The sequence below is a fragment of the Centroberyx affinis genome, unplaced genomic scaffold, assembly GCF_046629955.1.
Source record: "Centroberyx affinis isolate AG114_WGS23_722 - 3 ecotype Tasmania unplaced genomic scaffold, CSIRO-AGI_Caff_v1 ptg000266l_1, whole genome shotgun sequence".
NCBI classification, from domain to species: Eukaryota; Metazoa; Chordata; class Actinopteri; order Beryciformes; family Berycidae; genus Centroberyx; species Centroberyx affinis.
The window spans coordinates 68,600-212,778 of record NW_027278947.1 but is presented as its reverse complement, the minus strand read 5'-3'; the positions used below and the strand labels follow the sequence as shown (position 1 = coordinate 212,778).

The 144,179-nt window shown below is 40.8% G+C and overlaps 1 protein-coding gene across 2 annotated transcripts; it reads right to left on the bottom strand.

Annotated features, from left to right (window-relative positions):
* Positions 1–63,352: 63,352 nt before the first annotated feature.
* Positions 63,353–142,733, bottom strand: ctnna2 (catenin (cadherin-associated protein), alpha 2). Of its 2 annotated transcripts, XM_071546785.1 has the most exons (11): positions 142,662–142,709; positions 129,948–130,100; positions 89,656–89,748; positions 88,381–88,537; positions 86,990–87,190; positions 81,052–81,203; positions 78,015–78,128; positions 72,314–72,495; positions 71,111–71,216; positions 65,306–65,440; positions 63,353–63,640 (listed from the first exon to the last, which is right to left on the bottom strand). In XM_071546785.1, the coding sequence occupies exons 1-11, from the start codon at positions 142,692–142,694 to the stop codon at positions 63,353–63,355; spliced, it is 1,614 nt and encodes a 537-aa protein (XP_071402886.1). In that variant the 5' UTR covers positions 142,695–142,709. The 2 variants fall into 2 exon arrangements, with proteins under 2 accessions (XP_071402886.1, XP_071402892.1); XM_071546791.1 differs by lacking the exon at positions 89,656–89,748 and having other exon boundaries at positions 142,662–142,733.
* Positions 142,734–144,179: the final 1,446 nt, after the last annotated feature.

The following is a 144,179-nucleotide window of genomic DNA, read 5'->3' as shown; positions in this document are numbered from 1 at the left end:
CTTTTTCACTGGTCATCAGATGCAAGTAATTTTCATTATTATGTTTAAGAACTGTTATTCATTCATTCATTCATTCATTCATTCATTCATTCATTCATCATTGATTAATGATTACATAATGTACACTAAAAAGAAAAGTGTGTGTGTGTGTGTGTGAGTGTATATATATACATATATACTATATATATACACACACACACTTCTTTTTAGTGTACATTTTTTTTTTTTACACTTTAATCCATATATTCATTCTATTTAATATATTCTATTGAAACTGTCAGTGGAGTATGTTTGCATAACCCCCTATATTCTTATTTTTGCTCTACTCTTATTTATATTCTGTTTTTACTTTGCTGTATCCCATTTTCCCCACAGGGATCATTAAAGCTAAATCTGATCATGTCTTATCATATCTTATCTAATCCTATCTTATCTCATCTTATCTATTACATATACTATGAGATCTCTGTGATACATGTAAAACAAGACTCCGCTGATTAGACACTTAGATAAGCGTAGCCTCGCATCAAAATGTTTTCTCGACTTGATGCTTGGCCCAGCAGATGCAGTCGGCTTCTGTTTTGTCTCTGTATATGGTCCATCCTCTGGGACAGTGTGGCTTCCAAGTCTGAAGGAGGCATAGATAATATCTCTGCATATTGCATGTGTCTCGGCCAGCGGCTACCTGACTAAATTATTCTAAGCGATGCTTGTTGTGGAGAACACATTAAAGAAAAGTTATGGTGAATTGATGCTCCCTTTCCCCCCTATTCCATATTGTATACTGCCACAAATACACTTCCCTACTTCTCCAGGAAATTGCATTTACAATAAGGTTATCAAATAAGTTCTTTCTCCCTCTCAGCCTTGGCAAAAAGCCATTTTTTCACCTTCCCTTTAAAGATCCCATCTCAGCTCAGCTACAGAATAGATTACTGGTGTAGAATTAGAAGAGAATTAGACATGGGCTTAAAGGAAGGAAAGTGCTTATACATTGGTGCGAATCATTGCTCTGGGCTTTGAGATTATTTGAATTCAGGTTTATTTTCATTTGCAGCAGCAAACAATCCATTAAAAATGTTCAAAAACAACCTCTCAAAGCAACTTTTTCCTCCCAGATTTATTAACATGAAAACATGAATGTCCCTGGGTGAGATCTTGTTTAGGCACAGTAATGGAACAAAATACTTAGATAAGGTTAATTTGTTGCAAATGGCTCAGTATTTACATCTATACATTTTGAGCAGTGAGTTAGGTGCTATGACATCTTGTGGTTACAATCATTGCTGCAACTATGGTAGCAGCAAGCAACAAGACAACATGCATTGTTGTATTTCGCTGGAATTTTGCTCAAATAACATTTTGACAATGTTATTTCACAGCTATTCATATTTTTGTTCAAGTGCATGAAGGGCACACATGAATGAAGTGATAAGCATTAAGCATTATCAACAAAACAGGATTTCCTCATAGCCGGACACAGCTGAAGAGTATCTAATCTTACACATACCGGGTTGCCAGCCTCCTCGACCCGTGTCTGGGTCTTGGTTGATTAGTGGACAGTGAAGGGCATGGAGAGGGCCTCTTGTAACCTGTGTCCTTTTTCAGATTTGGGCCACTTTGAAGCCCTCGCAGGCTCGCTAGGCCAGCAGGGGATCAAAGCCGGAACAGAATAATTTGTCCAGCGTGGCTGTCAGGTTTTTTTTTTTTTAACAAGATCTAAGCCATTTCATCTACAAACAAAATACAACAAAGGTAACACTGAGTGAAAAAAGTAATAATGAAAAAAGTGACAAGCTTCTCACCCTAGCCTTTTATCAGATATTTCCAGTGCCACAAAACATTAATGTCACAGCTGAAAATTCTGCAATGTTGCTTGGAGACTCACAGAGGGGGGGGGGGCATTGCTGGAGAGGGCTTTTAGGCTGTTTTTATTCCTGTCATAGACAGTTCAATGATTTTTTTTTTGTTGATATTTCATAATTAACATGGTCATCACTTTGGATCATGCTATAATAAGCTTTATCTGGGGGTGCCACTTGGGGGAGGTCTAAGTTTATCAGCTCATTTTAAATTGATGATTATTAATTGTTTATGGATGCATAGGGCAGGGGGTGAATTGCAGGAAGTAAGCATCTTATATTGGTTGTCACATTTGACTGCACGTAGACTTCATATCTGCTCTGCTTCAATGATTACTCATTAACATCCATTTATCACTTAATGTCAGGCTTATTTATTCACCCTTAGATTACATAAATCGCCTCAGAGCATACAAGTGCATGTTAATATTAATGCCGCCTCTGTGGGTAGGTTTGTGTTTTTATGGTTTAGTTGTTTTTTTTTTAAGGTTTTTCTAATTTCACAGAATGACTGTCAGGCGAAGGTAAATGAAGGTGTTGCTGCTCTGTGTGAAGTTGCCTCATAAATGTTAATGTGTGTGGTATAGGACATTGTCAGCTACAACAGGCACCTCAGCGCTGAAAGGCTTCATATCACATTCACATCACAATCCGATGCCTCTTTCCTCGTTTACCCGGCACCCACTCATTACTCATTTTTGCAATTAATATTCCAAAGGGGGGAAATGTAGTGAAACATTACCAAGTCACAGCCTGCTTTGGAGATAAAGCTACCTGGAGAATTCTCCGTTAGCAGAAAAGAACACCCTATCTTATGTTTCCAGTGAATGGTCCTGTCACTACTTGGGACTCGCTCTTCAATAAATACCATGATATCAGTGGAGACTTCTCAGCAGTAACCATAACCGCCACTTTGCCTAGACACACACATGGCCGTATATAGGCATGATTGTAGTAAAGTACAGTAATTTAAACCTGAACCTGCAGTTCTGTACTAACATACAAAGCTATGAAATTACACTCTATGCTTTATGTTTAGTTAAAAACATAAAGAGCGTTCTATCAGAAAACTTTGTAAGTATACAGGCAACTTTGTCTCTGCCCAGCTCCACTACGCCACATAAAAATTGATCTGTACATCATGATTTATGCAGAAGCAATTGATAATTTATTGGTTAATTAGTTACGGCATTTTTATGTTGGGGTCCTGATTTAATTATGTCCCTCTCTCTCCATTGTGGAGCTGCATGGAGATTACATTTCACCCAATAGAGCCATCACATACTGCCAATGTCCTGCTGCAGCTGCTGTGCTCCTCTTGTGAACAGTATGCCATGCGTCTGTGTGTCTGCGCATGCGAGTGTGCAGGAGTGAGTGTACCTGCATGTGCATATTGTTGTTATAAACAGTGTAACTCCACTTCACTAGCAGGGACCACGCCACAACAATATGTCATTCGAGGGTTTAATGGAAATTCAGAGGTATTGGATGTTGAGGACAGGTGAATGGATGTAAAGGGGAGGGGTGAAGGTGGAAGGAGGATGTCGTCTGTTAGGCTGGTCTGGGAGGACGTACTGAAGACCGGGCGGAGGGAGACTCGGCGTGGGGGTTCCGTCTCAGGCGAGTTTCCGGCCGAGCTGATTATGGGCCCCCAGACGGTACCTAGAATGACACGAGGGAGAGGTATGCACCGGATTGAGTAAGAAGGGATGAGGGGAGGAGGGAAGGGAGGATGAAGGGATGTGGGTAGGGATGAGGTAGGAAGGTGGATGGATGAAGGGAAGGGGAGGGAGGGTGGGTTGCGAGATCTAAGACAAACGGGGCAGGATGGGTTGACCAGGTATAAGTAGGCTAGGCAGGTGATTAGAGGTGTGGTTGAGGCGTGGCCCTGCTCCCGAACCTAAGTTAACGAATTAACTTAATTTTTTGGTCTTATGAATTAACTTCATTTTTTGGGCTTATGAAACCAAAAGAAAAGGCTAAAGGTTAAAGGATAAAGTCAAAAATGCATTGTGATCAACCTTATGTAAGGCTGTTTTTCTGAAAAGTTGGCATTTTGGAGATACAGGGTTTCCACCTGACAGTGTGGATATGTCTATCAACATATGAATGTGTGTGAATGTAAAGAAATATAAGTGAGATATTAAGCAAGCACCCCCCTCTGTTTGACACCAATGTAGACAATTCAGACTGTGTGTGAGTGCATGAGCAAGAGTTGGGTTTTTACAATCTTTAAATCAAAGGGCGAATGGGTGAAGACAATCAGGATGACTTACACTGTCTCTCTCTGTGGGAGCATCTCTATTAAGACAAAATCCTTCTCTGAAATGCAACAGAAACCCCAGATTGCGGGCCTCCCAAAATCACTTTGAACATTTTGGTCACAGTAAGCCACTGTTTTGTTTTTTGTTTTGTTTTTTACAGATACAAGTGACTTTGAACTTCGCTGCATACAGAAGAGAAGCATGCCAAAAAAATCTGTGAGGGAGGAGTCCGACCGGTTTCATCTCCGCCGACTATTAACTGACGAGGACATTACAGGACGTGATTTTATAAAATGATGTTGTACTTGAAATGCTGAAATGTTCCTCGTTTTCGTCTTGAGGAGTGGGCGGGGGTTCCGAAGAGACAAAAGTATGACTCACCGGTCCTGAGTGAGTCACGGGGCACTGTGGGCAAAATATGCAGACTGTGACACCATCTGTTTACTTCATCATTAGTGGCAACAGTGACATCAGAGGCTGAATGGCCCGCTGAACATAGGCGGACCCTTTAAACACTCTGCTTCCTTGTGCATTACTCCACCATCCTCCGAGATCTTCTGCAAACATAGGTCCGAATCCCTAACATATAATATCTGGCTACTCCACCTCTTCTCCCCTTGTCCCTCCTTTAATAATTCACACTCTGCTAGCTAGTGTCTCATGCATTATTAAAGCATGTGCCCAGCTGGCCAGTAGTGCAACAGGTAAGCTAATTATAATATTAGGGCCAAGTGAGTGCTAGTTGTGCTGTGCCACTGTACAGGGAAGGCCTCCTCTTCACTTTGGATAAAACGGGAGATCTGCTGTGGCCGTCATTGGCAAAACTGTGCTAAACTTACCAATCACTCCTGCCTCAAGAGATTTACTCATGCTTGTGTCTGTCATGTTCTCAAATGTGCATGCAGGCACACACACAAACACATGTACACAAACACACACACACAGACACTGGCAGACGGATGTACCCTCTTAGAGCATCTACTTTTCTTTTTTTCTTTTTTTTTTAAATGCATACAGCACAAGAGAAAATCCAAGGACAAAATACACAATAGACTGAATAAGAAGGACAACAGAAGCCGATGTACATGCGCTTATCAGTCAAAGATGCAGCTTGCTGCTTGAAAGTTGCCGGTTACTGTTGAAATAATAGAGCTTTCAGATGTGATAGAGCTTGAATGAGGGTTACAGAGGTGAACTTCACAAAAAGTGAGGAAGACATATCTAATGAGAGACATAAGTCAATGAAAATCCAAATGGAACTGAAAGAAAAGAGAAGGGAAATGAAAACACACAAACAAATCAATACTTTTCAAAGCATTTTAAAAGATTATGGCGACAGTAGAGTGGCACTGCAGGTAAAATGAAACCTGGCCTCTTTGGCACAGCAGAATTAGAGCTGCTCGACTGCTTTGTTAGGGCTCTTCATTTACAGAGGATTGCTTGACAGCTCTCATGTCCATTTGGGAAAAAATAGCCTCTTCAATTTTCTTCAGTCGATATCAACTTTAACATTTCCTGGCAGCAATTTAAGTTAAATTGTTGAATTCTCAGTGGTTAACATTTCTTAGGTTGGTGTTGCCTAGAAACCAGGAAGAGAGATTGAAGTGATTGGAGATTGGAGATCTACATTAAGAAACCATTTTTCAGATAACTGAAAGCCAATTGTAGAAACCTTTTTTTATTATTAAATTTTCATATTTATTTTTTCAAACATACTACATATGGCTCTAGCCTTGTGAGCACAGCTGGATTGAGATCCGCCTGGCCCAGGGTTGGGTTTCAGCGCTACGGATGGGTAAGTTGATGACGAAGAAAGGAGAGCGCTGCTGAATTTTATAAAAAGCAATGGAGGCTCTTGAGGATAGCTCAATCGATGCAGCTTTGGAATTAGTTTTGTCTGCAACGGACAACATAAAATTATTAAAGAACGAACAGAAGTCAGCTCTGAAGGCTCTAATGTGGATTTGGCAAGAGCTTGATTGATCAATTAACCCCCATTAGTGGCCAAGAAAATTTCCCCGATCAAGAACTCTATTTTCGTTGTTGTTTTGCCATTGATCACTGTCATGGAGGAGCAGATCAGTGTGAAGCTAATAAGCTGGGGATCACAGCTATGCAGATTGATGTCCACAGTGATTCGGACATCCCTCATGGATTTTGGCTCATGGAAAACTTCTTTTTGGGGATTGTGGTGGATAAGGATAAGTCACATATAAATGGTAAATATAGTTTACAGCTAGCTCTTATCTATATTACTGTGAATTTATCCATGATAAAATGCTTAATGTTAAACAACAAAAATCACTGATAGACAACATAGCTGCTAGTTAATTAGTCAAACGTGTCAATGCAGCACCTACCGATTGTGCCAGTCCTCTGATTCAAGTGAGTTAAACCTGCTGAGTGGACGCTTTCCAGTTCAAATGCTGCAAACTTGACTAATTAGAGGAACAATTGTTTATTGAGGTGAGCCAATCAAGACCAAGTCCAGTTGACTGGTGTTAATCTGAAACTGTCAATTGAAGCATCAATTCTTTAAAATGCAACAACTTTAAATTCAACCACTGAATCAAAATTTTGTGATGCCTACATTAAACATCTTTGATCATATGTATACATAAACACAGGGAAATGTGAACTCCTATAATAGGGTCCCTGTAGGTGACAAGCTGCTAGCAAAATAAAATCAACAAAGATTAAAAAAAAAAAATGTCAGTAAAAAAGAAGCATTCCATCAGCGATATCGTAGAGTCTACACTCCTACCTGCCTACACTCACAAGCCGTTACTCATATGTGTTTCTCCACACTTGCACACACACACACACACACACGCACACACACACCTACACACACACGTACACACACAGAGTCTTATTCACAGCCAGCATGACAGCTTGGTCCTGTGATGCAGAAAGTGAAAAGTGATAAGCCCATCTCCAAGTCTCTGTGGTATTTGAGAGAATAAGAGACAGAGGGAAAAAGAGAGAAAATGAGAGAGAAAAAGCGAGAGAGAGAGAGAGAGAGAGAGAGAGAGAGAGAGGGAGAGAGAGAGAGAGAGAGAGAGAGAGAGAGAGAAAGAGGGAGAAGGAAATGAGGCCAGTGGAGATGGTGAAAATGAGGGAGAGGGAGGTAATACAGAAGAAAGGAAGAGAGAACATCACGTTTGGGCTCTCAGACTTCATCATTTTGGGCCCAAACTAGAGGACATTGTAGATGAGTCAATGATCCTCATTTGGACTCCAGCATGTAATCACAGAGTAGCCATTTGCTGAGAAATACAATTCCAAGTCTGCCATTTGGAATAAGAAAAGAGAAACATTTGGCATATAATGAAAGACCCCTAATCCAAGACCTAACTGCCGACGTGTCAGCAGAAATATATGAATGATCGTAAATAATCTTTAGCTAATGCTTCACCAAACAGCTTCGACCCCCCCCGCCCCGCACCTCTGCGCCACCGACCAATTTCCTAGGCCATCGATTGGTGGTCAATTCCAGCCAGAGAGAGAGAGGCAACTCTTCTTCCCTATGGATTTTCACGTCACCTCGATGACTGACTGCAAATAACCACTCGCCAATCATGTCCCACTTTCCAAGTGACCTTTCGCTAACACTCACACTTAGCACTCTAATGCAATAATGTGTTTTTCTGAAGGGTACACTGACAAGCTTTATTTGGTAAGAATTGAGACCTGTGTTTTGGGCCAAATGTGTAAATTGTGGTGGTGATTGTGTTTGGTTAACAGTGCATTTAACCATCAGTCAGTGTGTGTGTGTGTGTGTGTGTGTGTGTGTGTGTGTGTGTGTGTGTGTAGCGTATTTTGACTGCATTGCTTTTGGTTTGCTTCTTTCCTTTCCATTAAACGTATGGTTATGTGCACTATATCTGCCTTTATATGTATGTTTATCCCATTATCTTTACAGCCATTTCATGTTTAAACCTTTAAAATAATAGTGCTTTTAACTGAGCTTGTGTTATATAGACCACTGTATTTTATTGACACATCAAACTGAATATTTTCACCGACATGGATTTCTTCACTCAGACAGACCTTTCAGCCCACATATGTCTGGTAACACCAGCTTTAGTGTTTTTATTCTTCCATGAGGCAGGCTCAACCTGTCACTTCATTCGTTTCTTCTTTTCCTCGCTCAGTTCACTCTCTCTCTCTGAGATGACTCAATTCCCTTCTCTTATTTCCACCCACACCAACAGTTCCTCACCTCGGTTTCCTTTCCCAAAACACAGATTGACAAGACTCATATAGAACTTGTAACTATTACAGACAGATACCACTTTTTGATTCAATGTCTTTTTTCATGATTCTTTTTTTTTGTCATATAGTGTTGGAACTACTGGTATTTTCAGTTGATATTACAAATACCACATTTGATTTGACCAGGACAAACTCATCAGAATCTGTAACATTGCAGTCTGCATGATCTAGTGGAAAGCCCATGCCCTGTTGCTAAGCTCTTTAACCTGTACAGATGACTTAAGAGGGCTGGCCACTCTCTGATTTCATTAAATACACCTCACCTATTCCCTTGCTTCATTAATGAATGAGCGGGGTAGGTTAAAGATAGCACTATGCTAATACACTGTGTGTGTGTGTGTGTGTGTGTGTGGGATGGAGAGAGGGAAAGATGGAGAGAGAGAGGGGGGGGGGTCGAGGGAGAGGGGGAAGAGAGGCAGGATTCTGAAGTCATTAAGGTCACTTAAGATGAGGTCTCACATTGCCACTCTGACACCTGGGTCATCATGAGCGCAGAGCCATGAAGACCACGAGGGAGAAGAAGAGAGAGAGAGAGAGAGGGAGAGAGAGAGAGAGAGAGAGAGCACAACAGGCAGGTGTGTGTGTGTGTGTTTGTGTGCGTGTGTGCAAGTAGGAGAGAGGGTGCATGTGTGATGGTGGTGTTACATCTGCAGCGTACATGCCTGACTTAAGTGACTCCATAATGGCCCAGCCTCCATCATGGATTCCAACAGCTGTTGTTGAGAAAACACATCATTACTGGATGAATCCCTCCAAGGAAAGACGAATCAGATCTACAGACAAAAATCTGGAGCATTTTGTCAGTTTGTTTCATGTCTTGTGCAATTTGCTCAAACCTCGGGGAAAGAAAACACAAGAGCGATCGGGAAAGATTTGTAAACATTCATAGGCGATGGTAAATTTACAGAGAGCCCACTAGAGAAATTGCATGCTGTTGTGTGGCTGTTTTAAGAAACCTGAAAAAAAATTGGAGGAGAGAGTTAGTGTGCAGAACTTTGATCATTAAAACTTCAATTAAGAATTTCGGAGCATATAAAAGTTGGAGATATGCTTTTCATAATTAGATATGACTTTAAAGTATCAACCAACTTTATCATACCTCAGTTACATACTTTTTTCATAGTACATGCATGCTTTTGTACATATAATGTATGCTTATAACATGTTAACTAAATTGACTGCGATGCACTATTAAGGTTTGGATGCAAGGGATGCCGAAACTGCTAGGTGTGAGCTTTACACACAGTATTCTCAGATGCGGCTGTGTATTTATTTTGTCACTCCTTTCTATACTCTTTCAATAATGAATTTGATCAAATATGAGCTGCAGTCATAATATGATCAGATATTGCCTCTTTTTGTGTTTGTAAGGTTGCATCATCAGTTTAAATGTCTGCGTTTCCATATACAGGCAATGCATGGAACGTAGACAGTAGCATGCAGCTAGTGAGGTGACCGGTTTTGACAGAAGAATTCTGATTTCAGACTGGAATTCTGGTTGGGAGCAATGAAAGAGTTTTATGTGCTATAAAGGATACATCACTGCCACTGTGTAGCCGTTATAGAAAAGTTCCTACTTCTGGTGGCTTGCAAAAGCCACAGACTGGGGTGCTTATTAAAAATGCACAAGATGGGTTCACAAGCACAAGATTGAGGGCTTCCATATTGCTCTCATTACTGTATGCATTTACAGAGCATTGCAATTCATATGAAAAGCACTTGAAATTCATATGGACATTTGCATTTCAAGAAGGGACTGTACACTTGAGTTTACAGAGCATGCTGTTTGTGCATGCATGCATGGTTCATCCACCTGTGTGTTAGAGGAGGTGTGATAAGGGAAAAGTGAAGAGATGTTGAATGCTCAGTGTCCTCTATGAGAGGGTTTACCTGTATGTTAATGCATTATATCAGTGAAGTGTCCAAAGCTATTGCCAACAACATTGACATCGTGTATGTCACGTGAATTCAGTGCAGCCCTTCACTAAGTCAATACGATGAGTGATGCCGGAATTAACTTGAGTCCAAAAGCCTGTTTTTACTCCAGTGAAAGTTTAGTGAAATATTGCATGTGCATGGAAAAGTAGAAAAGATGGTTAAAGGGATATCAATTGGATGCCAATTTTACACATCAAAATCAGTCCTCACGTTGCAGGGTGAAGTGTAGGGCATGAAAAAGAAGCATCTCAATGCGTTCTGTGAGAGCAGAGCGAGCAATTTGATCCAATGCAAAATAGCTTGTGGCATTTCCCATTCCGTTTTCAACACAGTGAGATGAAAGTGAAAGTAGACAAAGTGGCAAAGTAATTTGCTTGTAAAAAACACTGTTTGCATTAGCCAGCTAGCAACTAGCGAACAGCATTTATGTAAACAAAGAAGTTGTAGATAGATAAACATGCCCATTTGTTGGACTGGGTCAACAAGAGGGAGCCAAGGAGGGCCTCAGGCTTGAGTGATGCACTCTGGGTATTGTAGTAGTCATTGTTTGGAGCGGTGAAAGCCTCTGGGCAATGGAAGATGGCATTTCTCCAGCTATGATGGACTGATTTAAAAAAAAAAAAAAGAAAAAAAAGATTGTCTCTGCAGAGCCATATTGTAAGAAATCAAAAGAGAACAGCAGCGAACCACTCCTTTAAGATGTTCTTTAAGCTTTAGGAAGTATACACACACATGTACACACACATACATACACATGCACAAACATGCACACATGCAAGTGCATACACACACACAAATACATATGCATATTGATGCACGAACATGCACACACACATAGAGCCAACTAATAGAGCCAAATATTATGTACAATACAATTACTTTATCCACCAAAACACATTATTGGCCATAGCTTGGCATTTTCCCAGTATTTAATTCTTGACCTGTAAACTGTTGTGTTCACACATTGCATAAATGTCCTGAGAAGAAGAAGCCTCCTCCAGACATTATGTAAGACTCAGCCAGCCATAGTCAACAGGACACTGTCACATAATGTACTCTCTACTAAAACACATAGTTTCCACAGCGGAATGAATTAAATTCCATCTTAACAATTTAGGAAGTAAACCACTTCAATGTGAAATAATTGCTTGTATTGGAATAATGATCCATCTTACAACTTACAACTAGTGCATTTTTTACTTAATATGAGAGATGAACAGGGGAAGCTCTGGCCTTGTTTTGAACAATCAAGTCAAGAAGATTGTAAGGTATGAGACAAGCGTCCACATTTTTTTATTTTTTTATTTTACTTTTGTCACGTCACGTGAGGCGGTTTTGTTGTTTTTGGTTGATTTTAGATCACTTTTTGTTGTTTGTGATCCTTTCAGATGATAAAGCCTTTTATATAAACAGGACCTTGGCACATATATTGGAAGTAAGTATGTTCAATTATGTATCTGTTACAATAACACCTATAGTATTTTTTTTTTTCTCTTTTCTTGATTTTGCTGAATCTTGCCTTGTACATATTATAGCTGTCCCCTGTGGACTGGGGCTCTCAAACATCCACCTGTTATAAACTAGTGTTCCAGTTCAAAGATGATTGGTCTTTTCTAATCATTGGATTGGTCTTCTTCAAATCTGTGACTGTCTTGTAATGCTTAATACTCCTGAGGATGTTTCACCCATTTAAAATTGAACATGTAGAATGAAATGTGTATTCTGAAATAAATGTTTACTTTACGCTTACATATAACAATTTGTCTTGGATCATCTCTTAAATAAGTTTTATCTGTCATCACATTGTAGTCCATTGCCCTCAAATTACTTCTCTCTGTGTTAAAAACTGTGTTTTTAATTATACAGGATATACAATGATACTTCACAAATGATGATCACAAATGAAAATCACAATGATGATTTTTGAATGTCTCTTCCTTGTGAGTACTTTCTGACAACACTGACTAAAGCCACATCTAGACCACATAGTCTAAGTTACGTAATGAACAATCTGTTGCCTCAGTGCAGAGATAGTATTGCTTGTAGCCATTATTATTCTGCTGCACGCATTGATTTAAGCCATGGGATTGAACTACACTGGATCAAAGGTGAGTTGCCTCACAACATTTGGCCATGACATAAATATTAGAGCTCTCTGATCAAATGGAGTCCTATGTAAACAGTGAAGATAGGTTTGCATTATGCAACTTAAATGCAAGTTTTGCTAGTGAAAAAAATCTGTTAAACTATCTGGGTTTGTTTGGTGTCACACTAACAACAAAGTTTACTTGAGTTTGCAAGTAGTTATTAGTATCTAGACTCTTTCATAGCAACATTTATATATGCTTGATCTCCCTATACAGGCCCACAAACACACCTGGTTGGAAATAGACTCAATGCCATTTACATAGATAATACACATTATCAGTGTAACTCAAGCAACTCAAGCTGGACATATAAAGGTACATTTACAGATTTCCCCGTGGTCTAGAGCGTTCCCGTGGTGTAGAGGCGCATTCACAGACCCCCAGAAAATACAGCTTCATATGGCTCTTGGTGGCTTCTAAAAAAAAATGTGGCACAGAGTAGTTGCTGTTTTTATCACATAGTCCAAAAAAAGGAAAAACTCCTTGCATTGTCCTCCGTTTTCTGAATACACCCACCAAAAAAGCTATATAACATTTAACTATCAGTACAATGCCTGTACACTGAAGTGTGTTTTAATTGCATTTTTCACTCTCTGCAGTTGGAATAAATAATTGCATATCATCTTCCTTAGCAAGCTTTTATTGCTTGTGTCACCCTTGGACTGGTGGATATTTGTCAAACAACTTAGCGAGGCTGCCTGTATGTCAAAGGCAGCCAGCCAAAGTCTTAGAAGAAATATTAAAAGATAAATGAAAGTGGGAAGGTGTCATCACTAAACGCGAGGGGAGAACACTAGCTTTGACATTGATGTAACATCAAAAATAGTTTTTTTATTGTTCACACAAACAGAAACAACATGCGCGACTTCATCTGACGAGGAGTGACACGTAGGCCTTTTATTAGTGAACCAATTACCTCATGTGCCAATGACAGATGCCTTCATGAATTTCAAATGGTCTCCACACCTCCCTCTGCTACCACCTACTAGTCCTGTACCCCTGGAGGAGGTGATGGGAGCGCTTGAGCATGAGAATTAAAGCATCAAAGAATCATTAAAGCGTTTTAAGTGAAAACCACAATAAGGCATTCTCATATATATACTTATAGTCTTAGACAATTCAATCAATATTGAACATGGATATCTCTCTACTAATGGTTGAAGCCAGGGAATCAAGCCTGTAACTGGTGATGTAAACAAAAGACAAAGAAATGGAGCTGCTCCATTAAAGATGTCACCGATCTAAGAGGCAAAGTCTTTTCTAAAACAAGGAGATAGAGTAACAGCTTTCATGGTGAGTGTGGCCTTAATTCTGAGAAAAACTTTCCTTTAATTGGGAGTGTTTCGTAAAACATTTATTTGTGAATGTGGCCAGCAGTGTTCTCCTAGGATTTGTGAGTGGAATAGCAGATTGCAGTATTTTACTTGTAAATGGATTTATCATTTTACCAGCCTTACCTTTCTGTCCTCTGCATTTCTTTAATAGCTGAATGGCTGTTCATAATGGCAAGCTATTATTCCAGCGTCCCTTTGTCAGGTCTTCTTGTGCCTGAAAGCATCTGAAAGTACAGCACTCATCACAGTCAAATGATAAGACATTCAGTAACTTCAGACTTCCATTTTAGTTTTGTTTGCTATTTGTTTGATATATATCTTGTAGGGTGATTGGTCAGAAACAATAGCAGGAAATCTTCTGCCTGAAGGGAGGGTAGGTTGCAAACTCATAGAAAAATGGACACACAGTGCTGTTGGTTGTGTTGTAGTATCATTTCTAGACAAACAAACTAAATGCCTGGAAGCATTTGTGTATATTTCTATTGGGCCTTTCCTTTGCAAAGGCGGAGTATCCTGATTGTCTTACAACTTTACAGTTAAATTGATTAAATAATTTTTATATTCTGTGATTTACTTATGACCACTTTCCTGGTGATGGTTTCCTGGTGATATTACAATATATTCGTATTGAGCTTTCACTACCTCCACAAATGTTTTATGGTTTAAGTTAACAGACTGTACTCAGAGTTACAACGGGTGCCATGGGTGTGCTGCGACTGTGACAGTCAATTGAGGGGATCATAGAAATATAGGCAATTATAAAAACAGTTTACAAGCTTTACTTGTTAAATTATGTATTTCAGCCAGCTTTCTGTTAACAACAGAGTCCTAAAATAAGCAGAGGGTAAAAAAAAAGTGGTTATCAAGTTCCCATTTGTGCTTCATTCTACCCGTAGGCTGTGGAGGAAACGTCTGACAAACCATGGTAATTACTATTCAATCTTGTCTAGTTTCTCAGAAACACTGCCAAGTCCTGATCAGAGAGAACGAGTCCTGATGGCAAAGGGAATAGTTTACTCAATCTATGAGGTTAAAAATAATATTTGTATGCAAGGCAATTTACTTTGTATTACTAGTTTAGCATACAACATGTAAACTGATGTCGTAGTTGAAAGGCTACTTCTCGGTTACAAGAAAGCGGTATGAAAACACTTTTAGCCTATTTCTCACAGACTGCCCTCCCCTTTATTGTCATACTAAGCTGCACTATGGTGTTTTGGGAAGACTAAAATTATTGCAGTTATCACAAATTGAAAAATTTGTGATATAAATACTCTACTACTTCTATTCCACTCTTCCACATTAGTAGGGTTATCATAATTTCTTGCACCCATATGAGGAGTTAAGCTCTGCCATGATCAAGTTTCACACTCATAATTTTTACCCCCTCTTACACTTGTATCATCAGTTGATTATTTTGTGATGAAATGTTTTAATTTACCTTCAGTCAGTGAATTCCTACACTGAAAAACACAACATGTCATGTGGCTGCATTGCATTATTGACAATATAAGCTACTGTCAGTGGATAAATTGGTATCTTTGCCTCTTCTACGATGGATTTCTCTGTGTATGATTGTTCAATATCGGTGCAAAAAGGCGAGTCTAGAAAGAAACCTTTTCTCTTTGGTTCTGAGGGACTGACACCAAAATGTGAGTTACCGCTGATGGTTTAGATAGTTAAAGTTAGAAATATCTTTACATGACGTCACGTTGTCTATGTTTGGCCAGAAAAATACTCCACCAAATAACAAAATGGGCCCAGAAATGCAAAGTACATCACCAATAGCTGTTTTTTTACAGTGTCAAAGTGTTTTTCACCATTTTCTTTTTAACAGTGTTGATGTTTCCTTAAATTTATTGTAGTCAATAGACCTTTTTCATCAACATGGCTGCCATACTTCCTCAGGGTATAACTCAGTTCTCACCATTGGCAGCAATGTTAAAAAGTGAACTTTCTGTCGCCCATAACTCTGTCTGTGATCACTAATTTTGTGTTTCAACACAATGTATAACACAATACAGGTGTTGTCACTGACATATCTTTCTGTTTCTGTTCAAGTAATTGTGGTCACAAATGCTAACTGACTAACCAAGGCTAACGCTAATTTCTGTACTGTTAGCAGTACAGAAATTATTTGTGACCCTCGATGAAATCACCTTTTAAAGTGGTGCAGTCGTCTGACAACAGAGACAGAAGGATATGTCAAAGACAACACCTGTATTGTGTTATACATTATGTTGAAACACAAAATAAGACTTAGGCCTATGGGCGACAGAAAGTTGGCTTTTTAACATTGCTGGCAATGGTGAGAACTGTGCTATGCCCTGCGGAAGTACGGCAGCCATGTTTGTGAAAAAGGTCTATAGACCTGTTAACAACATCTGACTTTACCATCGTAATTTTAAGGGTGATAGTTGATCAGTGTTTGTCAGGGAAACTGACATCAAACCCGCTATACTGTCCATGTGGCTTTTGACGCATTTGATTAAAATGCCTATCAGCTTGATACAATACCTATATAATATAATAGACAAAAGGTTCATTCAAAAACAGGAGTGTAGGGATCAAAAGTATTAGCATGCATACAAACTTTCAGAGTTAGTATGTTGTGTGTTAGAAAGGCAGAGAGGGAGAGAGAGAGAGTCGGTACAATAGACCATTTGTTATTATGCAATTTTCAATTTTCGATTCAGATCACAACCCCCCCCCCCCCCCCCCCCAACACACACATGCCACCACCGTGGTGAGATTCCTGCTATGTGCCTGTTTATGACCACTTTGTTTTGATAATGACCTAAAATTACATGACATAAAAGAAAAGGAACAAACAAAAGAAATGAAAAAAAATCAGGTTTGTTTTTGTCTTGTTTTTCCCAATGCAGAAATCCACAAAGCGGTAAGTTTTATTTTTAATTTAAGAACAAGCGAGGCAACTTATCCACTCAAGGATATTTCAGTAGATCTGTTGCCTATAATTTTTCTTTAAAGCAGTAAACCAAGCCTATAGGGAACTTATTTGTAAACATATTGTCTATGCACTCTATGGACTCTATGGATGTACTCCCCACTTTAAGTTACTATTTTTAACTCTCTGTACATGTATTTTCTTTAACCCATCCCTGTTTACATTGTAACCACATGTTGTTACATGAAATAGCCGTTAACTTAACTTTTTCCAGAAAACAAAAATAATTGCAATAGAAAACATATATATACTGTATATATCTGTAGCTGAACTAAAGATTTGGGAATAAATGAATAAATTTAGGGACAAGGACACATCCTTCTGACACCTACAGTAATTGATGCAATTCAAAACTACTGCCATTGGAGCATTCTACAGTGTCAACATTATCTGTCTTTTGTCTGAGTTGGAAGTCAAAAGAGCAAATAAAAATTGCGAGAGAACTACGGGGGAGAGGGAGTTGATGGAATATGAGGGAGACGAAAGAGTTCTGTACAATAAAATGTTACAGTAAAATACAATAAAATATGATGTGTACAATGAAACAGTGGTATGCATATGTTGACAAACAAAAGCAAATCAATAGTAACAGCAAGCCCTGGTTCAACAAAGACCTCAAAGCATTGTGTTAAACTAAAAATGGCGCGTTCAAGAGCAGTGATAAATTACTGTATAAATCAGCAAAGTTTAGCTTTGAGCGTGCAGTGCAGGTAGCAAAGGCACAGTGCAGAGAGAAGTCTCAGCTGCCACTCTAAAGCACTGTGTGGGTCAATTAGCACCCATTTAAACTTATGTTTAACTTATGCCTCTTCAACAGTCCAAGGTTCCTTCCCGTCTGCAACTGCTGTACCAGTTCCTAAGAAAAACAAACATTATGTGCCTAAATGGCGGCCTGACCTCAATAATAATGACGGTTTTCGAACGGCTGGTGCAAAAGTACTTGTTATTCAAGTTGACCAGTTTGCCTATAGGGGGAATCGGTCAGTGGAAGACACAGTTTCTTTGTTCTGGAGTCCCCTACGACATATGCATGAGTCCTCTTTGTAGATTATAGCACAGCATTTAATACAATAGTTCCCCAAAGGGTCTTTCAGAAGCTAATTGGCACTGGGGGTTAATCAAGCAATGTGCTGTTGGATTCTAGACTTTTTACAGGATAAGAAACAGGTGGTGACCGTTCATGATAAGCTCTCCAAGCCTCACACCCTTAACATTGGTTCTCCTCAAGACTGCTGCCTTTCTCCTGTCTTATGCTCCTTGTATACCAATGACTGTATGGCTCATGATGATTCAGTTTAATTAAATTTGCAGATGATACCACGGTGGTAGGGTTGATAACTGATGGTGTTGAATCTGTATACAGGAGGGAGGTCTCTACTCACTACAGAATAACCTCCAACTAAACATTAAGAAACTGGCTGTTATTGATCTTAGGAGGGCGGAAAAAGAACACTCACTCATAATTGACACTGAGGCAGTACAGCAGGTAGAAGAGTTTACAATTTTAGGCACAATGATTGCTTGGGCGACAGTAATGTCCAATTGGTTGTGAAAAGAGCACATCAGAGATTATTTTTTTCTGAGGCAGCTTAAGAAGTCTGGTGTGTCTCAGAGTGCCATGGTTCAGTTTTATAGGTCAGTCATCGAAAGTGTGTTAACCTTTTCTATGGGAAATTGTATGACAGTGTGGTATGGCAGCCTGAAGAGGAAACAAACTGGAGAGAGTGGTCAAGATTGCATCTAAGATAGCAGGTTGCATTTTTCCGTGTCTCATCTCAGTCTGTAAAACTCACCTTCATCAAAAAGCTTTGAAGATCATCGGTGACCACTCTCACACAGCGTTTTCCCTCTTTGTGTCTGTCCCTTCGGGGACAAGTTCAGACAGTTTACATTTAGAACTGAATGGTTCAAGAGGAGCATGTTCCCGGAGGCTATTCAGGCTCTGAACGCTTAATGGTTTGAATGTATAGGACCCTAGCGAGTGGTGCGCAATTTGCTGTGAATGCAATCTTGCACTTTAGGAATATAAACTTTTAGGCTCTTTTTATGCTATTTGTCTAAAACATGTCTTTTACACAACAGTGTCAATGTTTTTTATGTGCTCACCATGACAAATTCCTAACAAGCTTTGGTTGTAATGGCAAAAAAGTTGACTTGACAGGGTTAAATGCATTTTAGCAGCTTTTTGAATTTTTTTTATTATGTCCCCTTTTCAAAAGATGTTTCACATGTACAGAGGTATTTTGTGGTTTGTCAGTAGAAAAATGAGACCATCACAGAGAAAATTGGTTTAGTCTATGTGTTGCTTTCAGTCTGTTCACTCTGTGTCCCCGGACTGCGGCAACTGGCCGTACTGACTTACGGCAGAAAGATGGCGCCTCAACCAAACCAGAAAGAAAACAGAGGTAGTTGGAATGCAGACTAGTTGCTTTGATTGAACAGCATGAAGACAGGACTGTAACTGCTGGACCCTCTGCAACAAACCAAAACAAGAAGCTTACAACAGAGGAGGCTAAAACAGCTAAGAGGGAGAGGGAGGACAGCACGAGACCCGGAGCTCCCGGTAGCCCCACAGATCGATCGGCTTGAAGTACCTGTTCCCAGCCTCCCCGGAGCACGACAGACCGGAGACTCCGGTCACCAAACCCCGGGAGCCCGACTGACCCATTGGCGTCAGACCAACCAGAGTTAACCACCAATAAGGGTCTCAAATTGTCTTACCGAAGCTTTTAACTATTTTTTAGGACCTGTGTAGTTTATATCTGCGATTATGTGTAATGGCATAGTTTATTTATGTAGTCAGCTGCCTGTACAGCTACTAAGCTATGTAACCTAGCCTAGAAAATTAGCTTCACTTGTCGGTACATAGCCGGCTGCCGATAGAGAGTGAAGCAACAAAAGGGGAAGAAACTATAGCAACTTACATTAGTGAGCAGAGCATGGCATTCCTCATGTCCAGTGTGTGGGTTGTAATTGCGTCGTTTAGTCCACATTTGCCGTCTGGTTCCGACATCCTGTGTCGGTTCATGTGTCCTGCCTTCTGCCAGCTTGATAGGCCATAATCGCCACATTTAATACAACTCCATACTCCGATTACGATGCTTGATTTTTAGTCTAGTTCGTTAGCGGTAGCATTGTCCATTAGCTGCAGCTTGTAGCATCAGAATAGTAAATGTTGGATAGGCTATGTTCACAACGACAGCGATTCCCCCAAAAATCTGTTAACTCGAACTGTCACAACTGCAACCTACTTCATAGTACAACGTTGTGATTAGGAATAATATAGGAACTAATGTTTTAGCTACAGTTATCTGCATCAGTTTTTTGTTTACATATTCTAGCAGTATGAAGCGGGGTATCGCAAATGGCGCTAAGAGGTTGCAAAGACAGTCGTTTTTTGGCACTACCAATAGGAGTCACCAAAATCAACAATTTTCAAATCCTACACATAGGGGCTTTAAGCCCAAGCTTATGATACATGACATACATTACATGACTAACATGACTGATCCAACTAAATGTGCTATACACTATCGTTCCACAAAAGAATGTAATGAGAGGAAGGTGTGAAAGCAACATCAGGTGGGTGTGAATGAGAGGTTGTGTCTGGTGCGATGTGTCATAGTGGGGGCTGTGTCACCCGTTAACCTCTCCTGTCCTGGTAAGGTAGGAAACCGCGGCTACTGAGACATCTGTGTCACCAAGGGAACTGGATGCAGTGACAACACAACACTGCACTGGATTGTAGCTCTGCATCCACAGCAGTCAAACTAGACCATCACCAGAACCTGCATTAGCACCCTACAATTGTGTACCCAGGTTCACAGATCAAATGACTGGGCTCAGTGAACTACAGTGCAATACCATAGCAAGGCTTTGTGACTTGAAAGAGCTTGATAGATTTTCACAGTATCATTAAAAAGTTTTGGGGCACTAATCTTTTTCGCTGACTGCTTCTGCATACTAGCTCTTTGTTCCTCTCACTAATATACTGATGCTTTTTGTATTCTTTCCCTTAAACCATAAAAAACACGCTAGACATCAGACAATTAACTTTACTTCATACTTTGCTCTCATCTTTCTCACTGACCTCACCACTTTTGCATTCTGATAAAAAAACATTGCCCAGAAGAACTAAGGCTCTGCATTCACCTAGCACAGCTTTTACCTAGCAGCACTAAACAGATACTTGTAGGAAGACACTGCTACTGTTGCTATGCGACCAGTGATATAATAGTAAAAGGTGAGTAAACTATGACCTCCAGTCGGTTGGACTGAACATACAGGGATAGTTCTTATTAACTTGTTATATTCTTTGGCAGTGACAGAAAATAGGTATTTTCTCATAACATTTTCATGTTATATATATACACATATATATATATATATATATACACACATATATACTGTATATTCCTGTTAAAGTTTCTAAAAAGTGGGTGGAAAAAATTGCGTTGGCAAAGAAATAGCGACACATGTATATGTATTTCAACGCAAAATCAACCCCTTTCTATGCAAATGACGCTCATTACAGGGTGCTTCCAGTTCACAAAGATCATCTCTAATTGTAGCTTGCAATTAAGGTGAAACTGTTAAGATCTTCTGAACGCTGGCTGTAATGGAACTTTAACGGGATGTGATGCTCACACTTTCCAATCACTATGGCAGCTGTGATTGTAACCAGGCGAAGGCATCGCCAACATCCCAGATGTGCTAGAGAGGATATTTTCAAAGGAGGATATCATTGTTTCCATTGACTGAGACCAAAATTATTTGCTGTTATAAGTTGCAAAGTCATACAATTATTGACTCATTTGATGAGATCAAGGACGAGATTGATTAAACTGCTGTCAACGCTTCAGGATGTTGCATCTGGTTCCTTCCACACACCTGTTGCCTGTGCCTCTGGGGTATCGCAGCCGTCTATCAGCAGCACAGTTTCGGATGTTTTGCGAGTCGTTGTCAGGACGCATCTCCGTGGCTTGGTCCAGAGACGTGATTTAAGATATATGTTTGTCTCGCCGCTAATTGCGATCAGTGCTAATTGTGTGGGCGTGCCTATGCAATTACTTGATTTGCTTCACTTGTTTTTCTTTAGTGAATTGGACATTAAGACAGCGCAGATTCTGTTCGCAATTGAAAAGTAAAAACGCTATCAGTGGTCACCATTTATTCTTTGTGAATTCACCCCTCTGAGCGCTAATATCATGGTAAGTGCTAAATGCAGCTGGTAAAATGCAACCCCATCTGAAACAATGACAAAACAGGGCCGGCGCAAGGTTTGTGGAGGAGCTCAGCTGCTGTCGCTGTGTTGTTTATGCTCAGGAGTGAGTGCTTCTCATGAGGGCAGGATTTATCACTCAGAGGACTAAACCTGGGTAAAGTATCCCGCAAAATAGAGGAGACACGGGGCGAGGTTAATACAACGATGCAGAGCTTTATCAGCATAATCTTCTAAGCTCTGGCACACACAATTAAAAGCACAAACCAGTGGGTAGACTACAAAATATAAATGAGAGCAGAGCTATCCCAGGGCATTCTGTTGAAGAATTCTTCATGATCTGCCATTAAGGAAACAAGGCCTGGCAGGGAAAAAAAAATGTCCCTAACAAGCGCAGCATTTACATAACAAGAAAATATTTCTCCTCAATTTGTCACCATGCAGGATGTGTTTTTACTCACACTTGAAAACATAATGGCACACATCTCGAACACACAGACACACACACACACTCTCTCTCTCTCTCTCTCTCTCTCTCACACACACACACACACACACACACACACACAAGCCCGCAGCTTGGTGAAGCAATAATAGGCTTAGCTGTCAGCTCCTAGCCTTCCACCAGACAAAAGGATGATTTCTGTCATATACACAGTCATTGAGTTTTGCATCCAGACCTTTAGCTGACCCTTCAGACAACAATAGTGAATCACGCTGGGGAAATCACTGCCTATGCACTGACGATGTCCTCCCACCGCATACACAGACACACACACTGTTTCCCCACTCCCTAATTTAGTCTCTCTCCATTTGTTTTTTGTGTTTTTGTCTGTAACACCTCCTCAATTTTTCTTTCTTTATACCAGTGGACAGAGAGAGGGAAATACATGCCTACATGTTATGTGACACCTAAGGTGACTACCAGGCAGAAGTCACCCTCCATCTGGATGGATGGAGATGTAGCATGCATGTACCTCAGTCACACTACAAGTATTGTATGTTTGTGTACGTTGGAAGGAGCTGGGTGTTGCTTCTGTGGATTTAACAGCATCTCTCTAGAGGGGATGGCTGTCAGTGAGTTGAATTAGCAGTGCCTGTTCTTGGATAGTGCTTTGTATTTCTGTCTGAGGCGGTGCTCGTTTCTCCTGACTCGGCGGTTGTTTGTTGTTTTGGGGGATGGAGGCTGTTTCCGTGTGTGGGGTTGCCGGGAGGCTGGGGATTTCATGCTGGGGTGTGCACCTTTGTGTGGTCTTCGGTTTCTTGGCGGTGTCACACTTGGGGCGGCTTTCGTCTCTCGGGGCGGCGGTCGGCTGGCGGGTTTGCGGAGACGGGTGCTGTCTCTGGTGGGTTGGCCGGTGCGGTCGCCCGGTCTGGGTCCTGTCGGGCTTTTGTGGGGGACGGCATGATCGTGGGGTCGGCGGGGGATGCCCTGTGGGCCGTTTGCGCCGGTGGCGGGTGCTGCATGGGGCGTGGGGTGAGGTTTCGCCAGGTGTCTTTGGGGCCTGGCGGCTGGAGTGCCTGGGGTCTGCGGGGCTGTCGCTGCTGAGCATGGGGGATTCTTTGATGGGCGGGGGGGTTTGGAGAGTGGAGCTGTTTTTTGGAGTGGAGGTATTGGTTTGTGGCGTTGTCGGTGTCTCGGCTATATTTCTGATCGGTTTGGTGCTGCCCTGGTGGATTGGGGTATCAGTCTCTTTCGGGGGCATGGAGATTTCTTGGTGGTTCCAGACTCTTGAACAGTAGTGTAGCCTACTTGTACCTGTATCTCCATTTTATTGCTTTCTTGTGTTTTGGCACACACTTCTATTTAAAATTCCATCTGTTTTTAATTGTATCTCTGTTTGTTTGTGTGTTTTTAGTTGTACCTGTTTGCCTCATACACTACCTTTTATTCCTATTTTCTATTATATATATATATTTTGTATTTATTTTTATTTTTCTATCATTCATTGTGGTAGTTTCACATCACTGCTTTTGGGTTTTATTGTATGTAAAGCACTTTGTAAACATTGTTTTTAGAAAAGTGCTATATAAGTTATTATTATTATTATTATTATTTGTTATGCGTGTCTGTGCCTCTTTGCTCTGGTTATTTAAACAACAGTGTCAGTAAAAGAAAGATTGGAGCGAGGAGGCAAAAGTTTGGCTTCCACATAAATCTGCTGGAGTTATTGATCTTTTAGTCGGCGAGTCTTACACCTCTAACACACCCTAACATTCCACCTGTTATTTTATTATATAGGCCTGCGCTTTGTTTTACAGCCACACCTCCGCTATCTTTCTCAGAGGGTTTTAGTGCACACACAAACACACGCACACAGACACACACACACATACACACACACACACACACTTTAAGTGACAAGCCACATTTATTTATGGTTACCATTTCCGCTCTCTTGTTGTCCTGGGGGCAGAATTTGTGGTGGCATGTGCAAGGCTTTAATGGCAATCTCTCCATTCTATTCTCGTAAGTTCTGTCTGTTGCCTCGCCGTCTGGTGTGTCAGCGCAGCCTCGCCGCGTGCGTTTCTTCTGCTCAGAGGCTCTTGTTCTCCATTTCTCCCTCTCTTGTTTTTCTGTTTCTCTCTCTGTCATGCTATTTCTTTCTCTGTCCTTTGTGATAGGCTGTAATTCGCCTTGGTATTGTTTCCCATCTATCGGGACTCTACGTTTTTCAGCAATCGTGGTCGGAACACATAAACAAACATGGACATGAGGGGTTTAGTGGGAACCAGGTCAGGAGGGTACACGCTCAGAACACCTATGTAGTTTCCAATCGTCAGTGAACCAAATCTGAGATCTGATATTGTATTTTTGTTGGCCTGTCATGCCTGTCACGACATCTTTGGCTATCTTCACCTCACAGGCAGGAAGAAAAGACTAGTGAGTTTGAAGTACCCCATAGATACCCAGAAAAATAACAAATTGTCCATCTGATCAAGTCTAATACATTTGTTATTAGCATTGTGTGTGAGGTTTAGGTCTTTAACAAATGTTTTTTTCCTGTAATGTTGTACTTTAATTTTTATTTTATTTTTTAGAAGGGCTGAGGCGTTATGTTATATGGCTACAAAATTGTAATCACTACACAACTGTCACAATTAATCACAACACCTTTAATTAAACTGACATTTTTGTGAGTCATTAGTAAAATTTAAAAAGGACTAAATATCCATACTCCATATTTCCTTTGTTTTCAAATTAAATCACATAAATAATTGGTTGATATTAGTTAATGTAGCACACACAAAAACAAACACCATGTTATTTATAGCACCAAAAAAATACATGGCCAATTAATAAAGTGACAGTGAAATGTTGCAGTGTTCCCAAAAAAACAAACTGTTTGTTTTCTTTACTTTACCTTTCCTTTCTGCTCCATTTTGCATATACTGCTGATTATCTTACACTGATGGTTCAGCACACTAAAAAATAATTTGTGAGACTGTCAAAAGCATATGTGTACAGCATGTTTACATATGTGTATATCTGGTCCTTTGTCCTCGTATGCGAGGAGACAAGTAACCGTGCAACTTTACTTTTAAAACCCTAACCATATGTAACCTCCATCACTTGTCAACTAAGTCTTTCTCTATCCTTTCGTCCCCCCAGTGTTTCACAACAAGCAGGCTCTTCTCCTGAAAGGCTCAGCTGCGACAGATGTGTTAAGGGCGCACCAGGTTACTGCAGTCAAATGACGCACACTTTCCTCACGCAGAATGGATTAGGGAGCCAAATAAAAGTTCAAGTGTGGTCTATAAATTGGCTTGGCAACAATACCAGCAAATCAGGCTTGAGGATTTGTTTGTTAGAATTAATATAATGATGCAGTCAAATATGATACAAGAATAAACAAGAATAAATTACTAGCAAATCTTCTTTAGAATAATTAAGCTTTTTATTCTCTTTTTTTTAATAGTTCCCAGAACACAAAGCAAGAATGCCCTCTGCTACACTAGTTGAAAGTCTGTCTTGGCATAACCCATGTGAAATTCAGTATTGATTTTCCCCCGTGGTATGGTGGAACAGAAATTTAATGTGTCGTGCAACTGTGTAATTAGGGTTGCATTGGTGCACTGAAAAGTATGAGTTTCAGTCATGCATATCTACATCGTCTCCCATCCTACTTCACTGTGGTTTTCAAAGATCAACTGATATGCCCACAAGCTTGCCAAAAGCCATTTTAGATAATGACCAGCGCCCACAGTCAGATATTTTACAAAAGACTAGACATTTTACATCAACATGCACTTTGTAATGATTACATTTGTGGAATCATTTTAATGATTGCTGGTATTGTGGTCCTTCCTCGTGTTTATTTCCCATGGAAACAGCTAATGCAATTAGGGACCTTGTGAAAAGACAGGATTTGTAAAAATGATGCTCACTGCATAAGATACAGTCTGGTAATCAATGCTTCGCTGTGACTGAACATTTTGTAAACAAAACTAGGGCCCAGATTACTTGGCAAAGGGCAAATAGATAAATGAAAAGACACACACACACACACACACACACAGATAGATAGATAGATAGATAGTACATGTTATCAGAGGGTGTTTACACAACAGGGCTCTGATACATCCTTCATTTCACTCGCTTGAATAATGCACATTTGCATGCACACATACACACACACGCTCACATGCATGCACACACACAAAACTACCATTGCTTTTCATATTTGGGAATTTGCAGCTAAAATTCCATAATCCAAAGTACAGTTTGCCATATTTTTAACTCCTACAGCAGTAACATTTTTACTAAGATGTTTTTCTGTGACGTTTGCCCCATCGGCAATTCATCATCACTATTTACAGCTCACAGTACGCTGCTAACAGTGGTGCACATGAAAAAAAAATAAACTGTAGCAGAATACTTGATGATTTTTTTTCAGATACACACACCACCACAATCAAAACTGTCATCATTGCAACAAAACCATAGGAACCAGAGCCATTTGTAATTTGTATTTCTTCATAAATGCAAATACTTAACCTTCCAGCATTGCACAACATGCAAACTCAACTATACTTGACAAATGTGCACTACTGCACACCAGGTGACTACAGTCAAACATGAAACACACCCTCTTTGAAATGATTGGACCGATGGCTGACCGACTAAAGTTTTAAGAGGTATTGGCTGACCCATTTGATTTTTGCACCCTAGGCCAAAACACACATCGTTCAAAGACTCATCACCCCAACACCCACTTTGCATTCTAAATGGTCATTCATTTAAATATATATCTATATACAGTATGTATATCTATCTATATATCTATCTATCTATCTATCTATCTATATATATATATATATATACATATGTGTATACATATATGTATATATATATATATAATTCACAGCATCTAGCATAGTCAAAATCTAAAAGAAATGCAACAGTCGCCTTAGATTTAAAAATGACGGTGCTTTCAAGCTAACAGAAAGTACTGAAAATGATAGTAGAATTGAATACTCTGAGTAGAGGAGAGGGGGAAGAATTCAGTTGGGTGAAGGTGACGTGAGGTACTTCTTGAAAGGATGGGTTTTCAGTCGGAAGAAGATGACGGAAGATGGGGAATGATTTTGCTTTTCTGTCAGGAGTGGAAAGATCATTAAACCGTCGGAGAGCTTGGAGGGAGAAAAGTTAATCCCAGACAGAGTAATGACCAGGTTGTTGCAAGGAAGTGAGATCTAAGCAACTCAAAGTGGCAGACCACAAAGCATGGTCTGGGTATGTAGGACTGGACCAGAGCCTGGAGGTGTACGGTGCGGCTCCCTTAGAAACCTAGCACACCAGGAGCAGGGTTTTGAATTCAATGCAAGCAGTAACAGGCTGCCAGTGGAGGGACAGAAGAAGCAGAGTTACATGGATGAATTTGGGGAAGTTGAGCATGAGGCCAGTTGCAGCATTCTGGATGCGTTGTAGGGGCTGTTGTGTTGGCTACCTAAAACGGAGTAAAGTAGTCCATATGGAAAATGGCTAAATGCATGTAGTCCATCGGTGGGATTCAAAATCAATCTGGTGCTTTAACAGTAGTAACTTTATGACTGCACAATGTTCAGAGAAAAAAAGGTGTCCAATGTAACAATAACATTATTAAGACTGTTATTAGATTGTTCACTTACCAGGTTATTTGTCCATCCTTTACTCACTTGCATAACACACCAACACAGACACACACACACATCCAGGCATATGCACGCACACGCGTGCACACACGCACACACACACACACACACACACACACACAGGCACACCGACACACATACACTACACAAACCCTGTTTTGCTGGAAGTGCACATTGGATAAGACATGAACCGTTGCCTCTTATATTGTAACGGTTCAGCAGTTCACTGCTGTCAGAACGTACGCATTTATCATGGATGAACTGTCTTCCTCGCTTTTTAATTATCAGAATTTGCAGCTGCATGTAGAATAATCCAAGGTGCATAGTGCCATATTTTTAACTCCCACAGCAGTAACATTTTTGGGGTAAATATTTATCACTGCCATTAGCCTTCAAGGCAGGATTATCATTGTTTATAGCCTTCAGGTCATGGCCATTTTTCATGAATATTGTGCACGAATGGTGTAGGACAACAGTTTAAGGACACGTGCACACACATGCATAACCACATGTATGTGTGACCCCCCCCCAACACACACACACACACACTCACCTTTGCTGACTGCGAACTGCTAAGGCTCCTTGGACTGAAAAATCATATGGGTGAGAGAAATGAAGCAAAGATGATAGCAAACAGATCTGGTTGCTTATACGTTTGGCAATTCTACCTTAAACTTACAAATTATTTTACCACACTGAACAAAAAGAAGACATTCTATTATCACAGTAGAACTGAATGATTGAAAACAGACAAGGTTGATAAATTGAGATGCAATATGGCAAACAGGAATCAGTGTGCCACAATATTCACTCATAACAGATCGAATAATGGAAGAAAATACTGCCATTTTGAATTCAGCAAGAAGTGTCAGAGAAGTTAGAAAATTATTGTTAAGCAATAGAAATGACAAACCCCCTTCAGGTAATGTCAATGTGTATGGTAAGCTACTGAAAATTGCTGCTGATTAAAATGCCATTCCAATATGCCATGTCTTTTGAGTCAGAGTAAAGTTAAATGTACAAAACTGATTCCTCTATAAAAGCCCTTCATGGGCAGACAAACAGACAATAGGCCTGCTACCTGTTCTCAAAAGTATTGGAGAAATTTGCGCGCTGATACAATGTTACTTTTTGAAGAAGCTGACATGTTGAGAGTAGGACTCTATACTACATGTATTTCAAAAATACAAAAATAAATTTCAGAGACTGAAATTTTCTGGCATTGTTTCAAAAGTAACATTTTCTTCTGCTACAAGCATTTGCCTGTTAGATGGTGGCAACTTGACAAAAACAAAAGAGTATAAAGCCTTGCATAAAAACAAGTACCTTGCATGAAAAAATATACAAATTATGTTCAGTAACAAAGTGCCAGAATGAAATCACAGTGTCACATATAACTGCAGAAACACACTGCCCTCTTTCTTAGCTTTAGCTTGTAGTTTTTAAAAGGTTGTGTTAGCACATACGTTTTTATTTACCTTTTGCACAGGGGATGGACCTCTCAAATAGTGGGTGGACAGTCGGGGTCAGGGGCAGAGGGAGCATCAAAATTGAATGTGTGTGGGCTTGCTAGCTGGCACATCCATCAAGCAAGCCATGTGACACGTGTACATACTGTCAAAACTGCAAAACAGGGCTTGTGTTTGTCGCTGTTTGGTGCTGAAACCTTAAGGAAAGCTGAATATTGTAGTCCCCATTTCATTTGGTCTGATATATTATAGAAAAGTAATTTGTTTTTTTAAAAATACAAAAAATACTTCTACCAAAAGTATCTTGATACAAATCTTATGTTAATCACTCAGCACTGGTCAAATACAAATTACATAATACTGAAACATATACATAGCCTGCTAGTACGTAATCCCTTTTTAGGGCTAAATATCATTTTAATTTACTGTGTTTTGGTTGTTTCATTACAATATATGATATTGTCTTTTTGATTCTTTATAGTTTGGTTGGGTTTGTTTGTGTTGATGTTGATGTCCCGAGGCTCTCTGGGATGTGCTGGGCTGGGTGGGCAGAGCCTCAGGAGCAGCTGGTGGAGGAAGCTCTTCTCTGGCCTCATCTCTTGGCAGCTTGGGGTTTTGTGATGTTGTGTCTGGGGGTCACTTGATTTAGATGATTGTAAAATTTAATGACTCTTTTTTGGCATTCTGCATAAGAGGGGATACTGTCTTTGTTCTGCTCTGCATGTATTGTGTGGTGTCTTTCTTTGGACATGCAGGATGTTCCTCTGTGGGCAAAGATTCCTGTGATATTAGTACAAATCTGAAAACATTTAGCCAGATTTTAATTGGAATGCCATTTTTCATATAAAGCTGGCCTTCCCTTTTCTCTCAGGTCTTTCACTGCCACTGCCAAAAAAAATAATCATAAAAGTCCTTCAAAACACAATTTAGGCACCATCTTGAAGCTCAACGTCCTGGACGTCCCAATGTCCATGTAGCCAAACTATAGAAATGAGAAAAAAATAGCCTGAAACATGTTATGTGTAGCTATGCAATATGACTTTTTTTTTTTTAAATAATAATACTAACAATAATATTAATGGGAATCTAAATAAACTAACACAGACAAACACAAATCCATGCATACACACACACACACACACACACACACAGGCTGTTGGGTGTTGAGCCGTACCACACCATCATGGCTGTGATACTTACCTGATTTTCTTTGGTCCAGAATATTCGGTCCAGTGCCAGGATAGCAGTTTTGATAAAGAGTTTACTCTAGGCAGGTAGCTTATTGTAAAGCTGAGACATCTATTGATTTTGCCCTCTGCACTTACGCTGTTTTTGAGTATTTCTGTTCTCTATTTCTGTGCTCTCTCTCTCTTATTCTCTGAGGTATAAACACAGACTCAGATGTTAAATGCCATATCTTGCATGCTGGTAATGTTTCACCAATTTTGTGCTACATTACCCCGTTACACTACCATTACTTTATTTCCATAATCTACTCCATGCCATGCAGAGTTTTATTTGTGGTAGTTTGCCATCAATATGTGGTGACTGTGCAGTCACTGTGGTATGATCAATACAGATTGGGAACATTCTCATCCACCTATGTCCACTGATGAATGTTCACTGCTTTCACATTTTTATGTTTTTCTACATCAATCCAACCACGCGCAATTCCTCATTAAATGCCTGTTTTACAACAGGATTGCCTTTCAGCAGTCGCAGACAATGCATTCTGCCACCAATTCAAGGAAAAGTTCACCCACAAATTTTAATTCTATCTACTTGCCCTCATGCCAGTTGAAACACAGGTGAAGTTTGTTAGTCCATGTGACACACAAGTCCGAAGCAGCCTTCTCCGAAACAAAGGCCATGGGGACCAATCTTTAGAGTTCCAAAATGAGCAAAAAATGACCATAAAATTACCCCATACAGCTCATGCAGCATAATCCAAGTCCTCCGAAGTTAAACAATCGCACAATGAGTGGAAAAGGTCGATGTTTACAGCATTATTTAGTGCAAATCTTCACTACAACCGTTGAGCGCACCTAGACTTGGCACATTCATGTGAATCTTCCCACTTACATGTTTACACTCCTAAGTATAAATCTACGTCACACAAACTGAAAGAACTCTGCTCTCAAAGAACAAATGTCCAATGACTTTAATATAGAAGAGGAACAACAGTTCTTTGCCCAGACTTAGTTATTTAAACCAGAATACAAAGTCGAGGTCACTCTAACATGATACTTACATGTAAATGATTTCAAATACCTCCGTTCTTTGTATAGATGCAGCCAGCATAGCAGTTCAGAAGAGGTAATTCTGCTTTTATTCCCTGGACTTTTGGACGGTAATCGAGGAGAAAGTTCACTACACAGTCAGACCGCACGGAGGGATTTAACAGATAAGTTGACATCCAGCGATTAGCCAGAGCCTCTCTGGGCTCATGCAGGTAGTTTGTGAAAATAAGTCACATTTGTATTCCACAATGACGCCCGCTCACAGAGTCTTACAGGCTTCTCTCTGTTGAAGCATCCAGGAAGAGCACTCACTCAACCATTTTTAGCCAAGCGACAGCAGGGGCTCCATGGATGGTATTGTCAATCGGTCGCTCGGTCGCTCTCTCTGTTCACACTTTATGGGTCACGTGTTCCGCAGGGAGTTAGACTGCAGACTCTCAGGCGGAAGACCCGAGTTCAATTCCTGCCGCTTCCACAAAATTCAACGTCACAGGGCTGTCAGGCTCTTAGTCTTCTTTAAATAGCGCCGCTAGGGACAGAAGCTACAACAGCTACATAACAGACCAAAGACAAAAGTGTAACATTAGATATGAGTGAGGCCCTTTCAGCAGAGCTATTTCAGTTTGTGTAAGCCACAGCTATGTGTAGCAGTGTAAACACAGAAGTGGGGAAGATTCACATAAAAGCGCGAGGGTGTGTGCACGTGAATGCGGCTATAGTGACGGTCTGTGCTACATAATGATGTAAATATACATCTTTTCTTCTCACTGTACGATTGTTTGGCTTCAGAAAGCCGTTTAAACCTTTAATCGTAAAATTCAATAAGTGAGCACCCATATTAATGTTTGATGTCATAATGTTATGAATAATGTAATGAGTAATGAAAAATACCATAATGTGTGCCATTTTAACTATAATGCTGCATGTATTACACTGTGCAGAATACATACAGAACAGAGACTACCACTTTAGTCTCTGTTCTGTTAAACATTAATATGGGTGCTCACTTATTGAATTTGACAATTACATACAAAGTAATTGGTTTAAAAGAGTATTTCTACCGATTTAAAATTCTCACACTTTTATTTTGAAGGCTAAACGGCAAAACCGGAAGTCTTGTTTCAGGTCATTCGCAGTGTTACCTATGGAGTTTCCAGGGTGTGTGAGCACACGTGACGTTTTTTGAAAACAACAGAGTGACGATTTCAGCTAAATAATGGTGTAAATCTTGGTCTTTTCAAGCCAGTTGGCTTCAGGAGATTGGGTTATGCTGGACGAGCGGCATGGAGCCATTTAATGGTTATTTTCTGTTACTTTTTGAAGCCTGAAGACCTGAAGTCTGAAACGGTCCCCAGCAACCTCAGTTGTTTTGGAGAGCTCTGCAACTTACATCACCTGGAAACCCAGGTGATGATACCTTGTATCGACAAAAAAACTTTGCCGGATTTTCTACTGGCATCGGGGTGAGTAGATAATGACTGAATTTTCATTTTTGGATGAACCATTCCTTTAACCCTAAACCCAGAACTACACAGCATGCGTTCCGTTTGCATATCCGAACTTGTTCCGGCCCAGTTGCAGCACGGCAATTTAAGCAACTACACCAGCTCCGTTATTTTTCTGTCCGAGGTCTGCCTGTTCTGTTGCGCATATCTAGGATTTTACCTATGGGTAAGTGAGCACTGTTATCTAGCTCAGCCCGCTAATTATGGTGTAACTAGTTTGTAATTATGGGGTACTAATAAAATAACAATGTTGTAGTTACAGGGTAACAAAACAAGAAGTCCGGGAATTAAGGGGTAACAATTTTGTAATTATGAGAGATTTATAAGGTAGTTATGGTGTAACTATTTTTGTAATTATCCCATACTTAAAAAATAATTACAGGGTACAATAACGTAACTAGGGGGGGAAACAAATGTTATCAGTGCTTGTTCCCTGTAGTTATGGAATAAGTACAAAGTGTGCAGGATATATTTGTTTTCTCACTGCAGTTTGCAGGGTGGTCAGAACTAGAGTGAGCTATGTGCGTGTGTGATTGACAGGCAAGGGCGGGAAGCCTCCTTGCAGAGAGCTGTCCTGCTCTTTTGCTAGTGAGAGAATGAAGGTAGGTATTCCTCTCGGGATTGAAGAAGCATGGTTTTTCGTTGTTTAATATTAGCTGTCACTCTATTATTCATTTGCTACCCGACTGTTTTTTTTCATTTAGCATTGGTGGCAGGGTGCTTCTGCACTCCAGATGTAAATACCTTTAGGTGAGTGAGAATGCACACATTGAAACCCATAGTTTTTATTCCATTTTAATCCCAAACTTGATCCTTGAACCACAAAGACATTATCCTGAGTTTGTAGGTGGTTGTCTGGATTTATTTGGATTCATCTGCCAGTAACTTCTGTCTCCCCCCTCTTGGGGCTTTGATCCTCCATCTCAATGGTTGTTTTCTCATTTTGAGTCAGGCAGGCCAAAGAGTTGATAAAGAGTTGCAGCTCAAGGACTGTCCAGTGGGACACTGGAGGACCAGTAAGGGCAGAGGTGCTTCCCTGCTTGCCCTCTGTCTCTCATTCCTCCCCCTACTTAGATCAATAACAAGCTCCTTAGCCCCAGGTGCTCTCCAGGGAGACAGACCTGGAGCCTTCCCGCCTTAGCTCATTGTTGCTGACTCTGTCAGAGCCAGGCATTCAGGCTTGACTGGCGCACACAGGCCCAAGGCCTCTGAGGAAATGAAACATAATGCAGGTATACACACAGCCTTTTGTGTAAATGTGGACATGAGTGCATGCCCACATTGCATACCTCTCTCTTTCTCTCTCTCTCTCTCTCCCTCTCACTCACACACAAACACACGGAAAGAGAAGCAGGCATGGAATGTTTTAAAATCTATGAAGCCTCACCTTTTTTTCCTTTCTGTGTTTTGGCATTGCAAGTCTTTAGCTTTCATTAAACATTGTCAAAATGATGATTTTGATTGCTATGCTGACGACACTCGATATGTTTCCATAAATCCTGATGACCCAGATGCTGTTTCCACTCTAACTGCCTGGCTGCCATACACAACTGGATGGCGATAAAATCTGTTAAGTTAAAATTAAGATAAGACAGACATTCTCCTAGTTGGTCCCAAGTCCAAAAGAGATCTTATTTTCCCCAAATTAGGCAATCTGGCATCTCTAAGTAAAAAACCTTTGGTTTATTTTAGACACACTAGCGTAATATTGCCAAAGATAGAACATTTCTTACTCAAAAGGATGCAGAGAAGCTTGTTCATGCTTTTATAATTGCCACAATCAGCAATTGCACAGCTATAGGTTATTCAAAATGCTGCTGCCAGGGTCTTAACAAAGACAAAACTATTATTTTTATTATCTTTTATCTTGTGTTTTCATCATTACTTTGCCTCTTGTGATGCTGACTGTCTGTCTGCTGGAAAGCACTTTGAGTTGCTCCTGTGCATGAAAGGTGCTATACAAATAAAGTTGGGATTAAAACACCATGCAATGTTCCTAACACCAGTGAAATAAAGTAAGAATACTGTAGTGTGTTGGTTTAGAATTGCGGTGATGATGTTGGGAGACCCTCACCTTGATAGAGCTAAATCATTAGATATTTGTTCATGTGCCTCTGGGCTTGATCGCAGTGTGATGCATCGTGTGTTGCAAGTCATCCAGTTGGACGCATGTCATGAGATAGTGTCGTTTGGCTTTAAGATAATGAAAAACATAGTACATTCAATCAGGTGTGTCCAAACTTTGACTGGTAGTGTAAAACTTTAACATGTTCCTTTTGTTGCTTCATATTTAAACTGTTTTGAATACCCCCTCTCTGGGTACCACCCTCCTTTCTGCTTTAACCATCATTTTTAATGAGCAGAACTGACTTCACCTCAGGAGCTCCATCATGTTGTGAGAGTAGCTATTCTCTAATACTGTTCTCTTCAGGCCTGCAGAGATCAAAGAGAAGAAATAGCAGGGTGTTTGGATCATCTTGCCACAGTATTACTCAGTGTACATATTTGCCATGCTTCCTGCCAACCTCCAAACACTAGGTTTGATTTTCTTTGTTCGTGTCAGGAGTGGCGCTAAATAGGCCTGACTCTCTTCTTGCTATCTTATATCTACATCCTCTATATCTGCAATGCTACCTTCAGTACCAAACACCTGACAATTTGTTTGGGGTTTCTAGATGAGAATATATAGGTGCTCAAAATACAACAGGTAAAGGCTATGATTGTTATAAAAGAAATAACAAAAACTTCCCCATTTACATCATGAATTTGACCCTATACTAATATGATAGTTGTGGAGAACGAGGGTTTCGTAGGTAACCGCTGTTAAGCACTGTTATGTGTCGTCTGTGTTGTATCACACCAGTTGATACATCCAAAGCAAGGATTCTCTGATTTACTATCTGTGCATGCGTTGCGAGTGGGGCGACCCTAAAAAGACCCCGCCCACACCGATGCACCTTTTGTACACATTTTCGAGGCACCTCAAACACCGCAAAAGGATTGGGGTGATCAAATAACTAACCACGTCAGAGATCCTGAGTTCCTATCCCGAGTGAGTCAGTTTAGCACTACCATATTTCCATGCATGCTGGCTTCCCCCAGAACATAAAGGCAGGTGGTGGCGCCCTATGCTACCAAACGTCCTGGCTGGCCTGGTGCTTCTGAAAAACGCTCAGCTGGTCACAGCTTATCGCGAATTACACACTTGTTTTTTCATATTTTTGGAAATAATCATACCATGAAGTCTCAGGTATGGTCAAAGAACGTAAATAGCACAAAAGCATTTAAAAAATGCAACAAAAAAACATTCAAATATGTATGCATTTAAAATTTGTGCATTCTCCAAGTTCTTTTGCAATAAATAATACATTACAGGGCAATATAGAGAAAAATAGTACGACACAATGCAGTGGAGTCCTGCTGAGTGCGGACTGCCCTCTCTACTCAACCGTTATAGGACATTGTATGCTTCCGATGACATGCTGGTTTAATAGAAGGCAAAAAACATACCCTACAGTAAGTACCAAAGAAAGACATAACCCCATCCCCTCTGTTATCTACATTATTTATGCAAACTCTGAGGTTCTCCCAAAGCAGTGGAATGTTCTTATAAAGAAATGTACAGTACAATGGTACAAGTACATGAAGTGAGCAAGAGCAGCACAGAGACATGGGGATGTTTGAAATGTTTTGTTTGTGTGTGTGTGTGTGCGTGTGTGTGTGTGTGTGTGCTTGCATTGCACATTCACATATACTGATAAACAAGTCCTGAACTGTATATCTGTGTGTCAAAGTGTACTTTTATGCTAAAATATGAATTCCAGAAGATGGTTTATTTGTTTTAGGTAGGGCAAAGCTCATAAAAAGATGGGATTATATATATATTTTTTTTCAGCAGCACTCAAAAAAGAGGTACTGTACAAGCTGACAAGAAAGGTCGCCAGAGGAATACCAGTGATCCAGCTGTCCAAGCGGCCCACGCTCCCACACATTTTGCCCCCTCTGTTCTCTAGCCAGGGTGAGCCAGGGGTCAGCAAGAAGGCCCATCTCTCTCTCTCTCTCTCTCTTACTCTCTCTCTCTCTCTCTCTCTCTCTCTCTCAATCTTAAAATGCTGGATCTACATCCTCAGCTTTTCAAGGGAATATCCGTGCTAAATCACATCAATTTCGCAAGTTGTATTCCTTTGATCTTGGACAGTTTAGTGTTTTGATTGGTAAACATGAAAAAGTGTCTCTGAGATACCAACAAGAGAGCAAAGACTTGTTATGATGTAATCCTGCACCCGTTCCTTCATGGGCAGTGAATGGGAGACCAACTAGAGACAGTGCACAAGGTTGGGATATGGTTAGCACTACAAAGAGATGGAGCTTATTTGGATGTAGACACACTAGTTAACAAAAGCAGTTTCCGTTTTATTGTCAGTGAAGTAGCTCCAGGACACAGAACTTGGCTCTTTTGAAGGTTTGCTTTTGTTGTCACTCGGTAGAGAAATCAGTGAGTGGGTATGTTGGGCTGAAAGTGCATTTTAGGTTTATCTCCACTCGTATTCGTTCCTTTACTTTGTTTTGAAAGCATTACCCTGTCTCTACCTCTGACCAACTGCTCATGGAAACATTAAGTACATGACACTAGATTGTATAGCCCAAATGATATTCCTGTCCCATCCACTGGGCAGTTGTTGACATCTCAGCAATAATTAAGTATAACTTTGAAGTTTTCATTTTCTTCACAAATAAGACCCATTTGCATGTTAATTAAATGAATAAAATTTGCTCTAGATCTAGTGACTTACAACAGTGAAACACCATTTGTATGGCTTAATTAAAATAGTGTTGTTACACTATTGTAAGTACATTATGTATTACGGAGATTTTCATCAAGTACCTGCACAGTAATATTGTGTACTATTACATTGGTTAATACACTGGTTAATACACTGGAATAAGGCCATTGTAAACTGAAGTGTTACCCATTTTTTTTTGCCGCAGTTGGTGCATTAGACCAACTGAAAGCACTGTAATGTAATTGGTAGATATTTCAGTCATGGTGACAATTCCTACATTCCCGTAGGCTGCACAGAATTCAACATTAGATTAAATTCATTGGAAAGAAAGTTCAAAACTCCAGGCCAGCACAGCTTTGTTCATTCATATTGTGTCTCAAAACCACAAACAGTCCCTTTTATTGAATTTTCACTGAATTACTCATTTTAGAGAAAGATACAACTTTTAAATATATCATGACGGTGTTATTTGAAGAAATAAAGAAAGAAATGAGTAGCTTAAATGCTCGCATATGAGAGGTGTTTCAGGCTGCCAAGGAGCAGCAGCCGGATTAAACTCCACAGGCAGTGAGAAGCAGCGGTGCAACTCCAAGCTGGATTTAGCACTCAAGTCTCAGAGATCTCCATGTATTTTGGTGTAGCATGACTGTGTGTGTAAGTCTTTCTTATTTCAGACAACAGAACATGGTTATTTGCTCTAGCACAATTAAGACTTGTTCAGGCTTTATAAATGTCAGATTTAGAACACTGTAACGCTAACAGCCTTGATTGTGCCATACATCTATATAGCATTCTCCTCTATATAATTTATATCACAGTATTTTTCTTTTGTGTGTGTGTGCATGTGTGTGTTCAGGTGTTTTTACTCCATTTTCTGTTGGGAGAGCAGGTACATATAACAATCATAACAACACTTCTTCAAAACTTCTACAACTTCTACAAAACTCCTTCACTCCCACTCCATCCCACACCCCCAATAACATTGCAACCTCAACTTCCCATCTTCCATGGTCAAATCCTAAGGCCATTATTGTATAGTCTACAAAATATTAGGACCACTGTGGCTCGTTCCATGACTGACCATATGAGTTCCGGTGAAAGTGATGACTTTATTTCGCCTGTTTCACCGATTAAATTGACCCCATTCATGAAGGGTAAAAGAAAGGTTTTAGATGGATTTTTAAACCTTGAGACAAGTGAGTAACTGAGATGTATTGTGCAAAAAATAAATAAATATTATGAAGGTTGTATGTGTGAAGACATCCTTGAATATACAAAATCTCCTTCACAGAAACTAACACACAGGAAGGAAAACTCACACTTTGCCCTCATGACAATGTAGCAGCTTTGAATGATGTCTTACATGAGGTCAGTGACTTGTTTTAATAGATTTTTATCTATGTAACAGGATACATGCCCTCTCTCCAGACTTTATCTGCTTTGCAAACCACTGTCACCTTTCGTTTGACAAATAATTTCTCATAAGCTGTAGAATAGATTTCAAGCTGTGGGCAGGTTCTTTTGACTGTTTAACAGTGGCGGTGGGGTTCATTGTTTCTACAATATTCACCATCCTTGAGAGCAGAAGAAACAAGAGTGTGGAACCCAGATACCCATCACACTGTGGCATGAGGATGCTTCATTTATACAGGCTTGATTTACACAGGTACAGCAAAAGTGTTTTTTTTTTACCAGATCTGGGATAGAACGATTTAATCCAAAATATTAGAAGCATGCTTTGGTAGAAATCATGACATTGCCATTATTTATAAAGCCTTGGAATTACTACTCCAGCTACTGACTTGATGTGCACATGCATTTGAAAGAGTTGTGAGGCAATGGTTGGATTGATACATAATGATAAAAGGCTAGCAGCGATTTGTGTGCAGCACGCAACATTTGTTGTGCGGGGCAACTGAAGCTTGTTCACATCTAAGATTCCTGAGGTACTTACACGTCCTGGGGCACTTGCTTTACAGATTGAAGTGTACAGCTTTGTTCAGTTGTAGCATTTTTCTCTTTTATATTTTATATTTAATTCTCTCCTTTTTTCTTGTTGGAAAATTGTATATGCCATCGCTGTATTCTGTTCTCAGATATTGTCAGTCTACTGTAAGGAGAGATGGTGAAATTAAGTGAGGAAACTGTTGTGCCATCTGCACTCTCTTCTTCTCCCAGCTACTGCAGACTGTTTCACTAAAAATGCACGGGGACATCGTAATGTGGTAGCTTAAGCAATTCAGAGCGATCAAACCTACTCCAGAGCTTTGGCTGCTGCTGTACAGCCAGACCTGTTATGCTCTCCTGCAACACTTTCACAGCTCAGCATGAATCCACTCTGCTAAAAGGCTTATAATAAACTTCCAACATTTTCAAAGGTGGTCCTCAAAGACTTCTCCAAGCTGGGTGAGAGGAATTGCCGCCTAGTAAAGGTGGTTGAAAATTGGTCACTGCGCGAAAGCGGAAAAGTATATTGTAGGCCTATTCATTGGAAGCAGACAGTCTTTTAGGCAGTATTATGGGATTTAAGAGTTAGATGCAAAGAATAGACACTGGGGTGGAAACCCAGAAAGCCATGACTGCAGCTTTGACAAGGTGATGAAAGGTTTTCTTTTTTGCAGCACACATATGCTCTTTTGTGTGGTGGCTTTTTGCTATTTATGGATTTAGAGGTTTTCTTCTCAAGTACAATATTTTACTGAAAAAATCCTCTTACATGTTAGTCAAAACAACTTCTATTATGTAGCTAAATCAATGTGTTTAGTGTATTTACTTTGTTTGAGTTTAGAATTTCAAGTTTTTAAGTTTTTAAGTAAGAGGACTTTAAGAAGAATCATGAGATTTAAACTACAGTCAATAAGCCTAGTTAAAAAAAAATGGGTTAACTAAATTTAAACATATCACAGATCAAGTAGAATTAATGCCTTGTGTATTACCAAAATTCCCAGCATACATTGCATGTAGTCAAATATACCTCCAAATGCCAAATTCAAGACAAAACAAGGCCAAGGTTAGCTGATCTGAAAAAAGACCAAGATCAGAGTCCAAGTCAAGATTGAGCAAGTTGAGTGATATTGAAGAGCAGCACCTAAACAGTGGGCAAGTCTTTCAAAATTGTAATGAAAATGATCATGTTATTGTGTCAAAGCATGACATTTATTTGGATCAATATTAAAGCCAGCCAGCAAAATGTCAAATAGTCTCAAAGAAGATCTCAAAAAATCTCATGAAGTGCATTCATTTTGAGATGCACAATATCTTAAGCCTGGTAAGACCATCCTGATCACGTGACCTCACATTCTGTTTCGCTCCACGGATCAGTCTGGACTTCTTGCTGCCCACATCAATTTCCTGAAATTACAATGTAACCGGGCCAATCAGGGACTGCGTCGTAGTTGATGACGTGAAATACAGGCCGCCGCTTGCAAAACAGTAATGGCTTCTCCCGAAGCAACGAGCAGTAACGTTAACGTTAGTAGAGTAAACAGAAATAGAAATTGCAGAAATAGACTCAATAACAACAATTAAACAAGAACAAGAGTATGCACTAGCGGAGTTTCTCAGCAGGAAAGACGTTTTCGCCGTTCTTCCGACATGTTTTGTTAAGCTGATTGGCTGAAGGAGTTTGTCTGTCAAGGCAAGTAGTCCCGCCCACTGAAATCGATGTGGGCGGCTAGAAGTCCAGACTGATCCGTGGAGCGAAACAGAATGTGAGGTCACGTGATCAGGATGGTCTTACCAGGCTACAATATCTTAAGCAATAAAAAATGTTTTTATTTTGTTGTTGAAAATGGGTAGGTGTATTCACATCCTTATTTAGTTAAACGAATGTCAGTCTCTCTATTTTACAGTCTCTACTTTGTTTGTGACTATAACCCAACAAGCTCTATGCCACTCAGTTCAGTCCAGGTTCTCAGTTCATGCAGATGCAGGCTTAATTTGTTACTAGCTATATTTCTTTTTCATTGTGCTTTTCTTTATGAACCTATTAGTTTTAAAATTTCAAATTATGCTCAATATTGTAATATATGAACTTGGCCTATCTATATTTACAAGTGGCTTGTTTCAAGATCTTAAAATTCCCAAATTCTTATATGGTAAGAGGGTTTGATTTCCATCTAATTCATGTTATTAATTATTTTGGGTTACCACAGAAGTCTATTTTTTAGGAGTGCAGATGTATAAACGTTTTCATGAAAACTGAAGTTGTCGTATATTCAGGCATGAACTCAAGTGATTGCCGTAACTTTTCCCTTATTATCCGCATCATTCATTACCACACACACACAAAGTTGCATGTAAGTATTGTGTTTGCATTCCTTTCCCCTGTCATTCTGGCTTATGCACGGATCTGTCAATGTTCACATCAAAGCAACCCTGATGGGCCTCATAGCCTATCCTCATAACAACAGGAGATGTTGGCTTATTAAAAAATAATATAACCTGTTTTATGAGGCAGAAAATGTCTGGAGAAACATCTGTGAAACAAGTTGTGTATTAAATATGTAGGAGCTGCATTCAAAATTCCTTTTTGCACGGGATGGCAGAGCTATAAAGAGAATCCAGAGTGCGGGCCCCCAAGCTCATTCAAGTGCTGCCATTCTCTCTATCTGACAGTCAAAGCAGAATGATCCTACTCTCTGCGCCTACCCATATCCCTGATTCTTTGGGGATAATGCAGTCAAAATCTGTCCCATCATTGCCAGAAATGAGTGACTCAGGATTGTCTCCTATTGCCTCAGAAGATGAAGAGAAAAACACATTGAGAGGTATTTTTGTATAGTGCTTTTCCTGAAAGCATGTGAGTAGACTAAAGAGTTCATTAATGCCGTTTTTGTTCTGAAGTGGAGGCCTCTGGAGACATAGCAGGCTCCCCAGGCTAGAGAGATGAAGGAGGAATGAGGGGGGCGGGGGGGGGCTGCAGTACCGCAGGAGAATGGACACAATGCTAGTGGATAGATTAAAGAAGCCTGATTTCAAAGGCTTCTTTGTAACCTTTTAATATAATATTGCTTCATCCTTGAGAGTTACATTGAACTGAAATTTTCTATTTATCTTTGTACAGTTGATTTTCCCAACCTAATGGGATTGTAGAATTTGTATTTGAGTTTTTATCATTATCATTATTTGTGTAGATAGATCTGTGGAGGAATGGTTATCCTCTGGTTTCTCTGTCAGTTCTTTAAGGCCTAATACCCATCAGGCATCAGTTCTCTCCCTTACATCTTTGACCACAGCTACTGGAACAGGTGCGTGGTAAAGATAAACATTTTATATGCAACAAAGATAAAAAATCACTGCTGGCCAGATTTGAAAACATTTGACACAAGCTACCAGTTGGATTGTATTTCACTAGTTCAGGTGAAATCAGTCTCCTGGCTCGGGAAAAACACTGGCTCAGTTCATACAGTAATCATTCAAACATGAACAGCACAAATAGACCTAATGCCTATAGTGGTAGCTCAAAGGGAAGGCATTCAGCAAAATGTACACCATGCAAATATACACATCACGTATCATTCCCTGATGAGAACAAACAATCACACGCAAATGAAAAATGTAATCAAGCACGTCGTATGACAAAGACAATTTCTGTGTGCTCCAATTTGACTCCAAATTGGAAATCAAAGGGGCTCCACTGCCAGCAACTACCTTCCTGTTCTCAGAGGCTGAATTCCAATATCTAATCACACAGGGGATGCCAGTGTTTTATTTTTCCTAGTTTAGGTAGACCACACAAGAGTCTGTATGTGTGTATGTGTGTGTAAGAATATGTTTTAGACCGGGTTATTCAAAGTTAGCCGGGGGTCTTTTATGCCTACTTTTCCTAAAATATTTGAAAATATTTGAAAAGAGATATCATCAACAGCAATGCAGGAAACACTTTGAGCATTTTTTTTTTTTTTTGCTATTCCGCTGGCATCATATATTGCATTTCAAAAGCATTGCATAAAGGAACTCTTATGCAGGTGGAAAGCCGCTCTTTGTGCAGTGTAGATTTTGCAGTTTTGTGAAAGCCCCACCTGACAAAAACATTATCAGCACTGAGAACCAGATGCCAAAGGGCATAATCTTTTCTGCAGCCAAGCTGAGGTACAGCATCCGCTTAAATATGGCATTGATGAATTTGTTCCAAGTGTGCACTGCTCTCTGTCTCTCTGGAATAAAACTGTTGAAGCAGTAGCAAACTAAATGCTTAACAAACCATTTATGTGCTAAAATTAACAGATTCAATCATGCAAATTGAGGTCTCTCTTGAATGTCCAGCTTCTTTTATACTTCACTACGTTTGAACGCAGGTATATGGATGTGCGTGTGTGTGTGTGTATTTATTAAGAGCTTCAGGTCTTCAAATTCAGAGATTAAGTGGATGCGTGGGCCTGCAGATTTTAAGCATTGTCATGGCTTGTCTTTGGTCTGCCGCACCAGGTTGTCTGCTGCCATTGAGCCCTGAGTGATACGTCTCAGCGCCTGTCGGCAAGATGAAAAGCTCCATTTTGAAATGGTTAGTGCCGGTGCGCTGGACCGGCCGCCTTATATTCCTCCTCCTGTCAGAAACACTTGGCTAGACACGTGTGAAAACCCCACCGCAGTTATCACATGACTAAAGTGAGAAAAGACTGTTCTGTCAATACCGTAAAAGACTTCAGAGCTTGTCATTGTCCATCGTATTCTATACATTTTACTTTGAGGTTCAAGCTGGCAAACAGGGACAAAAATGCATTGAGGGTCCTTCAAATGGTGATGAAATCCTCTTAGAAATGGATACACTACTGTGTAACCCAGGCACATTGGCATTTCTCTACAGCTGTGGAGTTAATATGAACGGAGACAAATTGCAATTTATATGCGTGGCCATGGAGAGGACACACCTGGTGTCGGCTTATGAAGAAAATACTTCAATTTAGATGCCATATTTTTAATTGTGGTCTTCTTTTAGCTTTCCATTAAGTCATTTCCAAACTTAAAAGCCTCACTCCCACCAAGGGCCTGTTGTTGAAATGAAGAGCTATTTCTTTCACATCTGGGACCAGGAATGAGTGCATCAAAATAAAGCGGTGTGGGGAGGGCTCTTCTCCCTCTCTTCCCCCTCTCTTCCCCGCTCTTTGAGCAGATTTTACTGGCTCTCTCCAACACGCTGTTATAATCGCATTTGGTATAGATTAGGAAATTGTGGTCGAACATATCAGTCATAACCAGTTTGGACAAAAAATCATTATGGAAATATTGACAGCAAAAAAATAAGTTTGTTATCTGTATGCCATTGAATAAATGGGGAAATTGGCTTCACATCTAGCACTTTACTGCTTCTACATCAGGCATTTAAAATGCAAAACACCCAGCCTGCCAGTTCATTTGCCCTTGCGTGTAAATTAGTAGCTACTTACATTATGACTAGGTTACAATTTATATATACTCTAAGATTAATAAGAAGCTTATCATTATTCATCATCTTAACTTATTTTCTCTGATTGAAAGTTGGGGCTGTGAGATGTGGGTGCTACTGTGGGCTTGTGACAGTCCAGCCCAGACTTTGTAGTGTTGTACGATGTGTCGCCGTGGGCAGCTCATCATAACTCTGTCTCCTGCTCCTCTGCACAGCTCCCACTGTGTGCTCTCTGATGAGAAACATTCCTGTGGTCAGAAACCTCTTCAGTTGAGTCTGTGACAAGTCAAGACATGGCCTAGCTGCTTCTTGGTTATGACCAGATAATTTCACCCAAGACCACTACCTAAATAATGGGCAAATGTAACAAAATTAATACATTTGACATGACAGCATTTAGTAGTTATATTTTCAGCAGAATATGTTACAGAAACAATAATGAAGAAAGTGCAATTATAAACACTTAAACATATCTAAGACAAGACTAAGATCAAGACAAAATAAGTTTGAACCTGAGACAAGACTAAAATTTGCGGCCTTGCTTGTTCATGAGCCAAAGCTTATGTTGATGAAAAAGCCCTGTCTTAGTGCCCTAATTTTGTGCAGGTGCAGATCAAGCACACTGGCCCTTACACCGGCAAAGGGAGAATAGCGTCCATTCGGTAATTTTGTGGCTCAGCATGACATTGCTTACACTGAAAGAGGTGGTGGAGTGCACTAAAGGGGGGAGTTAATACAAATCAGTTGGCACAGTGCAATTTTTGTATCAAAACTTACTCTTGTCTTCCACCTGCTCAGACTAGGTCTTAGTGCAAGTGCTGATGTTCTGTGCTATTTGCGAGGGTTTAGTTGGCGATGGTGTATGTACACACAGACCTCTCTAAAATGACATAAAAACCTCTTATGTATGTTATGTTAATCTATTTCATTTTTATATAAAATCTTCAATCACTAGCCATGTGTGCATGCATGCAAAATGCAATTACAGTGCATTTAAGGCAATAATGTGAGTAAAGCAGAGCCCATGTAAACGACCACACATATAATTATATTAATGCAATTATGTTCTTAATTGAAGTAAGGATAATTGCAGTAATATGTGTGGAGTACTCTGATTTTAATCGCATTAGTAGACACCAGTTAGGATGTGTAAACACCTTAGTGACATTTCTTGAACTGGAGTCAAGTTGTGTATGTGCCGAGCTCATGCCGTTATGTGGAGGTGGAGGGGAACTGGACTGGTGAGTACATTTCATCTGCAGCCATGACAACCTGGTGATGCACTGGACGCAGATCTTAGAACATTCTAAAGTTCTCTCTCCACTCTACATCACTGAACTCCCTCTCCTTCTCACCAATCCTTTCTCCATAGCCTCCATTTTGCCGCAAGAGAAATGGGTGCAGGCAGGAAAAAATGTGCTTGCGGCCAATGGAATTGCCAAGGTCATCGTGCTTAATCTGCACCGGCAAACTTTATTTATATAGCACATTTCATACACAAGGCAAATACAATGTGCTTCACATAAAACAGAAAAAATACATACACAACTATTTAAAATGACATTAAAAAAGAAAGAAAGAAAGAAAGATAGAGATAAAATAGGTAAAACATAAATAAAATAAATAAATAAAGATAATAACACCTGTTACATCTAGATACCGATGATTTAGGGGAAGGCTAAAATCATGTCTATAGGACTTGATTTCAACAATAACAATTAAATTATCATATAGTAGCTACAGTATGTGACACAACCCTCCCCCTAACAGCATTTGAGTATGTGAATATACTGTAATGTGTCATAATCTCAAGATGAGTGAAAATACTGCAGAAGAACTTAAAAAATAAAGTATCTTGTACATGATGTCTGACAAACTGTGCATGGTTTTGTCAAGATCAATATTTAACTAGCTGCCCTATTATTTTTAAGAAATTTCAGTGCTGCAGTCCACAAATAGATGGGCCATGACTTGGCTATGGTCTTGCTCATTGCTAAGACATGGCATTTAACAGACCATATTTCTGTGTTCAGCCTAAAGTGAGCGTCCATGGGCTCTCCGGGACCATGTATTGAGAATATTCCAGTCATAATAGTGATGGATAGAGCTACTTACAGCAAGGTACAGACGCATTTAATGGGCAGTCGAACATTTTAATGGTTATACGAGCACCTTGGTACGCTACTCCACGCTCTCACAACACCTCACTGTGCTATTATAAGGGCAATTGGAATGGAATTATAAAAGCATGAATGAGGTTAGAAGGAAATTAGTACTCTAGATCCTTACCATCAATAGTATCAGTGGATAAACAGTGAGGCGGCTTGTCCGAGAGATCTTGTTTAATTATTCCTGTTGAATGCATTCATTCATTTTCGTTTTTCAGAGCCTATCCTCGTATACACTGGGCTGAAGTAGGGAACCACCGTGGACGCAGATAGACACTCACCTTGATACCTATGAGCAATTTAGCGTCTCTAATCCAGCTGTCTTTGAAATGTGGGAGAAGAGCACCCAGAGGAAACATGCAAACACAGGGAGACATGCAAACTCCTCACAGAAAGGGCTGGGTCCTCAGGTTCCTCTTGCTGTGAGGCCACAGTGAGCCGCTGTACCCCCCTTGTAGAATTTGACTTGTCCCAGTACTACATTCAGATTGTGTATGTGCCTGCATGTGTGTGTGTGTGTGTGTGTGTGTGTGTGTGTGTGTGTGTGTGTGTGTGTGTGTGTGTGTGCGTGTGTGTTTTGTACCTGCAGATAGATTTATTGGATTTGGGGATCTCTCCTGCTGTGGGCGCTGTGATGAAGGTGGGCCTGACTCAGTTGCTCTGTGTGAGGCTGGCAATGCTCTGGACTGACCTTGTAGTGAAGGTGTCACTATGCAGAGCCGTAGTCATTATTCAATTAGACAGAATTAGGCACTGGCTAATGTGACAGTAGCCTGCTGTGAAAACCAAGTCAGAATTAGCTTCTAGGCTTGGCAATGCTCGTTTTACTGGGACAGCAATGCGGTAAATCATAACAGGTTTGTTTTTATGTGATGATATGTAAAGCAATAGGGTATTAACACACCTGGATAGATATGTAGGGGGGAAACAAATCTGATAAGTACTTGTGTAGTGAGCAGAAAAAAAAAACTAAACGGAAAAAAGTCCTTTGAACAATTTGATAAATGTTTACAGAGATGATGTTATGCAACCCTTACAAACTGTGACAATCCTCACTATATTCCCCAGAGAGTTTCAATGTAACATCATGGATCCTCATCCATCATGGATCGTAACATATTCTGTGATTTGCATTTGCAGAAAAATTGGTATTTCAAGATTTTATGAAATGGAATTAAAAACCCATCGTTGGAAGACTGTGTAATTGGTGGAAAAGATATTTCTCAAATTAACTATTAGCTTTTATATTGCCTGAGACTTTGAAGGTCTATTCTGCAGTATTCTTCAAAATTATTAGTATTCAAAACCAGATATGTGTGGGGAGAGCTGGCAGCATTTCATAAATGTGAGAGAAAATCTGCATATACATATTTCCACTTTTATGTGTAGTATGCAGCTTTTTAGTGGAGAAACTGTAAAGATTTAGTTTTATATATACATCTGGCCCAATGTGGGGTGCTGGAGCCATGCTTTGACGTTTGCTTTGGGGTTGTCAAAGCCAAACCCAATCAGATCCATTAAGAAGCAATGAAGAGTGTGGACAGTGAGAACACATTTATATTAATGGACATTAAAAGACACATTTTATTATTTATTTACTATTAAGTGATTTGGATCATTGATTTGGGTCAGCAATAAAATTCGAAACCATTGCACCACAACCTCAGCTTGTGTATGCTGTAATGGTTATTAACCTAAAATATAAAGCATCATACTATAAGTTGTATCTGTGTGCAAATGAATATGAAAAACTGAGCAAAATACGGAATAAATATCAATATTAATATAGTGGTTTTGGTGGTGTGTGGCTCTCAAACTTGTAGGTATTGATGAGGTGGATAGAATTTGTCAATGTGTCATCTTAATGAAAGTGAAAATGAAGTCCATTTTGTTTTGTATTACCCTTGTCATAGTACTCTAGAATTTTGTTTGGCAAGATGAATAGACAGGTACATTTCATTTTTTATGATGGTTTGTGATTTTGTTTTCTCAAAACAAATTGGGTATTCTCCATCTATAAGGATGTCAATGGCATTTAAAAGTTCAATAGTTACATTCGATTTCAACTGGCTATTCATGAAACACTTAAGTGACACAAAATATTCAAAATTTGAATATTTAAAAAAATATATATACAAGTTATGTCCTAGACTAACTGGACAGCCTTGACATTATAGTAGTCTTGTTTTCTAATGTCCTTAGAACCATGTCACTAATATGACATTTCCTTAAAGCATAATAGTAACCTCAGTTGCAATGAAAAAATGAAATGGAAAACTCATTGCCTTATTAATGGCATAATGTTTGAATGATGTACTAAGATTTTCATCAGACATACCATGTATCATTAATGCTTCTCTCCATTCGTGTAGGGTGTGTGTGTGCGCACTTGCACACATGCATAGGACTATGACTTTGAATGTGTGAATGCTTGCTTGCACCAGAGGCACTCTCCTCATTTGAGGGAGTAGCATTAAAACAAGCGGTTACATATTTTAGGTTGATTTACATCAGCCGCTTTTTCTGTTTTACAATTACAGTCTAAGAGCTCATAAAAAGCTGCTGCCCAGGCAGAGACATGTTTAAATTTCCATCAGTCAAACACTGCTCATCCACTATTTAACCTCTGTGAAAACACACCCCTCCTGATGGGTAAATATGGACTCTAGCAGATGAGCCCCTTGCATGTCCACTCTCTGTGAATGCTGATGTTAATGCCCTCAAGTTAATAGTTGTACGGACGAATATAGTTGGAAATGAAGATCAGAAGGAAATGCCTCTTCCATATCCCTGGTGTGTGATAGAATTCTCCTCCTGATTGGCTGAAGCTCCGGCTTAGTAGAGGTCACTCACTCTTTCCCCATTCAATTACAGACAGTCATAAATCAAGCTGTTTCTCCAGCCATTTTGGGGGACTGTTGACCACTTTATTACGACCTTGTTCGAATTTGCAAAGGGGATTTTACTCTCTGTCACTCCATCCCTCGCTCCATGTAATTTAAACACTGACAGCTTTGACTCATTAAGGTGCCATCTGGTGAAATGTAAAATAAAAAATCTGTTTATTTACTGCCATTTCCTGAATAAGGGATCAAAGGTTTTGTTGTCAGCTACAAGCATGCAAGCCTAATCTTTAAGTATCAGTGGGTTCATTTCCTCCGATTCAGCCTGTAGATGGCTACACATCTCTCTCACCACTAGGAAGCAGAGGTACCACTGTTGCTACCCAAATTAGTGGATCACTGTTGCAGCAGCTCTCGCATTCTTTTCTCTGATTTACCTCCTCGTTTTTCCTTTTTTTCTATTTCGCACTCTAAGCATACTTGCAGTAAATGTACTATTGCTTTCTTTCACACTTTTCTTCATTTTTAGCACCTTTTTACGGAATTTTGACCACCTTTCTATGGCACTATTGGATTACATATTATGTTGTTGTCCTACACTCAGGACCAGCTGATTTCAATAATGCTGGTAGATCCAAAGAGTGTATTTATTGAGCGGTTGTTGGGCTAACGGAGAGCAAAATGAGGGTGAGAATGGGGTGAAGTTGAGAGGGAGAGAAAGGAGATATAAGCCTGTCTTTCATCTATTGTCATGGGGAATGTAAGATCACTGGCTAACGGAATAGCAGGATGGGGCAGGCAGGGTGTTGAACAGAACCGTAGGGTCCTACACACACCGCTGCTGAAGCTTTTCATAGGCTAAGCAGGCTAGTCTAGAGCTGTTAAATTTTAAATTGTGGTGAACTATGGTGGTTCTGATATAACTTCTGTACATTAAAATAACCAGCCCACGTTAAATCTCATACTGAAACTCAACCATCACTGCACTTTGCTGCACTTTGTACATCCCATGGTTAGCCTATCCTTGTGTCACATAAAAATGCATCGAATTCAATTACAGCACTTAGACTACAATGAGGATGCTAATAGGCGTGAATATATTGATTCTGAGTTGCCATAACAACGGTAGATCACAGCGCATGACAGCGCATGTGCTGTCTCCCACTTTCTCCCTCTTTCTTTCTCTGTGTGGCAAAATGTGTCGCTTTCCCTTCAGCAACAAGGCATCTTTCAGTCCTTGGCATCTTTGATAGGCCATTATCAATGGCGGTGATGGCGTGACAATAGAGTACCATGTTTGTGTACTTTGCTCAAACACTGTGATTCTTTTGCTAGAGAGTATGCTTTATGTTCTGCATGTCGTTCTGGTGCCAGATGGCCGTGTGCATGATCTCACAACCTGAATGCGTCTCTGCCCTTCATACATTCATAAAGAGCCATTATATGAAGTGGAACTTGAAATAAAGAGGACAGCTTATACTGTATATCTGCATCGCAATAGGCTATATAACATTGTATTACGAATAGAAGCAAATTTCAGGGATATCTATCTATTTTTTAAATCTATTTTAATGATTTTTCTTTCTGCCGACAGCCTAGGTCCAACAGTCATGGTTTGCTACTGCTGTATGCGTATGTTAAGATGCACATACAGCTCCAGCGTTCTCCCCCCTCAGCAGATGAGATCACAATCTGATACATCTGGTGTCCATGTACGTGCCCATTAGTGGTGGGGGAGAAAAATCAATACACCAATATATTGTGATATTTTTTCCTGTGATACAGTATCAGTGCAGTGGTGCCTAGTACCGATACTTTATATCAATGTTTATGTACATGGACGCTAAAAAATGTATCTTTCATTTGCCTTGCAGTTACACTAAAGAGCATGAATTATAATGGTGGCACAAGTTAAAACAACATAGAGAAGTAGTTCAACCTCCTTCCCTAACTTTTGCTGTTTAAATAAGTGTACTAGTGCTTTCTAGGAGCTCGGGTGGAGGGGTGTGCATGATTGGAGTGAGTGAAACTACGTTGACTTTAAAAACTCCACCTGTTAAGTGCTGCGGTAGCACAGTGTTATTGTAACTAAGAGAATTGCTGAATAAATTATTTAACTCATGCGTTGACTTAGCCACTACGGTTAGAAAATCACTGAGCTTCTTCCTGGTATGTGAATGTACCAACATTGACCTTGAGTGACTGGTAGTGTATTATGCATATCTCAGTGACTGTTCTAACCAGTTGGAGACCCATCTGCGGGATATGGAGGCCCACCATAGATTCCTTGGATAGCTGATGGGCTCTTCCGGTGTAACTGCACTGGCTGCACCGGCGGTAGTTACACACTGGTCTAGTGTATGAGCACACACTGCATTGCCGTTATAGAGACTCGTAGAGCCTAAAGAGTGCGTACTGTAATTCCCCTAAGCACAGCACACTGCAAAAAGCTTTCCGCCCTAACATCCTCTCGAGCAACTAATAAGGGGCGGATGAGGGGAAGCCAGTCAAAGATGCACCACCAGCTTTCAAATATAAATTTGGGCTCACATGGGGTTTTGTTGGATTGAACGTACTAAAAACCTTGACAAAAATCAGACAATTTAGAAGGAATGTCTCATGAAAATCAAGTACTGAGGCATTGAAAAGGGCTGATGAAACTACCTGCCAACTCCCAGCAAGCCAAAAAGATAACAAAGTCTATCACTGGCTTCATATGTAAGGACCGTCTTCTCTACAACATGTTTGAAAACGCTGGTTTTTGCTACATGGTTAAACCATGAAGCTGTTACACCATTCATTCCTATGATGACGACAGTGATGATGGTGACCGAGTCGGTGTTGATGCCCTATCCCAGATCCGGACATTCACCCAAGTTTGCTTATTGTGTTTATTCGGTGTATTTTGTTTATGTTCCATTTTGTTATCAACATTTAATCTTTGTTTGCCCACTTTTGGCATCCATTACTTGTATGACCGTCCTGGACAGGGATCCCCTCTCTGTGAGGCCCTTCTCAAGCTTTCTTTTTTTTTTCTTTAATGGGGTTTTCATGGGAGTTTTTGTCTCATACTGTGGGCATTGTGAAGCCCTCTGCGACTGTAACTGAGATTAAGGGCTATACAAATAAACTTGCCTTGACTATTACCTTGAGGCTTTGCTTTTTTACAGGCATAGCCATACTAAGAATGTAGGAGAAAGTTAAAAAGCAAGTCAAAGAGTCTCTCAAAATAGCTGAAAGAGTTGTCATGCCTGGACCTCTAGGGTCAGACATCACTATCACTGCACATCACATCATGGATGAACGGCAAACACAAGCTGGTTCTCCAAACCAGGGTGATGCCAGAGAGCCACACTGGAGCCCATACAGCAGAAGTGTTACAGAGGGCTGCAGAGGAAGTCGAAGTTTAAAGAAAAAGCATGAGACTCATGACTTACAATGCATCAAATATGTTGTGGCTGCTCAGCTTGCCAGATTACTTTATGTTTTGCCTGGTGTTTTGCCCCATATAATGCATCTCGCATCACAGCATGCCCTGAAACTGGCTGGTGTTGCTCAGCTCAGTTGCTCAGTGAGGCGGATCACCAAATTCTTGCATAGGAGCACTTTAGCAGTGCACGCCTTGGAGAGAAACCAGAAGATGCTGGCCTTTGGCACACAAGCTCAAGACAGATGTTGCAGTCTGATACAACAGCGCATAGGAAATCCTCAGCAGCAGCCTAGCATCTACATCTTCTGAGATTTTTTTATTATTTATTTTAGATTAATTAAAACATTCTACAGTATGTGTTTAATCACAATATTGTACAACTACTACAATTAGTGATCTTAAAGTATGGCTATTGTTGTATATTTATATGTTAGAAATAGGCTGTGATTGTGTTTACGTTTAGGCACCAACCACCAAAATCTACTGAAAAGGTACAACACCATGTACAGCAAGAGAACTACACTGATAAAGCGGATGGAGATGAACAAGAGGAACCTGGTCCGGGTGACATCAACAACCACCCTTCCCTTGACCCATTACACCTCCAGCCTCCAAAGCCGAAAAGCAGATGAGACAATATCAAAAAGTCACACCTCTACCACTGACCGAGGACCCACTGATGTGACCCACTATGAAAGAGGATACCCACTCTTGGCTAAGTTGGCAAGACGATTGGGACGTCCGACCAGGCATGTGACTGTTGGTGTGTTCCAGAACCAAGCATTGTCAGTGAGGAAAATCTAGGAAATAATGACATAAATACTGAACTTTTGGACCTACTGTGCAATTGTTTGGCTACAAAACACTTGCATTTTGCTGCATGAGCTGAGAAATTTGATGGACATTGTATGCGTTACGTTTTTTTGGAGCCGTAAAAACGTGGCCCCTTTAACTTCAGTAGTTTGGGAGAAGGCTGAAATGGAACTACAGGGGCTAACCCATCGTGTCTGATGGTCCTATGAACTTCAATTCTAACTATTCCTTTAAACCTATTTTTCAACAGACTGCCCATCACTCCAAAGGTCAACACCATAACCCCAGTCTTCCCCCAACAGCAGACTGTCCATCACACCAGAAGACAGCATGGTGGCCCCTGTCTGTCAATCACTGCCACCCAGGTGAGAAGGTACTTGGGGAGGCTACACAAAAGGAAGGCAGCGGCCTTTGACAGCATTCTCCCCAGGGTGCTCAGAGCATGTGCCACCCAGCTGGCAGAGGTTTTCTAGCACCTCTTTAATCTATCCTTGAGTCTGAAGAGGGTGTCTCCACTCTGGAAAAGCTCCTGCATTGGCCCACTGGCAAAGAAGGGCCTGAAATTGCAGTGACGTTGCACATAAACACTTTCAAGCCGTTGCTGCACCTCAGATCCCTGGTGATGGACTCCATGGACCCTCTTCAATTTGCATCCCAGACCGACATAGACATGGACGATCATATACCGATTATGGATTACCTTAGTCTGCAATTGGTCTGGTACCTTTCTTGCCACCTCCAGAAATTCTCTGATGACTCCTCTATTGTGGAATGAAAGCAGGGAGGAGATATGTAGTGGTCTGGTAGAGAACTACGTTGGGTGGTGGAGAACCATTTGCAGCTCAATGTCAATAAGATGAAGAAGCTGGTGATAGATTTCTGACAGAGCAAGAAGCCACTGACAAGTCATCGTTCGGGTGAAACTGGACAAGTCGGATAACACACAGACACTGCACAATGGTGGGCAGGCTTCATGAGGGAGATCAGGTCTATCAGTGTATGCAGCAGCCTATTCAACATTTTCTAGCACTCAGTGGCCAGGACACTGTTCTTTCTGGGGATCAAGGCAACTTAAAGGTCAAGGCAGGTGATGCAGGCAGGATTAACAAACTGGGGAAAAGGCTGGCTCTGTTGTTGTGCTGACCCCATAGAGGCAGTCGCAGAGCGGATGAGGACTAAACTGAGCTCCATCTTAAACAACGCCTCCCACCTCTCTGGTGAGCTGATGCAGCTGCACATCTCACATCTTCACATCTCATGAGTCCATCCCTCTCCCCCTGCCAACTTTACTTTGCTGCATTCTACCTTTCATATGCTGCGCTGACAATAACAGACTGATTGTGATATGCATAAATTTGCACCCGAGTTGACAAACAACAAACAACGCCGATACACAACAATGACAAACAAATGAACAGTATGCTGCCTTCAAGGTGCTGTGGAAATATCAGAATTGCGAGTTCAGCGTGCATGAACGATATAAACAAAGTGATAAATATGACAGGGAAAGTCAGGGTTTTTGGTGATCCTCAAATTGCTGAACTGTTACGTTTATGGGCAGAGAGCATGAAAAAAGAATAGGTAATACTTTGTTCTCTAATAATATGTTGTTCTACATGTATCTACGCTGTGAGAAACAGGGAGGTGGTGGAGTATCAGTAGGTCAGTTGTAGCTTGGGCCTTTTCACATTCCTATGCTCTGGACTTTTACACAGTATTTGCTTGCGTGATCTCTACGTATTTCTGTACATTCTCTGCCGACACATATGACACATTTTCTGTACTTATTCTAGTTCCATGACCATGTTCTGATACTGCCAATTATATTGAGAACAGGTGCTCTTTGTACACTGTCATTTTTCTTCACATATGGTACGTCCATCCAGAGTTTTTGATAAGCGGACAGCTAGCAATGACAACCAGCATATGTTATCTACATCTGTAAAGTAAATATATTGACAAGGTGTGTGTTTTTTCAGCAACATCTACTCATATGTTGTACATACGTATGTAGACACTTTCTACATACAGTATATATGGTTCTAGGCAGACTTGTTCAAACCGAAACATATGATTTCTTCATATTCCCATATCCTTCTCGTTGTTATATATTGCATATTGATATTGTTGATGTTCATATTTTTCATATTATTTTTGATTATTTTAGTAAAGTATATTATTATATTCTATATATTCTGCATTCATTCTTTCTTTGTCAGTAACTGCTGTTATTTTGCACACCCTTACTTTCCCATACATTTTATTCATACATTCCACTTGTTCTAGTGTTAAAATTGTCAGTTGCATATGTTTATATGTGACCTGCCTGTCTCTAATCTGCCTGGTGGCCGGGGTGGATGGAGCATTCAAGAGTGTTTATTCTGTACAATGGGAAAAACACAACCAAAGTCAGCTCAGCACTGATGGAAAAGATGGTCAGCATTACTCGCTCCCGCTTGAATTAAAAAACAATGTTCTTCATTAGCAAGCTACTCACACATGAAGTAGCTACCAGCTTGCCAAAGTGCAACATGCTGTCACAGCGCCTTACAATCATCAATGGTGCATTTGGTAATATAATTACTGAACTGACTGTATTGCATATGAGTTACAATATGAAACAGTATAATAATGATGGCCTTACACATTGTGTGACAACATAGATCAAATAACTTGGAAAATTATGGTTGGTGGTCCCAAATTCGATTAAACATGAATTTAACTATATTTTCACAAGTTCATATAACCCCTATTTACTTTTTCTTTGCTGTATCATATTGCATTGACCCAATGCAGCAGCCACAGAAAACTGCATTTTACGTATAGAAGGAGAATTACGCTGCAATCTGTGGGCTATTTTGGATTGTAGCATGGCAGATGCAGCTCCACAGGGATCGGCTTCACTGCCTCCGCCATCAGCCATCCAGAAAAATGAATCAGATCTTTGGGAAGAACCCAAGCAAAAAAGGAGATCAACGGCGCAATGAAAGAATAAATATCAGCGCTGCCTTTACTCAATGGAAAGACCTCAAGGAGCAGCAAGGCATCACAGTCGATGCAGAGATGGCTTCTTTTTAATGGACAGGTAATTTAGGGACATTTTTTTATTTTATTTTGATTGCTATCAATAATTCTTGGCAGTTAAAATTGGCTGTAGGTACATCAGCTCACTCACCATGTGATTAAGTTGTTAGCTTAGCAGTGGGAGCCACGTCATAGTGCTGTTTGTTTCTGTATGTGTTCGTCATGTGGCGAGGTTGAATTGCTAGAGAGAGAGAGTTACTGACGCAGAACAAAACTCCTTGTGGTGGCATCAGGTTCTTTTATTAACAGTAGCCTAGATCTGGTTGATGAGCAAGCCCAAACCAACACTAGTTCGTACCCACACCAAATAACATGTAAACTAAAAAATGACAAGCCATTAAATGCATGGCTACAGAAATATTTTGTACTCTTTCCCAACTTGGGTTCAGATGCTCCCAAAACAAGTGCTATTTGTAGGGTTTTGTTGAGGCCATACGAGGCCAGAACTCCCCACGGCTGTTTTATTTATATGACAGCCAGAGGGATTATTAATTTAACGTGTAATTGGCAATAATTTATTGGCACCCTCATCTTCCCTTCATCATATCAGCTTTCTTAATCATTCGTAAATCCCTCTCACATTGTGCGCTCTGTTCCAGTGAAATGGACTGGATTGGAGCACTGTTGTACAATGTATGTTGTAGGGCTAAAAGGATTATTCAACATTCTCGTCAATAATAAATTATTAAATAATACTTCAATTTGTCATTGAGAATACTCAAGCCTACATCCTCTCACTTTTTGTTTGTACTTGGGAAATGGCTGACACACAACAGCTCTGAAGAGGTGAGCCTGAAAGCATCCAAAAAAAGCATCCAAGCAAACCCAAGAGTGGGAACACTTAAAGAAAAAATCGAATAATGTTGTAGCTTGCACACTGTGCAAGTCAGAGTTGGTTTTTCACCAATCTCGGAGCCCATCGTCTATTGGTCTGACGACGATTATACTCCTGAGACACGAGAATGGAGTTGCAGTTGAGAGACGACGTCTCATATGCAGATATCTGTTTATAGAGATTAGCCGAAATGTCGTCTGGACCTAAAACACCTACAAAAAGTATTGATGTTTGTGTATTGTGTGAAGAAACGTTTGACTCTCGTGTCTCAAGTTGTTAATCAGACTGTAAACAATGACCGGCACACGGAAGAGGAAGTCTTGGCCCGGATGTCCGCTGGCTACACCGGAAACCCTGAAATATTGGCCGTCACCCCCAGAGTCTAATTGTCGTCAGACCGAGAGACGATGGGTTCCGAGATTGGTTTTTCACAGCAGTACACATGCATGCTTGAGTACTTGAGGAGAAAACATCCTGGTGCGGACGATGGCAGAGCATCATCATAGTAGCTGGAAATGTTACAGTAGCATTGCATTAGCATAGCATTAGCATTCTTACTAACAGTGTGAGATAACTTTAGATGTAGTATTTCCATTATGACATGGAAAGAAACATCTTAATGTTTAAGCAAAATGCCACTGCTGTGCCCTGCAGAGCTCTCAGCACATGCTAGCTCAGTGCCATCTGAAGCTGGTGTTGGTTAAAGTGCAGCAGCAGTAGCCATAAAGTTAACTGCAATTTCTACAACCTGGGGTGAGGAGGATGATGTGATGGCACTGTTTCCTCTGGAACTGCCTTAAACAGCTTTGTAATGATGATCTGTCACTCTATTGCATGAAGGCCAGTTGTCCTTTTCTTTTTTTTAATCAATCCCCTTATCAGATCCATTAAGACATGGGCCACATGACACAATACATTTCTGGTGGAGCAGCAGCAGTTTGTGGCTCTACATAACAGTCTGAATGCACATCTCCAGTAAGCTATACTGTTATTTAATGTTCTCATCAGGAGCTCTTCAGACAGCTATGGCTGCTTGTTGAAGCAACTTTCAAGGAGCAAATGTTGCAATTACTAACAAACATTACTAATAATACATGAAAGCTTTTTTTTTTTTTCTAAATCAATACTGTTGACTGTATTGTTCATTTGGCGATTATGTACTTATTTTTCATAATTTCAAAGACATGCAATATTCAATTTTGTACTTTAGTAAAACAATAGTATGTAGTTGTGTATATATCATATAGTTTTACAGTTTTTTTCTTTTTTTTTTAAGAGGGAAGAAAGCCAAAACAAGACAAGTTGAGAATTTTTAAACTTAGTTTCCTTCTCTGAGTGTTGAACTATGAAAATAATAATTTGTTGTACTCTTTCTCAATTGCAAGTCGTGTAATTTGCATATAGAGCTGATAAATCAATTAATCATTGTAATAATTAATCGACTATCAAAATAATTGTTTGTTGCAGCCCTAGTATGTCACATAGCAACAGCATCAGAGTCTTGAGGACTTGAGGATTTTTGAGTATCTTCCCTTTACAAATATGAAATGATAAAATTGTTGATTAAAATTTCGTATAATATCTTCAGATCTGGCTCACTTCATGCCATCCGACACAATATGATGTTAGTACAGCAGTGTCAATACCTCACAGAATAGCCGTCCTCCTCATGTATTACCTCCTCCACCTCGTCATCCTCTGGTTTACTCGGTTCATACAAGTAAAGCTGTATTTGGCATATTCTACCTGGTTCTCCATGAGGCATTGTTTCAGCAACATCATATCACTTTTTTTTTTTTTTTACCCACAAGATACATTTGCCCAAATAAGGGATTCAGAATAAAACCGCAAATCCATCCTCATCTACAGCTAAGGACAGACACTTCAGCTCCCTCTCCAAAAACAGCGTTCATATTCAAGAACTGGCCTTTCTAGTCTTTCAGACTCCGGCGAATGGGTAAAACGATACTCAACTGTGACATCAATGGAAAATAAAGGTGATTCAAATCCACTTTCCCAGGGCTTTTCCTCTTACAGTATAAAGCAGCAGTAGCCAAAAAAAGAGGTCCCCTTGTACCGCTGATGTCCATCTACGCAGATGGCTGAGTCCCCAGTGTGTTCAGTGTCGGATGGAACCTGACACCAGAGACCTAAGGCCAAAAACCATATTGCAGCAGCTGGCTTTATCCTGTTCATCACCGTGATGCCTTTGGGACTATTAAGTCATTTTAACTTCTTCTCTCCCTCTATTTTCATAGCGGGTCCAGGGGAGACATGATTTGTTTAACAAGAACAGAACTCTATTTTAGTCTTTTTAATACAACAGATTCCTTAGAGACATTAGTCAAATCCAAGTGTTCATATGCTGCACTGCAATGGCATTTTTATTATCATCCTCATTTCTTCTAATCTTTAAGAACAGGCTGTCAGCTATCATGCCATGTTTTTTTTCTCTTCATTTATTCAGATGGTAGCAATAGATACACACAGGAATTCTACCTAGAAAGTGCCACAGCCAGGAATTATTCCCCCCCCTCCTCCATTAACTGGACCGTGCTACAACTGCTCTCCCCATGGCCCTGCTTCCTAAACACAGGGTACACTGGTGATGCACAGATGCTTGGTGTATGTTGTGTGTAACGGCCATTAGTGGTACAATGTGGAGAAATAAAGAGCTTTATTCATTATTAGTGACTAAACCAGTGAATTAACTAATGTGTCCCGTAAACCGTTATTGGGACAATTATGCTTGTCGATGCTTTTGATTTGATTCACGAGAGTTCAAGGTTGTGTTATGCAACCAATTGATCTGCTCTATCCTGCTTTAATAGCAGGGTGTGCACTGTCTGGCAGCTTTTTATGATGCATGTAGTACTGTCTCTAGGTAATGCAATGGCACCGAAGGATGTTGCAGCCAGATCTGAAGTTTTGCAAAAACCAAACAAGTGATGTAAACTATACATTTCTAGTGTCCTCTGCAGTCTTTCTTTGTCCGAAGTGATCTGAAACATTTAGATCCAGGTCTCTGGACATCTTGGGGTTTCTCGCCCTGCTGACTGGTGATGTTTTGAGCCTCTGCTGAGTCCTGGCTATCTAACCCCCTGCTTCTTTTTCCCCCTCCCTTGTTCCCTTTCCTCAACCACTCAGCAGGCTTAAGAGAGATTGACAAGGACTTCAGTGGTCAATATTGGCTCAAATGCCTCGACATAAGGTCAGCAGTAAACTTTGAAGCCATGAGAAATAGATAAAGCTTAAACTGTTTATTAGGTGAACAGGAATCCTTCAGGCAAATGATATTTTAAGGAAATACATATAAGTATAATAAGTATTTTAGTGAGTAATAAGTATTTTACATGAAAAACAAATTATCTTTTTGCACTGAAAACCAGACAGATCGGTGTACTCACTTTCCACAAAGTGTGATTTACTGTTAGTGGGGAAGGCAAGGTAAAATATTACAAATATAGCATTAATAGTGCCGACCTAAGACCAATTATCTCAAGTCACAGTGAAGTAATGGGACTTGACCAGTGATCCCAGATCAATATGTCTATTCTTAGAAGCTTTTAGTACTAATAGAATTTTTCTCCCGGAATCCTTTCGTCTTCAGGTATTTCATGGCAACCTCTGATGGTTATGTAAGATCCTGTGGATTAAGACATGGCATCACTAATAATCACTTTGTGCTTCTGGTTTGTTTGCAGCAAATGGCAGTGACATTAAGAAAGACACATGGCAGGAACATTAAGAAAGACACAAGGAGCTTTGAGGGTCAAGTTGAGGGATTTATTAGAGAAGGGTGAATATAAAGGTACTGTATGCAGGGATTCTATTCTCTGAGCAAACCACGACTAGTCAAACCTCTCCGTGTCTATAATTATACGCTACACAACATCCAATCAAGGTCTCCATAGTTAGTGATGTAATCATTAAATAAATGGATTTTAAAAAGGCAATACAATAGACCATAAGTGTGCTCTGGAAGAAAACACCAAATGGATTATTATCATCATTATCGTCAGGAACAAGGAAACAAATTACTTGGATGCCGACACTTCCAGGTATCTTAAACATAAGTTATTCCTAGCACTACAATTTAACATTCAAATTGAAAAAATATCAAGAGGGAGCATACCAATATTGATACAATCCCTTTAAAGTAATTCCTCTACTGAACCACTCATGATTTCCATTCGGACAGTTAGATGTGTGTACAAGCAGCCAGTCAGTAGCATGGTAATGATATAGCTAGAATATTGACTGCCACAAATTTTTATGTCAAAATGCCACTCTTCCTCCTCTGATATGTTCTGTTTAATCTTTTTTTTTTTTTTTTTTATATCTCCCTTGTTTTTCCAAAGTAGTTCTGTTAGTGTCACATTTTGGCTCTCACATGTTAAGCTACAATAAGAACAATAAATAGTGTTGGGCGTGTGCTGGCTGCCCGTAGGCCATCGGGCCCAGAGTCTTGGTGGGAGCCGTAGTGTGGCAGGTTAGCAGGTACTGTAGTCCTCCTGAGGTGTCACCGAGCACACACAGGGCAAACAGAGGTGGGGTAACACAAAGTAAAAAGGGAGTTTTCTTCAACTTCTTTTTTGTTGTCGTCGTGTTTTTGTTGTTTTTCTTGGGTATCCGCGACGTTCTTTTTTAGAAGGAGTCCATGGCCTTGAACTCGCTGAGGGCCTGGACGGGGGAGATGTGCTTCTTCTGGGAGCCTCGTCGGACGCGTGTCTGGCACTCCTCGGGCTTCTCCCTCTTCACCAGCGGCTTCTTCTCGGGGGCCTTCATGCGCCAAGACACCACGGGTGAGTTGACCGCCGCCGTCCCGTACACCTTCTGGTACTTGGTGGAGGCCACGTAGGAGGCCTTGACAGTCAACACCACCGCGTTCATTAGGTTCTTGGCTGCCTGGATCAGGGAGGTGGCGCTGTCCAGCTACGAGGAGGCAGGGGAGAGTTGGAGGAGAGGAATGACAGGATGAGAGAGAGAGAGAGAGAGACAGACAGAGAGACAGAGAGAGAAAGACTTAAGGTCAGGTCAGCACTTCAGTCAGTCAAGTCAGTCAACAGGTGCTCTTATGTGCTACTTTCTCTAACAAGGCTTGTTGTTCTTCCCTTTCAGGCTATAGAGACGGAGACTCGATTTCATGTTTTTCTGCATACGGGGGGGGGGTGGGGTGGGGTGGGGGGGAAATTTGTAGCTCTTGCAATGTGCTCTTTGCCCAGAAGATATACAGGACCTAGGAAGCCTCTTCCGTGACTGGCAATTAAGTGGGAAAAAACATGACCCTCGCTACATGACATCCTTTTTTAGCACTTCATAATTAGTAGTGGCAGGGGTCAGGTGTACCTCTACCTCCGTCTGTTTTGTTTGGCTGACATTTAAGGGTCGGCGGCCAGTGGGCCCCCTTCTCCCTCACGCTGAGACAAGTCAACTGCTTAGATTTAATGAGTGTGGACTCCAGCTGGCCATCATGAAAAGGTTAAAGTCTCAGCAGGGCTTGCATGTCTGAAATGAGACTTAAATAAACTCTAATTGAGTCCTGAGATATTATGAATAAGTGTATTGACACGACACGCCATAAAACCCAAACCCAAAGTTAAATGGAGCTAAAAGTCTTCTGCTTGATAATTTTTTTTAGAGGGCATCACTGTTCACCACAGAATTATGTTGCTGATATGGTAACAAACTGCTTTCTGTACCTTTAAAAGAAGAGAAAACCATCCAGATATTTTTGAACAGGTATATATCTCGTCTCTGCTTGATGGCATAATATTGAATAGTTTGTTTGAATTGGGGAATATCTAGTGGCTTTATGATGGGATGAAACCCCTTTACGTAGTCATCTATCAGCTATGCCGGTGGATAAGACCTTAGTTTTTTTTTGTGTATATGATTGTTGATATATTTCTCCTGTTTTGAGGATAAATCTGACCAAACTAATCAATATTTTTCATTTAAACTGAATGCATTAAGCCTGGGGATGGAAAAAATGCAGCATAAATATAATTTCTGCTGTTTCAAGAGGAAATTTTTAAATAACATTCTAAAATGATTACTTGGTTATGGTGCTTAAGTTATGTGGTTGTAGGTCGGCTGTATTTAGTTCAGGTTTATTGAAATAACAATTTCCAAACATCATCCAATGTTTTTATCTTCTGATGTTTTTAATACATCTTCTTCATTTTACAATGAAAAAGACCGATGATGAAAATTTTACAAATATAGACTATGTGGTATAATTGACTGAGCTCAGTCTGAGCTGCCCATAAGGTTTTCTATCAAAAAGAAAGCCTTGTGATAATAGGCTTCATGAGGTGTGAAAAACATGTGGAAAACAAAGTGGAAACTAGCCTGCTGTGAAGCTTTCTGGTATTATTAGATTGTTATCAATTTGAAGGAATTGCATCAGCCTCACTCTACATGACCCTTCTTCTAGTCTCTAGTCAGGACCTTGAACTAAAAGGTTTTCCCACCCAAGGGGTAGAGCATAAAAATTGTCTTAAATTAACCAAGGGTGGTGATTAGAGTCCAAAAACTCGCCTACAGCATCAAGGACACCAGGGCTGACCATGTTATGTGCTATATGGTTAGACTTACCCCAGACACGATGAGCTCCCCACCCAGGTTCTGCACCTCTGCTTTCACCTTGCTGCAGATGTTGAGCTGGTGACAGTACAGGGCAATTCTCTGCAGGTAGGCCAGCAGGTCCTGCTTGCACGCTGAATCAGGGCACTGAATGGAACACAGGCGCAAAGAAAAAGCAGTCAAAGCAAACGGCCATTAGCGTTATCCATGCCCGTGGGGCAGATGAGTTGACAGTGAGTAGCTTGTTTCATCATTTTGGAAAAGTTCTACATCTCAAAGATAGAAATATGGAGTCCTGCAACTGCAGGTGAAAAGGTGCCCGACATATTACCATTTGAAGGTGGTGCTATTGAGCATGACCGAGTGTGGATGACACGTTTGAAAACGTTTAAAAAAAATAGTTTAGTGCTATAGCAATCAAATATATATCTGAAAGTAATCAAACATGTATCTGAAGTTTGGTTACTCTAGCATGAAGCGTATAGGAATTATGCTTCACTTCCTGTTTGCACGTCTTCGCCATCAACTGCAGTAATCTAGGAAGTCCATTTGTCCATTTGTGCAAAATTTTGTTGAGATTGTATCAAATTTGCGGGAGAAATAGTGAAAAATAAGTTTGAATAATCTTTAAAATGGCTGAAATGTCTTAGTGTTTAGCAGTAGAGTAATGGGGGAGATTCGAAACCTATTCATCAAATGTGGTTGCTCTACGACTTGCGTTCTCTCAGGTCTCCCCCTTTAATTTTGAATAAAACCAGTTTTTCACCGTGTGTTGCATAAGTAGCACAGAACAATCATTACACAGAATGGACATGAAACACACACACACGCGCGCGCACACACACACACACACACACACACACACACACACACACACAGACACACACACTCTTTAACAGCTGCTGTCCTTTCTATATCGCTCTGTCCCTCTCTGACCTGGTCCTGCTGGCCTTTCAACCACTTGAACAGAGAGGAAGCCTATCATACAGTGCAGCAAATGGACCAGCGGGGAATAAGAGGAAGGCCTCCTCTGGTCTCCCGCTATCAAACAGTTTGCCCCTATTATTCCATCTGGAAGTCTTCCAGGAGTCAGCTATGGCCCACTAAGCTCCCAGTGGGTTAAGAACACGGCATCGGCTGCTTTAACGCTGCGAGCATCGTTTTGTACCAACACCTTTCTTCTAGCCATTAATATTAAACGGTCCTAACTAGGACATTCAGCAGCATTATGTGAGAAAATGCACAGCTCATTTCCTCGTCTTGTGGGCCTGGGTAGACCCCCCCCCCCCCCAGCAGCTACACCTTTCATGGCTGCCCACTTCTACTCCTTTGCTCTGTACAGAAATGCCTCCTGTGCTATACAAATGCTATTGATTGGCCACAACATGGCCACAAAACGCAAACCAAACACAGTCTTCCTATTACATGGCGAAATGTCTGTTTATTTAACCTACAAATATAATGACAGAGAGTGATTCAAGGGATGATTTACCTCGATGGCTATGGCCGCTGTCAGAGCTAGACTCTCAACAGTAAACAGTAAATAAGACATGGCAGCCTCCCACACCATCTCCTCCTTCTATCACATGCTCAGCAAGTGTCCCTGAATGCAAGCTCAGGTGGAGCCGCCTGCTGATATAGCAGCCAGTGAGGCAGAGGAAAGCTTCTCCTTGGGCATTATCACTGCACCGCCACTCCTGGCTAGCATCACTGCTAATTCCATTCCACACTCCCGACACACACACACACACACACACACACACACACACACCTCCTTCCCCGGGCCAGCTTGATGCAGACATGCGGATGACACAATTGTTCCCTATTGCAGAGTTGACTAATAGTCCATTTCCTTCACAGATTCCCTGCTGATGTAAATAAACAGTATGGCCCATTACCTTGCCAGGACCATCGCAGCGCCCCCATCCCTCTCTCTTTTTCTGTGGAGCATTCACAACCCACCAGTGAGGGAATAAGGTGGGGTTCACCGCCTGACTCTACTTGGCCTTTCAGAACCTCCTCCTGGCCTCTGCACTTCTCTGAGCGTTTTGGGACTGCCTTTTTGAGTCCGGTCAAACAGACAAAGCTCTTTTCTCTTTTGTTTTTGCATAATTGGGCCCAAAATGAATGAAGCGTGCTCCAAATGGATAATTCAGGGGATGGATGTGAACTCTGGTGCTGAGATGAGGGCAACACACCGTCAGAGTGTGGCAGTCTGTCAAAACACAAGTCACACCTCATATTGATGCTGCATTTATAAGCAGATACAGAGAGGAGGCTGAGACTGCCCATTCCTAGATTATTCAGTTGGTAAAAAGTCATAGTTTTTTGTCTGTTATTTCATCTTCAACTTCACTTCATCTGTTGCTCTTTTCAGATGGTACAATTTTTTTTTTTTTTTTTTTTGCATTTCTACTTTATTAAATGGTTCATGACATACAGAGACAGGAAAGATGGCTAGAGAGATGGGGGACGGCATGCAACAAAAGTACCAGGCCAGATTTGAACACAGGATGTCGCAGTTACACAGTGTGCCTTCTAGCCGACTGAACCACCAGGATGCCTCTGATGGTAAGTTTGATGTGCCAAATGTAATCTGCCAGTTACTTCTAGCAAAATTTGGCTTTTATGCTGTTTAATCACATAATGGTGCCATCTCCACCAAAGGCAGAACTACTATGTTTTAGTAGATTTTGAATCCACTTAAATTTCAGTGGCTACCTAATGTACTTCAGTGACTCCTCTGTTTTCATTTAGCAGTGGTGCACCACCACAGCAACGACTGTAATTGAGTTTAGTTTTAATCTAAAACTAAAATAAGTGTAGTCCAAATGCTGTAGAAGAAGATTTTATGATCATTACTACTTATTATTATGATTAAAAAATATATTATCCTTTTTTAGAACTACAATCTCAACATGAAACATAACAGATATGGGGCAACACTAGAACTATCCCCCCAAGCACCACAGCTGCATAAAATTAGGAAAAGCAACACTGTACTTATTTTCTTGCTTTTGCTGTATTGCATTTGTATATGCACTACATCAAGGTTATTATAGAAAGAAAATAACACGGACAGTCATCAACGTGAGAGGAAAAATGTAATTTACTCAGGAGAGACGGTGCTGTGGAGTTGTCCAGCCTTCAGCGGCCGCCTGTCTCAAAAGGGTGACCTGCTACACTGTTGCCATAGAACACTCACCGATGCGGGTCTCAGCCTACTATTGTATGTATGGCTGCCCTTGACTATTCAGGTTGTCTCTGCGGGAGGCATACTTAAAGAAAAAAAAAAAAAAAAAAAAAAGCAGAATAGAGAAAATAGAGTGGGAGAAATAGAGTAGAAAAAAGGCATTGCTGGAGTGAAATGGGGTGAGGTGCCTCAAGGGGTTGTTCTATGTCAAGTGCTGTGCTTAAATGAGTATAAAAGAGTCTGCCCCCCTCCCACCCGCCCACACAGAATGGCCTTCTGCTTCACACGTGCTCATCAATAGGGCTGATGTGGAGTCACAGCAACAAGGTTTGCTACTTAAGGGACCCATCCCACTGCAGTGGAGCAGCCTTTATCCTTACTGTCAAGCCACAGTGCACTTGTCAACTATAGGTTATCAACCACAATGTGCGAATGCAAAATACTTGTCCTCTTCATCAGGAATAAAGGGAAATAATGAAGGGTAGTTATCTGTTGTATAATCCTATGAAGACGCTTGATAAAAGCATGATAAAAACAAACTTTTGATCTCTGAAATTTTAATAACCCACTCCATTTACTGGATGTATGGCCTGGCAAACAGATGCCTCACATGAAAATACTTTTATAACAAAAACATGTTGGAAATGAAAAGGTCCTCAAGCTCCTCTTTATTTTCTGAACACAGCTCTAATGTCTCCGGAAGGGGAACAGACGGCTGTGAATATTCAGCAAACAGTGGTCTAGGAACCAGTTTAAGTGAGAATTAAAAATGGCAAGCCACCTGCTCTGTTCATTACAGCAACTGTTGATTCAGACAGTGGCTCTGCCAGTGATTTGCCATGCGACAGATTCACTCCCACCTAAACCCTGTTAAACACTGATCGTCACTCAGCAGCACACAGGCCAAGAAAGAAATACGTACTGTAACCTCACAGGCACACGCACACACGCACGCACACACACACACACACACACACACACACACACACACACACACACAAACTCGCTTATTTCTACCTTTCTGTTTCCATTCTCGCTCTTCTTCTCTGAGACAGATGTTCTCACACGTGGAAACATGAATGTTTATACACACATCTCTGTCTGCCCTCTCTCCCTTTCTCTTTCTATATTGTAAAACAGACATAACTAACATACTATCAAGATGGCCAAATATGACGAGCGGTCTGCGCTGCGCTCACCACTAAAAAGGCCGTAGGAAGGCTTGTCGATGCATCATCATGGAAGTGAGCATGGTAGCAAGAAGGTGGGAGATGATGATAAATAATCTCTTCACACCAGTATATTACATCCTTATTAATTTTGTAAAACATGACATTGTTTGTGTGTGCTTTAATCTAACCAGCACAATACTCATGTTATCTATTCCTTTGCTTATCAAGGCACACTGGAAAGGATCATATCTCCTGAATGGATAAATGCAATTCAGTTGCTGATTGGTTTAATGCTCACACCAAGATGTCATATATTGCAAGGTTGCAATGAGTATAAGCTATGGTAACAGGAAATACTGATGAAGACTACAAGAATTTATTTTCAACTCTTATGTATTGTACAATTTTGGAAGCTCAGACAGATGCAAGATGAATTTCTCCTCCATCATTGTTCATCCACGCATAAATCACATAAAGCTGTAATCTCATTGGAGGCCCTTTGAAAAGTCAGGTGCAAACTCTGAGTGCAGTGACTCCAGTGGCACCACCACTCTCTCCTTAGGAAATCAATGGCAACAAGGAAAAGTGACTTTGCTGGTGCTCATGTGTACGGGCCTTATGCTAGTTACAGCACTTCTGGAAAAGGATGTTGATAATTGTGCTTATAATTTTTGATGGGAGCTCCTAGATTTTTCAACTCGAGCTCTGATACCCTTTGGAAAGACGCCCAGCGCAGAACCCTGTCATATTGAAACTAACAATAATTATTATTGGAGTTTACTAGCTAACAGCAGTTGCAATTACAATGACAACAGGCAGCCTTAATAAATCAATACGTCTTGCCTGAGTTTAATTCTCACTGCTTATTAGAGACAGATGAAATAAAGAAGAACATCATGCATTACCTGGAGTGCTGTTGGCATTCTTAAATACCCCCCACTCCATTTATTGCGTGCGTGCGCGCGCACACACACACACACAAACACACACACACACGCACGCACACACGCACACACACACACACACACACACACCTCTCTTCCTTTTAGCTCCCATCTTCCCCAGGCATAGCACTGATTGATTAGATATTGAAAATGGTCTGTCAGCGTGTTTTAGAGAGGTGCTCATCTGATAATGAATGCAACACCTCGGTTGGGAGCTAATTATATTAGAGACACAACTTGGTTCTGCTCTCTTGCTCTCTCAATGTTGGCCCCACTGGGAGACACAGCCATGCGGTAAGACAGCCCACTGTTCCAGCTGGGCCCACATTAAAGATTTCCATTGGCCATGCCCACTTACCTCTAACTCAAAACTTGCTCCGCCTCTGGCCACACTGACATAGTCACAGACAGTTTCAAACTGCTAGAAACTAAAAAACTGAGAAGCTTTAAAATTAAAGTTAAGGGGAAAACATGAGAGCGACAGACACAAACACATTTGCAAAATTACCTGATCCGCGACAGCACGGGCCAATTTGTCCATCCTGGATCCAGCCTCAGCAATCTTCTTAGCTGCGTTGATGACATCTGAGGAGTTCTTCAGGGGGCCTTTGCCTCTGGCAAAATGTAAGGAGTAAGGAAGGAGGAGGGGGAGGAGGGGGGTAGGGGGTCGGGGTGTCGGTTATACAGAGTGGTCATACAGAGCTTCCCTTTAAAGTCTCTTGTAGCCACTGTGTGACATGACATTAACATTACTGTGCCTGTCCGAATGGCAAAATACACTTGTTATTCTCTTCTTTAACAAATACAAAATTAATAATTAAAATAACTCAACAGATACATACAGTATATACTGTACATATACATTTACATTTTACATCTTTGGCATTTACTTGACATCAGGCTTTCAGTGACGGTGACAACAGTAGAATATTTATAGGTTTCATTCCTAAATCACCAACATTACGAGCAACCAATAGTAAAGGTTGCAAAGGTCAATGCCACATTTCCCAGACAATAGATGTAATAAATACTCCTTTGGTCCTAATGGTCATGTATGATAGAGAAGCGCGATAAAAAATAAGAGCTGAGGAGGAAAGGCTGAGCTTCTTTTCTGTGCCCTGTTTTTCCTGCTGGCGTTGGGCAAGTCAGTGTGGCTAATATAAGTGTGTTTGCCTGTGTGTGATCTTTAATTTTGTAGTCAGTGTTGAGGGGAAGCTTCCGCTCAATTTGTTGATGCCAGTTTGTGCCATCAGGGTCACTGCCAAACAGTAATGGCGCTGTCGCAGCGCCACAACCATAATCACTCATGACTATGGTTCTGCATATCTCTTTGTTTTGCTCTGTGCCACATAATTGCGGACTGGATCACAACTCCAAACACTAGATAAGATAACAATCAGCTAGGCATGGGGCTATCCCAGATATGTAGAGCACAGATGGAGGAGATTGAGAGGAAAGCTGTTGGCTTTCAGTAAACATGAGCAAGAAGACTTTAAATGCAGACAGATCAACAACTACAGTCTATCCTTGGATCACAACAGTGCTATGTTGTCTGATCCAAATGAAGGTAGTTTGGATCGTGTTTCCTCTACCAAAACTGTGTTGCTGGTCACTCACAGATTTAGAGTTGGTACAATCAGTGTTTTTCTTTTTTCAGAGCAGGGGCGAGATGGTTTCTCAGCAAATCCCACTCCCCACTTGTCATATTTACCTGGTGAAGTCTGTCATCTCCATCATGATCATGCACATCTGCTTGGCCAGCACAATGATGTCGTTGCCATTGTCATCCCACTTGGCCACCTCAGCATCTAGCTTGCACTTCTCCTGCCTGAAGCTCTCCACCTGCTCAGCAATCTTGGCCTTCTCCTCCTGGGGCAGCTGGGCCATGATGGCCTGCAGGCAACATGGAGGTATGGGGGGGGGGGGAAGAAAGGCATTAGCAGTGAAAAGAGGAAGAGGAGGTTGTTAGGCAGTAAATTTAAGAAGAAGAAATTGGGAAGGGAGGGAAGATGGGTGGTTTGAGGGAAAGAGATAAATGTCAGAGGAGAAGAATTTAGGTAAAGGAGCGAGATATGGCTGGGGAGGAGAGAATGATAGGGAAATGAGGCAAGGGGCAAATAGGAAGAGGGATTAGTTAGAGAGAAATAGAGTACAAAGAGGAAAACTTACACTTTGGCAAAGACTCACAATGACATCAAATATAGAGCTGTAGCACCATTTGTTCTATTTTTTTTTTTTTCTGTCTGGTCTACTTAATCCGCCCTACAAAACTTGGACATTTAAGTTCGGAGTCTGACTATCCTTTGCCCTTCTGAAACGCTTCAAAATAAAGTTCTAAACTTTACAATTAATGACTGGACCTTTTCAAACCCCTTGACATCTTATACTCATAAAGAGCAAATCCATTTTTGCCTTCATTTTTTTTCTCTGTGAGAATACATTTGCTCTCTCAGCGGCCTTTGGGGGCAGGTCCAAAATGGCATAAATCTTGTGGCAAGGTCACAGGCACAGTGGGAACCCAGTATTATTTGGGAGATAAATGTATAATTACCTCGCTTCTTAGACCAAGGAATGAATAATGCATTTGTTCAACATTATGTCAGGGAGGTGTGATGGAAGGAAAAGTAACCTGGTTTCCATTAGGTCGATTCTATTGACTCCAGAGAGAGAAAGAGAAAACGAGTATGGTAAAAAAAACCCAAGGCAAATGATGTATTCATTTCAGCAGATGGCCACCATTGTTTTTTAACCTCACCTATTATGACTGTCCTCCAAGTATTGCCATTCTCTAAATGAAATAATCGCCCTTGTCCTCCTTTTCGCTCTCTCTTATTCCCTAATCTGTCCAGCCCCCTCTCACAGCAAAGCTGGTGTGTGGGGGGGTGTGCGGGGTGAGCTCAGTGTGAAAGTGCGTCACCTTGCGCCTGATGTGTGAGGAGGAAAATGGAAACAAAAAATATAGATGATATAAGATGACTAGATGCTGTTAGCTCCTGAGATTCTTAGGAAGAGATGAGCAAAGGGAAGGTGAGAAGTATGACAGTAGAGAAAGAGAGAAAATTGAAATTACAGACAGAGAGAGCGGCACAGGGAAAGAGAGGCAGAGCCATTTGCAGTGCCATCTGACACAACTTTCTCATCAGAGGCCACCAGATGTGTCCATGGCTTTGGCCTACTGATCACCCTGTGAGCAGAGTGGTGCAGAGCTTTGATGGGGGTTTGCTTGAAGAAACCCTAATGATACAAACAAAATACCAAGCCAGCTCCCTTCGAGCCCAGTGCAGATTTCCTCTGTTGCCCAGTGCCAAGACACACAAACAACAGCGTGGCAGCAAATCCCATTTAACAGCATGTGGGGTGAACACAGCACTCACATTTAAAACACATACCAAGTTAATATGTATTTACATTGTGCAGAGCTGGTGGGGAATCAACAATTAAAAACATATTGGTAATTCCACCAAGGCATGCTTTTGTATTAGCTTTGCAGGCATAGTTTGCAAATTCCATGTTCATGCTAAATGTAACCAAGCATACAGTGTAGACCATGCTGTACTATAATCGCTGCCTAATCAATAGTAACACAGGTGATTGCATAGTGCCACAAGGCAGAGCCAGCAGACTAAAATTCATCAGAGTGAGTAATTGCATCCCTGTAAGACGAGGTCTCGTCTCTGTCTCGGCATCATGGCATTACTGACCCTTGGACTGGGGGGCGGTCATTAGCATATCCTTGCTGCTCCTCGCCAAACTGTTGAGCCATCAATTATTCACTTATCTCTAATTATACAGAACAGTATGCCGGCGGTGTCAAAATGACGTGTTCGCCTAGGAGGAGGAGCAGAATCATAGATGCCTTCAAGCAATACCATTGTAACAGGTCAGATCACGGCTGCACACTGAGTGGCAGAGTAGCAGTCTCTCCCTCATACAGGAGATGCATTAGACTAAAAAAGAATTGCTTTCCCAAACAGCTGTAGGCAGCAAAAAGTCTCTTGAACCTCAACAATTTGGATTGAAATTCCTTTTCTAAAATTAAGGATCAAGGGAGGTTGGGGAGAGAGTGTGAGGGATTTGGTTGGTATTCCAATTCAATCTGAAAATGGTGTGACAAAAAGAGCGAGCGAGCGCGAGAGAGAGAGAGAGAGAGAGAGAGAGAGAGAGAGAAAGAGAGAAAGAGAGAGAGACGTTCTGAACACAAAGGAAAGCCGCAGCACAGGGGTAAACACATGAGCCAATTGGGACATCAGGGGAGCGGGAAGGCACTAGGTGAAGCCCCCCTCCCCCCCCCACTCCCTCCCCAGCTCTTTAGAATTCACTTATCCCCAAATCCCTTCCCCTACTTTACTGATAACAACAAGGAGCGGGCCTTGGGAGCTTAACATAGTGGCAAATCCGGCCGAGGGAGCGCTGTGCCAATACACTCTGCGACTCGGCTGCGTCTGCAGGGATTAGAGCGCTTTCCGGGTTTCTTCACTGAGCGCGGCGTCTTGAAATGACTTTAATTTGTTTCATTTGAAATAAACTGCCCAGACACTCAGAGTTCAATTTTATGGATGACCTATCAACAGTGTTATCCAATCACTGTGTTAAAAGAGGGTGGGTGAGGGGGGCTTTGTGTTTAGCTCTCTGTCCATGATCTGTGGCGTGCTATAGAAGGGGAGTTTGGCGACTGAGTCTGCATTCTCTAATAGAAAGAGACACGATGTACAGGCCTCCTTCCCCTGTGTGTTTTGCCGCCCTCTCATTATGCATGTTTGATTCTAATAACTTAGCTTTTTGCATAAGTATAATAGAAGTGACAAGCGCAGCACCACACAAGGCAAAGCACTGGGAACAAAGGCTCCTGGGACTGCCCTGGATTTGATTTGATTTCTTTCTACACTGGGAGACAGTGAGTGAGAAAGAGAGAGTGAGAGAGAGAGAGAGAGAGAGAGAGAGAGAGAGAGAGAGAGAGAGAGAGAGAGAGAGAGAGAGAGAGAGAGAGAGAGAGAGAGAAATATCATGCCTGTGTCCTGTGTGTGATACCCAAGCCACTCGCTGGAGTGGCTTGGAGGGATCAAGACTGTAAACCTCAGTGTGCTCATGTCAGCTCCTATGGAGAAAATGGATTACGCTTCCTCTTGTCTGTTTGAATAGAAACACAGAGCTGCAGCGTGCACTTGGCATGACCGTGAGAGGACAGCAGCTTTATCCTGACACGACAGGCTGGGGCCGACTGGGCAGATCACCAGTGGTTTGCAGCAAACACATCTTTTATGGATGTGCTTGCCTTCTGCATGTGTAAATGTTTAGTCTCTGAGGGCATAACAGTGTCTATGAGTGGAAAAACAGGCGCTATCAATGAACTGTGTGAGAAGCTTTGTCAGTGTGCCAGATGTACAGTATGTCCTACATGATAATGTGTGCTAAACGTACAAATGTTAGCAAGCACATGTTTGATAATATGCTGAGATACAACGTTGGGAATTTATCCATGTGTAAAGTTGTGTGCATAGATTTCTCTATATGTGCGTGCATATACATTACGTTCGGCCATGTCACCTTAACAATCCAACCTGCAGTTAACTGTAACAGCATTTGACAAAGGGACATGCTGCGATATCAAACTGTTCCCAAGAAGAGCTGCCCACTCAAAGCACAGTTGAGTGCCAGGAAAACTAGTTAACAGTTTGGTGCTGTGAAGCTCCTTTGTGTGGCGGTGTTGGTGTGCCTAAGCTCAGATGGCCATGCAATGGTACACAGTGGGAGCCTCAGTGGGAGGATACGGAGGGCACACTCACAGCACTTCACACCCTGGCAAATGCACTGCGGGCCCCCACAGTCCCCTGGAACGGCTACTGCGCACCCAGAGCCTGGGTCTGGTTCACAAAGTTCTCTTTGTCCAAGGTTAGATTTCAGAATTCATAATGTTAAAATCACTTTAAGATTTATGACTTGAACACTGCGTCATCCATTAAACCAAACTTTGCTTCCACATTTTACCTGGAGTTCTAGGGAATAAAATCTAGTCTAAATGAGACTTTATCAATTGGGGTTCATTTGATTGTTAAGCATGAAGCTATTATATTTTACTAAGCAGTCTTTAAGTACTTTTTAAAACCATATTTCATATTGGTCTATATTATAATATGATATGACCAATTGGACATTAGACCTATTTTTCGTGCTGCTTTAGGATGTCTTATGGCCAATTAAGATCTTATTTGCTGAATAACTGTGTGGTAAAATAACATGCTACTGAGGAAGCCCTCGTCCGCTGTTATTCTCTCTAAACAACAATCAGAGTTATGTTACTGATTCTCATTTTGCTGCTCTGTGCTTAAATGTTCTTGACAGGAGGGTCTGGCTTCCTCCGAATTTGAAATGGCTTTGACAAATGATGCAACATTTTAAAATAAAACAGGGATTTCATCACCAACTTCCACTGGTTTGCTGGTTTCCTAAATGCTACAAGAGAAGAAATGAGTGAGAGGGAAAATAGGAGAGAGTTGATGCGTTTTTAGTTTAAAGGATTTCACTCGTGTTTGTACAGCCTTTGCCCTCTAGCAATGCCCTGGGTACCGAGGTGGGTCTTTTTGTTTTCCCTATCAGAAGTCATCATATGGGAGGGGGTGCAACAGCTGTACCTAATACATGCATTTAGCATCAAAAAGCTGCAGTTTTGATTTAATTTCATTCTCCCTTCTTTTTGCATCCAGATGCTTTAATACCCCCCTCTGTGTGCAGGCTGTGAGGAGGCCTAGGCGGCATACAACAGGCCTATGCCACAGGGAGAGGCAGAGGGCCAAGTCACACTCCTGCCATCCACAATCCATTCAACATGCAACACACCGCCAGAGCCTCTCTGTTGCTGGAGGGGAGCAAGCACTGATACCCTCTTAATGTTCTTTAAGCTGGGCCCAAGTGAAAAATCGCTAATGTGCACAAAGCCCAGAGCCCTGGTGATGGCGATTGAGGCCTTGGCACAGTGCTGCACTGTATTTTTTGTTCTCTGCCATTTGAAAGGGATTTGGTAATTACTTCTTTGTTTGTGATTGCAATTTTACACCTGCCATCCCTGAATAGTGTTTATTTTAAAATAATCCCACTTGTTAGGATCATTTAAATGGACTTTCATGCTCTATAAGTGGAACTAGTTGGATCAGTCTCTTAAAGTATTGCCAGTGAACGGGGGTGTGTGTGGGGGTATGATGCAGTTAAACCTGCACCTGAGCTTACTGTCTATACTAATGAAACAACAATAACACTACAGTCACTATTGTATGATGGATTTACATGTATTGCCAGGCCTTTGCCTAACTCATATCCAATTTCTTTTACAGTTATATAAGTCAAGTTCCAGTCTGCCCTGAACTGTGGCAGATTCAAGAAGTTGCTGCACATAATTGTTGAATTGACTGTTCACTCACCCTGGCACTCTGTCCAGCAATAAGCTGGTCGTCCTCAGTCTGGACACTGGTCCTGCTGCGAGCATCATAGTCCTCCTGCTCAAAGTCAGAGTCATCCTCCAACTCTTCTGGTGTCTGTGAGAAACAGAGAGAGAGAGAGAGAGAGAGAGAGAGAGAGAGAGAGAGAGAGAGAGAAAAAGAGTCAGAGAGAGAGAGAGGGAGAGAGAGAGAGCGAGAGGGAGAGAGAGATGTGAAACTAAAAAAGCAAAAAAAATCACGACTCCTGGATTGACAACCGAAAAGGACCGTTTTCTTTGCCTTCATGCCTCATTGTGCCTGAATCCTGAATAACAGACAGCATAAGTCCCTCTGTGTTTTTGTTTGCAATGTATAGAGCCTCGTCGGGAGTTTCAGCCAATACCCAACATGGAAAAACACAGGTGACAACATTTGACAGTGCAGAAAGCAGGGCGGATATGGGCATCTGTTTGTCCAATTAACAGCATCCATCTAATGGCTTTGGGCTAAGGGGAGAAAGACAGCTGAGAGGAAAAAAGAAAGCCAATGGCCATCATTAATGCTTTTCAAGACAGACTCCACCCAAACAGAGAGGTAAAAGGTAGAGGTATAAATACAGTAGCTACATTTCATATTGGACATTGTTCACACAAACTTCAATGGATGTAGGCATAAAGTATCTTCAGTGTGAGTCAAGAGTGTAGCAGCTCAGCCATGTCACATGCACATACTATCCATACCCATTGGGACACATTGCACTATTATGTCTCAATGACACATAAACACAAAGCATATTAACTTTAACTCTGCCAATAATATCTGCTAAGATATTATTGGTAGTCTTTACCTTACTAACAGTTGGCTTGAGAACATATAAAAAGTGGTTTCGTAAGTTTTAGTTCAATGGGTTGGAACAAGGAAAGGGAGAGCCGCACAACATTTCAAAATAGAAGCATTTTAAATGGGACTAAGTTTCAAGAAGTAATGCTTGTTTTCTCTGATTTCTCTGCATGTATGTTTGCACAGTCAGTCTTTGTGCGGTAGTGTTCTGTTTATCTTTGCTTCAAAGATAAATCGTGTTTAAACATTACCATGTGACCTGTATGCTTGTAATTCCTTAAAATGTTATTCTTTGGAAAAATAGCAACACTCTCCTTTGCCATTATTTTCTGTCTTTTTTTTCTTTCAAATGGAGAAAATAGGAGAGTGGCAAGGTTTCTGCAATGAGGGAAATATGGTGGTACACTAAATAAACAAGATATAACCATAATTGAGTTATATTTTCTGTATCTTCTCAAGGTGAGTCCTTAATGAGTCTTTGCAAGCTTTTGTATTATTTCTTCCGAGCTGCAAGTCTGGCTGTCTTTGTCAAGAGTAGGACTGCATGTACAATAAATATTGGTAATATTGCAGCGCTCAGTCTTCAATCATTGTTCAATTTCATACAGTACATGTTCCAGTCTATCCGCTGCTCACTGAAGGTCTATGTGTGTGTGTGTGTGTGTGTGTCCTGTATGTGTGTGTGTGTGTGTGTATGCGCGTATGAGTGCATGGCTGCCAGAGCAAAAATATTTTTTCAAGAACTTTCATTGAAACTCTACACTCTCCTCAAAACCATACTCAGTTTCTAAACACTGTGGAGAATTGGTTTCTTAATCCAGCGATTGAGCATAAGATCTCTGCCATAAGAATTCTAAAGGACCAATAACCCAGCTTACATAAAAGAAAAAAATACACAGACACATAAAAATGTGTGCACAAAAAACTATTACATGTGGCACCAACATTTTGCCATCCATATTATGAAGTTAGACAACAGAGAAAGCAGGGATCCTCCAAGTTGTTTCCTCTGAATTGAACTTGGATGGGATTATGAAGCCAGTTGGTCCCGGGCAGTTCAAAGCTGCCTGTTTTACATTATTTACCAACATCAAATTATTTTCCATAATTAGATTTTTTTTTTCACAGCTGCACTGGGAAACTTTCCAGCCTGCATAAAGTTGAATAAATGAATTACCATGGTGAACAGAGAAGGGCCAGCTCGGGTGAAAAATGCAGATACTGTACATCAGAGTGGGTATGGGGGGCACTACAGCTGCTGCTATCATGTTGTTATGCTGTGCTTTTATCACGACAAGCTATAAAATATCCTGCCGGCTTGGCGAAACATAGAGCAAGTGACGACTGCATGATTCACAATGTGTCATTTTAAATGGGAATTCCATTGAATTTCTAAATTCAATTACCTTTTTCTTAACCCCTGGGACAAATATATTTTTATCAGCGAACATTCAATATTGTCCCCGATAGCCAGCGGCACGACAGTTTGCCCTGCCACCTAATGTCCCACAGATGTGTAGCTAAAATGAGAATGAACTGGCAAAGAATGAAAAGGTGACTGTGAGTGAGACAAATTTGCCTCATAAGTCAAAGTGAAGTTCACAAGCGCATGTAACCTGGCTAATGATTCAGGATCGCTTATTCTCATAGGTTTTATGTATAAAGGCCCCGGTTTCTAGCTTTGGGGGAGAAATGTGTGCCTTCAAAAATATTCACTGGACTGTAAAAAGGGCATAACATATGTAAAATCTTAAACTCAGTGGTATTCCCCTATAAACCTTCTCACATCTTACTAGATGTAGGGAAGTGGTTATGGGTTGCAAACAAGGAGATCATAGATTTAATAGATTTTGTATAATTCATTTACATACTGTGTATAAAAGTCAACATTTAAAATGCAGAGTAAATGTATGAGATCAACTGTAAAAAATCTTAAACTAGGCAAGGATATAGACTCATTAACATATTATTCAGCAACAAAAGAGAAGAAACCAATTATTCAGATGTCCACACTGACAAAATATCCGATCAAATGCTTTAAATATACAGCAGAAGCTGGAAAGAAATTACTTCGCTTGGCCTTCGTCAGCATTTCCCAACACATTTATTTCTGTCTGACTCTTGCTGAGCATTTAAAACATTGCGAGTCATTTTAGTAAGTGCATTACTTTTGCTCCGTTTGGAGGGGTTATGGACATACCCTTATCATGAGGACAGCTTTCCTGATGTCACGGACGCCATCATAGACCAAACGGGACGCATCAATGAACTCGTTCTCCTCAAAGGCCTGCGGGGGGTTCGTACTCAGCGCCTCGATGGCTACCTCCACTTGTTCAGCAAAACGGGGCATGACTGCAGGGAAAAACAGGCAACACAGAAGGAGGTAGAGAGAGAGAGAGAGAGAGAGAGAGAGAGAGAGAGAGAGAGAGAGAGAGAGAGAGAGAGAGAGAGAGAGAGAAAGCATAAAAGAAAGACAAGAGAGCCAGATTGAAAAACATTTTTTTTTTAGAAATCAGCCTTTCTCTAAAGGATGGAATCTTATCATTTAGGTAAGGGAAAAATGGCACGGTGAGAGTAGAATGATCAGTGTGTACGCACACTTTGCATTAGAAATATTTGTCAGCAGCAGGGTCTCCCTTTCCGTCACTGTCTGCTCGCTGGTGCACTTAAGAAAAAGGGCAAGATGTCACCCCAAACCTCTGCACAAGGGGTGAGACGGCATTCGCACATTGCAAGCCAATTAGCTGTTTCACCTTGGCTTATGCTACAGGAAGATTGGCCTGTCTGTCACAGATCTGTTTGTGTGTGTGTCTGTGTGTGTGTATGTGTGTGAGAGTGTGTAATCTACGAGTAGCTGGCTGTGTGTGTTTGTTAGAGCACAAGGACGCTAACTTGCAAGCTCAGCCTGTCAAATCAAAATGCCGATGAAGGGAAACAAATTCATCAAAGTCTTTTGAACCGAACAAAAGGCAAGCAACAAAAGAAAAGTCCCTATTGACCATAAAAATGGTTGGTTTTGTTGTCAGTATCAATTGGCCAGAGCTGATGGAAGAGCTTTATGTTCTTTGTGTGTTCAAATGAATTGTGTTGAATGTGAATAGACATGCTCAATATTCAAGCATACAGACTGAATGTTTGAATATTTAGCAGACTGCCCTGCTACATAATCTGCTATTGAGTCACAATAATTGAATGCAGAAAATATTTAATAATGTACCGTTTTATTAATGACTTTGTGCTAAGGCAAATTATCATACCAAAAGCAATGGCCTACCTGGCCAGATAATTATCAATGACAAAAGGTCAGCTAACATGATCTTAATATAATATCTATGCGTCTTTTTATAGACACTTACTTATGACTGTGCCTCAAATCCATTAGCCTTTATCAATCCACACTGAATAAACATATTTAGGAAGGAAAGATTGAATTGGAGATTGAAAGAGAGAGAGAGAGAGAGAGGGAGCGAGAGAGAGAGAGAGAGAGAGAGAGAGAGAGAGAGAGAGAGAGAGAGACTGTAGATCGGGGTGATGGCTTACTACTTTGCTGCTTTTTTGACATGTACTAAAAAAAAAAGACTAACATAATCCTCTACCGGGTGCTTTTGAAATATTCAGTGGCAAATATGTATATAAAAAAAAAGAGTGGGTTTTGGAGAGCAGACACTTGGATTGATTTAGGCCAAGACCCTTTAGAGGGGAGAAGACAGGTCTAATGAGGACACACTGATAGGGGAAAAAAAAGGAAAAAGGGGAAAAGACAAATTTAGTATGGCAGCTTGGCTGGTGAGTGCACCAGAACTCCAACTGTGTGATTTTATTGTCATTCTCCACAGTGTCCTCTTCTTTTAAGTGTGAAGTGAGTTAAATCAATTAGCTAGCTTGCATTAAAGGTGTATCTACAGTATACTTATTTGTCTGATATAAAACATTGGCAATATTACACCAAACATAAAAGGTGCTACAAAAAGTCTCTCCCTTTTTCTTTTCATTTTAATTCAGTTTAATCCACTTACTGGAGAAGCGTAAAATAGGCTTTTGGGAATTGCTGGGAAGGCGTTTTAAATAGAAATATTTAAATGTTCTCCAAGCTCTTAATGAGCAAAGTTGCTGATGGTAAGGAGCAATTTCACTCATTCCAGTTGAGAAATGATGAAGGGAATTAAATGTGACCATGTAGGAATGGATTTTTTTCACCCTCCTAGGCTTAACAATAGTTTAAGTGAGAAGTTAGGGAAGTACAATGAATGCTTAAAACCTTACAGCAGAGGAGGTTGTGCCCCTGTGAGGTGCTTAATGAGCTCCAAACAGCAGAACCTGCATATTATTTTGATACTTAAACCTCAATTCGCACGAGGAGAGCTTAATTTAGATGATATAATAAATGAGGTAAAATCAAAAGCACTTCCATACGTACAAAAACCGCATTAAATCACGGACTGCAACGTTAACCTTAAAATCGGATGTGTCAGGACTTTGATTTGTGTTAGTCTTAGAGGCGAGGGCTTTGCCAAGTCTGACTGGAAGGCTTTTCACCCCCAATATGATTTAAGACTTTGCCTTTAGTCTCACTTGTTCACTGTTCTGCTCTCCTACACCCCAACCCCGGTGAAAATGTCTTACCTACCTCCTCGCACTATATACTGCTGACTCTCATAGCAATATCCTCATCAGCGCTTTCTTCTACCTCCCACCTCCAGTCGTGCACTGTTGAAGAGACCTCTCCTCCCCTGCTTGAGTTTGCCATCTGTTTCCTTCTCTGGCTAAAACCTCATTCCCCATCATTATAACAATAGATGGAAAATGGACGAGTGACTCATCATGTTCAGCGACTGTGTGGCGTATACCTGGGCTGCACAGGGAGGCCATTTTGAGCATAAAGGGAGCACAGAGCCACTCATGCTCCTAGTTCAAAACAGGCTGCAAATTGCTTTCTTTCCTGTCTTTATTGGTGGTCACTAATAATGTCTCAAAAGCATTCTAACATTCTATAAAATTCTATACAATTTTAAGATAAAATACAATGTCAATGTTGGTGATATTTGATATATGATGTTGCTGCTGGTCAGGTCAGCCAGAAAGCCTGATCATCAGTGCTGTTAGATGTTGAATCTATAGACAGTGCTATGTCTCTTTACTACTTCTATCCCTCGGTCTCTGCTGCACTTCTTTTTAGTACACTTGATACGCTGATTTATTGGCATGACATGCGGGTGGCAGTGTGAGCATGTGTGTTATTACTCACTGCAAAACCCAGGCTAAATCCCATTTACTGTGCCCCAGTGCAATAACAAGGAGCAACGCCACCCAGCTTCTCTAAATGGCACAATAACTTAGGCCATATATCAGTTTTTTAATCTACCCTCTCCAGGCACCACATTAATGATCGACTTTAAAATTTGTCCTTTTTTTTCCGAGGAGAAGATTAGTTTAAACACAGAGAGTTAGTGGGCAGAGAAGTGTCTCGGGGAAGAAGGAGGGAGAGGGGAAAAAAAGAGAGAGAAGCCATAACCACTTTCCTATTAGGCTATTGATTTTTCTCCCTCTCAAGGACAAGCTTCAATCCTGGGCCCATGTGTAGACTGTCTGTCAGGAATCTATGGCTCAGCTTTACAGAGCAGAGTTGTGTGCCTTGGCTGCCTGTATTTGCCCAGGCCATAAATCTGACCACACTCAATATGAGAAAGAGGGATGGGCAAATTGAGACAAGGTCAAAGGGCAGGTGCTTGTGATAAGCGGCCCGTGCGGATGTGGCAGCTGTCAGGGAGGCAGGTGAGTGGCAGCGATTGGCATGAGTGGCCCCAGGCATAAACACAGGCGCAATCAAATAAATACACAAACACCCGATTCAAAGACACACACACGCACATGCTCTCTCTCTCTCTCAGACACAGAATAAATGTTTTACACATGCACACCACTGAGAGGAGGAAAAAAGAGGACTGCATCAATGAATTCCACTAAAATCCCTGCTCAAATCGCTTAGTGAAATCCTTGGTGACAACTATTGATTTTTTGGTAGGGTCTAGTTAATTGGACTCAATGCCCTCTAAAAAGTGTGTGGTCCTATATCCTTTCCTTTTGTTCAGCTACACTTAATCATCTTTCCCCCAGCTATGGATTTCCCCTTGCCTGTGTTCAAATCCATAGACATCAGCTCTGTGAGGACAGAGGGGATGTGGAGGCAAAAGTTCACAAGGATCAATAAGGGTGCTTTATGGTCCAGATCAGATGTGCATGGTAGCTCTTAAAAAACCCAACTACCACCACTAAGAGGGAAACAGGAGGGAGAAACACAACAGCGCTTCATCAAAGAGAAATATGGAGCCAATGAAACGCCGGCGTGACACAGCCACCGTTCCTCAGCTTTAACATCTCAATTAGCACCCTCAGTCGAGCAGACACCAAACCTCCTCCAGATTAAGGACAGGTGTCCTCCATTAGGCTATGCAGCAATATTAAAGCCTCTTTACTTGTGCAGGGGTAAACAAGTGAAGCATTTTCTCTCTCTTTTGAGAACAAAGGTTCAACATGCAATTTGCAGTAATTTTATGGAGGTCAGGGGGTAGAACAGTTTCAGCACAATAACGATAAACAAACAAAGAGACTAATGATAAAGAAAGTCAGAGGGCAGTCAATATGATGTTGCATCAACATTTATCTATTGACTTGTTGCTCTCGGTAACCCTGACATGGTCCTACTGACTAATGCTCTGGAGTCAGGCACACACCATTGAAGATTAATGCAACAGAACAGTTTTATAGTCCTGGTGTGTGACTGGGTTACGGTCATGTGAAATTAACCTCTAAGTGTCCATGATATATTGCCACTGTACTTCATATATTAATTACCCCAATCAATTAAATGGAATTATGCAGTTAATATAATAGAATGTGTTCAAGTTACCATATAATAACTACTAGTTAGTCTATTATGCAGGAGCGCCAGAGGAGCATCCACACAGCTGGCTCTGCGAACACACGTGACTTCCCTAATGCTGTTTGTGACTTATCGGCAAGCAGGGAGGGGAGCTGATTGTGTCTCTCAATTATCCCAGCAGATGAAAGTAACGAGAGAAACAATAGATATCCCGCCTCGCTAAATGGGCTCTAATGGGAGAGATAGAAGAGGGGGAGAAGAATGGAAAGAAAATAGGATGAGGAGGGGGTGGCTGGGATAAAGGAGGGATTTTGGTCCAATTTGATTCTTGTGGACAGATAATTGCAAAATTATGCCTTCCCTTTCATCCTCTGTTTTGCTTTTTCCACCTTTCATAACAGTGCCTTTTTTTAAAGGTATGTGAGTGCCTACTTTAAAGGGATGTGGGGGCCTATTTCACAGAACAAAAATGTTTCCCTGGGAAATAACAACATCAGAGCATTTCAAAATGGGAGGCTAAATACAACGCACTCTAACATAATACCTTAAACAAGATTTTATCCATCACCTGCAAGCTGCAGTTCTGATTTTGTTTGCTTCTTGATTTCTGAACCTCTTGTGTACTATCAGGCAGCTCTTCTAGAAAAAAAATAGCCATCACATATGGAGTCTTAACACCCCACGGAAAGTTCACTCAAACAGCTGCCAGAGAGAGGTCTTTACTCTTCACTGCACCCATCCACCCGGTGTCGTGAGGAGTATTGGGTCACATCGCGAGGAGCCAATCTCCACTTTAGGTGGCACTGTGACATGTATTGGCCCTGCGCCTGGTCTGCCGCGAGGCTAAACTTGGGTCTCCTGAAATCTGGCGTGAAACAGAGGCCATAGAGAGATGGGGGTGAAAAAATAAGATGAAAAATGGATGAGAGGGGAAAGTGGCAGAGGAGTGAACAGGTGGTGTCCAGGGTCTCTGTACTCTGTGTTAAAGCCAAAGCACTGATCGAAACTGTGGGATACGGGGCAGCCAGGCAATTAGTGTGTGTCTGTTAGTCACTGACCAGACTGAGAAGCAGGTGTAAGTGCTAGTGGGTATGTATGTGTGTGTGTGCTGGTTGACTACTCATGAAAGAAGCGGCTTAGCTTGCCAAAAAGCTTGTAGCAAAACGCTTCATGAAAGTACAAAGGTGAATGATACTGTATTTTTCTTTACAGTACGCCACACGTCAAACTGCGCCTCCCTTTTGTACAGCGCACTGACCAGTTTCAGACAGGAGTTTGATGGACTCCAGCACGCGCTCAGTGTAGACCCCGGGTTCGTAGTTTTCCATCTCAGCGTTAATGATGTGGACCACGCGGGCGGCTCGGCCCCGGATGGCTCCGGCAGTTCGGTCCAGGGTATCCACGTCTCCCTCCTGCAGAGCGATTACGCACTTGTTGACATCCTCAAGGATGTGGTTCTCTTGGGAAAGGCAGAAGAGAACAGCAGTGAATGGAAATGGGAAGACTTGCTGCAAGAAAAACAATGTTTGTATTCTGCACAAAATAATCCTTTTCACTCGTAAATATGCATTGTATTTTCGCAAAAATAGTCTGTTTTTCTCATATTGTGCGCTGGCGATCAATAGGTAGTTGATTCAATAAGGCTTCAGATGCAATTGTCCATTTGTTTCTTTCATCAAGGAGAATGAGTTGTTTGTGTAGCGATGACCCTGAAATGAGAACGTGGTCTTTTTCCTCCAAAGAACGTACCAACAACATGTATCAGTGTACCAAAAATGTACCACTCAGTTCAATGAATGTTAAACAAAGACTACAATCTCTTAATGGATTTACATGTATTGTATGCTATTATGGCTGTGAATATAAAGAGCAGAGAGATTTTTTTTTTTTCTTTCATAAAATTCAGTCCAAAGAAAATAAAAACTAATTGAAGATGTTCTGGTAGGAGAAACCCTTTCATGTTGATGCTCAAAAGTAGTAGTCATTCAATTAAACAGTGAGCTAAACATTAGAAAAGGCAAAACAACTTAAAATAATACACCAAGTTTTTATTATTGGTAAACTAACCTGTTCACTGATGAGAACATAGATACCCAAATCATTCATGTGTCCCTGGTGGATTTGTTTGCTCAGTTGCTCCATGCTAATACTTTAGCATACACTGTATCTAAGCAGAATATCTAATGTTTTCACCTGCTGTGCAATGATTTTTAGCTGTACAGAGTCTCCCATTGTCTATCTTGCCACATTCACTTCCTATGTAAACAAGTCATGTTATTTTTGTATTTTTTCTTCTCTCTGACACAAAACTGCCTGACTTGGCCACCAATCATTTAAAATGACTTTCCATTTAGCTTTAGAGCTGCTGCAAGTTCTCACTTTTCATCACCATTCATCAAGTTCTCATTCATTTTTTTCACTTTCGAGATACTGCTAATCGGCTACAGTTATTCAACATAGTGTGTGTTAAAATGTTAGCGTGAGGCAGTGAAGCGAACAATCTACCGGGGACAAATGGATGATTTTGGTTCTCATTACGGAGCCGGTAAACTGACAAATGGGCCAATCTCCCCAAAAACTTGGCATAAGCCTTTAAGGTATTGCCTTTAAAACTAGCAGAATTTAAAGTCCATTGTGGAGCTGCTGTACCTGAGACGGAAAGGAAGTCATCTACAGAGGTGATGTCATCCACGGCCTCGGTGAGGATACGCACTTGCTTCTCCCACTGGTCTTTGAAAACGTCCATGTTGTCCTGGGCCACTTTGCTTTGGGGACGGGCAGCCAGTGTGAGTGCAGCGTTGATAACCTGAAATAGAACAGGGGGTCCACAGTGTAAGCGTACTGTATGTATCTGTGTATGCATGTGCATGTGTGAATGTTTTGGTCAGGATGAACACTGTGCATGCCTACTGATTGTGAGTAACTGAAGTTGCACCTTGAGGAGAACAAGGTTATCTTTTCAAAAAACAGCTGAGTATCTTGACTTCAATCTCAGGTATGTCTGATCTCTACAAGATAGAACATTCAGCTTCAAGCCAAAAAGATCAACAGACTTCTTACAGGATTCTTTAATGATGAATAAAATGAATCGTGCTCTGTTAGACCTGCATATTAAGCGCCCCCATGCCTTCATTACATTAACAACATCTAGCTGATAATAATTTTATCAACAAACTTGTTCTTAAATTTGAACAGCCTAACACATAACACTATGACAGCAGGCATGTGTGACTCAACCAAAAGTGGCACAATTTCTCTCCCCCTCTTCTTGATCACTCCTTGCTCTTTGAATTTAGCTTCAGCTTAATTAGTGTGATGTAGGTAGAAAGACGCTGTGATCTGGACATGACACGCTGTGGTGTGTGTGTGTGTGTGTGTGCGGTGGTGGAGGGGGTAACACTACCCAAAACAGATGGAACCATCACTCTTTGTTCCACCTCCTGTTTGTTCCTCCTTATTCGACCCTGTCAGAAAGTTTGTGTCTGTGTTATTTTTTTTAATCTCTCTCCCTTTGGTGCAGTGGTAGCAGGGAACAAAATGCTCCCAAAGTTTTCTGAGGCTCCAGCCTTGAGTTGCCTGATCAGAGAGATCTTGAATCTTAAATCTACCCCTCCCTGCTCCACTCCTGTTATTCATTAATGCGCTGGGTCCCCTGTGAAAATGCCCCAACCCTTGGCCTTGGAAAACAATGGATAAATTACCACCTACTGTTCTCCTTTGCCAGAACTCTGTGGAACAGCGCTACAAGAATCTTTCCCACTCTCCTCCTTCTCCCTCTTCCTCCCTTCCTACCAACCATCTCTCTCTCTGTTTTTCTTACTCTCATTTTTAGGAATTCTCTCATTTCTAAATACTATAAAGATTCTTCACTGAAGATTCTAAAGATTCGTCAAGAAATCTTGGCATTGGGTTTTGGGTTCTCACCTGTGGACATAAGCTGTCAATTTGGGTGGCAGCCATTCGAACCAGCTTCACGCCTTCTTCATTGTTGGAGATGGAGCAGGCCAAGTTAGCCACCTAAAGGAGTAGAGCAAAAAAAATGATACTGTATTCAGCAATTCTTATGACAACGGATAAAAAATAACAGTGTTACCATTTCAGACTCAATATTTTGTTTCATTATCTTTTTATGCTTACTTGATAGTAAATGCTAATTTTTACATGTTGATAGTACATAATGATACGTTCATAAATTTAGGCTGGATCGGCCTTGACAATGCAATAATTGTAGGTGTGTATCTTAAAAAAAGTGGCATTCTGCAGCAGCTCATCGACGAAGAACTGCTACTCCGCGGTCGAGGGTGTTCTCATTAACCAAACAACTGTACAAACCACTGTGTCCTATTCCTATCAGTGTTCCACTTTTACCTGAAGCCAATGAGCAAAAACAAAGTGTCCCATTCTCACATTGGCTGGTCTTTTTTAACGTGTGGAGATAGTGATTCCAGGGAATGGCTGCAGCGTCTGCACCAGCGTATGTGTACTGCTATCTGTGCAGGACTGGGGATTTAATGCTTGGCTTGGAAAGGCAATGTTGGGGGCAAAATATGTACAGAGGGTTAGAGCCTGCTCAACTGTTAGATTGGTATTTGTTATTCCCCAGCATCAGGTGCCCTGCTCTGCCCACCCACCACTCCCTCCTTCCCCCAACACTCCACCATTCCTTGTCTTGCTTTCATTACAGAAGATAGCCGATATCTGAATAATTCAGATCATGTAGGCGCGGCAATGTGATTTTTCTACTGGACTATCACCGGAGAATAAAAGTATAAGTAGGGGCGTCCTGGTGGATCAGTGGTCTGTGGCGCGTCGTCCTGAGTCCAGCCTGGGACCTTTGTCGTATGTCATACCCCTCTCTCTTCCCCCTTTCCTGTTTCTCTCAACTGTACATTCAATGCCATGGCATACCTAGGAAGCCTAACTCATTATGTTGACATTCCCAGCATGCCTGAGGTTCATTACAAGCATTCCTAAATCATTATGAGGCTTAGTGGTGCAAAAAGGCGCTTCATTGTATAATTAAGATACCAGATGGTTTTGCTTAATTTATGTCTGTCTCTATCTAGAGGTATTGCTTTCTGGCGACAGGTCTCCAACCCGATTCCTGTCTGGAAGTCATATAGGTTATCCCAATTCACTTCACTTAGTAACTGCTGGAATACAACATTAGCGGTCTGTAAAGTTTTCTAATGACGGGCTAACTTTGGAATGGTGCGACTGTTTGAATGTGTGTGTATATTGTCCAGAATTCTTTCATTTTTTTTTTTTTTTTTTTTTTTATCAAATGACATTTGTTTTGGAAATAGCAATGTCAAGAAATTGTTTGATTTGGTATCTTAGTGCAATATACCATCTAAAATTGGTTGGGTAACTGAAAATCGTGGAAAGCATTAGAAGTGCTACTCGGGGCACAAGTGTCTACTCCAAAAAGATTCCCAAACAAATCTCTCTCCTCCTCTCACTCCAAAAGAAACACACACACACACACACACACACACACACACTACACGACACAGCCCCTTTGCAGTCACCATATTTCTCCATTATATCACTGTATTTCACAGTTAATTTTCATAACTTCAAACTCCATATAATCTAATGCCATCCTTAAGTAAATTAGATGCCGGCATGAGCCATGGCTTTGAAACTGAGCTAAACAGACACATGCCTGTTGGCAGCGAAAGGTGCCAGTCTGTATTAGCACTTCTACTGCTCACATGTCACCGTTTGAGGCAAATTGGGGTAAATCAAATTTGTGTTAGAGGACTCTTGCTTAGAGCCCCGTCTCCCTTTACTAGTGACAGCTATGAGCACATTGATGGATTGCACTCCTTTATGGTGTGTGTGTATGTGTGTGTGGGAGGGACAGAGAGAGAGAGAGAGAGAGAGAGAGAGAGAGAGAGAGAGAGAGAGAGAGAGAGAGAGAGAGAGAGAGAGAGAGAGATAGATAGAGAGAGAGAGAGAGAGAGAGAGAGAGTGTGTCTGTGCGAGAGTGTATGTTCTGCGTAAATGTAAGTGTGTGTGGAGGATACACAACTTAAAGCAGAACTTAATGAGACAGGCTATATGTGTCATGTGTAGTGTCTGTAAGTAGTATTTGGCTTTGCAGGTAGGAAAAAGGATCAGCTCCATTACAGTATCATTACTGTATCTGACTAGTAGAAAGCAAGTCTCTTGTCTAGGCCTTTACCTGCTAACATATATATACGGCAGTTTTCTTTCCCTGGTCCCTCCTCTGCTCAGGCCCAGTGGCCCTCTGCCTGCTGCAGTAGGGCCATGTGAGGTGGAAGGGCCAGAGGGGTTTCTGGAGGCTGGCAACATGCCCAGCTGGCCCACTCCCCCTCCCTGCTATCCAACACAGAGAAGCTGGGCCAGGGCCAATGCTGCAACGTCCAGCCAAAACTACTAATTGCAATTATCTAAGGAAGTGCTTCTCTGTTGAGGGTTTTGCTTTTTTTTTTCTTTTTTTTAACAAAGAAGGAGGGAAAAACCAAGACAGAAGGCCTAACACTGTGCCACGCGAGCCTAATGCTGATACAGTCAAGGATGTTGGAATAGAATACAAGATTCAAAGTGTGGTGTGCGTGTAGGTAGCTGTGTGTGTGTGTGAAAATGTGTGTGAGGGAGAGTGAGGAAGGGAGTGATAGAGAGAAATCCCTGCTGCATGGCCATTCTTCATTTTAGCCTCAAACAGAGAACTATCGATTTTGTCCTTTTTTGCTCTGCCCTGGATAATCACTTCAATTCTAATTTGATGAAGGTTCCCACTGCATTTGGGAAGATGGCCATTCTCATGTACACCACCTAAATCACCTCACTGGAGCTGAATACCAGAAAAGTAGATTTGATAGTGTAAAAAATACAACTGTAGATGGGTTATGGGGAAGATGGAAAGGTTTATTTATTTATGTATTTTATTATTTTATTTTCTCTAGTTATTTTTGTTTATTATTATTGTTGTTATTATTGCTGAGAGAATATATTACGGAGCCCGGGAGTGACCATCTGGAGAAAAATAATTTATGTCGTGGCCACGATTTACTGTAACATGCGCACGATATGCAATTCAAGCTCTCATTTTATTTTTTCGTGCACACGAGATACAATTCTTTCCCTCGATCTGGTTAAAATGAGCCCTCGTTTTGGTTTATTTGTGCACACGAGATACAATTTGTTCACTCGATTTCCTCTTTACGTGTGCACAAATTGCCAAAACGTGCCCGCAAAATAGTGATATCGTGCTCTCAATATATAATACATGCGCTCTTCACGAGCTTATAAAGAGTCAGTGCACATATTGGTGATAATGTTTAAATGTGGCGCTGTCCTGGGTGTGTTGCAGCACCTGATTGTGTTTACATGGCCTGAAGGTTAAGTGGCTAAATATGTTGCAATATTTGGGGGATATGCCTATTCAGTGTAAACAGACAATGGATATTAGCATACCAAATCCTTACTAGGCCTATCTGCAATACCTAAAAGGTACCTTTTAAGTTGCATTTTTTCCTAAATTGCACAGTTTAACGAAATCGAGGGAACAAATTGTATCTCGTGCACATGAATGGACTAAAACATGCGCAATCGTGGACTCGATATAACTTTTTTCTCTCCCAATGGCCACTCCCGGGCTCCGTAATATATAGATTTTGTTAAAACTGCAAAAAATACAACTGCAAAAAATACAAATGCATCAACTTTTTTTTATTTTTTTTTTATTTAAAGGTTACTTAGGGTCTAAAATTAAAAATAAATATGTTTGGTAAACACTGATGATGATATGACATGAAGCAACATCTTCTTTTTCTTTTTTTTACTTTTTAGCACTGTCTGTGTACCATGCACATACATTATCCCTATGTAATCTCTTGAGTTTCCTTGTTGTACCTCAGCATAATTTTAAAATGATGCCAACATTTTGACCATTATAGATTTTTTCTTTTCTTTTCAAAAACTCAGATCTTTCCTGGTCAGTGGGACTCTTCTGCTCACACCACTAGTGGCTGTGGGACCAGTGGCAGTGAGCAGGAAAGCCCAGCCAGGTACGGCTCTTTTCTCCTCAGTCAATGCGCCCCTAAGCTGCACCATTCCTACAGGCGTTTCCAGCAGCTGCACCAGATAAATCACCCTTCCAGTTACTAACTCTGAGGAACAGCTAATAGAGCTGGTGTCAGCCAAGGTGTTGGGCACAACAGCTCCACCTCAGGATGAAGCAGGAAGTGGATTGAAAAGGAGAAAAATGGTGACAGAGGAAGGGATCAGTGGGGATGACATTTTGAGTTATGTGATGTAAAACGGAAGCACTCAGTTCTATTAAAAGACTGTCGTCTGGATGTTTACTTGTTGTAGGCAGGGTGATGGTGAGGCGTTTATTGGCATGGGGTGGAGGGTTGTGTTTTATCCCCTTTCAAATACACAGAACTACCAATACCATCTCTCTCTGCTGTCTTCTCTCTCTCTCTCCCCACTTCTCTCTCTCTCTCTCTCTCTCTCTCTCTCTCTCTCTCTCACACACACATACACACACATACAGACACACACACACACACACACAAACAAACACACCAGTAAATAAATCAGTCTGTCAACATAGATGGAGGAGAACGCTTAACAGGGGAATACAGTATGCAGCCTATGAAACAATTACAGGCCCAGCCTCGCAGGACTACTTCTATTTGTTTTAGTCATGAGCTGTCAGCTCCCAGTGGTAAAGTCTGAACATATATGGTATGGGGCAGAGGTGGCAGACACAGGTTAAGGTGCAAGACATTAGGTTGTGCCACCAGATGTCAAGGTTGTGTGAGGTTCAAGTCTGCGGGGGATATAACACAGCGAGAGTTGATGACCTGCTATGACTGACTAGGAACCACCTCTTTGAAAATCAATCCCTATTAAGGAGTGATGTACGCATTGCCTCGGGGGGAATGCCCACTGGGCTTGCAACAACATCAAAAGGCACACTAGACCATGCAGCATATTAATGGAGAAAATTGTAGCAAGTACAATAGCAATAGCTTCCCAGCATGCCTATTGTGATTATGGTCCTAATAGGTAAACATTTGAATCCAGTTGAATATTGGCTGGTTGATTGCTAATTTCCTAACACCAGATTAGCATCTCAATTTGTGTGAGACAAAAAGTGATTTCCTCGTTGCGTGTCATCAAATATTTCAGTTCCCAAAATTACACAAATATGTCTAAATGGAAAGAGGTGTCTATGAACTCCAACAACCAGGAGCACTATTTTGAGAAAATTATAATGGTACATTTTAGGTTATTACTGTGATAATAAACATTACAAAACATGTATGGTTCAGCATGATCTGAAACCGGGGATTGACTTTGTGAGTCATTTTGATTACCGATTGCTGGTTCATTGCTCACTCGGCTGATACCTTTTTTCCATCTCCCCACCCACCTCTGCCTCAGAGACAAAGTGCACCTAAATTGCGAGTGACTCTAATGCACTGAGGGGTTTGCTGTTCAGTTCCTAAATCAGAATGGAAATGAGCTTAAGTCTCTGTTCACTAAGTGACAGGTCCACTAATATGGTAGAAGGAGTGGGATAGGATCCTACACTCCTCCACACACTCTCCCTGCAGACCCCAAGTTCATCACCTCCATGCATACAGACACAGTTGCTGGCATGCATGCAAACACACACACACACACACACACACACACACACACACACACACACACACAGTGTCTCTCCCATTCTTTCTTTGTCAATCCTTGAGATTTAATGTGGCTGGTTAAAACGAGTCGAAGTCACCAGAGCAAAGCCTTAAAAACCTTCTCCATTCAAAGTGGGTGTTACAGTACCTTCTACATTGGAAGACTATATATTTGTTACACTAATGCCATGAAGTGAAGGACAATCCCTTGAATGTAATTGAAGGCTGCAGGTAAGCAATCAGGGTTGGCAAACAGAGCAAATCACCTCACATACTGATAGGAGATGCATTACCAGATAAGACCAAGAGTACAACATGCACAAATAGGGCAGGTTTTGGAACATTTTTCCTATAAGCATGTGTGAATGAAATAAATAGTGAAATGTCAGCACAACTAAATATATGTATTGTTAAATACCTAATTAAACACATAAGTTAAATAATTAGTACTTCAGCACACACCAGAATTACTTAGATCGACACTTTTATTGATCAGCCACATAATAATTGTAGGCCATGAAAACCAAGCCAACTATTTCAATATATAAATAAACAGACAATTACAGTAAATATATAACATTTCTTTATCTGTATCTATTCATCTATCAATTGATTTATTTCAATGTCACAAGATGTGGTAAGTGTAAAGAAATAACATATCTGTCAGTTTCATCCATCAAAACCAATGAGCAGGCTCTTGATTACTGGTTGAATTTCAAATAATTGTTCCTATTGTGTTGCCTATTGTGGTGCCTATTTCAAAATGGTGGCACCCAAGACAAACCGTTTTTTGGGTTTTTTTTTAATCAAAATTGAATTATATTCATATCTTCAATCTTTGAATGTTATTTTATGCTTGTGGGGTGTTCATTTTCAAAGAAAGAAATATATAAAAAAAAAAAGAAAGTTCTATCTCAGAAACTGCATTTCCGCTTGGTACTATAAGGTATTCTCATCCAATCACAAACCTCAATGTTTCAGTGAGGACCAATCAAAATCCAAAGATGGAGTTGCTCCAAGGATGGGTTTAACCAATATGTATAGCTTGTGTATTGAATTAGCATTTTGTAATGACAGGTTGAGAGCAGCAGAAACACAGAACAGCAGAGAGGAGTGAGACAGAGGAGTACTACTGTACAAAAATATGTGCAGTAACAACAGCCAAAAACACTGAATTGATATAGATATTATAAATGATTTTAATATTCAAAAAGCTGTGTATTATGATGAAATTAGTTTTTAAAGTCAAATCTGTCCATGAAGGAAAATTTACTGTTTGTAAACTGACATTGTCATTACTGGGATTCATGGTGTATATGTTTCATGCACCCACATTTTTACTGCACCTAGCGCTTGTCTTGATAACTGTGGGTGTCTCCTTTCTGTTCACAACAGCGTTTTGATTGACAAGTTGACAGTCAATCACACACTGGAGGTCACCACTCTTATAAACTGTAGCCAGAGTTGGACAGACACTAGCAAACAAGGCGCTAGCATATGAAAGGTAACATTACCTGTGCATAAAAACGGCGGCCTCTTCCAGATTGTTTGCTTATTTGAATTGATAGAAAGAATGGCATCAGGTGTCAATCTAGAAAACTTAGACCCATGGAGTGTTGAGTCAAATTCAGAATGCAGTCCACTGCATAGAGACGCTGAATCTAAACAGAGCCGTCAGATACTTGCCAATGAAATATCCAAGCTCACCGTAAATTTTCCTCCTGCACTTTGTGCAGGTTGACACCCTGGTATTATACAAAAACGACTATCTGCCATGTTTGATTAGTGATTTTGGCATTACGGAAAATCATTAGCTTCTCAAAAGTAACATCTAGCTTGCAGTTACAACAGACCGGGTATGCTGACACGGTGAGAGGGAGGGTGGTGTGTTTGCTGGGATTAGGAAAGGTGGAACAAAAAATGGAATCAATGTGTATTTCCCATAATTCTTCACGTAAAATATATCAATGATTTCACCCAATTCTACGATTTTGAAACCACAAGGAGCAAGTTGGGGTTTTGGTCATACAATGTCAATGTCAATGTCAATGTCAAGTTTTTTTTGCTTCAAACCAATACAACTGCATTAAGTTGAAGCCTGGCTCACCTGTGTATTGTCCTACTTTTACTGTAGTCTGTTGTTACACAAGCGATTACATTTTTGAGCAGAGTCTTCAAGCTAAGAAGCTGTAAAGGCTTCATCGCCTCAATCTGATGTCGAGAGCATACAGTACTTCTGACAAAACTGAAGCAAGTCTTACTTCAAAGTTTTCATCCATGTTTATCATTAGCGTAGCTTTAGCTGGTGTGTGTTTTATAACAATAATAATAATAATTGATAACATTTATATAGCGCTTTTCTAAGTACTCAAAGCGCTTCACATATCGGGGGGGGGGGACCCAACTCATCCACCACCGGTGTGTAGCACCACTCACCTGAGTGATGCACAGCAACCAGTTTGCGCCAGAACACTCACCACACATCAGCTATCTCAGTGGAGAGTAGAGGACTGAAAGAGCCAATTAGGTAACGACGGATGATTAGGTGGCCATGATGGAAGGAAGGCCTGTTTTTTGGGAATTTTGCCAGGGTACCGGGGTTACACCCCTACTCTTGCGATGAGTGCCGATGGGATCTTTATTGACCACAGAGTCAGGACCTCGGTTTAACGTCTCATCCGAAAGATGGCGCTCACTCACAGGACAGAGTCCCTGTCTCTGCCCTGGGGCATTGGGGATATTATTCATGAGACCAGAGGGAAGAGCACCTCCTACTAGTCCTCCAACACCACTTCCAGCACCAGGTGGTCTCCCATCCAAAGACTAACCACAGCCAGATCTGCTTAGCTTCCCAGACAAGCTAGCGATGTGATGCAGGAGCTATGGTGCTGGTTTGTTTTCCAACCAACAAGCCAATCGAATGGCTGCTTCTGGCTCCGCTAAGTGTTGTTATCCAATATTTTCTGACGAGAAGTTCTCCAGACCTCTGTGAGCTTGAGACAGAAGTGTGGTAACTTTTGGAAGCCATCAATTTACAGTTAGCTATTACCCTACTACTACCCATGACCCATCTACCCATGACCCAGGATACCCATGACCCTGAAAAGGAAAAGTGGGTAAAGACATTGAATAAATGAAATGAATGAACATACCAACATGAGAATTTGTAAGTGTGTAAAGTAAAAATATGTAGCTCCAAGGAGGGACTGAAGTTTTTAATTCTAGGTTCCCTCATTCATTTCCTTCACATTGCTCTGATTTATCTGCCTCTATTTGCATTTTAAGTCTCACCAACACAATAGGCCTGAGCCTGATTGGCTATTGATTCTAGTGCAGCTGATTTGAAAGGCAGCATTAGCTATCTCTCCTTTTACCCAATTTCTTCAAAAATAAATCTGATCCAGAACCAAAGAATAGTGCTGTTCTTTACCACTATAATGGATTTTGTTTTGGTTCATTTCAAACAAAAACTGGGCTCACTGGTGATGCTGGGGAGGTGTTTGTCTGAGTTGCCTGAGCTAAGATCAGTAGGAGATTGGCTGCTTGTGGCGTGCTACACAAGCTGCCATGTGGTCATCTGTAATACTTAAGACAACCATCCAGTAGAACAGTAGTAGATAGTGCCTTTAGGCAGAATTCCAATAGAAAAATGCAGTGGCCCACTGTAGCTGATATCACATTTTACTCATGAAGAGGTAATTTAAAATTAAAGCTTTCATTCAATATATCAGTTATAACCTTTTCACCCGCAATTGGAAAAAAAATTGCATCAGTTTCTGATTATATTAAAATGAATGCATTTTGTATTATTATTATTATTATTTTTTTAGATCTACATGTTTTTGAATCAAAGCTCTGGTTGAACCCTTTGCAAAATAAAATAGCCTTTCGAATCACAGCATGGTCTCCTTGACAACCATGACTGAGCTTGCATGAAAGGCTGACAGAGTGTGATTTACAGTGGTTGTTTTTCTAGAGCCACAGCTGAGGTTTGGCTATTCCTGCTAATACCACGGCTGTCTCCCTGATAAATATGATAATTCGCTGCAGGCTGGCAGGGAGGTGACCCAGCACTGGCAGGGGGTTGAGGTTAGAGACTTACATGAGACAACAGTGGAGGGGGATGCCAACCCGCTTACACACAAGTACGGACACATGCACACACCCATGCACATGGCCGCATACGTACCCACACACACTACTGGAACGGAGAGGGGAGGCACTCTGTGCAGTACAAAACAAGATGCTAGCTGTCTGTTTGCGGTGGACTAAGAGTTTACCTTGCTTGTTCACCCCATTATAGTGCTAAAAGTCAAGGACCAATGGCTTCTTTCAATGAGCACATACACAGTGATAAAACTGGGATTATTGTACAACTTCTAAATGTGATTTATTTACATAGAAAAAAGTTAATGCCTAAGTGAAGAAGGCCAGGGGAAGAGAGGATGGGCACCTCGAGAGTAATATCCACTATATAAAATTTTACTGGGCTCAACAAGGGACACAGAGAGGTAATTGAAAACAATATAAACAAACCATAAAGTTAGCTGGACAGAGCTGACTTGGGACAAGTGTGCATGCGCGTGTGTGTGTGCGCGTGCATGTGTGCGAGCATGCACATATAGAAGGCGAGTGTGTAGTCTTACAGCTTTCATTTAGAGTCCTAGATATTGGATTATCTTGTGCACACTGCGGTGAATGACAGGACAGTAAAGGAAGAAAGAAAGAGGGGAACAAACGGCTGACTCTCACTCCCTGGGGCAACTACCCACAATTCCTGTTGGCGTCGGTGCCTTGCTGCTTTGCCGTGGTCCAGTCCTCAGGAGCAGAGGCTGGCTAGATTGATTTCTCTTAATTTTGCTTAGAGCACTATCACACAGGGGGCTTGGTGCCTCCTATGTAGTCAAAAGGCTGTGTCTCTCAGGTAGGTAGTAGTTTGTTCATCCCACAACATCTTGCACCTCATGCTCAAGCTGCTGCTGTAGCCAAAGGGGCCAAACTACTTCTATCACAGTTCCTCACCATTCCTCCTGCCCCTTAAAAAACCCAGCTAGGGCTGTTTCCACTGAAGTATTGATTTCTCTCTGCCTTCTCTCTCTCCCTCCCTCCCTTTATAAGAGTGCTAGCCAAGCAGTCGGGCTTGGCACCAAAGCATAATTATGAAAATGGACCTCTGGGTTGTTTCTTTTAATCTCTCTGTACATTCCACAGTCCCTCAGCATCACGGGCCATTTAAAAACTACTGTTTCAGGGGAATTGAAATGTTTAACCCACTGTACTGTAAAGAATGGTCTATTTTTTGGTGGCAGGACGGTTCACTTCGAAAAATGGTGCGTAACAGATGACTATCTGATAACTATCTTTAGCCAAAATTATCAGGCAATACTACTTCTCCAGACCCACATTGCATGTTGTTAGCAGACCAGCACACTTAATCTATCTCCCTGCACCGAGGCAGTGCAGGAGGCATTTGGAATGCTGGTAGTAAGAGTTTGTTTCATTCACAGAAGTGGGGTCTAGCGAGCTTTGAGTGCTCTATGCTTTTTGTCAAACGTTGGCATCAATTCACAGAGTGGCACCCATGACAAAGTGCCTAGACTGAAAGACAGCAATTACTGCTCTCTCCTCGACTTCAAGTCCATGTCCAGTGAAACTCATACAGTAGGCCTATAGCTAAAACGGAGCCCATCTGCAGCAGGACTGAAGATACAGGAGCATGAAAAATGTGTCTTTGCTCAAGGTGTTAGCGTGATGTTTCAGTGCTGAATACCATGAACATGTAAAACCTGTTTGATAAGTACAAATTTAATAAAGAGGAATGCTGGTATGGAGAGGTGCTCGTTGAAGTTTGGTGACAGGGTCATGTTTGAGATTTGTGCTGCACCAAAGGAGATGTAAGGTATTACTGCTCTTATATTGAAACCTTTTGTTAATAAACCTTGCAAATGCAAAAAGTTCATGGTGTTGACATGGTTTTGTATCATTTATATTACCTTAGTTCCATTTGGCCTTTCATAGATTGCAAATTAGAGTGCTATTTCATATAGGGCTAGATTCTCAGTTGATCCAATGAGCCTATAACACCAGAGTCCAATCTCAGACAAAATGTGAACACGGCAAGACCTTGACATTTCTCCACATCACATCCCTCTGCCTTTTCACATCTATCTAAGGCACCAGAAAAGCATGATTAGCCTTGTTGGATAATAGATGCACACGATGGTAAAGGTCAGCAGTTGTCAGCCCTTAATGCCTCAACCTTTAAACTGGGGGATGGGAGAAAAGAGATGAAATAAAAAATGAGGTGTGGAGATAGCATGGAGTTGGTGACACTGATGATTTATAAGAATCAATAATTGCTCGATTCATCTGATGTCATACATATGTAATGAACATAGCAGAGAGATGTAAACAGCACAGATCAGGGGCCAGAAAAACTCTGCTTGCACTCTTCCTTCTGCCTAAAAAATAAATAAAGTAAATGCCAACTAATATGAAAAAATGAACATAGCGTGAATGCTGAATGAAATTCATATTTAAGCAAAGATTAAGGAGGTGTTATAATCAATTTAATCAGCATCACATATTTTTGCACTTAGCCTTTGTCTTTGTACAAATTGCAAGTTTTGTACACTTAAGTCCTATCTGTAAACAACAACATATGACTCTTTGAGTGTGCCCAGAGGCATCAGATGGACTTGTTGGTCTGATCTATCTGGTGTATTTGTGTCTTAAGAAGCTCTTGCTGTGCCAGTGGAAATGTCACACATTGATTCCTGTGCTTTTAAATTAATGCTTGTGTGATTTTCCCCCAGGCGAGAACAGGGGAGTGTGAAGACGTGAAAGGCCATCATAGCAGTGGCTGTGAGCAGAATTAACAACACAATTAAAATAGTCCTCATCATGATGTCCAGTATCCCTCCTCCATCTCGGAATATCATACCTAGAGTGTTACCAAGGTACTCCTCATGTATAATGCAGTGTGCAACTAAGCTTCAGTTGACTTTTTTAACAGTTTTATAAGTATGATAATTGCAGTCCACTGTATATTTACTGCTGCTAGTTTCGTTTTTTGCACAATGATAAAACAAAGAAGTGAGGTGATAAAACACCATGATAAAATAGAGAGAGAACATAATGGACAAGTGAGAAAAGAGGAGCTTTAGAAACTTCCTCTTCTGTGAGCCATTTTGTCTGCAGATAATTTTCTGCACTGACATATCATACTAGCAATATTTCTGATCACATGCGGATGAGAAAATCATTGTAAACATTTCATTTTCCACTTTACTGCCTTTATGAAGACAAACTTCTCGTGCTGGGAGTGTTAGTGGCCATTGCACATTTATCTTTAATTGATGTCGCTTTTACAAAAGGGTGTTAACGTGTATAGAAATTATAATAGAAATGTCTTGGCACACTTTTTTGCCAGAGGACATTCACCAAAATAATAAATGAATCGTAGCAAGGACCCAGTGTCCAGACAAAGTCAAAATTGCAATCGGCAGAAGCCTTTGGTGCTATGGCTTTAGCTAATTACTTCATTAAGGAGCAGACATAACTTTTGCCCTGGGTTGCCAATTAATGTGAACCTTGGAGCCAAATGTTTTATAGGTGCTTTTCTTACTTAGCAATGATAAACTATAAATTGTGAGTCCAATTAATTTAGGATTGGTGTAATTAAGCAGTAGGAACTGAAGAGTGCTACACCTATTGCTCCTTGGGGAGTAGTGTCTGGACATTTCCACCGTAAATAATGCCAGCAATCTTCACTATCCACCTTGAAAATGCACTCTCAGATACAGTAGTCATTAAAACATGTTGCTGTCATCAACCACTTTTAGAAAATGGCTGCCTTAATATTGCCTTGCGACCAGCTGGGGTCCAGCCTGTAGCATTTAAGGTTATTTCCACAGTATAACAGACGGCAGGTTGTGGGAGTCAAAATAAGGATGCATTCACAATTGCCATCCCAGGGGTGCTGGTGGTGTTTTGTGTAATTGGATATCTCTTTTAAAATCAGACTCAATCTGTTTTTGCTTCACAGATGATGTGAATGGTGCTCATGAACCCTGTTTGACATCAAGTCAAGTCGAGCTGAGTTGTATTAATCACAGTTACAGTCTTAAAGGGCTTTGCATCGCCCACATTATGAAACAATAAATAGAAAATGAGAAATTAGAACATTAGTTGGCGCTTGACTGAAGAAAGGTGATGATAGTAACCTTTTGACCTTCGCCCTATCTGAATGCTTCCTAGCAGCTTAGATGACTGCATGCCACACTGGCACATTTGCACTAAGAGAACCCTGTGAAGCCAAGTGTTTAATGCCCCATTGCAGCACATTCTCTACTGTGATCCTGCTATGTCTGTAACCTGTGCTAGGGCAGAGCACAGGGTACAGAAAAAAAACTGACTTGTTCTTTACTCCAACTTGACTGGCTGGACTTTGGGGGGAGGAACACTATTTACCACTGACATGATGAATAATTCATCTCCATCAATTTATTTGCTTCCTTATTTCCTAGCGGAAAAGCAGAAACACAACAATAGCATTATTGGTGAATGTGCCTTAATTGTCGTTGGTCTCAGTGGGACAGCTGACTAGGAGACAGCATGCTTCTGCTCCATTACCACAGCTCTGTTCAGAGCGCACTCTTCAAAAACAGGACAGAAGTTCTGTTTCTGTCAGTCCCATCAATGCCATATTCATAAAGATGCAACTCTCCAGGGACCTGCCCCCTGCACCAGACTTAGTGTTTCTCTAGACCAAGCAATACCCTAGTTCTATTTTTCCCCTTATTCCCTTATTGTGTTGTGGGAGGGGAAACTATAAAGTTGGCGCAGAAGAACTAAGACAAACTAAATGGAACTTCTGCTGCAAGCAAAATGCAGATAAAAGTAGGAGCAGGGAAAAATAATACAAGACCCAGCAAGGCAAACCAAATGGAATGATGAGGACGCCGGTGGAGGAGGAAAGCAGGATAGTGGTAGCACAAATTGCCATTATTCACAGAGGAGTGGTGAGTGCAAGTGCAAATGCAAGTACACATACAGCATATGCAGGCAGCCAGAAAGTCACACACACACACACACACACACACACACAGAAACATGCACACAAACGTTATACCACACTTACTATATTAGTGAGTGAGGACATTCCATTGACCAACTAAACCTGAATTTCAACACCAATAACTACATGCTTGATCCAAACACCAAACCATAACCCTTAACTCCAATAATTGCTATATCGTTAACCACATTCAAAATGCAGTCACTTAAAAATGTATAAGCAATTGAGTGGTCTGACATTGCATCCTTTAGAAGTGCCAAGCAACCAGGCAGATAATCATATCACTTCACTGGTTCAGTGATTGGATTGGGAATGTGCCTTCGTTTGCCAATTGTGCCTTTGCTGCGGTTGGGTGGTATATTCTAGCTGCGTGGGTCTAGAAATACACCTGACATTAAGGCAGTCAGGATTAGAGTTATTGGTGACCTATATTTAGAAAATTCATTAATGTCTTAAAATTCAGTCCGGCATATCACGTACGCACTTTTTGGCTTTTTGCAGGTTCGCCATTTCATACAAACAGATATTTTGCTGCCTCCTGGTGGTCCAGTGGTTAGTCCCCTGGATAAGTGCCTCACAGGGTTCACCAAAACTAAAGGGTTTATTTCATATTTTTGCCAGTCATTAGATTCCTGGAATGAACATAATATTGATCATGTTCAGTCAGTATGGGAGAGAGATCTGGGGACTAAGTATGAAGCAGACGATTGGGCTGAGTGCGTCCTTGCATGTCACAAAACATATGGCTGTAACAGATTTAAGGAAACTCAATATAAAATCTTACACAGACAGCATAGAACACCCTACATTCTTAATAAATTTGACCCCAGCCGATCTCCTCTTTGCCTGAAGTGCAAAACAGAGAGTGGTACTTACACACATTGCCTGTGGCAATGCCCCATCATTTGTAAATTCTGGTCATCAGTAAATGCCATTTTAGAAACTAGAATTGAAAAAACACTGGGTCTGTTCCTGCTTAATCTGCCTGACAAGAACCTGCCTCTTAATGCTTCTCCTCCAAAAATTGATTTTTTTGGCCAGAAAATGTATTCTTTTCAACTGGATTATGGATAAGCCTCCTACAGTCACGCAGTGGTACCGGGAAATATTTAGGGTCTTACCCATGGAGAGACTCTGTGCTAGAGCCAAGGGTAGCCTAAAGATCTTTAATAAGATATGGAAACCCTTGATCAGCTACTTACCGGATGATCTGGTCACCCTCTTGCAGGGAGGCAAAGATACCTTATATTGGAGTACTTCAGGGCAACCACAAGGGACTCATTCTATCTGAGCAGCCAGTGTCTACTTGCCTTACGATGATAACAGTCATAGTTTACCTTTTTTTTTCTTTTTTTACATAACATCATTGGCCAAAATTAGTAAATGAATGAAATTGAAAGTGCTAAAGGGCCAATTTGTTGCATACTATGAACTTACCTCAATTTACAGTCTTTTCCTTTATAATTGTTGTGTACTGTGCAAAAATGTTTGTGCTGTGTGCTCCGAAAATTGTGAGAGATGACCTCAGGGATTGGATAGGTTGGGGGGACAGGAAGGACAGTGTCTTTTTGTTAGATTTTCTTTATTAGGTTGTTACTGTTGGCTGTATGTTTGTTTTGTTTTTTTGTTTCTTCTATAAAAGCAAAATGGAGCATTACTAGCTAATTATGTTTTTTTCTGTTTGAACTTGTATGTACCTTAGTAATGTTCCTGAATAAAGAGATTTAAAAAAAAAAAAAGGCAGTCAGGTGAAGACATTTACCTTGTTTTAAAGGAAAGGGCAACACCTGACAACTTTAACCTCAGGAAAAAGCAGACTTGTTACTTGTGCTGAAATACTCATCAGAGTTGAGAGTAAATCTGCTGCCAAAAACCTTTGCCACCAAGATGAAACAGAGGTTTGGGGTAATTGGCTGGAAATGGTAAAGCAGACGACTTTGGGATTACTTGCCATGGCAACAGTTGTCTCTTCTCTTCTGCTAACACTGTTGTGCAACTTTATTCTCCTCAGGTTTTGTCTTTTTTGCTGCCCTTCTTGCCAGAATTAATTCACCAGAGCAAGACCTGAATTCTAAACTGAATAAAGTAAGTGTGTGGATATGAATGTGTATGCTGTAGGTAAAGCTATGTGTGTTCAGACTGCAGGATGTGAATTCCTGGTCTAATATACAGCATTTTTGTTTACTTTGGTGTGTCAAATTAAAATTGCATTATGCTAAATGAAATGGCAGTGAAATTAAACCATTATTTATTTTTCCGGGGAACACAGTGACAATGTCAAAGACCCGTGAGGGTCCCAGGAGTCCACATTGAAAACCATTACTGCAGTTATATGGGATTGGCAGGAGGATGGTGCAAAGTGCCAAATCATCCTCCATTTGAGGCTGAGCCACATCCTCCCCCTCATTCTCTTCTCTCCCCACCCCACCAAAAGTAAAGCTCCCCTCTGGAGAGAGAACGGATGGCTCCTTCTGCTCCATTAATCTAATGACAATGCCCCGTGACTAAGACCAGCTTAGCAGGCATTGCTCATCCCCATTGGCTCCTCTTTCACTTAGCATGCCATCTATGCATGAATGCAACAGGGGCAATGAGAGGAAAAGAGGAGGAGAAAGAAAAGAGAGAGAGGGAGTAGCTGGAAACAATGGGCAGATTATATTCCACTGGTGTCCATGGTGACCAAAGGATGTCACATGCCAGCACTGATAAGGGGTGCGAAGAACTGTATTTAGAAAATGTGTCAAAATGGTGTTAACACAAGTCACCGGCAAAGGTTTTTTTAAGATTTCCCTGAATTCTCATCTGGGCTTATCAATGTGATGAGTGATGAGTAATCATGCAATGCCTGAGCATGAGAGACAGGGAAAGAGAGCAAGAGAGAGAGAGAGAGAGCGAGAGAGAGAGAGAGAAAAACTTGTATCTGTGTCAGATTGTCTGCAACAATCAAACTGTATTAGAAGCGAGAGATTTGGTTAAAAAAAAAACTCTGTTTGGGCTCAGCCCTGTGGAATAGGTAGTGGTAACATCCCCTTCCATCTGACACCTCTGGGAATGCAGCTAGTCTGTGTTGTTTGCTGGTGTCCGCAGCAGCACAGTCTCTCTGTATGTGAGCCCAGCGTCTCATAGGAGAGAGGTCCGCTTCAGCCTAACCTCCGGGGGGATAGCGACCAGAAGTTGGCTGTCAGATAGCAGAGCTGCTGGCCCAGAATAGCACGGGTCAGTGTGGAAAAATAGGCCTCCCACACAGCAAGAAGAGACAAGGCTTCATAGCAGAATATGTGACACTGAGTAAAGCTAACTGCCAAATATTCTCACCCACATTAAGAGTTGATGGACCAGATCCTTTTGGGTGTGACATGGCCACATGAAACCAAGTGAACCGGCGGCGGTGACTGAGGTTGGCTATGACTTGAAGTGGTTCGCTCATCCCAGAAGTCAAGCCAATTCAAGTTTATTTGTATAGCCCTTAATCACAGTTACAGTCTCAGGGCTTCACAACACCCACATTATGAAACAATAAATGAAAGTGAATGAAAACGACACCCCCAACCTTAGACCCTCAGTGAGGACAAGGAAAATCCCCCACGAAAAGTTCAAAAGAAACTTCTGTATTAGTTGTCTTTCCAAGACCTGGGCATTATTAAAAAGACTGGGTGAAAGGTTGGTATAGGAAAAATTCTGTGAATGAAATGGAGCGTGTGAGGGGTGGTCGCTACACTTTTCAGCTAGTCACTAATTAAAACAAGGAAGAGGCACAGGATCAAAGCTAAGAAGTATAAAAAGGGTATTGTAAAGCATGTAGGTTCAGGAGAGCATGTCTTTTCTATTTAAGGGGCACAAGGTCAACCTTGACACAGCTGTCATTTCAGCTGTTGTTCTTTTCTTGTTTCTTTTTTTCCATCTCAGAGCATATCTAGGAATTAGAAGGGCCTAGAATGTGATGTTTTAGATACTAATCAATGAATATCCATGCATTTTTATGATTAAATTGATATTCTGCAATCAAATCACATGTATCATCTTTTAGGATAGTTTAGTGATATAAAAGATTGAAATCAACCTTTTGAAAATAATATTTGTCACAATTCAACACTGGATCCCGACCGAGGGTCTGAAACACCCCTGAGCAGAATCTCTTGCCACATCATCTTGCTTATTTCAGCCTTGTTTTGGGGTCAATATGTTCCCACCTCGATGAGTCAGTCTTGATTGAGTGTTCTACTGCTTTATTGCCCAGGGGAATGTTTGTTACCATGGCGATACAGTAAGCGGGAGCTGACACGGTATTTCATTACTGACCAAACAAATGACAAAATTAAACATATTTTATCATTTTGTTGGACAGAAATGCAAAAATTAAAAGTTGTTCCCTTGCTGTGTCATCTGCCTGTTGGCTTTGTTCCTGCAGGTGACACAGGAAATTGCCACAAAGTGCAATCAAAATCCTTCTCATTGTAATTATTTGTGCTGATGGTGTCAGCATTTTCAGGAAAGGTCAACTAAGGCTGTGTTGACACATAGCGTTTTGTTTTTTTGGTTTTTTTTTACAACTACCACTGCCTTTTTTACATTAAAATACGTATATGTGGAGCGGCCACAAAGCGCACAACAGGTGGTTCCTCTTGAAAAGTGCTATCAAATGTTGAGTTTGGTTCAACCTTTCAGAAAAGCGGCAGGTGATGTGAACCACTTTCTTTTTTCCTTCCTATAACTAGGTTTCATGTCATGTAGGAAGCGGGCAATCATTACCTCTGGCCTGTCACTCACTTGTTCACTGTTGTATGTCATGATCAGTGAACATACCTTCTGAGAAAAATCTATGGGTATGTATCTGTTAGTGTAAGTCTGTATGCATGTGTGTGTGTGTGTGTGTGTGTGCATCTACAGTATAAGCATTACATTATTTCATTGTTTGTGTTTAAAATGTGTAGGTGCGATAATGGTCACGCTAAACACTGTGGCTTTCAACTAATGGGCAGTGCAGAGGAGGTAATACAGTAATGATGTGTCCCTGCACTGAGCAGCAACTGCAGTTTTTACCAATCATTTTGCAGCAACCTCTGTACTAGGGATGTACCCGAATCCGAATACGCTAATCGGGAACGCACAAATAATGCAATGGAGACAGATATTTCTTCTACCCGAAGTTGCTCGTTATTATACAGAAGAAAAAAAAGCCATGATTGACATGTAAATAAAGGACTTGATTTTCCCTTTATCATTTGTAAAACAGAAAATGAAGTAGTAAAACACAAATGAAAAAAGCCCATTTTGGTACTGTAGCCACTGTGTGTCTTTGAGCACCAGTGACAGAGCGGGGAGAGAGAGAGAGAGAGAGAGAGAGAGAGAGAGAGAGAGAGAGAGAGAGAGAGAGAGAGAGAGAGAGAGAGAGAGAGAGAGAGAGAGAGAGAGAGAGCAGCACTCAGCAGAGGGAGGGAGGCTGGGTGACACAGAGCTTCAGGAGAAAGCGAGGAGCATAAAACATTGTGCTTTTTTCCACGCATGAAAAAAAAACAACCGAGCCCGACCCGAGCCGAGCCCAAATTATTTATTTAAAAACCAAGTCCGACCCGGCCAATACGCGACATACAGTCTCGGGTCCCGTCGGGTTCGGGTCGGGTTGCAGACCTCTACTAGCGAGACAAAAGCCTGGTGTGTCAGCTGGATTTCTTTCAAACCTCTGCAACCTATACATCAAAATGAAGCTTAGAACCTGTAGTTTTTAGCTGTATGTGTTACACAAAAGATAGATGGGCAACAGTGTATGAGCGACAAACAATAACCTCAACTTTTAGTCATGGCAGATAGCACATCAGCCTACCGCCCAGAATCACATCTGGGGGAAACAGCTCTATCAGTGTAACATCCAGATGTGTGGACGCACATGTCGTGTAGCCTTTAGTTACAATTCATTTCCAATTCAAATATGAGTAACTCCATATCACATGTGAAGCATCCCACTCCCCATGGCTGCCTGTAATGCAATAAGATCAGACCAATGAATGCATATGGATCAAATGAACCACAAATATCATACTATATGCTCCCACCAATACGTATTGGAGCGCTCGTGCAGAAAAACTGTGTTTTTCCAGTGTTCACTCACACATCAAGGGTAGGGCAGCACAACATGCTTCATACTACCAGTTTGTATTTAAACACTGACAACATTACACAGTCCAGTAAGTTGTGGATACCGCATGCTTCCGGGGGAAGGGGGGGAGGGAGAGTTGCTAAATCACTCTGGGTGGTATATGGCCAGACGTGGTCTGATGATTTGAGTAGCTAGCAGGAGGGCAAGAAATACCTTCTGGTGCATGGAAACAGTGTGTGTGTGTGTGTGTGTGTGTGTGTGTGTGTGTGTGTGTGTGTGTGTGTGTGTATTGTATATATGCATATCTGTGAATCACAACAAGGATAGTGATGAGCAGTGTTTTCAACATGAATATGCATGAGGGAATGTTCTGCTTGCACTGTGAGTCAGTTTAAGCCTGTGCTGCGCCGACGGTGTCTCACCCTCAGTTCCACCTCATCCAGGCTATTCTCTTCACCTATGACCTTTGCAAAACAAACCACAACTTATCTGGTCTTAAGTCTTAAAGGAAACTGGGAGAAACCCTGAAATGGAGAGGAGAAATAAATAAACAAAGTAGCAAAAGTGCTGAGGAAAGAGATAAGACTACAGTGGGTCACAGAAGAAGGGAAATGAAATTAGGTATGTCCTGTTTGTGCTTGGCTGGATTTATGTCCCTGCTTTATTTATTTCATTGAATAGAAAAAAAACAGCAGCAGCAGACATGTGGATATGTTAACACTCCTGGTCATGAATTTCACAGGCGTAAATAGGATATGACTGTCCCCGGCCCCAAGAGAAGTTCATATATTAATGGCCAACTAGAAACAACAGAAGGTCAGATGTCCTAGGAGCAATAGCAGGTAGGATGTCATACTGTGGGTTATACTGGGATAAATCCGGCAGCAGGGGAGACCTCTGCTTTACATTATAATAATTCTATAGTGTCAATTTATAGTGTCAGTAATTCTGTGACACTATAATCTTGCTTATATTGCATGGCTTGCTATATAATGGAGTGGCTTTTAGATGACGAGCCGTTAGATGAACTTGCTTTACCTCCCGTGGTTCATCATAAGGATGAGGAGGGAACTTTTTACCTTAATGCGCCCCTCTTCTTTTAAATTCTAACACTGTCTTAATCATCTAAAAAGGAAGACCCCAATTATCCATAGTGCTCTTCGCTCAAGCAATGCCTTTCGGCTGGTGCCAAAATTCCCTTCCTCTCCAAACCCGTCACTCCACATTTGACAAGGAACAAATCCCCCTCTGCCCATCTACTCTATTGTCTCATGATTATTGAGCAAACGCCACTGTGCATTACTTGATCTCTCCAAATTTCCATGGTGATTAGGGAAAGGATTTGATCTATCTATCTATCTATCTATCTATCTATCTATCTATCTGTATTAAACAGAGTATGTTGGGGAATAAGGCAATAAAGGAATAAAAGTTAAAATTATTGCACTATTGTGCAATGTGATGAGAGATTTTAAAAGCAGCAGGACAAATTTCTCGTCCAGAAGGGCAGTCACGTCTCATAAGCAGTGCATCATACCAACTTGGGAAATGGTACTAATATTTTCCCAAAGGACTTGACCTCCAATATATTGCGCTTTACATTTAATAAGCTATCTGGGGCAAAATCACAGGGTCTTTAGCTTTTATCCACTCACCTAATTAATCAGTGGTGGGTGGCGCCTGCCATCGGTAGCTCGTGCTATTTCGTATTCGTACTGTGGTAAAAAGCCGTGGCTCTAATTAGGAGAGATGATCTATTTTCCGTAATGAGAATTGATGGCTTTTCTTCTGCACCACCAAGCATTTTCTCGCTTTCTCTCTCCCTTCCCAACTGAAGCCCTCCACATTCTCACACACACACATACACACACACACACACACAAATCAGAGCCGTATATAGAAAAGGACTAAATGAAGCACTATGTGATTAATGGACTTAATTTCCAGCAGATTTGACTTCACAACGACAGCCCACTTCACCTCAAAAGCTTTCTGATGATTAGATTTAGTCTGTGTCAAAAAGCCAAACAGCTTACAGACGAATGTCCTCCCCTTTCTCCAGCTGATCACCCACATGCTTTCTACCTGCCCATCTCGCAACAAGGTATCAATCACAATCTAATTTTTCCCCCCAAACAATTCATGATCAAAGCATGAAAGAATCTACAAAAATATACGTATACACAGTGAGATACACAGTTTTTCCATGTCACACAGTGAAGCTGAGGTGAACAAAAAGAGACAGCATATATGCGCAAGACATAAAAATGCTCCGCCTTGTCTTAGATGACTTAGTTTTTAACTATAACTAATTTTTAAAGTACTCTGCAGAGCTGCACGTAAAGTCTTCCCTGGAGGATGGACGCAGCATGCCTAAATTAGTCACCTTGTAAAACAGTGAGCCCATATACACTGTAATCCTGTCACCTCCCATGGGTGTCAGACCCTCCTAATCTGTGAACACAAAGACAGCCCCTCTCTATGTGGCTTGGCAAGCCCGTGCTAATGCTGTGTAAACATCGCTGCTGCTGCTTGCCACTGATTTAGCACATGTTAATATTACATGAGACACAGGGGCCCTTTGATGATGTAAGTGAGCACTCAAACTAGGGCTTTTCCCCTCAGGGAAGGGGAGATGGGGCTGTGGAGCAGGTCCTTGGAGATTTGGTTCCCTTCCGCATCCACAACAGCGCTCGGTAGGAGTTGAGCAGTTCATGTCTCCACAGTGACATCACAGCAGAGGATTGTTCTAGTTTCTAACAGCAATACTGGGGTAAGAGGTAGTAATGCATCAAATGTATAAAGTGATACTGAAAGACACTTGAAACGCGGAAGGGCTGGCAAATGCTAGAATAATAATAATTCATGTGTATAATAGTTGATTACCTTTCAGGCATACTTAATGGAATAGCAGGACCACCTGTTAGTCTGTGATTAAAAATCAAACCTACTGATACAGCCACGGGGATTTGGACACATGGCATCCAAACCCCCACACCATTATTGCTGAACTGTGATGGAGAGCTTTGCTCACTCTGATACACATGGATGATATCCTCCTTGAGCCTTCCTCAACTCAGGGCAAGTAAGGTCTTTTGCAGGGATTTTTTTTTTCTAACCGACTTTCTTCTTTTTTTTATACATTTTTTATTCATTATTGATTTATTGTTAAACAGAAAGTAGCAGGCCTATGTGGCAAATCTAAACCACAGCCCTCAGCCTCGGCTGGGATTAGCAGGCTGCAGAGATCTCCATTTTCCTTTTCTACTGCCTCAACTGTGTGCTGGAGCCAATTTCCCCGAGTCTATCGGCAGCCCATAGCCTGTGTCTGTCCTCTGGGAGACGGCCTTCATTACTGCTGCACCAACATCTGATAATTCCACACCTCCCACCGCCACCACTGGAGAGGCCGGAGATGATGGAGCCAGAAAACTGCCTGTTTTGTTTGTGGCTCTCCACTCTCTAAGGTCTCTCTCTCTCTCTCTCTCTGTCTCTCTGTCTCTCTCTCTCTGTCTCTCTCTCTCTGCTTGACTTTCCCTTCGACCACTCACCACTACCAAGCATGCCAGCTTGCCAGCTGGCCTCAGATTACTCCACTGTTGATGTCAATACTGTATTTTTATTCTTTACACAAACATGCAAGTGCACAAGCACAAGCACAAGCACAAGCACACACACACACATACACGCAGAGGCCAATGTCATCAATGGGGCTACTGTAAGGGCGAGCAGGCACATGAATGAGAAGAGCAGATTCAGGAAAGAGAACAGACTCTTGATGAGCCATTAACCTGCTGTCGGTGAGGTAAAATGGCTGTGGGACGTGGTTTAATTTACCCTTTTATAAAAGGGTCGTTGAATTGATGAGCCACAGGGAAAGAGTTACACCCCTGGTTTGGTGTATTAGCAATGCTGCCGGTGAACAGGTTGAGTGGGGAAGTGGAAGAGTAGTCGATATCCCCAATCAATCTAAGCTTCCAGAGAATCACTGCTACACTCTGCTACAGATGGAGCTCGGTCAAATCCATAAAACTAATAATGTGGATTTGGACGGGCCTCTCATACAGGAATGCTTCGATTTGAAAAGGAAATCATTTGAAATCTCCTCAGAAACCCTCTTACGTGTTTTTTTAGAAAAAGTTGTTATTAAAAACAAGGTGATCTGCGTGGCACTCAACTCATCAGCAGACTAAATTATTTCATTTTTTGGAGATTGTTTTATTTTGTCTGTCTATGCTTTCATTTATCTATCTTTGGGCTAGCCCTTTTCAGCGCTGAGTTTAAGATCTCTCTTTAAAAATATCCATCAGCGGGTACAAAGAGTCAATTTTCACTTTGAAATAAGCTGCCAGAGAGTTCTATGTGCTCTCCTCACCATCCATTACACTAGCTCTATGGATGATAAATTTTAATAGACAAAGGATGGCTAGAGAAGGTCTCTCCATCAATGAAAAAGAGGAGAGTAAAATTGAAAATTATGGCCTGGTCCGTGCGTACACGTATCCAGGCCTTCCATGGTATTTTTGGTTGTCTAATACTTCTGTTGGTTCATTTCATATAAACAGACCAATAATCTGATCATTTCTAGCAAGCAAAATCAAAAATGGACCTGGATGTTCCCCAGAGTACAGGAAGGCTGTCCTGATCACTATCCTGGATGAGCAAAACACATTTCTGCCACCCGCATTTGCAGCTGATGGGCTACATAATCTGGAATTGGTGTAAGGGCAGAAATATGTGTCACTAGAAACTGAAATAGAATTTGAATTGCTCAGCTTGAATAATTGCATTAAAAAAACTGATTTTGAATCACAAAATTTGAATGTGTATTGTTTAACTTGAATAATTGCATTGAAAAACTGAATCTGAATAGCATAATTTGAAATTGAATTTATTAGTTTGAAATTGAATTCCAATAAACTTGAAACTGAATGTAATATTATGAAATTGAATTAATTTGCTCTGAAACTGTATTCCGTTCTCAGAATTCAAATTCAGTTCTTGTAATTCAAATTCAGTTCTTGCAATTCAGTTTCAGTTTACTGAGACACACATCCTGGTCGTTGAGGAAGAGCAATCGAGAGCAGATTCACAGAACTCCTTTTCGGCCAATCAGCACCTACTGTATGTTTTTGACCATTTCCTTCACTCCCACTGATCCATGGACTTGATACACATTGAAGAACGTTTCTTTCGATCATGGATGAGGCTGGGACTGATGGCGTTCAGCTCAGAGTATCATGTCCAGAGAACTGAAGGGATCTGGAATTTTCGGGCCAAAAACATGAAAAGGAGTTCTGTGAATCTGCACTCGATGGCTCTTCCTCAACGACCAGGATGTGTGTCTCAGTAAACTGAATTTGAATTATGAGAACTGAATTTGAATTGTGAGAACTGAATACAGTTTCAAACTAATAAATTCAATTTCAAATTATGCTATTCAGATTCAGTTTTTCAATGCAATTATTCAAGTTAAACAATACAAATTCAAATTATGTGATTCAAATTCAGTTTTTTAATGGAATTATTCAAGTTGAGCAATTCAAATTCAAATATAAATAATTAAATTTCAGTTTCTAGTGACACATATTTTGCCCATATTGGTGGCCCACTAGCATGCCTCCATCTCTCACATAACCTGGTTCCTATGGTCTTCTTTGTAGCGCGTGTGTGTTCTTGAGTCTTTCAAGAAGCGATATGGCAGAGAGTTTCAACCGATATGGGTTTTTGAAGGCTGATACTGCTATTTTTTTTAAACTGAAACAGTCAATGCATGTTATTGTGCGCCAATATTCAATATATTTTAATATTATCATGTTCATACCAAAATATTCCCCCAAAAATGAGAGGTATTCAGTGTTTCCTGAAGAATCCAAACAGCTTCTGAAACTGCATTTAAACCATGGGACACTAAAACTCTCCATGGAAGCCCAGAATACTACTACTACTACTGCTACTATTACTACTACTCATAATAATAATAATAATAATTCTAATACTACTAAAATATAGTCACAGAGACTTGTATGTTTTCCTTCAACCAGTCAGTCAGATTTTTGATGACTGATTCAATAACATGGTATTTAAAAAAAATAAAAAAAATCAAGCAGTAACTAAATTCAAGGTCATCATCTAATCATTTCCTTTCTAGATTTTCAGAAAATGATTTCATCCTAAGAATGCATACTGAACATTAATCATTTCATGACTAATGAGACAAAACCCATTATACCTACAGATTCCACATTAGGAGACAAAATGGGACATGTCTGGACATCTTGCACTTTGGAACACTGCATTGTTCACATCCTGGAAAAATGAGGATGATACATGAATCAGAGGTAAAAAGGCATTATGGGACATCTAAAGTGATACGACTAAGCCCCCATGGGCACATGACATAATTAAGGATTTATGCTAGGCTATATATCATATTACCATAGGAAGTCTACTTGTTCAAGGCAAGGAACCACGGTGCTATGTCAAGTCTTATTCCTCCTTTGCTTCCTCTTTTGTCATACTTAATCTTGTGTAATCCACTTAGTGTCATCTGAAAAACATGACAGGAATTCTACTGCTGCTTGTCATATAGCACCTCGGTTACAGAAGCTATCCTAGCTCTCAGCGGGCCCGCTGATGGTGTTTTTGTCTCAAAGCTAAGCTTATCTCAATGGCAGTTTGCTCGGGCAAGGTTTGGTGAAATGTGTCACACAAACACTGCCGCCAATCCATGCATTTTGTGAAAGATAATGGACCCTTGAGTTGACTCTCCTAAGCCTGCAGGGTTGTTCGGGAGCAGCCTTTTGTGTATATGTGCTTAGTGTCAGTATAATTTCCATTTGTTTATCTTTCTATTCCCCCTTTCAGATACAGTGGAAATATAACGCAGAGAATAGAAATGTCAGCTTGAGGTTATAAGATTGGTAGATTGTGTCCTGGGGCACAGCTGTAATTCTTCAGAAAAAGACAGCTGATGACCAATTCAGAGTCTCCCTCTGAGACATGTGGGCTGAGTCACAGGGAAATGAATAGAGAACGCCAGAGTGAGAACTGCCAAAGATGTCAGGATATGTTATTAGGATCATGAGGCCACAATGTTTTGTGTTGTGTTTATTGTAAGTTGATACTGCCATGTATGAGATAAAAAAGCTGTTGTTTGAATGCCATTTTGTGATTAGGAACCAAAACACCTCAACAAAATAAGAGGTTCTCGCCACATCAAAATTCATCGACTTTGAGAAAGTGTTTGACAGCTTAGACAGGACAACACTATGGTGCCTAATGGACCACTATGGAATTCCCACCAAGATCATAAACTTAATCAAGAACTCGTATGATGGAACCTAATAAGTCATGCATGCAGGCCAGCTCTCCCAGAGCTTTAATGTCAAGACAGGTGTTAAGCAGGGATGTCTGCTTTCACCATTCCTGTTCCTCCTGGCAATTGACTGGATCATGAGGGAAACAACTGAAGGGAAGGGAAATGGGATTTAGTGGACAATGTGGGAGCAGCTGGATGACTTTGATTTTGCGGATGACATAGCTCTCCTTTCACACACACAGATACAAATGCAGGAGAAGACGGACAGACTCTCACAAGCTGCAACAAAACTTGGTCTTACACCCAATACAGCAAAGACACAGGTGATGAAAGAGCAAGAAAAAAGAACAAGCCAGGATCCCATTGACTTACAAATTTGAAGGAGAAAGTGGAGTTGGATTGGACACACTCTCAGAAAACCTGCCACAAACATCACCCGACAAGCCCTGAAATGGAACCCCCAAGGAACAAGGAAAAGAGGTCGCCCCAGGAACAGCTGGAGAAGAGGTGTCCAGGCAGAAATGTCTGGGAGGGGGTTCAACTGGGGTGATCTCAAAAGAACCGCCAACAACCGAGTGAAGTGGAGGACATTTGTCAATGGCCTATGCTCCCTAGAGGAGCAAAGGGTTTAAGTCAAGTAAGTCAAGCCACATCAAAAGAGGATAGTGGATGAGCAATGTAAACATCCAGCAATCCTGTGCAGCAGGTTAGCCCAATCAGTTCTACGACTTTGAACAGCTGATTTAGTATTTATGATATTATTTGTTATTGTATAGACTTATGCTTGCATATTTTTTTTTGTCATTTAGCTGATGTTCTTATCTAGAGAAGCTTACAACTTCAACAGGACACATAGCTGTTGTCCGGATATTAAAAATCAGCTCACTGTAAAAGCAAAAACAAAAATCTGCACGTCATTTTGTTCAGTGAATGCTTACAAGTTGAGCTTAAAAATGAAGGCAACAATTTTTTACAGTGCTTGCTGCACTTACTTTAAACAGTGTACAATAAATATATATGGGGACACATTAAATGACAATAGTCAAAAGATAGATGCGAGCCTCAGTGAACAGTGTTATTTTTCTGGGCAAACAAAATAGAGCTGAATGCCGGCATACTGTTGTCACGGTTTCTAAATAGCCATGCGGTATGTCTGTTGATGTCCTATGCACTTACACAATACAGAAAACAGTACACAAAGATTTGAATGTTTACCCAACATTGTGAATTATACTGCACATCCCTTTTATTCAACCCTTTATATTCATGTAAAATAAGTCTGCTGTTAGCAAAACCCTGAACTTTCTCCCTGGGAACTTAATATACTCAGAACCCGTATGTTGCTCAGAGTAAACAAGTCTAACAATTGCTCTCATATGACTACAAAAAAATCTGTTCCTTTGTCCATGATAACTGTTTCACAACAGTAATAAAAAAAGGATATTAGGTTGCCCATGTGACACCTTGCAGGGTACTTGATATCACACAGTTATATGGCATAGTATTGCTGAATAACACAACATGTCAGACAACAAAAAAAGTGATTAGCCTACAGGTGAAGTAGTGGCTACCCAGAGGTGGGACTCTCCCATTGACTGGGACTCACTGGTTGTGGCTTGTGGCACTATTGATCAGATTACCCTCCATCACGCCTTCATCACATTAAACCCACCGTTAATCCACTACTGTCACTAGTGGCTGCTGAGGAGAGGAAATTTCTGACAGCAGATAGTGGATAGATCACGTCTTCCTCTTATGGCAAGTCTCCAGTTAAGTCTCGGATAAGCCTCCAGTTTACAGACTAGTTGACCAGTCTCAGGGGTTAAAACAAAGCAAAAAACAAACAAAAAAAAAAAAAACTTCATGATTGAAATGTTTTCACTTTTGTAGACTCTCATGAGCCATAATGCAACTTACATGTAACTGCATATCAGTGAAGAGGGATCAGACAATTAAAATATCTTTCCGTCGTTCTTACACCAATTCAATATGAAGCTCAATATGTAGTTAGTGATTCAACACAGGAAATATATCTTTGAGCAGGTAAATAATTCGATATGATTGCCTTAATTTTGGTTGGTCAGTTTGGTTGGACAACCAACTCCAGGAAGGGTCTAGTACGGCATTTTTTCTTCCATTTCCTAATGATGGAGCCTGCTGTGCTCTTATAACTCAGAACACTTAAGAAATATTTTTATACCATTCCGCAAATCAATGCCTCTTCACAATTCTGTCTCACAATTCTGTGGACAGTTCCTTGGACGTCATGGTACAGTTCCGGCTGTGACATGCTCTTTGAAACCTTATATGGACATTGGTGTTTCATTCTAAATCATGGCAAATCAATTGAATTGGTCATTCAAAGGAATATGTATTAACTCAGTTTAAGACTGTCACTGCAAAGGGATCAAATACCTGCTGACTCAAAACATTTCAGCTTTTCTTTTTTAATTGAATAAAGAAATCTACTTTGATCCAATCCACTTTGAATTCGGACTGTAACACCACACAATGCGGGAAAAGTGAAGAGGGTTGAATACTTTCTGAAGGCGCTATACACTGATCTCATATACAGTCTGCTGCCTCAATGGCATCCAAATCCATTGTAGTGAAAATTTTAATCCCTGCAGACTTGTCTTTCTGACTATTTCTTTTGGCCAGGAGCTGGCCTAAAAATAACTCTGAGCAGAAATACTAGCAGTGGGTTAGGTGGGGTTGATGCATCTCTCCTCCTTACAGCTCTGAGACTGTTCACATCTTCCAAAGCCAGATTTCCTCTGAGGCTAATAACTTAGTGAACAGAGAGGATTAACGTTGGCCTAAAGGTGTGGGTCATCACAAATAGACCTGTTCCAACAGCGATCCATCCACTGCCCAGTTCACTGTCCGGTACAGCACTTAATGCAGTGGCTCCCAGAATAATATTTACTACTACAGTCACCGAGCCCTGAAGGCCAATTCAGTATTGGTTACATTCAACTTTATATCGATTCTGCATCATCTTTGAAGATACCTTTTTCCCCTTGACTCCGATCATGTCCAAAGTAAGGTCACTGCTTTAAATCCCAAGGAGGCGAAGCTAATGAACTGATGTAGCAAAAATAAAAGAGGTACCTTATTATCTTTGGATAAAGCTATTATTCACTATTATTACTATAGACCCATACAATATAATCCTGAAATAGGTCTCTTTACTGTAATTATGCTTGTAGTTATGCTACTGCATTTTTATTGCATTTACAGCTCTAGCTTTCAGTACAGTAAATTGCTATTATGGTATTTATGAAATCTATCATTGGACAACTATTCAATTTCATTCATTAAAGCACTTTATAAAGTTAGAATTATAAACTATTTATTATTAATGAAGAATTCTGGTATTAAGAAATGCTGAAACTAAATTAAGAGAAGGGCAAGACAAAGACTATGCAAAGTAGTGTGGTAAGGGATTCACAAAAACATTCAAATGAATGCAAAGACAAAAGTACTACAAGGGGATAAAAAGTAATCAGGGGACACCATACAAGACAATACAAACAAAGCAGAGTCCATTGAGACATCAAATTAATGATGGAACGCTTGGGACTAAGGATATGAGAGAGAGAGAAGAGAGCGAGAGAGAGAGAGAAAGGGAAAAGAGAGCGAGAGAGAGTGGGGGGGTGGGGGGGTGGGGGTGATTATAGGCCTTCTCAACAGATGTTGGATCAGAGCTGAAAAAAGGTTTTTAGATAGTTTCAAGGCAAGAACTAGGTCATAAAAATGGGTTCTATTTATAGGTACATTTAAGAGCATCTATCATTGTTTTTAGGAACAAAAAAGAAAGAAAAATCAAGAATATTCTAATAATGATGCAATCCACATGTATCTGAGTCCATTGAGGAAATAAATGAGGACAACGGAACCTAATGAAATATTGTATAAAGAATGTAAACCGTTAAAGGGGCAGAATACAGATGCATAAATCATTGCTGAAAAGTAGGGATTAATACTGGGATCTGGGATCTAGGGATTTCCCAACAAGATATTTTTCCATCTCTCTCATGAGAGTGGCTTGAGGACCCAGGAATTATAATATATAATATCATAATATTGCATAAATGTATGTGATATAATACTAAGTATTAGTCTGTTTAAAGAAAAAAAAAAAAAATCTGATAAAGAAATGTACAAAAAACAAACCCACTCTGGATCCTTTCATGCCTTTCTTTTGTATTGTAGTTCACTGTTATAGTCGTGGCAGTACCCCCAGAAGATTCCCTAGTGTTTCCTTGTGTTTCCCCTCCACTGTGTTCCCAGTGCTCCCCTGTATGTCTCTCTCTCGGTCTATGGCAAAAAAATACGTCCTAACTCCTATTCCTAACCACTTTTCCTTGACCTCGTTGGAAAACGTCATGAGAAGGAGAATTCATAAGGGCTTAGGAAAAGACAACCGCGGTGCTAAAAGAATCCGACTGCACTTACACTAGGCTACGTAATTATGCGACGGCGGATGTTAATGACGTGGGTCTGCCGTGTGAAACTACAATGTTCCGAAGATGGACTACTAAAAGCGCATCTTAGTTACTTCGCCCCGTGCGTTCTTACTGTGTTGTTTCATGAAGGCTATATAAACGTGGACAACCCGGTGAAAAATATTACTTCATCACCAAGGTTGGAATTGAAATAAAAAAGGAATATAGGCTACAGTCACAGAAGTGAAACAAAATGGTTGTCACATTGAGAATGGTTGCTCACGCTCACCCTCCTGTCCACTCATATTTATTGACATGAATCCCAATTAGTGTGATTGTATGAAAATAATTGTTAAATTCATGCAAGATAGGCATAACATGTTAGGCCTGCAAATCTACTACTGTACATATCATCGTTCTTAAGGTTCAAACATGTTGAATTAAAAACATCATCTGGCTAAAAATGTCTCATATCCCTTTTTCTTGAAAGACAGACTTCTGTGTTATGGTTAATATGCTGATTATGATCTGATTATAAGCCTATGCATATAATAGCTTAAGAACCACCACACAACTCAGTAAACACCTTGAAATGTTGACTTGATTGTGCTTTGAAGTTGTTATGGCTGATACAGGCCTTTATTAAAGCAAGGGTTTCAGCATCTGTGACTGAAGTAAAATTAATTAATGATATTCCTAAAGGCTGGCAATACAACAACGCTCAGAATGAAGAAATAACTAATGCAAACTGAGCATAGGTTACGCTACAACGTTAACTTCACTTTGATCATTTTACAACAGCAGCGTAACGTTCATAGTTCGCCTATGGGTTTAACATATTGTTGAAAGTTCAAAACATATAAGCATATTAGCAAGTTATGGCATAAGATGGAAAATGCTTAATAAGCAATGGTAACTTGCATGATGATCTGCGTCCCTTGTCGGTCATGATTGTTTGTTTTCGTGAACGGTCGAATGGTGCGTCAGTTGGAATTGTGGGACGGCATTATCTCCTTTCCTTTCGTACAGGATGGTCCAGTGTATCCTATGCTAAAGGAAGCACCTTTCCTTAGCATTTAGAGAATTCAAACAGCTCTTATCATGGCTGACACTTAGATACTTCCGGGTTATTTCACTCAGGAACCTTCCTAAGCAAAAAAGACAATTCGACCGCAGCCTATGTTTTGCTTGTGTGTGTATTATAGTGGGCGTGGTCTCCCTTCCTCGTTCTCCTGGCTCCTGGCTCTGCTCATCCTGCACACCTGTCTGCAATCGGCTCATCACCTCTCCCAGTCTGCTCACCTGCCTCTCATCAGTTCATCAGCCTGCAGTATATCTACCCCGGCTCTTCAACCATTCTCCGCCAGATTGTTGTTCACGCCAAGCCCCGCTCCTCCCTACCAACACTCTCCCCTGCTGCCACCGGATTCCCATTCCCTGCCATCAGCTCCCTTACAATAAAACCTTTTCCTTACTAACACCACCCTGTCCGTGTCCTGCGTTTGGGTCCCACCTGTGTTCATAACATTCACACAAGCCAGCCAACTTCATAACTGTTCGTTTGCAGACCAGCTCAGGAGAAAGGCTCCATGGTGGAGTCAAGGTCAGCGGCAAACTTCAGTCTGACATTAGAATAGTGATGGAGCGTAACGTCCTTTTCATGTCCATGAGTAGCTGGCACGTGTACATTCTCATTGCAGCAGCAATAAAAAGGGACCCTGGCAACATTAAAAGATGGGATATTCATCTTGTGTTTCAATTAACGAGAGCATGTCAGAGTATGGGCAGCACTAATATAATAGAGAGCGGGGGCTCTATTGTTAATGACAGTCGCAGATTTAAGGGAAAATAAATTGTAGAATTCTGGTGTGAAATAGAAAAGAAAGAGAGAGAGACAGGTACAGAGACATAGAGACAGTAGGGAAGGGCAGTGGTGGCTGCGGGTCTTTGAAGACCATTGAAGCTCTAGTATGGGGGCATCAGGGTTGATGGGTCAGGAATAGGTACTTCTCATTAGAGTCAGTCTTGGTGCCATACACAAAGCCTGCGGTAAGAGTCCAATGACACAGCTATACCCACAACCCCGCTATCTCTCAAACCCTGAAGGAAAGTAGCGCTCTATTCTCTATGTGTCCCTATACAATGTTTATCTACTTTTAATTTCCCTCTCCCACTTCTCACCATTTTCTCTCTACGAATAGTGACAGAGATGGCTGAAATTAGACAACCTCTGGGTGAAGTTAAGTTAAAATATCATAATTACGAAGAAAGTAAAGCTTGTCAGAAGCCGTATATTCACACCCGGAGCATGAGGGGGGACGGGGGGGGACGGGGGGGGGGGGGGGGGGGGGGGGCCGTAAAAGAGTCTTTTGTCTGCCTGCCAAAAAGCCATCTTGTACTGCACCATTAAAATGGGGAAATTAGAAAATGTGTCCGTGTGAGTATGCATGTATATGTGAGAGAGTGTGTATGTCAGTACGCACCTATGTATGCGTGTGTGTGTGTGTGTGTTTGAGGGTGTGTATATAGGTGAGAAACTATTTGATAGTGGTATGAATACGGCAATACAAAAAGACATGTTCAACTCAGAAGCCCTAATTCAATTTGGGGGTCATGGAGAATATCATTCCTCGACTACATTGGCAGGTTTATTGCACTAAATTCTGCAGATCCGTTACATCTCTTTCAGCCAATGAAATGGCCAGCTTCATAATTAGTGGTTTCCTGTCGCTGGTCAGGATGGCGCTAATGAGTATGATGTGATTAGGAGGGGCCTTGGGGTGGACCTGGCCTCTCTCTGAGGTGAACAGAGAATAACAGCGGAGAAAGGGGAGCTAGACTATAGAGGCTAAGTGGTATAAAGATAAAATGGAAACAAAGCGAGTGTGAAGAGGGGCAGTTTTCACTTTGATACTGTTGATCACGTCCAAACTCCAGGCTAATGGCTTGAGACAGCCCCTCCTTGACATCAGGGAGATGACTATTGAGGCAATGATAAAGATAGTGATTGCAGTGACATTGATCAGGATGATAATTACTATATTAGACGGTTGTGACGATGGTAGTTATGATGATGATGTTGATGATGGCGTTAATAATGAGGATGACGGCAATGACAATGATATTGCTAAGTATGTAGGATAGCCTAGAGACAACCTTATTAGCTATTTAGCTAGCAATGACCAGTAATGATGCAAACTCACCCTGGCAAAGGGGCAACATTGTGCAATGGACTTCCTCCTGCTACACATTTACCATGGGACCTGATGTAACTACCCCTTGTACTATTTTGGGACAGAGCCTATGAGGAAATCTAGCTTGGATGTTAGAGGGAAAAGTTGTGTGGGAGTGAGTATGTCACTGGAGTTCTCAAGTGGGCACCTTCCATCACAGGGTAAGCATGTAGCAAACCAGCTTTATCAGTTGAAAACACAAGTGCAAAGCTGAAAAATAGTGCTAGACATAAATTCTGGTGATCGTTAAATCGTTCAAAGTAAATAGAATGTCTGCGTTCCCTCTACAACGATAGTATAAAAACATCCAAAATGATGACAATAACTGTATTTTTGGTTCAATCTCAGAGCAATTTTTTGAATGCAGAGATGATAAAATATTTTCAACCAATCAAACTAAAGTTCAAAGAAAGAATGAGGTGGAGAATTCAGTAGCTCACTGCAGAGGAACTGATTACAGATATTGTTGCAGTGTGAATGCTTGAGCAAGAATTTATTGTTATAGTTCATAGTTATCTTTATCGTTATCATTCTAGATGTGAAACCCTTTTTAGTATTTCACATTCATTCACACTCTCACACTAATTTCTCAACATTTCAGAACAATTATAACTACTGTCTGAAGTCTGAAAGTTTAACAGTACATGCTACAAAAGACATTTTAAACAGTAAGTAAATTTATAAACTGTATTTACTTTCAAAACCAATGGTACAAGGTGTTGTGAAGGTGAAAATCAAACAGTAACAGTCTCTGCAGGTTTAATATTTAGGGGGAAGTAGTTCCAGAGGGTGGGAGCGACGACTGAAAAGGCGCAATCTCCCTTTGATTTCAACCTGGACTTGGGAACCATTAAAAGGCCCCAGTCAGAGGACCTAAGAGGCCTCGCTGTGATGTCGGGACAAGGTAGCTCTGAGCTATAAGGTGGGGCCAGCTCATGCACGGCCTTGTATGTGATCAAAATAATTTTGAATTTAATCGTGTACTCTACAGGCAACCCATGCAGAGAGGCTAGAATCAGAGTAATGTGTGTCCTGCGTGAAGATTCTGTTAAAAGTCTGGCAGTGGCATTCTGGACCAACTGGAGCCAGGAAACAGCAGAGCAACTTAGGCACGCTTGAAGAGCATCGCAATAGTCCAGACGAGAAGAAACAAAGGCATGAATAATCTTTTCTTGGTCTTGAAAGGATAGAATAGATTAACCTTAACCTAGCCACATTTCTCAGTTGGAAGAAACAAGATTGGGCCAGTTTTTTGGCATGATGCTCAAAGTTCATGTGTTGGTCAAAAATGAAGTGGGCTTGATATTTGCGGCTAGTGGACCAATACACTGCTGGATGGAACTAGATATATGATCCGGTCCTAAAATCAGCACTTCTGTTTTGTCAGTGTTTAGTTGAAGGAAATTATTTTCATTCCTTGATAGCAGTCCAGCAAGAAGGACAGCCTACTAATATAATCGGGCTTGAATGACAGATATAGCTGTGTGTTGTCTGCGACGTAGCAGTGATAAGAAATACATTTAAAAAAGGTGATTAAATATCCAAGGGGAAGCATATACAGACAGAACAGGATGGGACCAAGGATTGAGCCCTGGGTCACTCTAAACAAGATTGTCCTCCAGAGTTATTTGGGAGCTAAATGGTACTTCATAGAACCATCACTATTTGAAGAACAAGTTGAACCTCTAATAGTTTTCCATTAGTGGTTCCATGTAGTACTTCCTGCTTCAAAATAGAATCAACAAGTTCTTTGGTTGTTCTGTGGTTTTCAAGTGTATCTACATGGAATGGTGCAGCTTAAACATCCAATAGTTCAAATGAAGCTTTCAAAGGATAAAGAAGATAAGCATATGAAGACAATATGTATTGACTTATGATAAGTCCACTTTTTTTTTTTTTTTTTTATCTTACAGTATCTTTGAAACTAACTTAGGGGGAAATACAGTATCAACAGTTCTAAAATAGGGGGCTGGGGGTTATGAAATTGTCAATCAATGCTTGTGGTAAGTTTGATTATAGCCATTGATTACTCATGTCCATCCTCTCTACCTCTCTACTTCCTTCTAGTGCTCAGTTAAAAATAAAAAGGTTGATAGGTCTAGCACTGTACTGATTTTGTACTGTAGTTATTGTATCTGGTTGGAAGTAGATCAGAATAATTACAAAAAATAAATGGCAAAAATGTATCTTTAAATTACATATAATTTCTATATAATTTATCACACATTTCTTTGTTTATCATTCAAACTTAATTTCTGTGATCTGACCCCAAATTGAGAATGGCACAAACTAAGTGAATTTTTATATGACATGATCTACTCCTGTTCCACAGAAGTACATTGGGCTCCAGCTGTGGTATATGTCAATGCTGTACTTTAATAGTCATTGGTCCTTTAGGTACTGGATAAGATTCATGGCCAATTACTGTCAAATTTGTACTATGACTAATAAACATGACTACTAAAAACAGGTTGTTTCCTAACTTCTCAGGTATACAAGGTTTTCATAGCAATGCAATGCATTGGAATGTCCTATATCACATAAACCAAAGCATCTGCCACCCAGCCATGCATAATGTATGTCCCTACACATAGTTGGATGTAATCAAATACTAATACTCTGCAACAAATGAGCCCTAAATAAAAGGCCATTAGTGTTATGAGCTCACACATTATACAGCCATGACACACATGTGGTTTATGTGTGTATGTGTGTGTGTGTGTGTGTGTGTGTGTGTGTGGGTATGACTTAAGTCACTTTCAGGGACACAAACCAGACTTGAGATCAGTTGATTGGGGACGGCTTGTGCAATTGGGGACAAAAGCCGTGTCCCCAATTGGTAAAAAGCTGATTTTGGGTCAGTGGTTAAGGTTAGGGTTAGGTTAAGGTTAGGTTAAGGGTTAGGTTTAGGCAAGTAGTAGTTATGGTTATGGTTAGGGTAAGTCTCCAGGAAATGAATGTAAGTCTATGTAAATACCCCTAAAGTGACATAAGTAAAACTGTGTGTGCGTGTGTGTGGTCTTACTCAAGTAACCCAGTTTTGGGTTGCCTCACTGCAAGCAAATGTGATAATTCGTCATAACACTCATTGTATGTGAACATCTTTTGGTTTTCGCCATCTATGCAAACTCTGACTTGCACTATTATGGGTACATTTGACAACAAAAAACCTGCCAGCGAGTGTAGAATTGCTATTAGTATTTGGGTCATCATTTCTTTCCCCTGTATTAGACGTAACCTCAGTCAAATAGGGAGGGGGTTAGCTAGCAGCTGCACCTTTTCCTATGTTTTATTCTGGCAGACATTCAGCCTGTGGGCGGGACACCACAGGTGGACAAGAATATTCTGTTAACTGGTTTATTCATGGCTACAGGGATTCTCAATCACAGGGTATCAAAGATGCATGTAAACAGCGTAACCCGAATAAGACCTTAACCAGAGTGCGGCCAATAGCTGGGTAACTCTGTGCCTGTAAATGTAGTCACTGCCAGACCGGGTATTCTGTGTGGAAGTGTTAGGAAGCTAAATGCACCTCGTTTCTGCTCGGTTACCACACTGCACATAATTTAATAACCTTTCCCCACTGTCTGGGAAAAAAGCTATTTGTATGTCATGTCAAGCAATGAAAACAAGCAAAACAAGGACATGTATATCAGGACAGTAGCAAATTCCAAAGCAATGTATATGTGTGTGTGCGTGTGTGTGTGTGTGTGGGTGTGAATATACACAATATTTCAACTACATGTATTTGGAACATTTTATTTCTGTGTCACTGCACAGAAATTAACAGGACATATATACAGTATACATGTTTATGTGTGTGTGTGTGTGTGTGTGTGTGTATGTCCTCTTAATAGATGGAGTGGGGGAAAATGTTTGCTTGCATAGTAATACCAGTCATAAGTAGGTCTGAGGAGAAAACCTTAAAAAATAAGTTCTGTCTCAATGTACCCATATATAAAAGATTAAGAGAATGCTTATGCTTTAAATTTTTCTAGTTCCCCATTAGCATTTTCTGTTACAGTATGTTGCTTCTCTATTCCATCACAGGGTAATAAATGAGAAGATGGAGCTATCAAATTCTTTTTGTGAATATCTCAATTCTAAGTTCTAATATGGATATTTAGGATGTAGATGTAGTACTGTACATGTCTTCTATCTTCTGAGTGAGGTTTGTATGGCTCAATAACAGCGATGTCTCTTAGTGTTGACTGAGATATCTTAATTCTAAACCATACCATGATATCCTGACCTGCATTGCTCATATATTTGCACATAACTCTTCAGGGCAATGCTGACCAGGTGAGTAAGAAAAGAAATGCGTGGGTGTGTGTATGTGCCCCCATGTTTCATTTATGACTGACCTCCACCAGCTTGTTTGCATGTTCGCGGAACACCTGGGCGTATTCCTTGACCTCCTTCTCGTTACCGCTCTTAGCCGCCTCGATGAGCACCAGCAGAGGGACGTTGGTCTCCAGGAATGAGTCTGAGATGTGGTCCATCACCGCCTTCCTCAGCTGGGAACAGAGAGGTAAAGGGACGGGGGGAGGGGTCATGATATTATTAATATTACCAATCATTTCACTGAATTTCAGATTTAGCAATGATTACACTAGATTTAGCATATTAATGAATATGACAGTATAATGGAGGTAGAGAAAGAGGGAGAGAGAGGGAGAGAGAGGGAGAGAGGGGGAGAGAGGTGTAAAATGCTTGTAAGGTGTCATTTTTCCCATAAGGCCTTTTACTAGGGCAGACTTTGCGACTTATATCTTTGTTTATGGAATCATTTTGTCCCAAACTGGCAGGGGACTGGTTCTTTTATCAGACAGTAAATGGACACTGATGCTACTCACTGGGATATTGGATGGGGAAAGAGACCAGAGGGAACAGTATAGAGACGACAACAGACAGATCCTTTATCTTACACAGAGAGGGAGTTAGTCACATGAGACCACAACGAAGACAGACAAGAATACACTATAGAAAAAAGCGGATTCTCACACGCAGTCGTAAGTTCAGTCGTAAGGCCTTTCTCAAAAATGAATGCAAAGTAATTCCCTGCACTACAAAAGGGAATGCAGCGGCATGAGTGGTACCTTTTATTTTTCAAGAATACACAATATGATGCACTATTATTACAACCCTAAACCAGGGTTAGGCAACTATGTGGCATGGAGTGCTGAGAGTATGCAGGTTTTCATTCCAACCAAACACTACATCAGGTGATTTCACTCATTAATTCTGCTTGAAGGTACTCTGCACTGCACTCTATGGCACATGGTTGCCTTTCCCTGCACTAAACAGTGGGGTCATTCTTGCAGAGTAGCTAGTTGTAGTAATAGTAGTAGTAGTTCATTAATCCTAGGTGATTTCACAGAAACATCACAAGCAATGCAAGACACAGTACTAAACACAAGGAGGGCATACACAAACCAAAACAGCATAGATATGCAAAACCATCCTATACTAAGACAGGTCAGGTAAAAATCTATTCAGGGGGTTCCGTTATTTGGTCCACAGACACACACACACACACACACACACACATACAAATGAGTTATATAACAACAATAATTAATAACATGGATGGGAGAAATTTGTTTGATTTCTGAAGCCATCTTTTATAATTAGTTGTAGAGTAAACATCGTGGCGCCATGTTCCTACATTAAAAATGTAGAGGACAGCAGGAGGAGGGAAGGTAGAGAAGACTAAATGGCTGTGACTGACAAGGGCGAACACCTCTAACCAGAAAAAAATCATATGTAAGTCTGTCTGGCAAACTCAAATAACCTTCAGCAATTAAACACTTAATTGCCAGTCCAGAGTGGAGGGAGAACAATGGTGAATTACGGCTTCTTAAGGGCAGATAATCCATCACTATTGCCTCTGAGAGGGAGCTAGATTTGGCCAGTCAAGTGGACATGACAGGCCTACAAAGGCTACAAACAAGCTAGTGCCCACACTCTCTGTATACAATCCTTTCCCAGAACTCTCCAGTCCTGGATCACTGATCTGAAGAGACAGGTATGCCTACTGAGATATGTTGCAAGACCAAAGCATCACAATTTTATTATAGGCTGATCAATTTTGACATTTTTGAATTGAGAGTGTCTTTTTCACTCTGTAGAGGACAGATTTCATCAGTGTAATTGTAAACCCTGGTGGAGTAGCTTCTTTATATTTCATTGAAACACACTGTTAGACTTAAGGTCATAAAATGATGCTGGGCAAGTTTTGATGACTGTACATTGTGTCAGGAAAATAAAAATGAAGAAAAGTCAGACATTTTAATCAATATGTCATATTCAATTCTGGCGCAGATCGCTTGGGCATGAAAGCCAAAGGAGTCATGTAATGATCCAGCCCTCTCTGTGCCCATAATGTAATCCTACAGTTTTAATGCAACCTGACCTCCATCATAGCGGCCTTTCACTGAGCGCTATTGTTTACACGACTTTTCACTTTGCACCTCCTCTCTGTGTCAGCTATGGATTTGTTTGCTCAATAATAAAAAACCTGGTTGAAGAAAACTGTCTCAAACAGGGTCTGAATTGAGCCTGGAAATCAAAATTGGACATGTACTGGGCAGGAAGAGTTACAAGTTGTTATTAATGAGGAACCACAGATTGACGGCACATAGCACATGTGTAGGCTACATGTAGGATATTGGTACAGTAGGTGTGAGGATGCTCATGAATGCCCAACAGTAAAACTGATTCTGGCGGTGGATTTGAGTGAAATGATACAGACGAGTGATTTCCCGAGTCGCAGTGTCTCCTGCACCATCAGCATTCTAATGCCCACACACCACTCCCTCAGAAATCCATCTTCAATCTTTCAGATCTCAGCTCCCTCCACACCCCACACCTACCGTCTCTCTTCTAATCTAACACTCCCTCTGTATTTCACTAACACTTAAAGGAAATAGACCTGGAATACCAATAAAAAGCAAGCGCCCTCCTCGTCATAAGTCAGCGGGCTAGCTATCAGTCTCTCCACTCATGCAGTGCCACAGTGGCCAAGTGCTGTGAATAGATGGTAAAACAGTGTTTTATATATTAATATGTGCAATTTATGTCCTGGGGAGAGGACATAAGAGAGAGTTCTTGAGAAATGCTATGATTGTTGGTATTATATCCTCAGCTTCCTTTGTGGCCATAAATTTTAATTTCCGATACACTATTGACCTGCTGGCAACATGTAAACTGTGGATATCTTACAAATGTAGGACAGCAAGATGAGCCCAAACTGCTGTCACTATACAGACTGGTGTGTTGATGGTGTTTTTTTTTTTTTTTTGTTAGAGATGGAACCTGGGGTGCTGTAATGTAAGCTTCCTTCTAGACTGGGAGAAAAAAAACAAAAAAACTCTCCATTATATATATAGCGGCAAGTTGTCCTGAACTACAATAAACGGAGATGGAAATTGGAACTTATGTTGAGAAAATGAGTTTAGTACAAATGGCTTTGCTTGCCCAGAATTTAGATCATTTGAGAAATGAGTGTATACTTCCCCCTCCTGTCCCCCCCAATCCCATCTACCTCTCATCTTTTCCTCTTTTCTCTTACCATCCAAACAGGGGAGTTAGCCAAAGTTAACAGCGGCAATTCCCACCTGATATTGAAGTGGTTAACAAGAAGCTGAGTGAAATAATTAAGATGATGCATATGCTTAACAAAACTTGACAGATGAATATCTGTGTTGCTCGCTGGTACTGTAAGTGGGAGGGCTGTGTGATCTTCAAAGATGAGATTAGCATTCATTTGGCATATTTGCTTTTTAATGGGGGAGATGTTTGCGTTTTGTGGGATTAGACACCTGCTCTGTCACAAAAACAGATGTATGAGGGAAACTGTTGCAAACATCCCCTATGATAGTCTCTGTCTCTTAATCAAACACAACAAAATGAATTTACGCTCAAGGCATGTAGAAATGTAAACTGATTTTTAAAATGTGTACACACACACACACAAACACACACACACACACGCATACAGAGGCAAACTCTCCCAACTTGTTTACAATTCAACAAAGAGAGTCTAATCACATGCAAAGGGTGGGAAACAGGAATCTGAATCTGAAAGGGAAAATGTTGCTGGGTTTTTGCGCATTTAGAGTTGCATTTCTGTTATGTTTCACTTGTGATTCAGAACAGATAGCGGCGGGTACCTTGGGGTCAGCGGAGGAAAGTTTCTTATTAAAATGTCAAGAGCAATCACTGCGTAAACGGCTAGAGTCATGGCTGAGGGAAAACAGCCTGAGCAAATCAAAAATTAAGTAATAGCTCTCATATATGATATCTATCAGGGAGCATAGGAAGATGATATTTGAGACAGAAGTGGAGAAATGAGAGGGGGAAGAGGGACTGACTGATCACAAACAGTCTAAGGACAAACACATTAGACACCTCATCCTAGAGCCAGGAATTTAGTTGGTTCTTCGTTTGTTAGTGTCCGGCACAAATAAAACTAGCGTGAGAAATACGGTTTTAGAAACTAACAACATCTGCATAGACAGTGCTTTTACATTTAAGAGTTTACTGGCAGTAATTTACTGTTGATCAAATTCATCTGATTCCCCTGAATAATGATGGGATTCTGATGTAGAATAATCAAATGATGTGATTCAGTGTAACCTCTCCTCAGGACAGGCAGCATAACTCATAGCCTCACCATTGACCAGTTCCATTCACCATCATTGTCTTACACAAGTCAAAACCTGTTATACAAGATTTCAATAATGCGTATAGCTGTGATTCATTGTACAATGCCGATGTACTGTGGGAAAAAAGGAGGGGCCTGTTCCAACCTGTAATGCGCGGGGACATAGAGGTGAATCTATAAGCCATATCAGTCTTTGTGGTGGCAGGCAGAGTCCTGGCAGCCATGCCTGCTGAAGGACAGAGCCAGGGATTATCACAGGCTGCGGAACATCAATGGAGGTAGGGAGACATTCACTGGGGACCAATATGTCAGTGAGAGCATTAATGACAACCTGGCTGACACCCTCCTCAACCTTCAGTGCTGCTCCATTCTTACTGAAGGGCTGAGTCTCTAGGACAGGGGTGGGCAACCTCCTCTGACACGAGATCTACAGGGAGTGGACAAAATAGTGGAAACACCTAAGAATATATGAATATCAAGTACGAAGTAGCGCCACCCTTTGCTTTCAGAACAGCTTCAATCCTCCTTGGATCGCTGTCATACAAGTCCTGAACTGTGTGTACAGGGATATTGGACCATTCCTCAAGAAAGAAAGCCTCCAGTTCTTTGAGGAATAAAGGAGGTAGAAATCTGCTTCACACTCCGCACTGCAGAACTTCCTATAAAGGCTAAGTGATGTTTAGATATGACTTTGTTTAGCAGTGTATATCGAAGCATGATCACCGTGGAATATGGGAACATCATGAGGGAACGGTGTTTGCACCATAGGGTGCCCCTGGTACTGCAAAATGACCTGATATTCCTTGGCCATTATACGGCCATGCAGTGCAATGATCTGAACTAATTATTTCACAAAGACAGCAGCCCATACCATTACAGATCCACCAACATGTTTAACATTGTAGGTTAAAGGCATCCTTTGGCTTTATCCAAATGTGAACCCATCCAGATGTATGAAAAAGGGTGAAAGATGACTCATCAGGCCATATTACTTATTTCTATTGCTCAGGAATGCAGGTTTTGTACACCATATTATGTCTTTGTGCATTGTCTTGGGATATAAACGGTTTCAGAATATCAGCCCTGCCATAAATACCACCTTTGGGAGACTCACAATGTATAGTTTTTGTTGAGACTGTTTTCACAGAGGTGTTGATTCAATTCTGTGGTAATGTTTGAGACTCTAGTTTTGTGGTACTTAGCAACTATCCTGTTATGTCCTATTGGCATATGTTGCCATGATTTCCCAGACCGGTCCCCTTACCACATAAAATACTTTTGTAGTTTTTGCGCCTGAGGCGCTTGCAATTCAGGCACTCACTATTTGGCCTGTTTGGGACTCTGTTACTTGCCTCATGAAAACACACATATAAAAGTGTTGATTGTCTGACCTCTTTTAAACCTGTCACATGCAAATTGGGATTTGACTTTATTTGACTTGCCTTTGTAGCTGCTTCTTGCAATTGTGATTTAGTTTCACGCTGCATTTCCATTATTGTATCCGTAATTAATAGACTTATCCTAGGCCTTAGCCTACCAACAGATGAATGTCTGTGAAAATGGCTGTGTCTTTCCTTGCAGTGCCTGAGATAACAGAGATAATTTGCAATAATATAGCTAATGAAGCTTTAATGCATAGCCTCAAATCAGCTTGTAGAGGAAAAAAGATTGAGTGGATTCAAGAATGATCTAGAATTGTTGGTCTAAACAATGAGCTACAGCTGACAAGGTTCGTGGCAGCTGTTCCTCCTAACATGATAACTCCAAACAATTAGAAACAGCTGTACTAATCAACAAACTAATGGCAGAAATGGAAATGATTTCAATGTCCCAAAACAGAAAAAAAACACAATATGTGAGGCAATTGTTGTGCTATGGGGGAATCCTGGAATCAGCCATCAGTCAAAATGGGGCCCAGAGAGATGGCTTGACAGATGCATTCATTACAGACAGGATGACAGGGGGTGGGAACACATGGCTCATTTCCAACAACTTTGTCGGGTTGACTACCCAGTGAATACTAATTAAAGGGAGGCGAGACATTTAAGGATACTGTATTTGCTCACTGCATTTGGCGCTCTCCACCTCACAATTACAGCTCTTCATCAAACTTTTCAACAGCTGGAATGCTATTTATTCTGCATACTTTCAACTTCCTGATTTCTACAATTTCCACCTGTTCTTATATTTTGTGTCACTCTCGACTTCCCTGCCAAGTCCAGCTCTCGTTCTCTTTTTATCTCTAGTAAAAAATACTTCTTCTCTGTTGCGCTTGCCATTGTTGATTATTGTCATGGTTGCAGGAGCAAAAAGAACATCCACACTTATAAAAATAACTTTCATTGCTTTTTAATGCACAGCAGCAGCAAGAAATGAATGGGTTTTAGTGCTTGGCCTTCATCAGCATTTCCTTGGTACAAAACTCTGGCAAAGGCCAAAGTGCTGAAACATGTTCACTTCTGATGGCTGCTATGCATTAAAGTACAGTAACTTACTTTTGTGAATGTGGACATTCCATTTTTCTTGAGTAAGTACACACGTCTGCACCTGTTCTCTGCTGTTATGAAATTAAGTGTACTACTTTGAGGTCTGTTTAAGATGCCAACTGAGCCTCTTTTCCCAGGGCCCTCAGCTACACAAACACAGTTTTCCATCTTCCAAAGATTCACAACTTGAACAGCATTTAAAAATCCATACAAGCAGAAGCATAACACTCTTCTCGCATCAATCTATTTTATGGAGGTAACAACTTTTGACATGCAAGCAAAATAATTCAAACTGTAGACGAGTGTGTGCTGGTCTCTTGCTAAAGCTAATATGCAACTGTGTGTAGCTCACAGCCTGAGACTCCTCACACCGCGTTGTGAACTGCTTACTTCTCCATCTTAAAGAGGGAGCACTGGGGCATTAGGCTGTAAATAAGAGTCAGACTCTCTCCAGTGGCACAAGGCCCTACTTATTCTGGCCTGTTAATGCATTTATGCAGAACACTAATGCAGGCTAGATGACCAGCCCAACTTAGTTCAGGCCAAACCCGCGGGGATGAAAGACTGGTAGAGTGGATGATGCTTAAGAACAGAGTAAGTCATGGGAGAGAGCATGATCTGGCTTGCTGCCAGGCTTGGGTGCAGGATATGTTCCAAAAGGAAATTTTCTAGGCTAAAGAAGAAAATGATTGAGTGTTCAACTTACAAGATACTATTTTTTATCCCAGGCTTAAGAATGGACAAAAAAAAAGGTGACTAGGAAAAAACATTCTGTTTGTGTTATTTTGTGTGATGATTCAGGCAACTAAATCCATTTAAACTACACATCTGATTGTACAAAGAATTTCAAAGAAAATTGAAGCATGTTTGTTATGTCTGTGAATAAGCTTTAAACTGAGACGTGCAGATTGAAGAATTTCAATCATGCCTGATTTTATGGGCTAATGAATGTGCTGCAGATGCTACCAACACCCATTACCATGCATGTGATGTTAACATTTCAGTGTAACTTTAGTTTGCAGATGTCAAATCAAGGTCATTTATTTATATAACCCTTCATCGCAAGTCACATGTCTCAAAAGACTTTACATAGAATGAGTCTACCTTGATCTAACTAATCAGCAATCAATCACAGAACAAAATTATGTTATACAGTATGCAACAAAAACAAGTAAGCAAAACAAACACAAGACACAAAATAGCTGGGGAGGCATAACAAGCCTAACTAACCTACATTGCCTAGCCTACCCGGCACCACCAACCTTAGACCCTCAGTGCATGCAAGGAAAAACTCCCAAGAAAACCTTATTAGGGAAAAAAAACATGGGAGAAACCTTGGGTGGGCCGAGTCCAAGCGGGATCCCTCACCAGGACAGCTGATTGTGCACTAGGTGCCGGCTATATTTCTTCTCTGTTATCTGAAACTGCTGTAATAATTCTCTTAGTAGGAATTAGTTTTATTACACTCATGCCAACATGGAGACATAATGGGTGTGTAGTTGTCTCTCACAGTGTATATGGCAACATTTAGGTGTTACTCATTTGTGTTATAGCTCCATGCCAATTTTTTTTTTCTTTCAAATTCGACCGCAGGACGAATGACCAATGAGCCACCAGGACGCCCAAAATATTTTTTATAGTACCTCTTGAAATTGATATGGTGACAGTTATAATGAAATGTTACACACCTTAGTGATATTTGCAGACAATATACATACAGTAAATTAGGGCTGAACAATTATTTTCCAAGATGAAACATTTTGTAATTCAGCGAAATTGAAGTGTTTGTTATATTTTCAATTCCCCTGAAGGTCCCGGCATATTAAGTGCTTCCATTACGCATCACCAGTCACAGCCTTTGAATTGCATGAACTGCATGAACGCACAACATACAGCCATATGCTTAGATGTTCTGCCTTCTTCTTCTGCCTTAGTCATAGCCACTGAAGAAGGCAGAGTGCCGAAATGTGTGGCTGTGAGATTGTGATCGTCATACATGAGGAATTGAGAATGAGATGAGAATGAGTTCCAGAGTGCAGCCTGTTTATGCTAGAAATCTGAAATGACACAAATGTCTCTTTTAGTGTGCATAGGTACCGAAGTGTCCAGCAAAGTGCGGTGCATCAAAACAAGATGGTGGGATGTGGTGTTGATATTGAAAGCCTTTTTTTAAAAGAAGGAAGATTTAGCTTTTTCCTTCCTTGAATCTTACTCAGCATGGGCTCAGAGTCTGACTAGGAATAAAGAAATAAAAAAAACAGCCATTTTAACAGAGGCTTAAAATTTATGAGAAAAACAAAGGCCTCTACCTGCAGCGCAAATCCAGAAAGGTGCAACAGTAAAGTTCCTAAATCACAGCCCCACATTTTTCTGTGCCCCGGCAAATTTTTAGCAGTGTTTTGCATGTTCTCCTCATGCTTGCGTGGGTTTCCTCCAGTTACGTCCCACATTCCAAAAACATGTAAGTCAGGCGGATTGGACACTCTAAATTTAGTTTCTCTACACTGTTTGCCAGTAAATTTCGGAATTGATTTTAAGATTTTACTGATCATCGAGGCTCATGCTAGACTAGCTGCATCTCTGATTTTTTAATCTGCTACAAGCCAAATCAAAGCCTTTTAGTCATTCCAAAGACCAGGGTGAAAACAAAGGGTGGTCGGGCGTTCTCTGTCAGGGATCCAGTACTGTGGAACAAGCTGAGGAGATACAGCTAGTCTTCTTTGAAATCACTCCTATTTTATAAACTTGCTTTTACTTAGTTTTTGTGCTTAGACTGATTGCTATCACATTCTTTTTTTAATTTTATTGTTATTTTATTAGCTGGTGAATTTAGGTTCTAGATGTAGGTTCTAGAAAGAGTCTGAGACTATTGTCAGAAATGTACTAGAAAAAAAAAAGAAATTTGCTACATTCATTTCACTATCTATAGATAAGTATAAACTTACCTTACCATGTTTGTTGCACCTCCTCACTGACGTGTGGAAGTCAAAGTGAAGCAACATGCTTCCTTGCTAATTTAAAATGTTATTTTCTCGCAAATTTCTGACTTTAATATAAGAAATTATGAGTTGTTTTTTTTCTTGCAAATTTCTGATTCTAATCTCAGAAGTTATGAGGTTTGTTTCTGCAAATTTTTTACTTTCATCTCAGAATTTATGTTGTTTTTTTTCTCGTAAATTTGTGACTTTGATCTCAGAAATTCAGTTTTTTTTTTTTCTTGGAAATTTCTGACTTTAATCTCAGAAAGAGTTTTTTCATAGAATATTACCCTCTTCTCCTCGGCTGTGGTAAAAAAAACCCACCTACAATGGCCCTAATACACTGTCGTAGGATAGACATGGTTTTTATGTATTCAGCATTTACATTAGATCAACAATATACATGTCACTATTACGAATTTTATGGAGGATTGATGTCAAATGAATGTTGTTAGGAGGTCGACAAACATTGCATAACTGGTGCAGTGATCTGATAAGCCTGCATAATAGTATGTTGTTAATACTGACCCATGTGCACACCAACAGAGTGCATGAATGAATTAGAGGTGGTAGTTCAGAATTACCAGAGAAATGAAATTGCGGCTGACTTACATGAGTAAATCAGGACTATTAAACACTTTTCATTTCCTTTAAACCACTTTACTGTACCATAAAATTCGAGAACACATGCAATAAACATCTTGCCTGCTTTAATACTGTGATAGATAATGAAATAAATGTCTTAAGAAGATTAAAAATCCCTGGCCTTGCAAATCAGCGAAGTGCCATCTTCCTGTGTGTGTGTTTGTGAATGTGTGTGTGTCTGTGAATGTGTGTGTGTGTGTGTGTGAGACTAATGTGCATATAATGGAAGTAGCCAAACAGTTACAGTAACTATTCTTTAAATACTCACCAAGAAAAAAGGTCACTAAAAATGGTAAGTAAATTGAACAAAGGACGGCTTTAAAAATGCACACCAGTGGCAGTGGTTTAAAGGCCCAATGTTTGATTGTTTAGGCTAAGCCATGAGTCACAGGAATATTTACAGCCAAGCAAAGCATGGGTAAAGGATTTTAAAAGGCATTTTTCAATTATGCGGCTGCCTATTTTCCATGGGGGCTGACAAGAACACCATCACATAGAGAGTCTTCTCTCTGGGCCTACAGCAGCATGGTGATAGTGATGTAGCTCTCTCATCGGGACATAGGTGATTTACTCCTATGGTAAATTGAGAGTAACATTGTGATTAATGTGGTGTCAGGTAGGAATACCAATGGGTGACCAGGCTGTAATTTTCGTTTAGGCTGGTTTAACATTTGCTTGTACATCTTTGATTTACATTGTTTGGAAGAAACACTTTTTTGTGTTTTTTTTCCTAGTTGGCAATCAAACAGAGAGTTTGTGTGCATGATGTAAATAGGCATGCAGACACTATATGTTTATGCTGCCATGCGTTGGCCCCACCATATTGGGTAGTGTTGTGAGAATGTGTATCTATCAAATGAAATGAAATAGGGGTGGGCAATATATGCAAGCCCATCTATTGAAGTTTCCTCGGATAACAGACGGCTTGAAAGGACTGTGTCGGCATTGTGTTGTTCCTACGCACCACAGCATGAAAGAAAAGACAATGCCGCATTCCCTGACTGTTGTCACAGGGCTTGTTCTGCTTTTACCTGCTCCCTTTCTACATACACTGTAGATGTCAGTCATTTGCACTTGTCTGCTCTAATATTTAATGGCACCTATTTACCACTGACGAGGTTGAGAGAGAAATGCATGTATGCACAATAGTGCTCCTCCCTCCAGAAGGTCTTGTGTCTCTACATGGCACCACCAACTTGTTACACTCAAAACGTGACATAATTACAATATCAGAGCTCGATGTAATGCCTGCCTGTCTGCCGTGAGTTTGCCCACCCCTTAGTCTCCAAGCTCAAACAGACCGCCCATGCTGTCAAGCCAAACCCCAGTCAATAGAACATCCTGTCAGAGTGAGTACCGCCTGCCAGACTGTCAGGAGCAGCACCAAGCGCCCAGCAGGAGGAAGAGTCATGGCCTCCCATCTGGAATGATCCTCTGGTCTTTAGAGGTCAGAGGGGACATAATCACAGCTAGTGTGTACAGGTAGTTGCTATTGTCAATTTCCCCAAAGTGCTTTTGCTGCAAAAAATATCTTGCACTGTATGACAGGGAAGGGTTGTTTAGATGTGCGACTATATTCAAGGTCTGATCTCTGATGGTTTATGGATGTATTCAAAACTTTAGTACAAACATACACATCGAATAAGCTGCGTGGAATTTCAGTTTTTTAAAAATGCTCTTCAGAAGCATGCTTGATTGATAGTATTACCTCGATAGACACTAAAGGGTGATTATGATTTGTGTTTCTGAAGCAGTGTGTCAACAGTTTTGTCATATTCTGCGAAAACCATTAAAGAAAAAGCTCAAGGTTTAAGGTGAAGGTAGATTAATCTTACCTTCAGTGAGGATGAAAAAAAAAAATCAATTTTGCTTTTGATTTCTGACACGATGTATCACAGCATGAATCAACTACTTATTCTGCCACTATTGGAGAACAGCTTTGGAATTTGAAAAGTAATAGCATTGCTGCTTCCAGTTACAACTCTCCTGAATTTGAAAATCAAGAGTAGCGCAGCAATCAATAACTGTGAATGACTGGAACATATTTGGCTATTTACTACAACTTTCTAAGGAGAGTACTGACATTCCGTTCCCTAAATGGGGGTCTATGACCAAATTAAATCTAAGCTTTAAATGTGGTTTGAAAAGCTTAGAGCTGTTTAGAAAAAAAAGCCAATACATTTTTACTGTTGATGATGTTGTTGGGCATACAATTAAATGATATCAAGCATGTTTTTCCAGTTCAAAGAAGTAGATATCCAACAGGGAGGTTAAGGTTATAGCATAAACACATGCACTCACTTGTCTACGCAGGTCCCTGGTCTTCTTGGTCATCTTATCAATGGCTGAGTTTAGTGGGTCACCTTTCTCTTTCCTGCCAGTCTGTGGGAGGAAACAAAAAATACCATGTTATTATATTACTGCAGTGACATTTCATGAATTTCACATGTCATAGCTCATGCCTTTGACTCCAAACAGTATTGTAAATTACTGTAATGCGCTGTAAATATTTCACACCGTACATTTGTTCAACACGTGAAATAAATGCAGCAAAGCTTAAAGAAAGGAGTATTTCAAGGTAGATGAATGATAGTTATGAAAATAAAGCACATGATGGAACAGATGTTGTATAGTGAGGTGGCTGGATTCACTGAAAACATGAGTCTGTTTGGACTGCTACCTAGCATGTGTGCTACATGGAAAGTATTGTTATATGCACCACAGTCCTGCTTATGGGCTGTACACTGTATGCTCAGAAACCATGGAAAACAGTGGAGGGATGTATACTAGTCCTTCAGCTATTGGATTTCCACTCTGATTACTATCTAACTTGGGATGGCAGCTCGGCCTGAAGGTTAGAGACATCCCGTCAGTGTCTTGGAGCAAACTCTACCTGCTCCAGCGGTGCCACATATGGCTGATTATGCACTGTGATCCCTCTGGTGAAATGCATACATGTATGTGTGTCTCAGCAAGCAATGCAAAGATGTAAATTCCTAATTGCACAGTAATGTATATAGAGGATGTGCGTTCCTAAAAATTGTAAATTGCTAACACCCATTCATTCCACATATACATTTGCATGTTAATACAATTTTAATGTATCCTTAAATGTGTCTGACAGGTTAAAATACAATGCATCAAAGCATACAACTATCAGGAAAACACAATGCCATCACAAGACTTAATTCCACCATGGTCCACTAATCATTTGGCAGGCAGACAGGCAAGCAGAGACTGATACACTGACAGGTAGACACACAACATATATTAATCCCATGTAAATTGTAATTGGTCTTGGACCATGTAAACAACAAGCTGGAGCTCAGCCAAGCTCACAAGTCTGTGCCACCGACGTCATGGAAAAGGCATACACGGTTAGCCTGTATTCTTGAAAACAAACCAACCTTGTACTGTATTACACAACAGCTTGTACCAAGCGAGCTTATCTCAAGGGTCTTTAATTCGTACAAACTAGATGTCTGTCTTTTCGTCAGTGTGTTCCTTAAGAGAAAGAGCGCTCTGACAAAGAGCCTTCTGCTTGTTAGGAAACAATTAAGAATGTGCTACTATTGTGCTATTGACTGCTATGCTGCTGCCCCTCCCTCAAGTCCTCTTAATCAGATGGCCCACAGCTGCTTGTCACAAGTGTCACCACACCTCACACTAAACGACAATAAGCCTTCCCTCTGTCCTTCATTCCCCCTTCTTCTCTTACTTTCTCTCTATCCCTCTCTCATTACACATCCACTCATTTACTTTCCGTCGATCTCCAGCCCTAACCTATTTCTCTCTTAGTATTAAAGGAGTAGTTCACAC

Coding starts and splice junctions, on each gene's coding strand:
- ctnna2 (XM_071546785.1), bottom strand. CDS start 142,694: ATGACCAAGAAGACCAGGGACCTGCGTAGACAA. Junction 89,749..129,947: donor ATGCAAACAAGCTGGTGGAG/GTCAGTCATAAA, acceptor CTACTCCTTTAG/GTGGCTAACTTGGCCTGCTC. Junction 63,641..65,305: donor GGGAGCTCATCGTGTCTGGG/GTAAGTCTAACC, acceptor GCCTCCTCGTAG/CTGGACAGCGCCACCTCCCT.